Source organism: Euprymna scolopes, chromosome 19, assembly GCF_053919585.1.
Source record: "Euprymna scolopes isolate OS-2025 chromosome 19, ASM5391958v1, whole genome shotgun sequence".
NCBI classification, from domain to species: Eukaryota; Metazoa; Mollusca; class Cephalopoda; order Sepiida; family Sepiolidae; genus Euprymna; species Euprymna scolopes.
The window spans coordinates 14,256,742-14,400,920 of record NC_136500.1 but is presented as its reverse complement, the minus strand read 5'-3'; the positions used below and the strand labels follow the sequence as shown (position 1 = coordinate 14,400,920).

The 144,179-nt window shown below is 36.6% G+C and overlaps 11 protein-coding genes and 7 pseudogenes across 13 annotated transcripts; 9 read left to right on the top strand and 9 right to left on the bottom strand.

Moving 5' to 3' along the window:
• Positions 1–31,431: 31,431 nt before the first annotated feature.
• Positions 31,432–31,839, top strand: LOC145303439 (histone H2B, gonadal pseudogene; annotated as a pseudogene).
• A 12,038-nt stretch (positions 31,840–43,877) lies between these two features.
• Positions 43,878–44,327, bottom strand: LOC145240126 (histone H2B, gonadal pseudogene; annotated as a pseudogene). Its single transcript, XR_013862485.1, has one exon. The product of XR_013862485.1 is annotated as a histone H2B, gonadal pseudogene (transcript).
• Positions 44,328–44,564: 237 nt separating this feature from the next.
• Positions 44,565–45,470, top strand: LOC145240125 (histone H2A-like). The gene has a single exon (XM_080103735.1). The coding sequence runs from the start codon at positions 44,570–44,572 to the stop codon at positions 44,945–44,947; it is 378 nt and encodes a 125-aa protein (XP_079959861.1). The 5' UTR covers positions 44,565–44,569; the 3' UTR covers positions 44,948–45,470.
• Positions 45,471–52,469: 6,999 nt separating this feature from the next.
• Positions 52,470–52,922, bottom strand: LOC145303431 (histone H3). Its single transcript, XM_080144764.1, has one exon. It carries the CDS (start codon positions 52,893–52,895, stop codon positions 52,485–52,487), a length of 411 nt encoding a protein of 136 aa, XP_080000890.1. The 5' UTR covers positions 52,896–52,922; the 3' UTR covers positions 52,470–52,484.
• Positions 52,923–53,128: 206 nt separating this feature from the next.
• Positions 53,129–54,831, top strand: LOC145303432 (histone H4). The gene has a single exon (XM_080144765.1). It carries the CDS (start codon positions 53,178–53,180, stop codon positions 53,487–53,489), a length of 312 nt encoding a protein of 103 aa, XP_080000891.1. The 5' UTR covers positions 53,129–53,177; the 3' UTR covers positions 53,490–54,831.
• Positions 54,832–57,623: 2,792 nt separating this feature from the next.
• LOC145240123 (histone H2B, gonadal pseudogene) lies at positions 57,624–58,043 on the bottom strand (annotated as a pseudogene).
• Positions 58,044–62,238: 4,195 nt separating this feature from the next.
• On the bottom strand, positions 62,239–62,839 carry LOC145240122 (histone H2B, gonadal pseudogene; annotated as a pseudogene).
• A 163-nt stretch (positions 62,840–63,002) lies between these two features.
• LOC145240121 (histone H2A-like) lies at positions 63,003–63,691 on the top strand. Its single transcript, XM_080103734.1, has one exon. The coding sequence runs from the start codon at positions 63,118–63,120 to the stop codon at positions 63,493–63,495; it is 378 nt and encodes a 125-aa protein (XP_079959860.1). The 5' UTR covers positions 63,003–63,117; the 3' UTR covers positions 63,496–63,691.
• Positions 63,692–73,381: 9,690 nt separating this feature from the next.
• Positions 73,382–74,398, bottom strand: LOC145303438 (histone H2B, gonadal pseudogene; annotated as a pseudogene).
• A 17,200-nt stretch (positions 74,399–91,598) lies between these two features.
• On the bottom strand, positions 91,599–92,052 carry LOC145240120 (histone H3). The gene has a single exon (XM_080103733.1). It carries the CDS (start codon positions 92,031–92,033, stop codon positions 91,623–91,625), a length of 411 nt encoding a protein of 136 aa, XP_079959859.1. The 5' UTR covers positions 92,034–92,052; the 3' UTR covers positions 91,599–91,622.
• Positions 92,053–92,306: 254 nt separating this feature from the next.
• LOC145240119 (histone H4) lies at positions 92,307–93,455 on the top strand. Its single transcript, XM_080103732.1, has one exon. It carries the CDS (start codon positions 92,321–92,323, stop codon positions 92,630–92,632), a length of 312 nt encoding a protein of 103 aa, XP_079959858.1. The 5' UTR covers positions 92,307–92,320; the 3' UTR covers positions 92,633–93,455.
• Positions 93,456–96,318: 2,863 nt separating this feature from the next.
• Positions 96,319–96,630, bottom strand: LOC145240085 (histone H4-like). The gene has a single exon (XM_080103706.1). The coding sequence runs from the start codon at positions 96,628–96,630 to the stop codon at positions 96,319–96,321; it is 312 nt and encodes a 103-aa protein (XP_079959832.1).
• Positions 96,631–98,733: 2,103 nt separating this feature from the next.
• Positions 98,734–99,310, top strand: LOC145240118 (histone H3). The gene has a single exon (XM_080103731.1). It carries the CDS (start codon positions 98,849–98,851, stop codon positions 99,257–99,259), a length of 411 nt encoding a protein of 136 aa, XP_079959857.1. The 5' UTR covers positions 98,734–98,848; the 3' UTR covers positions 99,260–99,310.
• Positions 99,311–108,288: 8,978 nt separating this feature from the next.
• Positions 108,289–109,287, bottom strand: LOC145240116 (histone H2A-like). The gene has a single exon (XM_080103730.1). It carries the CDS (start codon positions 108,906–108,908, stop codon positions 108,531–108,533), a length of 378 nt encoding a protein of 125 aa, XP_079959856.1. The 5' UTR covers positions 108,909–109,287; the 3' UTR covers positions 108,289–108,530.
• On the top strand, positions 109,271–109,732 carry LOC145240117 (histone H2B, gonadal pseudogene; annotated as a pseudogene). Its single transcript, XR_013862484.1, has one exon. The product of XR_013862484.1 is annotated as a histone H2B, gonadal pseudogene (transcript).
• A 3,697-nt stretch (positions 109,733–113,429) lies between these two features.
• Positions 113,430–114,792, bottom strand: LOC145303437 (histone H4). The gene has a single exon (XM_080144770.1). The coding sequence runs from the start codon at positions 114,751–114,753 to the stop codon at positions 114,442–114,444; it is 312 nt and encodes a 103-aa protein (XP_080000896.1). The 5' UTR covers positions 114,754–114,792; the 3' UTR covers positions 113,430–114,441.
• A 236-nt stretch (positions 114,793–115,028) lies between these two features.
• On the top strand, positions 115,029–117,246 carry LOC145303430 (histone H3). The gene has a single exon (XM_080144763.1). The coding sequence runs from the start codon at positions 115,032–115,034 to the stop codon at positions 115,440–115,442; it is 411 nt and encodes a 136-aa protein (XP_080000889.1). The 5' UTR covers positions 115,029–115,031; the 3' UTR covers positions 115,443–117,246.
• A 23,645-nt stretch (positions 117,247–140,891) lies between these two features.
• On the top strand, positions 140,892–141,316 carry LOC145303436 (histone H2B, gonadal pseudogene; annotated as a pseudogene).
• Positions 141,317–144,179: the final 2,863 nt, after the last annotated feature.

Here is a 144,179-nt window from a genome sequence, read left to right as displayed (position 1 = left end):
CCAAGCTGGCATCTCTGAACAAAAATATATGGCTGATCCCTATTTGATGTAGCCTCGTTTTCACATATCATTGTAATAATATAAACCCGACCGCCCAAATGACATTCGGAGCTTCTAACCATTGCGCTATTCGGCTGCTGCTATGCGGGCAGTGAATTAGCAATATTTTAACATTGTTCAAATATCTAAGCTCAATTTGTTTACACAAAAAGCATCGCTTAATACACTAATGGTAATTAGTATATCACTTCCCAATATGCTCAACCCAAGATAGGGAGCTCCGTTCTAAATTTCCGATTCCGGTACGATTCTCGATTCCGATTCTGGTTCTTTTAAAATTAATAAATATTTAATTAGAAATTTGTTGTTTTTTGTAGTAAATTTTCAAATTTCCGGGTATTTTCTGCGTATATTGTTTCTCAAATGTTTTCCTTGTAATTGATTGAAAATTGCATGACAACAAAAGATTTATTTTCATTTTAAAACAAAGCTAGATTGTATCAGTTCATCGTTAGTGTACTACATGCTACTTGAAAGTTTTCATAAACAGTTGAAATTAGTCGACGATTAATAGGACAAATGTAAAATTATGTAAGAACAAAATATTTAACAACGCCATTGTTACGAACAAATTTCTAAATAATTTTACTATTTAGAAAAGCATTTTTAACATGGGGAAGTCGTCGGCTTTTTTAACTATTCTCTCTATGATTGAAGTTAAAATTTTATTTTAATTATAAAAATTTGGTGGGTTATTAAATTGATTTGCTTTGCCGTAAACAAAAACAAAAACGAGATGCAAATAATAATAATAATAATGACGACAGATTTTTAGATTAACAATCAGCTAAATCCCCATTCCAAAAGGAAATATTACTTTTATAGGTGATTGTGTGTGAAAACCTTTAAAAAAAACTTGATGGAAAGCAGTTATTATTTTGGGATGCCAGGACGCTACGATGCAAGATTATAATCCGCCATTTTGCTTTACCAAAAAGTATGTCACAGTGCCAAATTTCATTCCGTCATAAGAATAAATTTCGACAGAAAAAAAATGATTTGTACATTTTTATCTAGCGAATAAACATAAAATTACATATGAAAACCACGTTTATAATTGTTTAAAATCCAATAATAATAGCTGAGGTCGATGTTTTGTTTCTAAAAAAAAAAAAAACTTTTTTGATAAATTTCTGTGTAGCTTACCGGGAAAATATTTTTTCTCAGGAATAAAAATGAATAAAGTTTATTTTTACAAGAATCTTTAGCCATTTATCTAGCCAATATACATACAATTACGTATGAAAAGCCACGTTTATAATTTTTAAAAATCCAACTTATATTATAATACACTTAAAAAGAAAATATGATAGTCCATTTTTAATCGATTACATGCAAACAGCTTGAAAATTTTTGTGGGAAAAATACAATAGAACACCAAACAATAATAAGTTTTGTATATAAATTTAACGCAAAATGATCACGCCTTATTGACCAATGTTTTAAGGACATGTAACCAACTTTATTTGTTTTAAATCTTCTGAATGTTTATGTTCCAAATCAAAATTTAGTATAAAATATGTGATAGTTAAAAGTCATAAAAGCCAGGCTCCTTTCCTACTACTAACTCTAATTCTGGGTGGTAATACGGAAAATAAAGCAATTACATGTGATTTTATGATTTTGCTGAGCGGATTTAAAATTAGTGATAAAAATTACTTAACTGCTTAAAAAGTTAGATTGTACCGAAAATGGGATCATTTTACATTATATTTATATGCACAACTGGACCCCCTTCTAAATTCTCTAAAATAACGTTTCAGTGTATTTACACGTAATCGCCTAAAAAGTAGAAACTTATATATTTGGGGGTATATTAAATATAAATAATTTTTAAGTTAACAAACTTCTAAATGTTTGCTGTTTATATGTTCTAGCGAGATTTTCATTTATATTTTTCACTTATGCCAAACCCAAACAAAATATAAGGAAACATGAAATACTTCAGAGGATGTGTTGATCAGACAAGACCAAGGTCAATCAGACGTCAGAAAGAAATGCCCAAGCATTTTAAATCGTTTGATATTAAAGTGTGCAGTCTCTAATAGGCGCATATGGCCGTTTAGGTGTGAAAAGCTTTTTTAAATCTGTGATATTGAATAGGCAAGTGAACTCTAGAATATTTATTTTGCTTACCATAAAAACTAATAAAAACAAATTAAATTGGGCTGGGAGAGTCAACGCCACATTTTGGAAATGGGATACATTTTATTCACGGTGTTCTTCATCAAATATGCTTGGAATAACATTTCCAGGATTTTCAGCTATTACTTTTATAGTCATGCTATCTATACTCTTTTTGACTCCTTCCGATAAGCATTTTCCTTCAATTCTTTCACAATTTGTCCATCATTTTCACTTCATAAATCTCAACAATACCACATTTGCTCTGTGAACTATCCTGCTTTAAATATCCAAAATGCTTTACATTTCGTGACCACAGGAGATCGCAAGTAATGAAAAAACGTAATCAATATCCCATATATATATATATATATATATATATATATATATATATATATATATATATATATATAAAGCTACTTTGGTTAAATAAAAATTATTTTAATATACAAACATTGTGTTCGAGTTGTTGTGTTTGAGTTGCTTGCTATTTACCATTGTCGTATTTTTAATCTTTAATATAGGAAGAAGGTTTCTATTTATAGTCGTCTACTACTACTACTACTACTACTACTACTACTACTACTACTACTACAACTACTACTACTACTAATAATAATAATAATAATAGCAACAGTAAATATATTAATCCCTTTAGCTAAATCACTTCCCCCAAAATAGGATTCTACATTTTTAAATGATTCTGTGGAAAAAAGCAAAAAAGCAATTATTTTAAAATTTCTCGTAGGAAAACTGTTTCTTATATAAAATTTACGTAAAATGATATTTATTTCCGGCCCATTTTTGCTTAATCGCACAAAAATCGAAAATTAGACAAAATACTCGTACAGCATAACATTTTCGATCGATTGTTAACATTAATTTATGTGTTTATACAATCGTTTGTTTATCGTCCTTCTGTTGGGTTATTGGGCAGCCATTTTTTTTAAGTCTAATTTAAAGAGGATGCACTAAGTTTGCTTTGAACCCAAACCACTTTAAATAGAGTTTAAATACAAATAAATTTATTGAGGTATGTAGAAGAGTCTTGCCTTTGATAACATTTACTTGTTGCATATTTGTTTATCATTTGTTTTGTTTTTTCTGTTAATTACAAGAATAACTGTCCCAATCCCACCCTTCTTTTTGTGGTACGTGTATAAGTTTAAATGTAGATATGACTTCCTTTTTAATTAAGAAAATCTCCAGAATGTTTTCTTTTTCTGTATAATCAAAAATTTTGATAAACTCATCGAGGATTTTCATCTATATTTTTCACTTGCGTCCAAAGAAAAGTGCCATAAAACTTTATTTCAGAAGAAGCCGATAACACACATGTCAATAGACAGCTGGCGCTAACGAAATTTAAAAACCCTGTCCAAAGCATTTAAAACATTTTAATAATCAAGTGAACTCCTTGGATGGGTACATATAGACATTTAGCGGATAAATGCGAAAAGTTTACAAAGGAAATTGACAAGTTATCTCTTGGTAAATGACCAATAAAAAAATTAACTCTGTGAATCATTGTTAATTCTGTAAATGCGATTTGTAACACATTCTGTGGCTCTTCTCAATATGATGTTGTAAATGAACAACTTCTCATAAAATATTGTGCTTGTTTAATTTTTTTATTATAAAAAAAAAAATCGGTTTGGAATCTGTGGAGGACTAATGAATTGAATTAAGAAAGAGACGAACTATGTGTTAAATTGAATTAAAAGAACTAGGATTTATTTCGTGAAGAAACAAATGAAAGAAAAGGGTACTACATGTGTTTAGTTTGGCATGCGTCTCTCGCTGTTAACTGGTGAGAAGGAAAGTGTATAGTTTGGCGTGCGTCTCTCATTGTTAGCTGGTGAGACGGAAAGTGTATTGTTGTAGAGAAAGAGAGAGAGAGAGAGAGAGAGAGAGAGAGAGTCTGTGTGTGTATGAGTGTTTCGTTCAAACTCATCCATTTCATTTTAAAATAATGGGGTCACGATTTCATGTTGCGCGTGGCAAGAAAAGGAAATGGAGTAGAGGAACAAAAAATGAAATGCTAGAATAAAATAAACATGTCGTTTATTTTCTGTTGAGAAATGAAAGTCTTGGGTGTACACGTGTTCATTCGGCCGTTGACGACTACGCACATGGAAGGAAAGGGGAATGCAATAGAGAAACACGAAGTGGCAAGCCGGCCTGTAGAAAGAGAGGGTTAAGCTCAGTAGAGAGTCGCGCACATGTCTGTGTTGATGGACCAAAACCGAAGGGGAGATAGAGTGAGAAAGAGTGAGAATGTCAATCCAGTTCATGGAGAGAGAAGCATATAAAGTGTATGTACGGTCTGTTAGCTTTTTGTCCTACATAGTAGCAAGTGGTGTGAGGCACGCGCGTGCCTGCCGAAAAGGCATGCTGTCAGTCCGTAGACCGTCCAGCTAGGAAGCTGGTCTGAAAAGGGAGAAACCCCTTATTGCTCTTCTTTTATAGCTAGGTAACATACAAATATTCGTGCATGAAGTCGCCAAGCTAATAAAGAACCTAGATTCCAGTAAAGCAACTGGCCCTGATGGCATCCCAATTATAGTGTTCAAAAAGCTTCAACCAGAACTTGCTCCCATACTTACGAAACTATTTAAGCGCTGCCTTAAGGAGAAGTGCTTTCCGACTCATTGGAAGACCTCATCAGTTTGCCCTGTATTTAAGAATTCAGGTGATAAGTCATCTCCCTCTCAATACAGACCTATAAGTCTCCTGTGTGTTATGAGTAAGTTACTGGAATCCATATTAAATAGAGAAATAGTCAACCACCTCAGCAGGAATAACCTTCTTAGTGACACACAATATGGTTTCTGCTCTGCAAGATCTACCGCAGATGTGCTGACGGTTATATCCCACAGGATTAGTGAATCTCTTGACAAAGGCTTCCTTTCTAGGGCAATTGCTCTTGACATATGTAAGGCTTTTGACAAGGTATGGCATAAGGGTCTACTTCACAAGATTTCCAGCTACGGTATAACTGGAAATGTTTTCTCAATCATTAAATCATTTCTCTCTGATAGGCTCATAAGAGTAGTGGTAGATGGACAAAAATCGGAGGCCTGCAATATAAATGCTGGAGTCCCTCAGAGGTCAATCCTGGGCCCAACTCTCTTCCTGATCTACATCAATGACCTCCCTAAACGCATACTTAAATCATTCGTTGACATCTATGCTAATGACACGACCATCTACGGCAACACATTAAAGGCTGTAAATGACAAAGTTCTCTCTGATTCTCTCTCCTCTGATCTCGAGCGCGTGGTTCAATGGGGGAAGATGTGGCTGGTTACCTTTAATGCATCCAAAACCAAACTCCTATCCTTACATCATCAACGCTCTGATCCCCAGCTGGCATCAATTGTGATGGATGGCTCTCATCTGGGTGAGGCCCCTTGTTTTGACAAGCTTCTGGGTTTGACCTTTACTCCTGATCTGAAATGGAACACATACATCAAGTCTGTTGCCAAGGTCGCTGGAAAGATGGTGGGATCCTTCTACCGCTCCAGAAGATATCTCACTACTGATGCAATTCTCTACCTATATAAAAGCCAAGTACATCCAAGGATGGAATACTGTTGCCATATCTGGGTAGGAGCTGCTAAAAACAGCCTATCCTGCCTTGACAGAGTACAAAATAGACTTCGTGGCTTAGTGGGGGATGCCCTTTTCTCTACCCTGCAACCTCTCTTGCGAGCCTGTCCTTGTTTTATCGTTATTTCCATGCCAGATGCTCGTCTGAACTCCAATCTCTGGTCCCCCCTCGCCAATCTTTCACGAAAAACACCCATCTAGCTGAATCTACTCTGAAAAATTTCCCCCACTCTATATCTGTGCCTAAATCAAAATGCGGATTCCATGAACAAAGCTTCTTTCTTAGAACTGCATGCCTGTGGAACTCTGTTCCGTCTGCCTGCTTCCCTCCGGACTACAACTTGGATGTCTTCAAGTCCAATGTTAACAAATTCCTAATGAACCGCCCACTTAAGTAAACACTTCAGCAAATCTCCTCACTAACGTAATGTACTTGCAATAACCCTTATCCCTGAGTGGCTTCCGGACCTTGATAAGTGGTGATCACTGCGTAAAAAAAAAAAAAAAAGAAGAAGAAAAGGTGTTTCCAGTGGTCTTTTGCGCATGTGTGGATTTCCTTTGAAAGGGGAAGTGACATTGTCCATGCGTGCGTGTATGTGAGTACATGTGTGTACATTAGCATGTGTGTATATATACACGTGAATGTGAGTGTATGTACGCGAACGTGAATATATGTACGTGTGTGGACATGGGCGCGTATGTTTGTGTGTGCGTATATATATGACAAGTAATATAGCTTGAGATGTGAACGCATGTTTTTGTGTGAGACTAAAAAAGGCTTGCGCAAATCCGAAATAAGGCTATTTTTTTGATTAATCGTTCCAATACTAATATTCTATGTGTATATATTATATGTTTATATATATATATATATATATATATATATATATATATATATATTAATTTTATTTATACAAACATTAATGGCTACATATGTGCATACATGTTTCTGTAATCACCCACGTTGGGGGATTACGTCTTCAGGCCAAGAACTACCTTCAAAAGTGACATTTCCACCAAATACATTTTTCTACTTCGTTTATCAAGTTAAAAATACAACCTGGGTGGGAGTCAAAAAAACCAAAAAACGGTAAAAGGATGAGTGAGGTCTCTGAAGATGATAAACATCTTTTTTCTTTTCCCCTTCCCCCATGTAACCTAACTTTTGGCTTTTTATGACATAGGGTACTTGAGAGTTTAGTTTTCTTGTCTTAGAGTCTGTAAGTTAATAACCTTAGCTATGGTCAACCAAGTACTGACCGGTGCCTTTTTAATCTACCTCCACCCACACATACACGCAACACACACATAACACATCCATACACAGACACTGCCAACACACACATACACACATTAACCAATATATTCAAAAGCGAATCCATGCTGAACACACTTTGTTTTATTTACTGAAACTAGACAATGATTCTGAAACTACATAGAGGATAAAGTAAAAGTTACATTAAGGTAAATAAAAAAATATAAATAAATAAAAATAAAATTAAAATACATAAATAAATAAATAAATAAATAAAAATAAATAAAAAATATATAATAAAAAATAAAAAATAAATAAAATAAAAAATAAATAAATAAAAAAATAAAAAATAAAAAAATAAAAAAATAAAAAAATAAAAAAATAAAAAATAAAAAATAAATAAATAAGAATAAAGTAAAATTAAATTAAAACAAATAAACCAACAAAATGTGAATAAATATAAACCCGAAAGTTTTCTAAACCCCACATGTACCTATATGCGTGTATCAATACACTTATAAATGTCTAACATTTATCTACACCCGCGCATATATACACACACACATTACAGACATACAGAGACAAATAATAGTATTTTTCTTTACTTATGCAGCGTGGTAACATCTTCGTATATGCAATATTATGCTACCCGACTACAGACGGGTGTACATATATATACATATATATATACATATATACATATATATATACATACATATACACATATATACACAAACACACACATACATACATACATAAATACATACATATACATATATATATATATATATATATATATATATATATATATACACATACATACATATAAACACACACACAACAGACATACATATACATATCAACACATACATACATATATAACATATATATAAACAACATTCGGACATCCATACATTTTTGTAATCTATATTGTTACAACAATTCTATACGAGGCAGCCTATTCTAATAGTTCAGAAATATACGTGTGTATACATACATCTATATACAATAGACACAGAGACACATCCACATACAAACATACACACCGATACATAGATACAGATATACATATATATATATAAACATACAAACATACATGCATACGTAAAATACACCTATATATCCAAAGTCACACAAATATAGACATATATATATATATATACATGCATACATGTGCCGTGCCACCAAATGATACATCTAAAGTAGAAACAGACATGAATACACCTACTGTATAAATTCACTTTTTCTATCAAATTCCACATCTCTAGTTATGTTTCATGGCCCCTTCCGCTTGTTACACTTTCTTAAGTTGTAGGTTTTTACCGTCAAAATTGACACTACGTAAAAATTTATATTGAATTCAGCATGAAGTTCATAGGGTTATCCTCATATTTAACAAAGATTCTTTCGATGGTAAGGCAGATATACATAAGATGTATCACGACACAATAATAATATATAATAACATATGACAGAAATCAGAGTATTTAGGTTATATAAACCTAGTATATAAGCTTATATATTGTAGTACTTACCTTCATCTTTGCTTATTCACACTAATACCCTTATTCCTTTCTCTTCCATTCACCCTTCATTCCTTACTTTCTTTCATCTATTTATTTCTTCTATTTTTTTTTTTTTTTTTTTTTTTTATATATTAATAAATTATTTTTCCTACCCGGGTCTATAAAGATCATATATCCATACATGCACACACCCAAAAATATCCATATGCATACATTATTACGGGCTTCACTCAAAACGATCTATTACTCATTTAGTTCAAATATACCTTCATACAGGTACTTATTTCGGCTAGTAATAACATAACTGCTCGATGAAGTAGAACATTAAGTGACTTACGTAACCCATATGGGTATGATTATAGTTGTGACCTCACTTATCCTCTTTGTGGGGGGGTTTATTTGATGGGGGTTAGTTGTACTTATAGCAGTTCCATTATCCTAATTTAGAGTTCCTTAAGTGCATGTATTCTGAAATGTTTGCAGGATATAGCAGTTTCTTGTTTAATATTCAATAATTTTTCTCGGTCTTTAAACCTAGTTATCTCAAGTTTTTCTGATAAGCATAATAGACATGGTGAGTTCAATGAGTGGCAAGTATTGGCCCTTCTAATAATATTCCATTCTATACTAGGTGTTTTATTTTCTCTAACTAATTTCCAGTAATATAACGATAAGGAAGTGTCCTTTTCATATGTTTGATTATTCATCGAGCGTGTATGTCCATAGAATCTATTTTTGAAAGTCATTTGGGTACTCCCTATGTAGAATCTTTCGTCCCTTGGGTTCTCCATCGGGAATATCCTTGCTTGGTATACCACCGATGAGGTCAGACATTCATTTTTTATTGGGCATTCCTCAGGTTTTTTACAGTTACATTTATTCACCGCAGTGTTTGCACTAGTATTCTCCCCTTCTCTATTAGTCGTCTTTAAAATTCTTCCATTATGCTTTTTTATAATCCTTTCCAAATTATCACTACAGCTGTAACTTAATTTTAATGTATTTTTATTAAATATCTTATGTAATATATTATTTGGTGGGAAATGCTTATTAATAAGTTGTAAAAATTTTGCACCAAGTTTTGTTTTCAACATAATGTTAAAGGGGGGTGTGAACCAAATAATTTTCCTACCACGATTTCTAGATCCATTTGTGCTAGGGTTATTTATTTTATATTTTATCTCTATGTCCTTATATCCACTATTTTTAAGTGCTGTATTATAAATAGCTTTGCAATTATTGAAAGTTACTTCATTAGATGAATTGTTACTTATTCTACTTTCAATAGATAACGGTATATGTTTAATAATGGATGGTGGATGGTTAGACTGCGGGTGTATATAAATAGGATTAGCGTTATCCTTCATATATGGTTTATAAGCATTTAAATCCAGATCTAAAGTAACGTCAAGGAAATCAACCTGTTTTAAGTTAGCATTAACTTCTACTTTTAGGCCAAAATTTTTCATGTCCCTATGGATTGCTCTCCTAATTTGATCGCATTTAACACTTGTAGCATTCTTCACTATTATCAGCCCATCATCACGATATAGGCCCATGTCCCTTCTATCAATAATATTATCGTTCGTTAAATTATGAATGATATAAAGTCCAACGAGATCTGTTGCCTCTGCAGAGTCCAGCGATCCCATTGATACCCGAAAAAGTTGTTTTGCCCATTTTTTGCCCATTGTTCCCCGTTATAGACAAGGACAGTTGTGCGGCATTTCATAATAATATCCAAATCCTCCTCGTGTATATATTATATGTTTATATATATATATATATATATATATATATATATATATATATATATTAATTTTATATATTAATTTTATTTATACAAACATTAATGGCTACATATGTGCATACATGTTTCTGTAATCACCCACGTTGGGGGATTACGTCTTCAGGCCAAGAACTACCTTCAAAAGTGACATTTCCACCAAATACATTTTTCAGCGTGGTAACATCTTCATATATGCAATATTATGCTACCCGACTACAGACGGGTGTACATATATATACATATATATATACATATATACATATATATATACATACATATACACATATATACACAAACACACACATACATACATACATAAATACATACATATACATATATATATATATATATATATATATATATATATATATATATACATACATACATATAAACACACACACAACAGACATACATATACATATCAACACATACATACATATATAACATATATATAAACAACATTCGGACATCCATACATTTTTGTAATCTATATTGTTACAACAATTCTATACGAGGCAGCCTATTCTAATAGTTCAGAAATATACGTGTGTATACATACATCTATATACAATAGACACAGAGACACATCCACATACAAACATACACACCGATACATAGATACAGATATACATATATATATATAAACATACAAACATACATGCATACGTAAAATACACCTATATATCCAAAGTCACACAAATATAGACATATATATATATATATACATGCATACATGTGCCGTGCCACCAAATGATACATCTAAAGTAGAAACAGACATGAATACACCTACTGTATAAATTCACTTTTTCTATCAAATTCCACATCTCTAGTTATGTTTCATGGCCCCTTCCGCTTGTTACACTTTCTTAAGTTGTAGGTTTTTACCGTCAAAATTGACACTACGTAAAAATTTATATTGAATTCAGCATGAAGTTCATAGGGTTATCCTCATATTTAACAAAGATTCTTTCGATGGTAAGGCAGATATACATAAGATGTATCACGACACAATAATAATATATAATAACATATGACAGAAATCAGAGTATTTAGGTTATATAAACCTAGTATATAAGCTTATATATTGTAGTACTTACCTTCATCTTTGCTTATTCACACTAATACCCTTATTCCTTTCTCTTCCATTCACCCTTCATTCCTTACTTTCTTTCATCTATTTATTTCTTCTATTTTTTTTTTTTTTTTTTTTTTTTTTTTATATATTAATAAATTATTTTTCCTCGTAGGAGATGTCCTTTTCTCCTCCTTGCAACCTCTATCTCACAGAAGAGATGTTGCGAGTTTGTCTCTGATGTATCGTTATTTTCATGGAAAGTGTTCAACTGAGCTTCAATCTATGGTCCCCCCTCGCCAAACTTTCACAAGAAACACTCGTCTAGCTGTAAACACTATCAATAATTTCCCCCACTCTTTATCTGTGCCTAAACCTAAACGTAGATTCCATGAACAAAGCTTCTTTCTTAGAACTGCACGCCTGTGGAATTGTCTTCCGTTTTCCTGCTTTCCGGCTGACTACAATATGGTTTTGTTCAAGTCTAAAGTAAATAAGTTCTTGATGAGCCGTTCCATATAAGTTATTAAATTTACCAAATTTTCATTACTAATGATTACTATATTGACCAACTTCTACTGTACACTCTTTAACCCTTATCCTTGAGTGGCCTCTGGGCCTTGATAATGTGGTGATGCCTTTGTAAAAAAAAAAAAAAAAAAAAAAAAAAAAAAAACACCCAAAAATATCCATATGCATACATTATTACGGGCTTCACTCCATATATATATATATATCTTATGTTAAAAGACTATATATATATATATATATATATATATATATATATATAAAGCTGAATGTGTGTGTGTGGTCACGAATAGGCTCCTATATGGTTGACTATTTTAAAAAACTGATTACATATAATGATAGAAGATGTATCAACACACAGGAATGGGTATGTTCGATCTGGCAGAACGGTGGTTCATTAACATTGGGGGGGTCGGCGTTCATGCCTGGTCCACAAAGTACAGAAATAAAAAATTTAAAAAAAAAACGTTTACAAGTGTTTTTGATATAGATGTACATAAGAATACTTTGATAAGTATGTTTTAACTTAAATAGGGATGGTATAATAAAATTGTGGGGTCTGCGTTCGCGCCTGGCCTCCATAGAATGGAAATAGGCACAAACTTTAATAAAGATTTTTCATATCTATCTGCGTAAGTATACTTAGATAATTATGTTTCAGTTTGAAGAAATATGGTATAATAAAATTATGGGGTGTTCGTTCGTGCCTGAACTCTATAGAATGGAAATATATCACAAACTTTAACAAGGTTTTTAATATAGACCCACAGAATATTGTGATAAGTGTTTCAGTATGAACAGGTATGGTATAATAAATTATGGAGTTTATCTATTTTATTTTTACTTTCATCATATTTTGCTTTGGTTTTGATACCCCCAAATTCGAAGCTATCTCTTTACAACCCTTCCTTTTCATAACCTATCATACTTTCATAAATCAGAGTCCACTTTCTGTAGGTTGTTTTTGAACCCAGTCGACGGGTACTTTTGCTAGTATATATATATATATATATATATATATATATATATATATATATATATATATATATATATATATATATATATTATGAACTTGCAAAAATATACAATTAAGAGATCACCTTATTTGCATATGACATTAAGAAAAATCGATTTTACTAAATATCGATATCTTAGTTAATGTTTTTAGCGAGAGAATTATTTAAAGTATTCTATTTAAAATTGTTATTTAATAAATTTTAAACAACGATTATATTGATAATATATTTAATTTAATTTATTTTGGAATTAATATTTCCAACAGCGACCTTTTTTAAAAACTTTTTTTAGAGTTATTTGCCCCTAGATGCTATGCATAAAAAACAAACAGACGTTCACCAAATATCATTTGGTCATTTCATTAAGTTTCTAGCTGGAAAAATAATTCCGTGTAGATAGAAAAATGTTTGGCTTTATTTGTTTTTTTTAAATATTCAAAAATAACAAAAAAAAAAAAACACTTACGAAAAAAACTGAAAAGATTTTGTTTGTTTGTTTTATTTTATTCCTTAAACGGAAATACGGAAATCGGTAAATTTTTACCATTTAATTCAGCATCGTTTAAAAAAATGAAGAGATACTGCCCCCCTTTTAAATTCCACAATTTACACATTCTTTTTCTTTTTTTCGCATTAATTTCATCGATTACAAACTTAATTTTCTAATTAAAAAGGTAACTATACGACGTGACCCAGTGGAGATCTACTTTTTTTAGCCTAATACATTTAAACAGCCTTTATAAATATTCTGAGAGAAGAAATTTTGAAAAAATAAAAATAAAAATGACATGTTAGAGTGTGGGATCACTTTTCTATATAGATTTAACGTAAAATGATCACCCACGTTTTGGCCACCAAGCGTTCAACGAAGCATGTCACCTCTAGCACTTTTTCAAGTTTGGCGATTGAGGGGGATGGCAAAATCTGTTCAATTGAGAGAGACATCATTACTTTTACAAGGAAAGAATTTTTGCGTGTGTGTGTGTTTTTGTTTGGATGGATATTTTTTTATTTTTTATTTTTGCCGGAGTTTATGTAATTATTAACAGGAAAATTGGTGAATATTATTTTCAAGTTTAATTAAAGTTTTACGATACCTGCGGTATTTTTTTTCTTACTTTACTTTTTTTTTGGTCTGGATTTAACAAACAAACAAAATGAAAGCAAAGCAAAAACAAAACAAAAATTTGGTGTTTATGCACTTATGTTACCGTTATTTTTTTTTTAATGGTTTAAGTGCCTCACCCAATGTTTAAATTGTTTTTAAAGGAAAATTGGTGAAAGTCAAAATTAGCACTTGTGGCGATAAACAAAAAACTTTAGCGTGTACGTACCTTTCATGGAATGTCGTAGATCGAAACAGTGAAATGTTATTTGGTGCTAGTGCACTTATTGATCAGCGCTATTTTTAAATAATACTTTCAAGTTTAATTAAAGTTTTACAATACCTGTTCTTATTAAAGTGTTAGGTGAAACTACAGAATAGGTACACAACACCCTCCCGTCCCCATGTTAAGAATGGCTTTCTAAATAATGTCATTATTTCAGCACAGCTCAATAAGTGCATGAGTACCTTTTATTTTCTTGAATAAAATAAAAACTACTCGACGGGAACACTGTTTTTGTTTTAATAATTACTTTTTATTCAAAAATAAAAAATAAAAATTTCAATTTGTTTTTGTTTTTGTTTACACAGGCATCACCACATTATCAAGGCCAAGAGGCCACTCGAGGATAAGGGTTAAAGACTGTACAGTAAAGATTGGATAATATAGTAATCAATTCGGTAAATTTGTTAACTTATATGGAACGGCTCATCAAGAACTTGTTTATGTTAGACTTGAAAACAACCATATTGTAGTCAGCAGGAAAACAGAAGACAATTCCACAGACGTGCAGAAAGAAGCTTTGTTCATGGAATCTACATTTAGGTTTAGGCACAGATAAAGAGTGAGGGGAATTATTGATAGTGTTTTCAGCTAGACAAGTGTTTCTTGTGAAAGTTTGGCGAGGGGGGACCATAGACTGAAGCTCAGTCGAACACTTTCCATGAAAATAACGATACAGCAGAGACAAACTCGCAACATCTCTTCTGTGCAGCGAAGAGAAAAGGACATCTCCTACGAGATAACATGTTTTTTCCCAAAGCTTATTGGGATGTTTTTTTTAATTACTATATTTTTCATGAACATAAACCCCGGCAAAAAAAATATCCCCCTACCAAAAAAAAAAAAACAAAATCAAAAAACAAACAGATAAAACATGGGACTTTCACCTAACAATTTCATAAAAACAGGTAACATAAATCTGTAATTAAACTTGAAAATATTATTTTAAAATAGCGCCGGTACTTTCACCTAACAATTTAATAAGAACAGGTAGTTTTTAACATTGGGGGGACGCACTTAAACCATTAAAAAAACATAACGGTAACATACGTGCATAAGCACCAAATTTTTGCTTTGTTTTGCTTTGCTTTCATTTTGTTTGTTTATGAAATCCGGCCAAAAATAAACTAAAGTTTTTTTCACCAATTTTGCTGTTAATAATTACAAAAATAGGTACTCCTTGGGCGTTGAGTTCCATGGCGACCAATAGAAAAATTTAACGGGTAAATGTTTACTTTAACTACAACAGAACACCGACCAATAAAATTTGTTGTTATTCAGGCTTTCAGGATCGCGTGCAACGAATCTGATATTCAAACTCGTCGCAAATTTACCGTTTGCATGGTATTAACCCTTGAACCCTCGCACTATTTTGTGCCAACTCACCGCCATCGTTTATGCTATTCTTACATTACGCATGGACACGCATAGTAAGGTGACTTGTCACATCGCGGAAGAATGTTTTAGCAGACATTTAAAATAACAAGTAGGTTTTCAAAAACAAAATGTGGTTCAATTTTCGATACTTGTGCACTTATTGAACCGTGCTGAAAGAATAACGCTATTATTTCGAAAGCCATTTTAACATGGGAAGAGGCGGGTGTTTTGTAACTATTCTGTACTTTCAGTTAAGAAATTAATAAAATAAAAATATTGTAAAAGTTTAATTTAAATTGAAAATACTATTTAAAAATAACACAGTTCAATAAATTTACAAGCATCCATTTTTCTGTGTTAACCTAGTTTTTGATGCTTTTTTAATTGATCTAAAAGATTAAGTTTTCATGAGCGGTCTACAAAAGCATTTTTATTTTTCGTTTTTTTTTTTTTTGAGAGGATTTTTCAATTATAAAACTTGTACAACATGTAACAGTTTAATTTACCGTTTTTCCGTAAGTAACGCGCTGACATACACCGAGCAGAAGAACTGTGTAATTTTTCACAAAAATTCTGTTTACATTGGGGAGAAGGGCGGTGGAGGGGCAGGGGGACGGGTGGTTTCGCGCGTGCGCGACTCACCCGTATTCACCCCTCCACCGTCCATGCGCGAATGCATCATGTAAGAATAGCATAACCGATGGCGGTGAGTTGGCACAAAATAGTGCGAGGGTTCAGAGGTTAATACCATGCAAACGGTAAATTTGCGACGGGTTTGAATATCAGATTCGTTGTCAGCGACCCCCCCCCTCCCAAAAAAAAAAAGATTTTATTGGTCGGTGTTCTGTTGTAGTTAAAGTAAACATTTACCCATTAAATTTTTCTGCTGATCGCCATGGAACTCAACGCACAAGGAGTACCAAAAATACCACCCCCACTTAAAAAAAAAAAAACAAAAAACAGATAAAATCTTAAACATCAAGCACAAATTTCCAGCCCAAATAAATAAATAAAAAAAAGCTAGGTCACACACGCAAAAATTCTTTCCTTGTAAAAATGTCCCCCTCAATCGAACAACGTTCAACATCGGAGCCGATACGTATTTCGCTAGCACTCATGTACGTACGCCTTCAATTTTAATAAATCATCTATATATATAAAAGCGAAAATGTATGTATGTATGTATGTATGTATGTATGTATGTACGCTTTTCCTCAATGTCCACAAAAGGCTTCTTTCAGAGAAGCGCTTGCTTGGTTCACAACTTCTTAAAACTTTTTATATCATCTATAAATTGTAATATCTCAGAGTTATCCACGGAGCTCGCCTGTCTATTTAATTTTATTGACTTTCAAACGCTAATTATTCGACATTTCCCGCATCGGCACGCGTTACATTCGGTTTTCGGTATAAACAAAAAGCGAAACTCGGCGGAAGGCCACTTGCCCGCGCGCCCTTCGGGGCCCGGGTGACAAGATCAAAGTGTAGTATCTGTTCTCTGATACATACACAGCGATAGGCAGTCGTGTTCTGGCGACACATTCTCGTGCCCGGAGAGCTTGTTGGGTAGCGTTCTGTCCGCACCCCCACTTTGTCTGTCTTTCTCTGCTCTCCCCCCTCCCCCACGGGGGGGGATCCGAGCTGATAATTTACGACCTTCCCGCGAGGGAGGGTCGGAAACACTTTCTCTCTTCCCTCCACTAACCTCCCACTCCCTCTCTCAGTTCTATCTCCCCTCTTGCCGCCTTTGGCGCCACTTCTTTTTGGCGCCAAAGTCGGCTCCCAATTTGGACGCCGACTCCACGTCACTCATTTTGGTGAATTATACAGAAGAGAGAGAGCTTTTTTCAAAAATGGACACCCCCAGCCCGGGGACCACCAATACAGATACCCCCAGCCAGGAGGCTACCACAAGAAAAACTGCTCCCCAAGAGGACGGCTCCCCAACAGGGGAAGCAAAAAGCAACGGGGCATACCGCCCGGACACGAAACCGAAGGACGCCCCCCAGAAGGGAGAAAACTCACCAGCAGCTCCCCAAGAGGGCGACTCCCCACAAAGGGGAGAAAAAACAATGTTGGACAGGGCATCCCGCTCTGACAACAAAAATCAAGAGGCAGTAGCCCCAAAGGACGATAAGAGAGACAGTGCTCCCCAGGAGGGCTACTGCCCCAAAAGGGGAGCAAATCAAGAAAACGAGGGGGCATACAGCCTAAACCTCCCCAAAACAAAAGGGGCAAAAGCTCCCAAGGACAATGCTCCCCAGGAGGCCGACTCCCCAAAAAGGGAAGTATTTCCTGGAAGAAGTATAGAGCAGGGAGAGTCGGTCCCAAAGGAAAGCGGAAAGGGAAATGCCCCTCAAAATAGCAACCCTTCCGCCAAGGAACAGCAAAAACAGTCCAACCTCACCAAAGATCCAACACCAACAAGAGGGTTGGCATGGGGGAAGACTGTAGAGAAGCAACTGTCCCCTCAAGAGTATAAAGACTTGTACTTGACCAAGTACAGACAATACATAGAGGGGGCAGAAATTAAACCAGTGCCAGGCGCTTGGGAGGCAATCGAAGACAGAGTGCTCTCCCTCATCATCTCGGATATGCCGGAAAACCGCCTCCTAGGGATGAAAAAGGAAGACATGGCAGGGCTCCTACATAAGCTAAATATCCCGGTATTATACCTGTACCAGAGGAGCTACGCCATGTGGGACATCCTCCTACCCACCAAGGAAGATGCAGAGAGACTCTCCCTCCAAGAAATAAAGCATGGGAGAGTCAAACTAACACCTGAATACCAGGGCAAGAGAAGGACTCGGGTGCAGGTATTTAATGTGCCAACCCAAATACCTGCGGAAGTATTAGGATGCCTCTTCAGCCAGTACGGCGAGGTAGAACAGGTGACCCCAATACGGTCAAAAACTGGGACTCACCTGGGCTGCTACACAATAGCAATGAGGCTGAAGAGGAAAGGTTTTCAGGCAATACCACCGCTGCTGACATACAAAGACGCCAGCATAACGGTAGTGGTGGAGGGCCGTCGTCCACACTGTTGGTTCTGCCAAAAGCAGGGCCACATGGCTAGGAGTTGCCCCCAAAGGGTAACCCCTAATCCAATAACCCAAAAGGCGGTCACATCCACTGAGACAACGCCCGCACCAAAACAGGCGGCAACAACCCCTGCAACTGCAGCACCAACCCCAGCTCCAAGGAAAACTCAAACCACCCAGGAGGCCAAGGGGGAAGAATGGAGCACGGTAGTGAGACAAAAGCGGAAACACTTAATCCCTTCTGCCACCGTCCCACCACCAGCCCAAAAATCGAGGCAGGAGCCTCTGCAAATGCAGAAACAACAACAGCCACCGCAGCCAATGCCGCGGAAACAACTGCAGCAGCAACTACTGCAACAGCAAAATCAGCAAGTGCAGCAGAAGCAGCAGCAGCAACGACACCAGCGAGAGCAGCAACAACAAAAACAGCTGCAGCAGCAAATAGAGGAGCAGACACAACCAACGGTCCCCACACCAATCGAGACGGGGATCAAGCGGAGAAAAGACTGCTCCTCTGAGGATGAATCCGCAAGTGAGAGGGAGAGGAACTCAACCTCACCTCTCCCCGGTTCATTCGAAAGAATGAAAAAGAAAAACAAAAGAAGAAAAGAGGAAGAAAAGGTGGCCCCCACTCCCTGTGAACATACACCACCCCTAACAACAAAATCCACTTCCACCCCCAAACCACACACTGCAACAACACCAGACACCGCACCAACACCAGACACCGCACTAACACCAGACACCGCACCAACACGAGACACCACACCAACACCAGACACCGCACCAACACCAACACCAGACACCGCACCAACACCAAACACTGCACCAACACCAACACCAACACCAGGCACCACACAAACACCCGTCCCCACACCAAGGCAAACTGAGCCACTACCCCAAAAAGAAAATGAAAAGAATGAACCGAGGGAGAGGAGAGACTCCTCTGCCTCTTGCAGACCAAAGGTCCTTGCCCCTGAGGAACTATGTTATGTAGACCCTATATCTGTGGCCACAGACATTTCCCATCGGCAGAGGAAAAACTTAAAACCTCTGCTCGATTACAAACAGATAGAGGGGAAAGATGTAAATATCCCCTCAAATTTCCCGGACGCCCCACTCCTAATAACCTTTGTCAGAACTCCAGAGGCCTGCAAGACCAACTTGTGGACAAGGCTGCAGGCCGCTGAAGGGGCGTTTCCGGGAATTGAACTGGTTAAAAAAAATGACCCTTCTCTTGATGAACTGTCAAAACAATGCAAGGGAAGGGTCCCAGTGTTGGTCCATCCGTCACTCTATAGGGCCCTTAAATTGACCTACCCTTTGGATGTCGGCGGCATTGTGAGAGAAGGTCAGGACATGAAAAACCTGACCACCTTGAGCATTGCACACAACGTCGGTGTCCTTTCCCCGGCTGACTTCGGAGCTGAGTGTAACACACCTTAAGGTAGGTACCATGGCTTTGAATTTGGCTAGTCTGAATGCGAGGGGCTTGAGATCATCGGGCCGGGCGGCTCGCCTCCGGCACGACCTCTTGTCCCTGGGAGTGGATGTCGCTGCGATTCAGGAGACGCATTTCGTTTCCTCTGTGGACTGTCAGGTGCTGGCCCGAGACTTTGAGGTTTTCTCAGCATATGGCAGCCCGCGGGGGAAGGGAGTTTCCGTGCTGGTTAAACGTACCCTGTCGGCGACGGTCGACGTTGTCCATAGAGATGCAGTGGGTAGGCTGGTTGTGGCCGATGTTGCCGTAAAAGATTCTGTGTTTCGGGTGATTGCGGTTCATGCGCCCAGCACCGCTCGTGAGAGGGTCTCATTCTTCAGTCAGCTTGACGCGTTTGTAGATTGTCGGAAGCGGGTAGTGCTAATGGGGGATTGGAATTCCATCTTAGACCCCGACATAGATAAGGTAGGAGGCGGAGCTAGAGGATCGGAGAGGTGCGAGTCCAGCCTGGCTGATCTGATGGCTAGATGCGGTCTGGTCGACAGGTTTCGGGTCGAGCATCCAGGGCGGGAGATGTGGACGTGGACCAATAGTGTTTCCTCCTATCCAAATACTTATTTGGACAGGATGTTAGTTAGGAGAGGCGAAGTAGACTTCTTATCTTGTCCCACGTTCACTTGGCTAGGCCAGACGGACCATAAATTAGTTATGGCCCGGCTGAAGCTAGGAAATAGGCCTAAGTTAGCGGGGTACTGGAAGTTAAACACCTCCCTTCTGGAGAGACAAGACTTCCAAGATCAGTTAAGAGAATTGATTAAAAAGGCACTAGTGGGGGCGGTTACCGGGAGTAAGTGGTGGTTAGGTCTCAAAGCCAAGATCAGAAGCTTCTCCGTCAAGTATGCCCAGCGCCTCGCACTAGATAAGGCCAAGACGAAGAAGAAGCTAGAGCAGAAACTAGCCCAGGCTACCGGGGAGGGTGATAGGGTTAGTCAGGAACTAGCTAAGCAGGACCTTCTACGCGAGACTAGCGAGCGTTACGAAGGCCAAGTAGTTAGAGCTAGGCTTAGAAAGATAGGCAACGAAGCAGTCAATTCTGATGCAGACGTGCGCCGTGAGGTTTCTAGGCGTGGCTCGGACAAATATATTGCAAAAATCAAACATCCGAATGGACGCACCCTGGAATCGACTCGGGAGATCTGCGAGGGGTTTCGAGAACATTTCGAGGAGCGTTTTACGCAGCAGCCCGATCTTCCGGTCCTTGAGTTTAGCGACTATTTGGCCGACTCTCCCCGCCTCGAGGCGGCTAGAGCGGCTGGTTGCGAGGGCCGGGTGACGGAGCAGGAGGTCTTTACTGCGCTGAAGCAGGTCAGCTGTGACAGATCGCCAGGACTTGATGGTCTGCCATACGAACTGTACTTGAGGCTGTCGCCCATGTTTCTGCCTCTTCTGACGGATATGTTCAACCATTGGTTTGCTCAGGGATCCATCCCAGGGCAGGTGACCAAGGGAGTGATCACATTGCTGAAGAAAGGTGACGGGCATGGAGGGGAAGAGTTAGATGACTACAGGCCCATAACTCTGCTAAACACAGAGTTGAAGATTTTGGCCAAGGTCCTGTCGAATCGGCTGCAGGTTGTTATCGACGAGTTGGTTGAACCAGAACAGAACTACGCTGTGAAGGGGAGATCGATTCAGAACAACTTGCACCTGATCCGCATGATCCTAGAGGGGGGAATAGATGACGACACAGAAGCCGCGCTGATAAACTTAGATCAGTCCAAAGCTTTCGATAGGGTCGACCATCGTTTCCTGGCATCTGTCTTAGAGGCCGCCGGTTTTAAACCGGACTTTTGCAAGTGGATCTCCATAATGTATCGGCAGCCCATGGCTGTCGTGCAAGTGAACGGAAAGCGCTCGAAACCCTTTGTTATCTCTCGGTCGGTTCGTCAGGGTTGTCCGCTGTCGCCCCTGCTTTATGTCCTGGCTTTGGAGCCTCTTCTCCGCAAGCTGAGACATGGGGAGGCAAATTCGGCCCTGCGCGGAATGGCTCTGCCTGGCGGCTCAGCTGCCAAGGTATCCGCGTTCGCCGATGATGTCACGATCTTCGTGTCGGGCTCCAGAGACATTGAGGTCGTGTCGGAGGCACTCACACAGTACGAAAGAATTACAGGGGCCAAGATAAACCGCAACAAGTCGGTAGGACTGCGGTTGGGCGCATGGAGTGGCAACGCAAACCTCCCTGCGCCCTTCAGCTGGACAGATGGCCCGGTCCGGATCCTCGGCGTGTGGTTCGGACCGGGTCTCCAGCTTGACAAGAATTGGTTGGAGGTACGGTCAAAGGTGGAGGCTGCAGTCAGTTCGTGGCTTCCTAGGAAACTTTCCTTAAAGGGTAGAGCTGAGGCGTGCGCCACTTACGTCTTTCCTCTCATCCTTTACCGACTGGCCGTACTTCCCCTGCCTGCACAACACCTAAAAGCTCTCGTCGAACTCTTGTCCTCGCTCCTTTGGGACAGAGGAAGACACTGGGTGAGCAGACAGGTCTGTATTCAACGTCCGTGTGAGGGAGGCTTGGGAATGCCGGACTTGAAGTGTCATCGAGATGCTGAGAGACTGGCCTTCCTGAGCAACTATATGCAGGAGGACCAACCGTGGCACCCCGTGGTTACTGCCGCCTTCCCCGACCTCGTTCTCGACCCTTCCATCGAGAGCCGTCGCAGGCCGCGGGGAGAATCTGCCTACATGAAAGAGTGCCGAGCCGCGCTAAAACGACTACCAAGGTCCAGTGACCTTGTGACTGCTACCCGTAGGGAACTCCACAGGGATCTAGTGAGGGAGGCCGCTGACGACCCGCTATGCGCGCGTTTGGGGTGGCAGCAGAGTGAGATCCGCTCCGCGTGGAGCTGGGCGCCAGGTTCGAGTCATCTGAACAATTCGGAGTTCTCTCTGACCTGGCGATTGGCCCGAAATGCACTTCCACTCAACAACATACAATGCAGTTCTGGGTTTCTGGAGTCGCCCGATTGTCCCCGTTGTGGGACAACGGCTGTGGAAACTACGGATCACGCTTTCTTTGATTGCCGCGAACTCCGCCAGTACTGGTCGTATGTCAGTGGGGTGACGGCTCGCATCGATCCTGAGCATCCTCGCCCAATTACTGTATCCAATGTTGTGGACAACGTGAGGCCGCCGTGGGACCGGGAAAGACAAATGGTCTACGTTACGATTCTGGCCGTGGCGAGAATGGTGATTTGGACGTCGCGTCTGCAAGGTTGCCGGGGGGTGTTGTCTTTTTCTGATCAAGATCTGATCGCGTTCTTTAAACACCAACTACGGGTGAAGATCAGATGTGATAGAAGAAGGCTGCATCGCGCGGCATTTGACAGAAGATGGATACATGTGGCAAGTCTGTGTGTACGAAGAGGAGCCAAATTCGAATACGTGTTCCCCGCCTAGGTGTGGAACGCGCAGTTCTGTAAAGTTAAATTAAACAAGTAGTCTCTCAGCTAGCTGAGTGTGTGTTCCATCCCTCCCCGATTAGGAAGCCTCCAAGATCCCCATCCCCTCTTACCTGCAATTTTTGTTTTTCACCCCTTCCTCTAAATTTTACCCATCTTGGAGAAAAAGAAATACAAACTAACCTCCATCCCTTACCCACAAAATTTTCTTTTCTCCATTCACCCCCATCTAGAGGGCATCCCCACCTAGAGACTGACCCGCAGAAGCGAGGTTCCTTTTACAAACCTAGTGGAACGGGCAGTCTATCAACTAGACGGGGTTGGGAGGGTCCTACTAATCACCTTTTGTTTTTTCTTCCCCCTCCCTCGACACAAATGAATTATTGTTACCATTTTATTGTTATCTTTTTTGTTTTTACACGTCAATAAAAAATGTTTTAAAAATTGGGAGTTACTAGGACGTCCCCCAAGATGAAAGGGTGAATGCGGTATTATGGTGAAAGAAGATACTAGCTGGGAGAAACTTTTGACTTTGTTTAGTTCTGGAGCGACAAGGATGACCAACGACCCCCAAAATCCCCCCTTTTGAGTTGGCCATGTGCCTAAGTTTTTTGTTCACCGTTAATTTTACTGTATTTTTTTAACATGAATAAAAGATTTAATATCTCAAAGTGTAGTATCTGTTCCGGCAGATGCTGCACTTAAGATAATTTGTACCAGTCAATGGAGGGGAAACCCTCTATACTGGGACAATTATTATTTTTGGTAACCAGAGTGCCCCCTTTTTGCCTACTTTTAGGGGAGCTGGTTTTTACCTCACATTAAAAACGGCCTTGTGCCTAATTTGCTCAGTGGGGGAGCAAATAAACACCATCTGTTCCGGCAGATGCTGCACTTGAGATGGTTTGTACCAGTCAATGGAGGGGAAGCCCTCTATACTGGGACAATTATTATTTTTGGTAACCAGAGTGCCCCCTTTTTGCCTACTTTTAGGGGAGCTGGTTTTTACCTCACATTAAAAACGGCCTTGTGCCTAATTTGCTTAGTGGGGGAGCAAATAAACACCATCTGTTCCGGCAGATGCTGCACTTGAGATGGTTTGTACCAGTCAATGGAGGGGAAGCCCTCTATGCTGGGACAATTATTATTTTTGGTAACCAGAGTGGCCCCTTTTTGCCTACTTTTAGGGGAGCTGGTTTTTACCTCACATTAAAAACGGCCTTGTGCCTAATTTGCTCAGTGGGGGAGCAAATAAATACCATCTGTTCCGGCAGATGCTGCACTTAAGATAATTTGTACCAGTCATTGGAGGGGAAACCCTCTATACTGGGACAATTATTATTTTTGGTAACCAGAGTGCCCCCTTTTTGCCTACTTTTAGGGGAGCTGGTTTTTACCTCACATTAAAAACGGCCTTGTGCCTAATTTGCTCAGTGGGGGAGCAAATAAACACCATCTGTTCCGGCAGATGCTGCACTTAAGATAATTTGTACCAGTCAATGGAGGGGAAGCCCTCTATACTGGGACAATTATTATTTTTGGTAACCAGAGTGCCCCCTTTTTGCCTACTTTTAGGGGAGCTGGTTTTTACCTCACATTAAAAACGGCCTTGTGCCTAATTTGCTCAGTGGGGGAGCAAATAAATACCATCTGTTCCGGCAGATGCTGCACTTAAGATAATTTGTACCAGTCAATGGAGGGGAAACCCTCTATACTGGGACAATTATTATTTTTGGTAACCAGAGTGCCCCCTTTTTGCCTACTTTTAGGGGAGCTGGTTTTTACCTCACATTAAAAACGGCCTTGTGCCTAATTTGCTCAGTGGGGGAGCAAATAAATAAATACCATCTGTTCCAGCAGATACTACTAGCTATGACTAGCAAAGACCAGATGTGGGGGCAACCCCACATGCCTTACCTTTAACCAGCTCCCATTTCCCACCTCTCGGGAGCTGGTCCCCTTTTTCCCTTCCCCCTCCCTTCACTCCTCACATTAAAAATCGGCCTTGTGCCTAATTTGCTCGGTGGGGGAGCAAATAAATACCATCTGTTCCGGCAGATACTACTAGCTATGACTAGCAAAGACCAGATGTGGGGGCAACCCCACATGCCTGACCTTTAACCAGCTCCCATTTCCCACCTCTCGGGAGCTGGTCCCCTTTTCCCCTTCCCCCTCCCTTCACTCGTCACATTAAAAATTGGCCTTGTGCCTAATTTGCTCGGTGGGGGAGCAAATAAATACCATCTGTTCCGGCAGATACTACTAGCTATGACTAGCAAAGACCAGATGTGGGGGCAACCCCACATGCCTGACCTTTAACCAGCTCCCATTTCCCACCTCTTGGGAGCTGGTCCCCTTTTCCCCTTCCCCCTCCCTTCACTCCTCACATTAAAAATCGGCCTTGTGCCTAATTTGCTCGGTGGGGGAGCAAATAAATACCATCTGTTCCGGCAGATACTGCAAGCTATGACTAGCAAAGACCAGATGTGGGGGCAACCCCACATGCTTGACCTTTAACCAGCTCCCATTTCCCTCCTCTCGGGAGCTGGTCCCCTTTTTCCCTTCCCCCTCCCTTCACTCGTCACATTAAAAATTGGCCTTGTGCCTAATTTGCTCGGTGGGGGAGCAAATAAATACAACAGGCCGAAGGCCACTTGCCCGCGCGCCCTTCGGGGCCCGGGTGACAAGATCAAAGTGTAGTATCTGTCCCGGCAGATACTGCAAGCTATGACTAGCTATGACTAGCAAAGACCAGATGTGGGGGCAACCCCACATGCTTGACCTTTAACCAGCTCCCATTTCCCTCCTCTCGGGAGCTGGTCCCCTTTTTCCCTTCCCCCTCCCTTCACTCGTCACATTAAAAATTGGCCTTGTGCCTAATTTGCTCGGTGGGGGAGCAAATAAATACAACAGGCCGAAGGCCACTTGCCCGCGCGCCCTTCGGGGCCCGGGTGACAAGATCAAAGTGTAGTATCTGTCCCGGCAGATACTGCAATCTATGACTAGCTATGACTAGCAAAGACCAGATGTGGGGGCAACCCCACATGCTTGACCTTTAACCAGCTCCCATTTCCCTCCTCTCGGGAGCTGGTCCCCTTTTTCCCTTCCCCCTCCCTTCACTCGTCACATTAAAAATTGGCCTTGTGCCTAATTTGCTCGGTGGGGGAGCAAATAAATACCCACAGGCCGAAAGCCACTTGCCCGCACGCCCTCAGGGGCCCGGGTAACAAGATCAAAGTGTAGTATCTGTCCAACAGTTTCTAATCCAGCTCCCATTTCCCACCTCTCGGAAGCTGGTACCCCCCTCTCCCTCCCCCTATCTCCACATTAAAAAACGGCCTTGTGCCTAATTTGCTCAGTGGGGAAGCAAATAAATATCACAGGCTGAAAGCCAGTTGTCTCAAGAGAGCTAAGTAACGTTTGTTCAATGTCGACTTCGTCATATCAGACTGTAGTTTTCATTTCGCTCCTCCTAATAAATAGGGAGCGGATTTTTAAAAACAAACAAACCAATTTATTCACCTCATTCAAAACTGTCCTGCAAAAAATAACTGCTGAATACCTATCGCCGTCACGTCAATCAAAAACGCGCACCTGTGTTTTTTAAAACACTTTAGTATTTTCCAACTGTGTGTCGTGAAGGCTTCGTTTTTTTTTCACATTTTCGGGTTTTTTTCACATACCCTGAAAAACACCCGGGCAACGCCGGGTACCCCTTGCTAGTCTATATATATAAAAGCGAAAATGTATGTATGTGTGTATGTTTGGATGTCTGCTAAAAACTTTCGGCAGACGTGACGAAAATTCACAAACTTGGTATCACATCGAAGCTCCATCCAGTGCTCGAAAAATATCGAAAAATTGGTCAAAAACGTTAACTTTTCACCCCGAAATTGACAATTTTCGACAGGGGGGCGGGAGTCAACAAAAACGGTCCTCTCGTGACGATGACCGATTCTATGCATGCATCAGATGACGTTGACCTGATTTACTTTAAATAGTTGAAAAAAATGAACAAATTTCATGTACGTCGTGTTAGCTCAGTCTGTGTTCATTATCTAAATGTTTTGGGTTCGAATCGTGGTGTGAGATGTTTTTTTTTTCGATTTTTTAAATTTAAATATTAAACCAGTGTTATTTAAGCCATTTTTCACGTAACGTTCGTTTTTCTGCTTTTTTTTTTTTTTACTTCGCTTATTCTTAGCGACACCCAAAAACATTCAGGTATCCACCGATTTTTTGAATATTAATATCGAAACAGGCTTATTTAAACCATTTTTCACGTGTTCGTTTTCTGTTTTCATCGTTCGTTTGCCTTACGTTAGATTTTTTGTGTCTTTTTTCCTGCTTAAGTGTTAACGTTTTCTTTTTTTACTTTAACAAACAAACCTACGTTGTCGTCGTTGTAACGCTCGACGACTTCTGGCCGCGCACCTGTCAATTTGGTTCTTAAATAAATTCAAGCATCTTTCACTAACTTATTCTGGCTGGCCGATTTTATTTTCAAACTTCGCCTCAGGGCTTCCGGTTCGATACTACCCCTCTCCCCTCAGGTTCTGTATTATGTAACACCACACACACCTACGAACACCCGGGCAACGCTGGGTACCCGCGCTAGTCTATAAATATAAAAGCGAAAATGTATATATGTATGTGTGTTCGCTTTTTCTGTATGTCTACAAAAGGCTTTTTTCAGAGAAGCGGTCGATCGGTTCACAAATTTTTAAAACTTTTTATATCACATATAAATCGTAATATCACAGTTAACAACGAAGCTCGCCTGTCTATTTGATTTGCTCGATTTCGGGAAGATAAATATTCAACATTTGTTGCTTGCCGCATGTGGGTTAGTCTTTTTCTTATAACATCTTGGGAAAATAAAAATCCTGCAGTCAAACTTGACCTCATTAACTCATTAAAACGGGCACCTGCCAAATCCAAGTAATTAAATAAATTCAAACGTGTTTCCGTTAGCATCTCGCGGTGGGGCACTGGTAACGTCACATTTTTTTTCCCCCCCACTTTAATTTACAACTTTGCCTCAAGGGTTCGGGTTCGATCCTCATACTTACCTACCAAAACATTTTTTACACCCCCCCCCTGGAGTTTCCACACACACACCTCCAAACACCCGGGCAACGCCGGGTACCTCGCTAGTGGTAATATAAAAGAATATTTGTTTCTCAGATTTTTTCGGGTTTGTATTACTATACACAGATTTGAAAAAGTTGTCAAAAAACAAATATATAACAAATAAATGTTATCAAATGCAATATAAGTTACTTTTCTACTTAACTAGATTTTTTTAGTGTTTTATTTAATGTAAGATGTTTATTAAGTTTGAAAAGCAGAGTGTTTACCGATGTATTGGAAAATTTTAAATGGCACCGGACTCGGTAAGTTTGGGACCGTGACATGCTGACATACATATATTCGGTAGGTTTTTAACAGTATTTTGTATATTTTTATTATTTTTAACGCATTTTCCCAAACCCTTTTTTTCTTTTATCAGTAAAAATCGACTGACCACACCCGAATTTAAAATTCATAAGAACGAAATATCAAAACAAAATATCCGGTTAACTTTTATGGATAGTTTTCCGGCGTCCCGCCTCGCTCTGAGTTCGGGGAAAAGCCGTCTGGCGTAAGCGGTGTCGAGGCAGAAAATTACCCTAACCTTCAATGGTGCACCATCCTCAACTTTACGGCCGCATTTGGACGAGTTTATGATGTGACAACAATATGGTCGCACGGAGAGCGATGCTTTTACAAATAAAAATCGCAGAATTTTACAGGGCTAACTAACCATGTGTACTGTGTACTTCTTATAAAGATTCTAATCACATGGACTGTTTTGTTTTTTGTTTAATTCTAATTAATTTGAACTGTTTATTTTTTTTTATTAATTCTAATTATTTGAACTGTTAAATTACCAAAAATTCTTATTATTTGAACTGTTGAATTAAAATATTCGGTATACCAAAAATTCTAATTATTTGTGGAATTTATAAGGGAGTACAAAATTACTAATTATTTGAACTGTTTATTTTTTTTTTAATTCAAATTAATTGAACTGTTAAAATAAAATTCTAATTATTTTAATTTTTTTTTCTTAAGTTAACAACTCGGCACTTTATTGAAGGGGGTAATTTTTCGACTCGACACCGCTTACGTCAGACGGCTTCTCCCCGAACTCAGAACGAGGCGGGACGTCGGGACCCTATCCGTAAAAGTTAACCAAATATCCTTAACATAGTTTATGATGTTTAATTTTAATAAATGGTAAAATAAAAGATCATGTGTGAGTTTGATATATAAATTTCGTTGGTGTTTTTTTTATGTCAGGGCGATTAATCATTTATTAATTTATTTTTGCTTTGAAATTCTACAAATACGTTACACATATTGCCGCAGACAGATTCGTGACCTACGAAGGTCACAATACATTACAGTAAACTCGTTGTAGAATTTAATAATTAACAATATATAATTGATGCATTTTATTGTCAGGATATTAAGACGAATCAAGAAAACTAAAACTTTATTTCACAGACAATAGATTGGTCGTTAGTGATTAGGTATTTACTGAAAAGTGATTTTATTTTTATTTCAAGATAAGTTTTCATTTTATTTTTGGTATTTTGGAGTATGAAATAATTATGGACATTAATTAATAATCAATAAAAAATATGTATCAAATTTGGGAGTTGTATTACTGTACACAGATTCGAAAAAGTTGTCAAAAACAAATATATAAAAAATAAATGTTATCAAAGGCAAGATAAGTTACTTTTCTACCAAACTGGATATAATTTTCGTGTTTTTATTCGATGTAACATGTTTATTCAGCTCGAAAAGCATACAGTGTTTACCGATGTAATGGAAAATTCAAAATGGCGTCCGACTTTCTCTTTAACACGGTAAGTTTGGGAAAAGGAGTTAAAAATACAAAACTAGACAAAATACTATTTAAAAAAAAACACCGAATATATGTCAACTTGTCACGGTAACATATATTGAGTGAATTTCTAACAGTATTTTGTCTGGTTTATTATTTATAACTTCTTTTCCCAAACTTACCGTGTTAAAGAGAGAGTCGGACGCCATTTTGAATTTTCGAATACATACATCGGTAAACACTATGTTTTTCGAGCTGAATAAACATGTTAAACATGTAAAAACACTGAAAACATATCCAGTTTGGTAGAAAAGTAACTTATGTTGCCTTTGATGAAATTTATTTGTTATATATTTGTTTTTTGACAATTTTTTCGAATCTATGTGTACAGTAATACAAACCACAAATTTGTTTTATTGATTTATCTTTTCAAAATTTAAAATGTTGCCTATTTCTTCAATATAATTTTATTTTGAATTTTAAAAAACGAAAATGTATTAATCCCGTTTTCCAAAATCGGTAAAAAATCATTTTAAAAAAGCACCATTTGCAAAATCAATGATTTAGTTTACGTGTTGAAAAGACATACACATACGTTTTTTTTTTTTTTTTTTTTTTTTTTACACATACGTTTTGTTTAGGTGTTGAAAGAGTCGGTGCCCGCCATTAGGATTAACGGTCGTTCGACCGAGCACCTGCTGATATCTTAGCGCTCTTTTCGTATTTCAAATTTTCCTTTGTGTTAATTTTTAAACCAATGAAAATGTAGTAAATATAACGCTCTCTGGGAGCCGGTTTTACTAATATATAAAGCATTCGAGCGAGTTACCTTCAGTATTTACCGTTGCTACTGAAAGTTAAAATGCCTCCTAAACCCGAAGTTAGCTCGAAAGGCGCTAAGAAAGCCGGTAAGGCTAAACCTGCCCGTGATGGCAAGAAAAGGAAAAAGAAGAGGAAGGAAAGTTATTCCATTTACATTTACAAAGTAATGAAACAAGTTCATCCTGACACTGGAATTTCTAGCAAAGCCATGTCTATTATGAACAGTTTTGTTAACGATCTTTTTGAGAGAATCGCTAATGAAGCCAGTCGTCTGTCCCATTACAGCAAGAAAAGAACACTTAGCAGCCGTGAGGTCCAGACCGCTGTCCGTCTCCTTCTCCCTGGTGAGTTGGCTAAACATGCTGTCTCTGAGGGAACCAAAGCTGTCACCAAGTACACCAGCGCCAAGTAAAAAGCGTTTCCTTCCAAAGAAAACATTCCCAAAACGGCCCTTTTCAGGGCCACTCATTTTTTCACGAATGTTTCTTCACTCTATATTTTAATGCGATTATTCACACTTGATTTCATAAATATTTTCATCTCTTTTTTATGGCATATGATATAAATTTGTAGAAGATTAGGAAAACACAGTGTTAACTTGTATTTGCAATTTTTATTTGAACTTGTAAATCGTTTTAAGTCAATCTTAATACAAATGTTAGCATTTCTTTTTTAATGTCTTTATTTTGATTTATAATTTTATCCCTCTTTCTTATTCGTTATCCGTACAATCACATTAAAAAAGCCATTCGCATAATATGCATTTAAATATTACCTGAAATATTTTTGTTTGTTAACGGGCATTCATTTAACGTCTAAAAGAAAAAATTGAATGCTTTCAAATAATAAAGAAGATTAATTTCGTAATTAATGCAATGCAAGTAACCAATTCAGTTTTTAGATGATAAATTGTACAAATTCTAAATGAATCGTTTCTTCTAATGTGCGAATATCTTTGAATTTTCTCTATTGTCTATCCGAACGTCAAATCTTATTTGGGAGTTCAGTTCTTACATATCAACTAGAATCGAAACCGCATTTAGAAGATTCCCTTGTAAAATCGACAGAAAATCTTAGTTTTTGTCCAAATAAATCGATTACAATTTTTAACTCATCGTCGAAATTTCAAACATTTGCTGCAAGTTTTTCTTTTGTTCTCCTGAATCTAGACAGTTTTTCGAACCGAGTGTGTTATCTTGTCTTTAATAAAATTTATTGGGTTTGTATTACTGTACACATAGATTCGAAAAAATTGTCAAAAAACAGGTACTGGTCGCAGTAAGAGTTCCCTGCCGAACACCCTAAAAAAACAATGACTTCTCCCCACGCATGCGCAAAGGACATGTTTTAGTTGCCATAGTAACAAAACGATCCTGAATTTTTATCGACATTGTTTTACTGTTTATGAATATTGAAATAAAATACATTACTACACATTTATTAATAATATATCACTTTTATCGACTTTTTAAAACTTTTTTTTTTACTTTATAATAGCATTTTCTTTTTAAATGACAACGTTTATGTTTATGAATATTGAAATAAAATACATTACTACACATTTATTAATATCTTTTTTTTTTTTTTACTGTTTATGTGTCACTTTTATCGACTTTTTCTTTTCTTATATTGAAATATTATATATATGAAATATTGAAATTATTCTTATATTGAAATAAAAGACATTACTATACATTTATTAATAATATCTTTTTTTTACTGTTTGTGTCACTTTTATCGACTTTTTCTTTTCAATATTCAATATAAGAATAATTTCAATATTTCATATATATAATATTTCAATATAAGAAAAGAAAAAGTCGATAAAAGTGACACATAAACAGTAAAAAAAATATTAATAAATGTTTAGTAATGTATTTTATTTCAATATTCATAAACATTAACGTTGTCATGTAAAAAGAAAATGCGGGTTTGTATTACTGTACACATAGATTCGAAAAAGTTGTCAAAAAACAAATATAGAACAAATAAATGTTATCAAAGGCAAGATAAGTTACTTTTCTACCTAACTGGATATAATTCACGTGTTTTTATTCAGTGTAACATGTTTATTCAGCTCGAAAAACATGCAATGTTTACCGATGTATTGGAAAATTCAAAATGGCAGCCGACTGTCTCTCGGAGAGGGTACGTTTGGGAAAAGGTATTATAAATAAAAAACTAGACAAAATACCGTTAGAAAACAACCGAATACATGTCAACTTATGTCACGGTAACATATATTGAGCGAATTTCTAACAGTATTTTGTCTAGTTTATTATTTATAATACCTTTTCCCAAACGTACCCTTTCCGAGAGACAGTCGGCTGCCATTTTGAATTTTCCAATACATCGGTAAACATTGCATGTTTTTCGAGCTGAATAAACATGTTACACTGAATAAAAACACGTGAATTATATCCAGTTAGGTAGAAAAGTAACTTATCTTGCCTTTGATAACATTTATTTGTTCTATATTTGTTTTTGACAACTTTTTCGAATCTATGTGTACAGTAATACAAACCCATGTATTTTATTTCAATATTCATAAACATTAACGTTATCATTTAAAAAGAAAATGCTATTAAAAGTAAAAAAAAAAGTTTAAAAAAAGTCGATAAACTAAAACATGTCCTTTGCGCATGCGTGGGGAAAAGTCATTGTCTTTTGAGGGTGTTCGGCAGGGAACTCTTACCGCGACCAGTACCAAAAAACAAATATATAACAAATAAATGTTATCAAAGGCAAGATAAGTTACTTTTCTGCCAAACTGGATATATTTTTTGTGTTTTTATTCAATGTAACATTTATTCAGCTCGAAAAACATACAGTGTTTACCGATGTATTGGAAAATTCAAGATGGCGTCTCACACCCTCTTTAACACCGTAAGTATGGAAAAGGGTGTTATAAATAAAAAAAAAACTATACAAAATGATGGGGCTAAACTTTATATTAAATCTACTGAAGGGGCGTAAAAAAATGAATGCAAAAAAAAAAAAAAAAAAAAAATTATACAGAATCACAAAGGTCAGAAATAAAAAATCGCATTAAGTAAAATTCACGAAAAAAATTTCGAGAAAACGTGGGTGGCCCTGAAAAGGGCCGTTTGTGTTGTGTCAAGGAAATAGAATTTACTTGGCAGCCAAATAGACGGGTGCACCGGCACCAATTCTCTCCGAATAGTTACCCTTGCGGAGGAGACGATGGATACAACCAACGGGGAATTGAAGTCCGGCACGGGATGAACGAGTCTTGCTCTTTCCCTTGGTTTTACCTCCTTTACCACGACCAGACATTTTAAATATTGATGGTTTCAAAAACTAAAAACGATTATGTTTACAAAAGGCACGCAACTTGCGTTAAATACGCGCAGGTGCTCCTGGTACCTATTTACTATGTCTCCCCACGGGACAGAGTTAGACACCAGGGTCGTTTTTTAACGTGGAGAAAAGGTACAAAAATAAACATTGTCTCAGTCGTGAAGGATTTCTCCTCCACCGAAAGAGAACAAGAAAATGAAGTGCACCATCTGAAGAACAGATGGTATTTATTTGCTCCCCCACCGAGCAAATTAGACACAAGGCCGATTTTTAATGTGAGGAGTGAAGGGAGGGGGAACGGGGAAAAGGGGACCAGCTCCCGAGAGGTGGGAAATGGGAGCTGGTTAAAGGTCAGGCATGTGGGGTTGCCCCCACATCTGGTCTTTGCTAGTCATAGCTTGCAGTATCTGCCGGAACAGATGGTATTTATTTGCTCCCCCACCGAGCAAATTAGGCACAAGGCCGATTTTTAATGTGAGGAGTGAAGGGAGGGGGAAGGGAAAAAAAGGGGACCAGCTCCCGAGAGGTGGGAAATGGGAGCTGGTTAATGGTCAGGCATGTGGGGTTGCCCCCACATCTGGTCCTTGCTAGTCATAGCTAGTCATAGCTTGCAGCATCTGCCGGAACAGATACTACACTTTGTAGATATTAAATCTTTTATTCATGTCAAAAAATACAGTAAAAATTAACGATGAACAAAAAACTTAGGCACATGGCCAACTCAAAAGGAGGGGATTTTGGGGGTCGTTGGTCATCCTTGTCACTCCAGAACTAAACAAAGTCAAAAGTTTCTCCCAGCTAGTATCTTCTTTCACCATAATACCGCATTCACCCTTTCATATTGGGGGACGTCCTAGTAACTCCCAATTTTTAAAACATTTTTTATTGACATGTAAAAACAAAAAAGATAACAATAAAATGGTACAATAATTCATTTTTGTCGAGGGCGGGGGAAGAAAAAAACAAAAGGTGATTAGTAGGACCCTCCCAACCCCGTCTAGTTGATAGACTGCCCGTTCCACTAGGTTTGTAAAAGGAACCTCGCTTCTGTGGGTCAGTCTCTAGGTGGGGATGCCCTCTAGATGGGGGTGAATGGAGAAAAGAAAATTTTTGTGGGTAAGGGATGGAGGTTAGTTTGTATTTCTTTTTCTCCAAGATGGGTAAAATTTAGAGGAAGGGGTGAAAACAAAAATTGCAGGTAAGAGGGGATGGGGATCTTGGAGGCTTCCTAATCGGGGAGGGATGGAACACACACTCAGCTAGCTGAGAGACTACTTGTTTAATTTTACTTTACAGAACTGCGCGTTCCACACCTAGGCGGGGAACACGTATTCAAATTTGGCTCCTCTTCGTACATACAGACTTGCCACATGTATCCATCTTCTGTCAAATGCCGCGCGATGCAGCCTTCTTCTATCACATCTGATCTTCACCCGTAGTTGGTGTTTAAAGAACGCGATCAGATCTTGATCAGAAAAAGACAACACCCCCCGGCAACCTTGCAGACGCGACGTCCAAATCACCATTCTCGCCACGGCCAGGATCGTAACGTAGACCATTTGTCTTTCCCGGTCCCACGGCGGCCTCACGTTGTCCACAACATTGGATACAGTAATTGGGCGAGGATGCTCAGGATTGATGCGAGCCGTCACTCTGCTGACATACGACCAGTACTGGCGGAGTTCGCGGCAATCAAAGAAAGCGTGATCCGTAGTTTCTACGGCCGTTGTCCCACAACGGGGACAATCAGGCGACTCCAAAAACCCGGAACTGCATTGTATGTTGTTGAGTGGAAGTGCATTTCGGGCCAATCGCCAGGTCAGAGAGAACTCCGAATTGTTCAGATGACTCGAACCTGGCGCCCAGCTCCACGCGGAGCGGATCTCACTCTGCTGCCACCCCAAACGTGCGCATAGCGGGTCGTCAGCGGCCCCCTTCACTAGATCCCTGTGGAGTTCCCTACGGGTAGCAGTCACAAGGTCACTGGACCTTGGTAGTCGTTTTAGCGCAGCTCGGCACTCTTTCATGTAGGCAGATTCTCCCCGCGGCCTGCGACGGCTCTCGATGGAAGGGTCGAGAACGAGGTCGGGGAAGGCGGCAGTAACCACGGGGTGCCACGGTTGGTCATCCTGCATATAGTGGCTCAGGAAGGCCAGCCTCTCAGCATCTCGATGACACTTCCAGCCTCTCAGCATCTCGATGACACTTTAAGTCCGGCATTCCCAAGCCTCCCTAACACGGACGTTGAATACAGACCTGTCTGCTCACCCAGTGTCTTCCTCTGTCCCAAAGGAGCGAGGACAAGAGTTCGACAAGAGCTTTTAGGTGTTGTGCAGGCAGGGGAAGTACGGCCAGTCGGTAAAGGATGAGAGGAAAGACGTAAGTGGCGCACGCCTCAGCTCTACCCTTTAAGGAAAGTTTCCTAGGAAGCCACGAATTGACTGCAGCCTCCACCTTTGACCGTACCTCCAACCAATTCTTGTCAAGCTGGAGACCCGGTCCGAACCACACGCCGAGGATCCGGACCGGGCCATCTGTCCAGCTGAAGGGCGCCGGGAGGTTTACGTTGCCACTCCATGCGCCCAACCGCAGTCCTACCGACTTGTTGCGGTTTATCTTGGCCCCCGTGATTCTTTCGTACTGTGTGAGTGCCTCCGACACGACCTCAATGTCTCTGAAGCCCGACACTAAGATCGTGACATCATCGGCGAACGTGGATACCTTGGCAACTGAGCCGCCAGGCAGAGCCATTCCGCGCAGGGCCGAATTTGCCTCCCCATGTCTCAGCTTGCGGAGAAGAGGCTCCAAAGCCAGGACATAAAGCAGGGGCGACAGTGGACAACCCTGACGAACCGACCGAGAGATAACAAAGGGTTTCGAGCGCTTTCCGTTGACTTGCACGACAGCCATGGGCTGTCGATACATTATGGAGATCCACTTGCAAAAGTCCGGTTTAAAACCGGCGGCCTCTAAGACAGATGCCAGGAAACGATGGTCGACCCTATCGAAAGCTTTGGACTAATCTAAGTTTATCAGCGCGGCTTCCGTGTCGTCATCTATTCCCCCCTCTAAGATCGTGCGGATCAGGTGCAAGTTGTTCTGAATCGATCTCCCCTTCACAGCGTAGTTCTGTTCCGGTTCAACCAACTCGTCGATAACAACCTGCAGCCGATTCGACAGGACCTTGGCCAAAATCTTCAACTCTGTGTTTAGCAGAGTTATGGGCCTGTAGTCGTCTAATTCTTCCCCTCCATGCCCGTCACCTTTCTTCAGCAATGTGATCACTCCCTTGGTCACCTGCCCTGGGATGGATCCCTGAGCAAACCAATGGTTGAACATATCCGTCAGAAGAGGCAGAAACATGGGCGACAGCCTCAAGTACAGTTCGTATGGCAGACCATCAAGTCCTGGCGATTTGTCACAGCTGACCTGCTTCAGCGCAGTAAAGACCTCCCGCTCCATCACCCGGCCCTCGCAACCAGCCGCTCTAGCCGCCTCGAGACGGGGAGAGTCGGCTAAATAGTCGCTAAACTCAAGGACCGGAAGATCGGGCTGCTGCGTAAAACGCTCCTCGAAATGTTCTCGAAACCCCTCGCAGATCTCCCGAGTCGATTCCAGAGTGCGTCCATCATCCGGATGTTTGACTTTCGCAATGTATTTGTTCGAGCCACGCCTAGAAACCTCACGGCGCACGTCTGCATCAGAATTGACTACTTCGTTGCCTATCTTTCTAAGCCTAGCTCTAACTACTTGGCCTTCGTAATGCTCGCTAGTCTCGCGTAGAAGGTCCTGCTTAGCTAGTTCCTGACTAACCCTATCACCCTTCCCCGTAGCCTGGGCTAGTTTCTGCTCTAGCTTCTTCTTCGTCTTGGCCTTATTTAGTGCGAGGCGCTGGGCATACTTGACGGAGAAGCTTCTGATCTTGGCTTTGAGACCTAACCACCACTTACTCCCGGTAACCGCCCCCACTAGTGCCTTTTTAATCAATTCTCTTAACTGATCTTGGAAGTCTTGTTTCTCCAGAAGGGAGGTGTTTAACTTCCAGTACCCCGCTAACTTAGGCCTATTTCCTAGCTTCAGCCGGGCCATAACTAATTTATGGTCCGTCTGGCCTAGCCAAGTGAACGTGGGACAAGATAAGAAGTCTACTTCGCCTCTCCTAACTAACATCCTGTCCAAATAGGTATTTAGATAGGAGGAAACGCTATTGGTCCACGTCCACATCTCCCGCCCCGGATGCTCGAACCGAAACCTGTCGACCAGACCGCATCTAGCCATCAGATCAGCCAGGCTGGACTCGCACCTCTCCGATCCTCTAGCTCCGCCTCCTACCTTATCTATGTCGGGGTCTAAGATGGCATTCCAATCCCCCATTAGCACTACCCGCTTCCGACAATCTACAAACGCGTCAAGCTGACTGAAGAATGAGACCCTCTCACGAGCGGTGCTGGGCGCATGAACCGCAATCACCCGAAACACAGAATCTTTTACGGCAACATCGGCCACAACCAGTCTACCCACCGCATCTCTATGGACAACATCGACCGTCGCCGACAGGGTACGTTTAACCAGCACGGAAACTCCCTTCCCCCGCAGGCTGCCATATGCTGAGAAAACCTCAAAGTCTCGGGCCAGCACCTGACAGTCCACAGAGGAAACAAAATGCGTCTCCTGAATCGCAGCAACATCCACTCCCAGGGACAAGAGGTCGTGCCGGAGGCGAGCCGCCCGGCCCGATGATCTCAAGCCCCTCGCATTCAGACTAGCCAAATTCAAAGCCATGGTACCTACCTTAAGGTGTGTTACACTCAGCTCCGAAGTCAGCCGGGGAAAGGACATCGACGTTGTGTGCAATGCTCAAGGTGGTCAGGTTTTTCATGTCCCGACCTTCTCTCACAATGCCGCCGACATCCAAAGGGTAAGTCAATTTAAGGGCCCTATAGAGTGACGGATGGACCAACACTGGGACCCTTCCCTTGCATTGTTTTGCGAGTTCCTCAAGGGAAGGGTCATTTTTCCTAATCAGTTCAATTCCCGGACCAGCCCCTTCAGCGGCCTCCAGCATTGTCCACACGTTGGTTTTGCAGGCCTCAGGAAGCCTGACGAAAGTTGTTAGCCGTGGGGCATCCGGGAAATTAGAGGGGACATTAACATCTTTTCCCCCTATCTGTTGGCAGTCCAGCAGAGGTTTTAAATTTTTTCTCTGCCAGTGTGGTAAGCCCATTGCCACAGACAGGGGGTCTACAAAACAAAGTTCCTCTCTCGTTTCGAGGGCAAGAGTCCCTGTTGAAGTGAGTCCGTAAGTGGGAGAATCTGAAGGGTCTCTCCCTCTCCCGGGTTCATTCTTTTCTTTCTGGGATGGCAGCTCAATTTGCATTGGTGCGGGGACGAGTGTCTGTCTGGTGTCTGGTGTTGGTGCGGTGTCTGGTGTTGGTGTTGGTGCGGTGTCTGGTGTTGGTGCAGTGTCTGGTGTTGGTGTTGGTGCAGTGTCTGGTGTTGGTGCGGTGTCTGATGTTGGTGTTGGTGTTGGTGCGGTGTCTAGTGTTGGTGCAGTATGTGGTATGGGGGTGGAAGTGAGTTGTGTTGTTGTTAGAGGTGGTGTATTCTCACAGGGAGTGGGGGCTGCCTTTTCTTCCCCTTTCCTTTTCTTTTTTATTCTTTTGAATGAACCGGGGAGTGGTGAGGTTGAGTTCCTCTCCCTCTCACTAGCAGATTCATCCTCAGAGGAGCAGTGTTTTCTTCGCTTGATCCCCGTCTCAATTGGTGTGGGGACCGTTGGTTGTTGCTGCTCCTCTAATTGCTGTTTCTCCGGTTGATGCTGTTGCTGTTCTGGTTGCTACAGTCGTTTTTGTTGCTGCTGCTCCTGTTCTGGCTGTTGCTGCTGCTGCTGTTTTTGTTGTTGCCGCTGTTTTCGTGGCATTGGTTGTGGAATTGGCCGCGGCAGCTGATGTTGTTGCTGCGGCTGGTTCAATGGCTGGTTTGGCTGCTGCTGCTGTGTCTGCTGCTGTGGCTGTTGCTGCGGCTGTTGTGGAGGCTGCTGTTGTTGTTGCTGCCTCGGTTGTTGGGTTGGTGGTGGGACGGTGGCAGATGGGATTGTGGGCTTCCGTTTCCGCCTCATTACTGTGATCCATTCCTCCCCCTTGGCCTCCTGCGTAGTTTTGGGTTTCCTCGGTGCTGGGGTTGGTGCTCCGGTTGCAGGAGTTGTGACAGCCTGTTTGGACACTGGTGCTGTCTCAGAGGTTGGGACCGCCTTTAGTGTCACTTGAGTAGGAGTTGACCTTTGAGGGCAGCTCTTGGCCATGTGACCCTGCTTTTGGCAGAACCAGCAGTGCGGACGACGCCCCTCCACCACTACTGTCATAGTTGCCTCCTTAAAAATCAGCTGTGCTGGTATCGCTTGGAAGCCTTCTTTCTTTAGCCTCATGGCCACAGTGTAGCTCCCCAAGTGCATGCCGGTTTTCGAACGCACTGGGGATATTTTTTCCACTTCGCCAAACTGTGTGAAGAAGGATCCCAGGATTTCTGCTGATATTTGCATAGGTACATTGAATACCTGCACCCAGGTCCTTGTCCTGCCCTGGTATTCGGGCTTTAGTTTTATTCTCCCATACTTAATTTCCTGTAGGGAGAGTCTCTCCGCATCTTCCTTGGTTGGTAGGAGGATGTCCCACATGGCGTAGCTCCTCTGGTACAGGTATAATACCGGGATGTTTAGCTTGTGTAGGAGCCCCGCCATGTCTTCCTTTTTCATCCCTAGGAGGCGGTTTTCCGGCATATCCGAGATGATGAGGGAGAGGACTGTCTTCGATTGCCTCCCAAGCGCCTGGCACTGGTTTAATTTCTGCACTCTCTATGTATTGTCTGTACTTGGTCAAGTACAAGTCTCTATACTCTTGAGGGGACCGTTGCTTCTCTACAGTCTTCCCCCATGCCGACCCTCTTGTTGGTGTTGGATCTTTGGTGAGGTTGGACTGTTTTTGTTGTTCCTTTGCGGAAGGGTTGCTATTTTGAGGGGCATTTCCCTTTCCGCTTTCCTTTGGGACCGACTCTCCTTGCTCTATACTTCTTCCAGGAAATACCTCCCTTTTTGGGGAGTCGGCCTCCTGGGGAGCATTGTCCTGTTTATTGTCCTTGGGAGCTTTTGCCCCTTTTGTTTTGGGGAGGTCTAGGCTGTATGCCCCCTCGTTTTCTTGATTTGCTCCCCTTTTGGGGCAGTTGCCCTCCTGGGGAGCACTGTCCCCCTTATCGTCCTTTAGGGCTACTGCCTCTTGATTATTGTTGTCAGAGCGGGATGCCCCGTCCAACATTGTTTTTTCTCCCCTTTGTGGGGAGTCGCCCTCTTGGGGAGCTGCTGGTGAGTTTTCTCCCTTCTGGGGGGCCTCCTTCGGTTTAGTGTCCGGGCGGTATGCCCCGTTGCTTTTTGCTTCCCCTGTTGGGAAGTCGTCCTCTTGGGGAGCAGTTTTTCTTGTGGTAGCCCCCTGGCTGAGGGTATCTGTATTGGTTGTCCCCGGGCTGGGGGTGTCCATTTTTGAAAAAAGCTCTCTCTTCCCTGTATTAGAATTCGCCAAAATGAGTGACGTGGAGTCGCCGTCCAAAGTGGGGAGCCGACTTTGGCGCCAAAGGCGGCAAGAGGGGAGATAGAACTGAGAGAGGGAGTGGGAAGTTAGTGGAGGGAAGAGAGAAAGTGTTTCCGACCCTCCCTCGCGGGAAGGTCGTAAATTATCAGCTCGGATCCCCCCGTGAGGGGGGAGAGCAGAGAAAGACAGACCAAGTGGGGGTGCGGACAGAACGCTACCCAACAAGCTCGTCAGGTGTTTCGGGCATGAGAATGTGTCGCCAGAACAACACTGCCTATCGCTGTGTATGTATCAGAGAACAGATGGTATTTATTTGCTCCCCCACCGAGCAAATTAGGCACAACGCCGATTTTTAATGTGAGGAGTGAAGGGGAAATGGGGACCAACTCCCCGGGGAGTAGAGGAGCTGGATAGTGACAATTGGTATGAAGGGTTGCCCCTACATTGACCAAGGTATTATATGTGGGGTCGCCCCCACATATGGTCTTTGCTTGCAGTATCTGCTGGAACAGATGGTATTTATTTGCTCCCCCACCGAGCAAATTAGGCACAAGGCCGATTTTTAATGTGAGGAGTGAAGGGAGGGGGAAGGGGAAAAGGGGACCAGCTCCCGAGAGATGGGAAATGGGAGCTGGTTAAATGTCAGGCATGTGGGGTTGCCCCCACATCTGGTCTTTGCTAGTCATAGCTTGCAGTATCTGCTGGAACAGATACTACACTTTGATCCTAATCCCGGCCCGAAGACCAAAGAACATTATATATTTGTTTTTTGACACTTTCTCGAATCTATGTGTACAGTAATACAAACCCGCTTAGTTACTTTTCTACTAAACTGGATATATTTTGTGTTTTTATTCAATGTAACATGTTTATTCAGCTCGAAAAACATGCAGTGTTTACCGATGTATTGGAAAATTTAAGATGGCGTCTGAGTCTCTCTTTAACACGGTTAGTTTGGGAAAAGGTGTTATAAATAATAAACTAGACAAAATACTATTAAAAACCCACCGAATATATGTCACGGTAACATATATTGAGCGAATTTCTAACAGTATTTTGTCTAATTTATTATTTATAACATCTTTTCCCGAACTTACCGTGTTAAAGAGAGAGTTGGACGCCATTTTGAATTTTCCAATACATCGGCAAACACTATGCTTTTCGAGCTGAATAAACATGTTACATTGAATAAAAACACGAAAAAATCATATCCACTTTGGTAGAAAAGTAACTTATCTTGCCTTTGATAACATTTATTTGTTATATATTTGTATTTTTGACAACTTTTTCGAATCTATGTGTACAGTAATAGAAACCCGGAAATGCTAACATTTGTATTAAGATTGACTTAAATTTACAAGTTCACAAATAAAAATCTGCTTACAAATAAAAAAAATACAAATATAATTTAAGACTTTCTTTCCCTAATCGTGAACAAATATAAGTAATATTTACGCCATAGAAAGAGATGGGAATATTTATGAAATCTAAACTGTGAATAATCGCTTTAAAATATAGAAAGTGAAGAAACATTCGTGAAAAAATGTGTGGCCCTGAAAAGGGCCGTTTTGGGAATTTGTTTTCTTTGGAAGGAAACGCTTTTTACTTGGCGCTGGTGTACTTGGTGACAGCTTTGGTTCCCTCAGAGACAGCATGTTTAGCCAACTCACCAGGGAGAAGGAGACGGACAGCAGTCTGGACCTCACGGCTGCTAAGTGTTCTTTTCTTGCTGTAATGGGACAGACGGCTGGCTTCATTAGCGATTCTCTCAAAAAGATCGTTAACAAAACTGTTCATAATAGACATGGCTTTGCTAGAAATTCCAGTGTCAGGATGAACTTGTTTCATTACTTTGTAAATGTAGATGGAATAACTTTCCTTCCTCTTCTTTCTCTTTTTCTTGCCATCACGGGCAGGTTTAGCCTTACCGGCTTTCTTAGCGCCTTTCTTGCTAACTTCAGTAGGGGGAGCCATTTCGACAAATTTAGAAATGATAAAGGCAACGTCTTCCCTTCCCTTTTTATACGAAACACGCCGGCTCCCAGCAACAATCAAAATTTTCTCTCTCAAATCTCTCGTATTTGATTGGTCAGAAACTAGCAACAAATCTACAGAACTTGTGAAAGCACTTAAAACAGACAAAAGAACGCCGTTGTGTGAGCGGTAAAATAATCAGCAGTTGGCCGAAGCCGATCTGCGCGTATTTAACGCAAGTTGCGTGCGTTTTGTAAAGTAAATCGTTTGAAAAACAGCAAACAAACCTAAAGATGTCTGGTCGTGGTAAAGGAGGTAAAGCCAAGGGAAAGAGCAAGACTCGTTCATCCCGTGCCGGACTTCAATTCCCCGTTGGTCGTATCCATCGTCTCCTCCGCAAGGGTAACTATTCGGAGAGAATTGGTGCCGGTGCACCCGTCTATTTGGCTGCCGTCATGGAATATTTGGCCGCTGAGGTTCTCGAGTTGGCTGGAAATGCTGCGAGAGACAACAAGAAATCGAGAATCATCCCCCGTCACTTGCAATTGGCCATCCGTAATGACGAAGAATTAAACAAATTCTTGGCCGGAGTGACCATTGCCCAGGGTGGTGTCCTTCCCAACATCCAAGCTGTACTTCTTCCCAAGAAGACCCAGAAAGCTGCCAAGTAAATTCTCTTATTTCCTTGACACAACACAAACGGCCCTTTTCAGGGCCACTCACATTTTCCCGAAATGTTTTTCGTCAATCTTACTTAATGCGATTTTTTTCTTTTCTGACTTTTGTGATTATTTATAAAATATTATTTTTTTGTTTTTTGCGTTCATTATTTAACGCTCTTTCAGTAGATTTAATATAAAATTTAGCCCCATCATTTGAATTTCGTTTGAAGTAAATTAAAATGTCTTGTCATACGACATGCGGTTAAAGTCAGTCGCCATCTTGTTTTGATTTCGCTTATTCTGTCTAAAGAGATTTTTTGTTGGGTTTCTCCATAACCTACTTGCATTAACTGCTCCCAATGGCAAACCTGAAACTACAGACTTTTAATCGACATCATATTTATAATATAATTATAAATGGTCATTTCGGGCCAGCCACATTTTCTCGAAATGTTTTTCGTGAATCTTACTTAATGCGATTTTTTATTTCTGACCTTTGTGATTCTTTATAAAATATTACTTTTTTTTTTTTTTTTTTCATTCATTGTTTTACGCACCTTCAGAAAATTTAATATAAAATTTGGGTTTGTATTACTGTACACATAGATTCGAAAAAGTTGTCAAAAAACAAATATATAACAAATAAATGTTATCAAAAGCAAGATAAGTTACTTTTCTACCAAACTGGATAAATTTTTCGTGTTTTTATTCAAGGTAACATGTTTATTCAGCTCGAAAAACATACAGTGTTTACCAATGTATTAGAAAATTCAAGATGGCGTCTGATTCTCTCTTTAACACGGTAAGTTTGGGAAAAGGTGTTATAAATAAAAAAACTATACAAAATACTATAAAAAACCCACCGAATATATGTCAACCTATGTCACGGTAACATATATTGAGCGAGTTTTTAACAGTATTTTATCTGGGTTTTTATTTATAACACCTTTTCCCAAACTTACCGTGTTAAAGAGAGAATCAGACGCCATCTTGAATTTTCGAATACATCGGTAAACACTGTATGCTTTTCGAGCTGAATAAATATGTTACATTGAATGAAAACACGAAAAATATATCCACTTTGGTAGAAAAGTAACTTATCTTGCCTTTGATAACATTTATTTGTTATATATTTGTTTTTTGACAACTTTTTCGAATCTATGTGTACAGTAATACAAACCCGTCAGTTGCCATCTTGTTTTGATTTCGTTTATTCTGTCTAAAGAGATTTTTGTTGTGTTTCTCCATAACGCGCTTGCATTAACTGTTTCCAATGGCAAACACGAAAATACAGACTTTTAATCGACATCATTATAATATAATTATAAATGGTCATTTCGATTTCTTTTTAACTTAAAATAGATCCAGAAGTTGAATGATAAACCAATTGATTAAAGTGGTTTAATCGCAAAAAGTTCGTGAACAAATAACAGCGTTGCAAATAATTTAGTAGGGAATCAATTATTTGGGTTTTTTTTTTTTTTTTTCAATTTTCCAATACATCATAAACACTGTATGTTTTACGAGCTGAACAAACATGTTACATTAAATAGAAACCGCTACTTAGGTAGGTAAGTAACTTATCTTGACTTTGATAACATTTCCTTATTTAGTTCTCATGAGAGATCATGCGACAGCAAGTTTTGCTTTTAAGTTTTGCTTTTACTACTGTCTCAGGTTGAATAATTAATACAAGGGAGATCGGACTTCACATGTAATCATTTTTACTTGAGATCAAGTGACATTAAAATCATCATTCTCCACCTTTTAGTTGTCATTATTTTGCATCTATGATCAAGTGGCAACAAGTCAACATCATCCTATAATTTGCAGTCAATCATTGTTACTTCAGTTTAAGTGCAAAATCTCCCCACTGACTAAATTGTCATTGACTGAAAGCTGTTTATTTCAATAATTAAATAACATTTTCGACGACATATATCTGGTCATAAAATAATTTATTCTAATAAAAATGATTTGAATTCCTGGAAAAAGGCATTTTATCTAAAATGTTACATGTGATTTAAGAACAATTTAAAAACTACTTTAAATTTAAGAGTTCCAGCGAGGGAAAGTCTTCTTGAAACTTTTACTGTCTCAATTTTAATTTTAATACAAGGGAGATAACTTAGTTAAATTAATTCAGAGTTATTGAACTTCACATGTTACATTATCTGTAATCATTTTTTATTTGAGGTCGTGTGACATTAAAATCATCATTCTCCATATTTCAGTTGTTTGGAATTATTTATGTTGCATATTTGATCAAGTGGAAACAGCTCAACATCGTCCTATAATTTGCAGTCAAGTTTTGTTACTCCATTTTAAGTGACAAGTCTCCCCACTGTCATGAGTTGTGAAATAAATTATTAACTGAAAGCTGATTATTTCAATAATATTTTAATAATGAAATAAAGATGGTCGCTATTCAAACCAATCACTGTTTGGCGTTCGATCGAATCGCATCTCTCATCACTACAAACTGTTTATATCTCAATAAAGTATTTATTTTTCACCGTCTAATTATAATTTAACTAAATAATATCTCATACTTATAACGTATGCTTGCTGCTACACCGTTCACAAATAACATCATGAATCTGTAATTGTCGCACGATGAAACTCGCGCATACATCGACTGAAGTAAAAACTTGTATACAATTAGCCGCTAGTATTTTTTTTAATTCCATAGTTATATATGACTTTTAAATATTTTCAGCGAAATTGACTTTAACAAACCCGTCACACGCATCCTTTCCAGTTTTTATTTTTTTCTATTAAAACCCGAACTTATAAATATTCTTTCGAGAATAAAAAAAAAAAAAAAACGCCTTTTTATTATCACGCCTTGCTAACGCATAATAAATAACTACAAGTAATATAATTATGTAGATTTGCACTTGCTGTCACTTGATCTAAAATACAAAGTAAATAAAGCTAATGGAATAATATGGACAAAGATGGAACACAAGACTTGTAAGCATTTAAACTGTCAAATAGGTCGTTTTTTGGCTTTTGAAATACTTGACCAATTCGCAAATATTACAAGATTTGAAGTATTTATATTTTATAGAGATTCAAACCTTCTTAGTTATGGTTTTGTGACGATTTTATTCAACCAATGATTTAATGACTAAACGATTCAACCTTCAAAATCCTATTTGTATAATATTCTGCTTGTTCCTTTCTTAATTAGTTCATACTTTACGCTTTGGAAAAAGCCAAATAACTTTTAAAGGCTAAAATGTGAAAAAAAAAAAATGCCAAATTCACTAATTTTCGCTTATAAAAGATCATCTGGCAACTCGGAACAAGAATAAATGACTGGCCACAGTTTGATGTAGCCTCGTTTTCACTTTCACATATCTTTATGATAATATATGATAATTGTTGTAATGGTGTGAGAAAAGAACGCGTAGTAATTTCGAAGTGCATGGTTTTTAACCCCCTCCTCCCTCCGCAAAAAAAAGTGGATGAAATTTTACATAATAAATGAACATTCAAATGAAGCAGGGCAAAGTAAATTAAAGTTTGTCTCTTACAATGTGACTTCATTATCAGTATTGAACTATGCAGCACAATATTACTTTCAGAGCATTTATTGGTATTTATTAATTTATCTCATTTGGGTTCTTCTTTATTTTAAATATAATGGACACCATTTCCATAGAAATGTTAATAAACTCATATTTGCTGCATGTTATTGGATTTTCATTCTAAAATATTTTTTGCACTATCCAGAAAAATATCAATTTTATCAAAACAAAATTGTTGATTAAATACATTTCATAACAACCATTTTTTACACACATCCATAAATTCTGTATCAATCTGTAAAGTAAATAACATTTGTAAATAATTCATTTTATTCTGTAGTATTTTTATCTAATATCTATTTTTACTTATCTTTTATGTAATTCCTATTAAATACGGAAATCTAAAATGAAAAGATATTTTTAACGCAAGAAGCTTTGGTATTTTTAAAAAATCCCTTTTTATTAAATAAGTTCGTCTACAATTAATGCTTTTGTGTTTATTTCTGTTTATTTGTGGAGTTTTCGACTAACTTTGCTCATAAATTATAAATGAAAAATATTTTATTTCAACTGTAAAGAAAACTTTAATGTACACACAAAATCATTTAAAATAATCTTTCGTACGCCTTTTTTTTTTCTCCACAACAGCTGTCATATAGTCATAATATTGTCTGTTTTATAATCTGGGAAATATAAGGGAAATAACTTAGTTAAATAATTTTTGAGGTATCGAACCTTTTAAGTAAAGATTTATTTATTTTATTTAAGATAAAGTGATATTGAAGTCATCCATTCTCCACATTTCAGTTGTTCCAGCCAACATTTTTTGTTACTTCAGTACAAGTGACAACACTTTTTATTAATTGAAAGTTGATTTTATTTTAATAGTTAAATAACATTAGAAACACATTTCCAATGATATATATCTCGCCATAAAATAATTTACTGTAAAAAAGATAATTGGCAATTTATATTTGTTTGTATTACAAATAATAAAATAAAACTTTTCTATTGTTATAATTTCATTATTTAAATGTCTTTTTGGATGGGATAATATATTTTAAATGTTTTATTTACAATTTCTTCTATAATTGGAATATTTTTATTTTCTTGCTTAAACTCTTTTTACACAGTTTATATGAAACTATTTTTAAAATACTTTATTTTATCTTTCTTATTAGTATAATAGTTTTCTAATGAACAGAAACATATAAAATTTGAATTTAGTAAACATAATAATAACGTATATAAATAGAGAATATTTGCGAATGACACTCAGTGGACAAAAATGATGAGGTTTGGTTGTTGGATTGTACGGCAGATCAACCCTTTGAGTCATTTTATGCAGATTATCTTTGGATTTAGAGTTATTAATTCATGCTGTAGCTGACATACGAGTGATATGTTCTTTTTAAAGTTTTGATAAGATTCTTTTAACGGTATGGTTCTGTTGTTTTGTTTTACGGTACATCAACATTTTTTGTAGGTATTTATTAGGCACCGCCAAAACTGGGGGGGCAGGTCAGTACTTTTTGACGGACCGTCTTTTTAAAAATCTACCAAAAATCAGGTAATTATCCGATCAATACGAAATTTTCAGCGATTATTAGGAGAAGAATGAACTTTATAACAGTGTACTTATTTTTCATAAACGATATTTATATATATATTTTTTTTTGCTTACAAAACCCCCCCTTGTTTTGAAGTGGGAACAAATATGCTTAAAATAATCATCTGAAACTGAACAAAACATATTGTGTTGTTGTAAGGGACAGAATTATAGATAAAAAAAAAAAAAAAAAAAAAAAATTGTTTGCATACCTTATTTTGACGTCTGAATATCAGAACTTCGATTGTGTTTAATTATCCCGCTTTTGAGTTTTGAAGTGTGAAATTCGGTGAATATGTTAAGTAAAATAATTAATTTAAGTTAAGCAAAACAAAAAAAAATTTTTTTTTATATTTATACGAAAAAAGCCATTTTAAAATTTTTGATAAATAAATTAACAATTTTTTTTTAGCGAGCCGAATAATGCATGACCATTATTAAACAGAGCATGCTTTGAATAATCGATACAAAAAAAAAAAATTCGATAAATATTGTGCCCTTTGTGTTAAAAATAGCATCATTTTTTTCGATCTCGTTTGAAAACGTTTGCCGCCTTTCGACTACGGTGGACCAAACGCGCTGAAATAATTTTTTTTATTCTGCTTTAAATTGCCCCCTCCCCCCCCATTTTGGGGAGCCTGGCCCCCACACACATACACATTAAAAACCAAACTCATACAAATGGTCACCCATCTGGTACTGGCCAGCCTCAGCTTAATAATACATTGAAATTTTCGTCACTGAAAAATAAGTTTTTTTGGTTTTAGTTTTCGTCTCATCGAAAGAAAACGTAAACAGAGTCGATCTGAACTCTTCGGCGACGCGAAATATCTGGTTACATATATGAATAAGTGGAATTATTTGAAATTCAGGTACTTATATTATAATATTTTTGCATATTCTCTTAGAAAATCATCCTAAATCTTAGTTAGACAATAAATGAATAAATAAATTATTTCAAAAACCCTTTTTTTTTTAATATTTAAGTACGTTTTTTGTGCAAGACAAAAAATAACAATTGTTAACTTTTTGGGAAAATTTAACATTTAAAATTGAATTAAAAATAGTAGAAAAAGTTTTACATTATTCTGTTTTCTATATAATAAAATTCAGGGTTTTATCTTTCTGGAAAAAAAAAAGTTACTCAGAAATAATGGATTTTAATAAATGTTATTTAGTTTTAAAAAACAACAACAACTTGATTTTGCGGCCATTTTTGGCGGTGCCTAGTATTTATAATAATTACTTTAAATTGCAGTTTATTACTAATCTATTCAATCTACTGCTCGGTGAAACCTCATAGGAAATATTTGGTGTCAAAAATCATGCAAAGTTTATTCAGACGGAATCGCCAAATTGGCTGACAGTTTTTACCTGTCACCAAGTAATGGCTCGAATAGGTTAATATGTATAAACGCAACTTTTGGAATATCAGTTTGTTCTTGCTAGATGATTAACTTCAGGCATGTCCTTAGGCAGACAACAAATTAATAGATTTGTCAACTTTGAAAGAATGTAAGTTTACTAAAACTAAAATGCATTTCTATTCCATGAAAAATAAAATACTTTTAGCTATTGAATAAATTTAATAAGTCAGGGTTTTTATTACTGTGAACAGATTCGAAAAAGTTGTCATAAAACAAATATATAACAAATAAATGTTATCAAAGGAAGGCAAGATAAGCTACTTGTCTACCTAACTGGATGTTTTTATTTAATGTAACCTGTTTATTCAGCTCGAAAAACATACATTGTTTACCGATGTATGGGAAAATTAAACTTGGCACACGACTTTCTCTTTGACAAGGTAAGTTTGGAAAAAGGAGTTAAAACTATATAACCGGACAAAATACTGTTAGAAACACTCGATCAATATGTTACCGTGACATATATTCCATGGGTTTTTAACATTATTTTATCTTAAGCGCCATTTTCAATTTTCCAAATACATCGGTAAACATCATGTTTTTCGAGCTGATTAAACATGTTACATTCAATAAAGACACTAAAAACATATCCAATTAGGTAGAAAAGTAATCTATCTTGCCTTTGATAACACTTATTTGTTATACATTTGGTATTGACAACTTTTTTTGTAATTTGTGTACAGTAATACAAACACAGAAATAAACTCGTTTACGAAGATTATTAGGAAATGCGGAAATTAGAGCCGAGCATCATGAATGAATATAAATTGCCTAAGAACAATTGATGTCGAAAAATGTTGTGGCACCTATAAATACACCTAAAGGGGAAAATCACATTGAAAAAAGTCAATAACAGAATATAGAAAACTTATAAAACATAAAAATCGCATTAAATTACAAGAGTAAAAAAAAACTTTCATAATAAATTTGTGGCCCTGAAAAGGGCCGTTTGAATATGAAGAGAGATAATAAATTTAAGCTCTCTCGCCTCGGATACGACGAGCCAATTGGATGTCTTTCGGCATGATGGTGACACGTTTGGCGTGGATGGCACACAAGTTGGTGTCTTCGAAAAGACCAACCAAGTAAGCTTCACTGGCCTCCTGAAGAGCCATCACAGAAGAACTCTGGAAACGGAGATCGGTCTTGAAGTCTTGGGCGATTTCACGAACCAAACGTTGGAAGGGAAGTTTCCTGATGAGAAGCTCAGTGGATTTTTGATAACGTCTGATCTCACGGAGAGCTACAGTACCGGGCCTGTAACGATGGGGTTTCTTCACTCCACCAGTGGCTGGAGCACTTTTACGCGCCGCTTTGGTAGCCAACTGTTTACGAGGAGCTTTTCCTCCGGTGGATTTACGAGCGGTCTGCTTAGTACGAGCCATTATGAAACAACTACTACTTCAAATGATGAAATAATTTCACCAGCACGACCGTTACACCTTTTTATATGGGTTGTTATCAGCTCCTGCTGATGCTACTTTCCTTTGTTATATGCGCGCAAAATGTTCAAATATTTCCCTTTATTCTCATTGGTAATAAAGAATCACGTGGGGTGCTTTCAACTAGGTCCGCCGGATTTTGTGCGGAGACCTATATATAGTGAATTTGATTTGTTGTCCGCCGTACATTAGTATTTTCATACTACTACTTCAATTGACAACAAGATGTCTGGTCGCGGAAAGGGAGGAAAAGGTTTAGGAAAAGGAGGCGCTAAGCGTCATCGTAAAGTACTTCGTGATAACATCCAGGGTATCACGAAACCCGCTATCCGTCGTCTTGCCCGTCGAGGTGGTGTGAAACGTATCTCTGGTCTGATCTACGAAGAAACTCGCGGTGTCCTGAAAGTTTTCCTTGAAAATGTCATCCGTGATGCCGTCACTTACACCGAACACGCCAAGAGGAAGACTGTCACCGCCATGGATGTCGTCTATGCTCTGAAGAGACAAGGAAGAACCCTTTACGGATTCGGAGGTTAAACCATTATTTGACCCAAGGCAAAACGAACCAAACCAAACGGCCCTTTTCAGGGCCACCAACTTTTTCCGAAAAGTATTTTTCCAAATCTAACTTTTATGCGTTTATCTTTTCATAACGTCTAATTTGATGTTTTTTTTTAAAACCCTTTTTTCATTATTCTGTATAATTCGCTTATTTTTTTTTCATTGCAGACATGAATAATTAGCTATTCTGTTTAAAAACCTCAGACTTAAAAATAATTTTACAATTATAACAAAAGTATTAGTCCTCATGTACTAACTTTCATTATTTATAATTCTGTCTTGAGCAAATATGGTATCCAGGTTTTGAAATTATTTATATCACTCAAAAAGAAAAAAAATCCTATAATTTTATATAACATTGTTTTTAGGCAAGAATTTTAGTTAAATTATCTGGGGAAATATTCAAAATAAAATAAAGTGGGGAAATTTTATCAGTTCTCGAACATAATGACTGGAATTTAAAAAAAAAAAAAGTGATGATAATAAAATTGCATATATTTCTTTATATCTAATCGATTCATGTTTTTGATCATCGTTGGTGTCTTTCAATCAGGTGGTAATTCAATTAATAAATTCATTTTTAACTAAAAGCATATTTAGGTGGTTATATTGATGGGGTTTAGCTCACGTGACAAGTGAATTCTACAGATTTCATTTTAATAAACACTTACAAAACCAAACGTTCTCTATTATAACTGCCCAACTCATAATAATTCCGAGTAGCAATATTATTTTAATAAACATTTCAGTTTATTTGATAAATAAATGTGTGGAAAAAAAATTAAACAGTAGTGATAGAAATCCATCCATTAGATGCAGCCATCTTGTTTTCGCTCCAACTTATCAACAAGGGGTAATCTCCAAAAATACTGTTAGGGCTTACAACATGGCCGCCAGAAGAGTCACGTGATCCGGTTGATCCAAAACATGAATCGTGCAAATGGCGGAATTTTTGACACCCCCAACAAAAAACTGCGAATAAAACTCGTAATTTCTGTTTTTAAAGTGGGTTGTCAATTTTCTTTATGAAATATACTTCCAAAATAAACTATTACAGTCGTTTAAAACATAATAGAAGTATTATTTTTTAAAAACAATGTTTACAAAATGTCTACGCACGTTATACAGCTACTTTAAAATAAGTTAAAACATCAAAATCCTATTCAGGTAAGGAGAAAATTAATCTTGCCTTTGGTTACATTTTGTTTCTTACCATTTTTTCGTTTCTGTTAAATAAATGCACTTTTTGTAAATCAATAGATGTCCTCAAAATTTAACAAAATACTGGTAGAGAAACAGCACTCAGTAAATGTCAATGTGGCAATATGGATCTGAGATTTGTGCACATTTTGAAATTTTTAACTTCTGGAAAATACTTTTACAAATAAAATCTGTACTTTATTGAGAAAGATGCGAAATATGTCAGTTGAAAAACTAATTTACGGACATTTTTATTGCTAAAATTCGACTAGAAACTTTTCCGTCATTTTTTTTTTATTTGTTTTAATGGAAACTAACATTTTCAACAGATAAGTTTTCCTATTTCGAACTGTAATATTTTGCAGATCGTTAAAAAATATTTGACGGCTTATTATACAAGACCCAAGAGTTATGTCCCTTTGTTTAATATAGTAATAGTGAAGTCATTGTTTTGTAATAAAACAGGTTTATTAACGGGAGATAACTAACAACTCAATTAGGTAAATTTTCTTTCAATAATTATTTTTTAACCGATTATTTTTCGTAATTTTGGAAAGTTTAATTACGTTCTAAAATATCGTTTCTTTCTAAATAAATATGTAGTAAACTTCAAATTTTAAAAACAAGCTATTAAAAACTCATGTCGAAATATTTGCAAGCAAAGTCAAAAAAGAATTACTACATATCCTTACAGTTTGCTACAAAAATGGCAGGAAATTGTGCCTTGAAATGATTTTCCTGATTCTCGAAAACGGAATTAATATATATATTCTCTCTCACATCGAAATCGAAAGATTCTAATAAACAAATACGCAGCAAATTTCATAGAAAATAATCCCGAACAAAATTAATAAGGTAAATATAAAAACAAAAACAAAATAGGTAAAATGAATAAATTCTATTGAAATAAAAATAAAATGATTTTTCTGTGACCCCTGTGTATGACACAGCACATGTACGTCTGTGTGCATATATTAGTAATACAATATTACATAGGATGATGCAGAAGTATAGGCAACATGACGTCCGCAGCAAACTATCAAAAACATTTTTTTTTTTTAAGTCAAGTATTGTAACCCCTTTTGGCTTTGTTTTACAATCCAGATACAAAAAAGTTGCCAGAAAACAAATATATAACAAATAAATGTTAGAAAATGTAAGATAAGTTCGTTTTCTCTATAACTGGATAAGATTTCAATATTGTTTTTAATGTAAAATGTTTATTCTGTTCGAAAAGCAAGCATTGAACGCTACCGATGAACATGAAAAAATGGCCGCGATGTCTTTGAAGACTCGACAAAAACTTCAAAATAAGAAATAAAAGAATGGGGATTTGTTTTACAATACACGTGGTACGAAAAAATTTCAAATAACAAATAAATGTTATTAAAGACAAGTTACTCTTCTACCTATCTGATAAAGTTTTTGTGCCTTTACTCACTTTAAAACGTTTATGCGGTTCGAAAAACTATCTAGATTCAGGTGAACACAAGAAAAACTTGCAGCGAATGTTTGAAATTTCGACGATGAGTTAAAGATTAATCTATTTATTTGGACAAAAACTAAGTTTTTTCTGTCGATTTTACAATGGGTGTAATCTTTTAAATGCTGTTTCGATTCTATATGATATGCAAGAACTGAACTCCGAAATTAAGATTTGAACTTCGGATAGACAATAGAGAAAATTCAAAGATATTCGCACATTAGAAGAAACGATTAATTTAGAATGAGTAGAATTTATCTTTTAAAAACTTTTAAAGTTGGTTACTTGCTTGGTTGGCATTGATTACGTATTAGCTCTATTTTTTCTTTAATTATTTAAAAGCTTACTTTTTAAAAATTTCAGACGTTAAATGAATGCCCGTTAAAATCCAAAACAAAAATATTTCAGTTAATATTTAAGTGCATATTATAATGCGATTGTTTTTTTTTTGTTCTTTGTTTTTTTTTTTAATGTGATTGTACGGATAACGAATAAGAAAGCTGGAAAAAATTTATAAATTCAAATAAAAATACAGGAAATGCGGGTTTGTATTACTGTACACATAGATTCGAAAAAGTTGTAAAAAAACAAATAAATGTTATCAAAGGCAAGCTTAGTTGGGTTTGTATTACTGTACACACAGATTCGAAAAAGTTGTCAAAAAAAAACAAATATATAACAAATAAATCTTATCAAATGCAAGATAAGTTACTTTTCTACCAAACTGGATATTTTTCGTGTTTTTATTCAATGTAACATGTTTATTCAGCTCGAAAACCATACAGTGTTTACCGATGTATTGAAACATTCAAGGTGGCGTCTAAACTAGACAAAATACTATTAAAAACCCACCGAATATGTCAACTTATTTCACGGTAACATATATTGAGCGAATTTCTAGCAGTATTTTGTCTAATTTATTGTTTATAACACCTTGTCCCGAACTTACCGTGTTAAACAGAGAGTTGGACGCCATTTTTAATTTTCCAATACATCGGTAAACACTGTATGCATTTCGAGCTGAATAAACATGTTACATTGAATAAAAACACGAAAATTATATCCAGTTTGGTAGAAAAGTAACTTATCTTGCCTTTGATAACATTTATTTGTTATATATTTGTATTTTTGACAACTTTTTCGAATCTATGTGTACAGTAATAGAAACCCGGAAATGCTAACATTTGTATTAAGATTGACTTAAATTTACAAGTTCACAAATAAAAATCTGCTTACAAATAAAAAAAATACAAATATAATTTAAGACTTTCTTTCCCTAATCGTGAACAAATATAAATAATATTTACGCCATAGAAAGAGATGGGAATATTTATGAAATCTAAACTGTGAATAATCGCATTAAAATATAGAAAGTGAAGAAACATTCGTGAAAAAAATGTGTGGCCCTGAAAAGGGCCGTTTTGGGAATTTGTTTTCTTTGGAAAGAAACGCTTTTTACTTGGCGCTGGTGTACTTGGTGACAGCTTTGGTTCCCTCAGAGACAGCATGTTTAGCCAACTCACCAGGGAGAAGGAGACGGACAGCAGTCTGGACCTCACGGCTGCTAAGTGTTCTTTTCTTGCTGTAATGGGACAGACGGCTGGCTTCATTAGCGATTCTCTCAAAAAGATCGTTAACAAAACTGTTCATAATAGACATGGCTTTGCTAGAAATTCCAGTGTCAGGATGAACTTGTTTCATTACTTTGTAAATGTAGATGGAATAACTTTCCTTCCTCTTCTTTTTCCTTTTCTTGCCATCACGGGTAGGTTTAGCCTTACCGGCTTTCTTAGCGCCTTTCTTGCTAACTTCAGTAGGGGGAGCCATTTCGACGAATAAAGGCAACGTCTTCCCTTCCCTATTTATAAGAAACAGACCGGCTCCCAGCAACAATCAAGATATTCTCTCTCAAATATTGGTCAGAAACTAGCAACTACAAAACTACACAATTTGTGAAAGCACTTAAAACATTATTTATATCACTCAAAAAGAAAAAAAAATCCTATAATTTTAAATAATATTGTTTTTAGGCAAGTCAAAATAAAGTGGGGAAATTTTATCAGTTCTCAAAGATAATGACTGGAATTTAAAAAAAAAAGTGATGATAATAAAATTGCATATATTTCTTTATATCTAATCGATTCATGTTTTTTGATCGTCGTTGGTGTCTTTTAATCAGGTGGTAATTCAATTAAGTACATTCATTTTTAACTAAAAGCATATTTAGGTGGTTATATTGATGGGGTTTGGCTCACGTGACATTTCATTTTAATAAACACTTACAAAACCAAACGTTCTCTATTATAACTGCCCAACTCATAATAATTCCGAGTAGCAATATTATTTTAATAAACATTTCAGTTTATTTAATAAATAAATGTTTGGAAAAAAAATATTAAACAGTAGTGATAGAAATCCATCCATTAGATGCAGCCATCTTGTTTTCGCTCCAACTTATCAACAAGGCAATACTTATGTTTTAAATACAGATACTTTAAAATAAGTTAAAACATCAAAATCCTATTCAGGTAAGGAGAAAATTAATCTTGCCTTTGGTTACATTTTGTTTTTTGTTTCTTACTATTTTTTCGTTTCTGTTAAATAAATGCCCTTTTTTTAAATCAATAGATGTCCTCAAAATTTAACAAAATACTGGTAGAGAAGCAAAGCACTCAGTAAATGTCAATGTGACAATATGGATCTGAGATTTGTGCACATTTTGAAATTGTTCACTTCTGGAAAATACTTTTACAAATAAAATCGGTACTTTATTGAGAAAGATGCGAAATATGTCAGTTGAAAAACTAATTTACGGACATTTTTATTGCTAAAATTCGACTAGAAACTTTTCCGTCATTTTTTTTTTTTTTTTTTTTTTTAATGTAAACTAACATTTTCAACAGATAAGTTTTCCTATTTCGAACTGTAATATTTTGCATATATCTCAATATAAATAAGCACCCGACAATTTTTAAAGATCGTTAAAAAATATTTGACGGCTTATTATACAAGACCCAAGAGTTATGTCCCTTTGTTTAATATAGTAATAGTGAAGTCATTGTTTTGTAATAAAACAGGTTTATTAACGGGAGATAACTAACAACTCAATTAGGTAAATTTTCTTTCAATAATTATTTTTTAACCGATTATTTTTCGTAATTTTGGAAAGTTTAATTACGTTCTAAAATATCGTTTCTTTCTAAATAAATATGTAGTAAACTTCAAATTTTAAAAACAAGCTATTAAAAACTCATGTCGAAATATTTGCAAGCAAAGTCAAAAAAGAATTACTACATATCCTTACAGTTTGCTACAAAAATGGCAGGAAATTGTGCCTTGAAATGATTTTCCTGATTCTCGAAAACGGAATTAATATATATATTCTCTCTCACATCGAAATCGAAAGATTCTAATAAACAAATACGCAGCAAATTTCATAGAAAATAATCCCGAACAAAATTAATAAGGTAAATATAAAAACAAAAACAAAATAGGTAAAATGAATAAATTCTATTGAAATAAAAATAAAATGATTTTTCTGTGACCCCTGTGTGTATGACACAGCACATGTACGTCTGTGTGCATATATTAGTAATACAATATTACATAGGATAATGCAGAAGTATAGGCAACATGACGTCCGCAGCAAACTATCAAAAACATTTTTTTTTTAAGTCAAGTATTGTAACCCCTTTTGGCTTTGTTTTACAATCCAGATACAAAAAACGTTCCCAGAAAACAAATATATAACAAATAAATGTTAGAAAATGTAAGATAAGTTCGTTTTCTCTATAACTGGATAAGATTTCAATATTGTTTTTAATGTAAAATGTTTATTCTGTTCGAAAAGCAAGCATTGAACGCTACCGATGAACATGAAAAAATGGCCGCTATGTCTTTGAAGACTCGACAAAAACTTCAAAATAAGAAATAAAAGAATGGGGATTTGTTTTACAATACACGTGGTACGAAAAAATTTCAAATAACAAATAAATGTTATTAAAGACAAGTTACTCTTCTACCTATCTGATAAAGTTTTTGTGGCTTTACTCACTTTAAAACGTTTATGCGGTTCGAAAAACTGTCTAGATTCAGGTGAACACAAGAAAAACTTGCGGCGAATGTTTGAAATTTCGACGATGAGTTAAAGATTAATCTATTTATTTGGACAAAAACTAAGTTTTTTCTGTCGATTTAACAAGGGGTGTAATCTTTTAAATGCTGTTTCGATTCTATATGATATGCAAGAACTGAACTCCGAAATTAAGATTTGAACTTCGGATAGACAATAGAGAAAATTCAAAGATATTCGCACATTAGAAGAAACGATTAATTTAGAATGAGTAGAATTTATCTTTTAAAAACTTTTAAAGTTGGTTACTTGCTTGGTTGGCATTGATTACGTATTAGCTCTATTTTTTCTTTAATTATTTAAAAGCTTACTTTTTAAAAATTTCAGACGTTAAATGAATGCCCGTTAAAATCCAAAACAAAAACATTTCAGTTAATATTTAAGTGCATATTATAATGCGGTTGTTTTTTTTTTAATGTGATTGTACGGATAACGAATAAGAAAGCTGGAAAAAATTTATAAATTCAAATAAAAACAATACAGGAAATGCGGGTTTGTATTACTGTACACATAGATTCGAAAAAGTTGTCAAAAAACAAATAAATGTTATCAAAGGCAAGCTTAGTTGGGTTTGTATTACTGTACACATAGATTCGAAAAAGTTGTCAAAAAAACAAATATATAACAAATAAATGTTATCAAAGGCAAGATAAGTTACTTTTCTACCAAACTGGATATTTTTCGTGTTTTTATTCAATGTAACATGTTTATTCAGCTCGAAAACCATACAGTGTTTATCGATGTATTGGAACATTCAAGATGGCGTCTAAACTAGACAAAATACTATTAAAAACCCACCGAATATGTCAACTTATTTCACGGTAACATATATTGAGCGAATTTCTAACAGTATTTTGTCTAATTTATTATTTATAACACTTTTTCCCGAACTTACCGTGTTAAAGAGAGAGTTGGACGCCATTTTGAATTTTCCAATACATCGGTAAACACTGTATGCTTTACGAGCTGAATAAACATGTTACATTGAATAAAAACACGAAAAAAGGGTTTGTATTACTGTACACATAGACTCGAAAAAGTTGTCAAAAAACAAATATAGAACAAATAAATGTTATCAAAGGCAAGATAAGTTACTTTTCTACCTAACTGGATATATTTTTTGTGTTTTTATTCAGTGTAACATGTTTATTCAGCTCGAAAAACATGCAATGTTTACCGATGTATTGGAAAATTCAAAATGGCAGCCGACTGTCTCTCGGAGAGGGTACGTTTGGGAAAAGGTATTATAAATAATAAACTAGACAAAATACTGTTAGAAATTCGCTCAATATATGTTACCGTGACATAAGTTGACATATATTCGATGGTTTTTTAATAGTATTTTGTCTAGTTTATTATTTATAATACCTTTTCCCAAACGTACCCTCTCCGAGAGACAGTCGGCTGCCATTTTGAATTTTCCAATACATCGGTAAACATTGCATGTTTTTCGAGCTGAATAAACATGTTACACTGAATAAAAACACGTGAATTATATCCAGTTAGGTAGAAAAGTAACTTATCTTGCCTTTGATTACATTTATTTGTTCTATATTTGTTTTTTGACAACTTTTTCGAATCTATGTGTACAGTAATACAAACCCCGAAAAAATGATATCCACTTTGGTAGAAAAGTAACTTATCTTGCCTTTGATAACATTTATTTGTTATATATTTGTATTTTTGACAACGTTTTCGAATCTATGTGTACAGTAATAGAAACCCGGAAATGCTAACATTTGTATTAAGATTGACTTAAATTTACAAGTTCACAAATAAAAAAAATACAAATATAATTTAAGACCTTCTTTCCCTAATCGTGAACAAATATAAGTAATATTTACTCCATAGAAAGAGATGGGAATATTTATGAAATCTAAACTGTAAATAATCGCATTAAAATATAGAAAGTGAAGAAACATTCGTGAAAAAATGTGTGGCCCTGAAAAGGGCCGTTTTGGGAATTTGTTTTCTTTGGAAGGAAACGCTTTTTACTTGGCGCTGGTGTACTTGGTGACAGCTTTGGTTCCCTCAGAGACAGCATGTTTAGCCAACTCACCAGGGAGAAGGAGACGGACAGCGGTCTGGACCTCACGGCTGCTGAGTGTTCTTTTCTTGCTGTAATGGGACAGACGGCTGGCTTCATTAGCGATTCTCTCAAAAAGATCGTTCACAAAACTGTTCATAATAGACATGGCTTTGCTAGAAATTCCAGTGTCAGGATGAACTTGTTTCATTACTTTGTAAATGTAGATGGAATAACTTTCCTTCCTCTTCTTTCTCTTTTTCTTGCCATCACGGGCAGGTTTAGCCTTACCGGCTTTCTTAGCGCCTTTCTTGCTAACTTCAGTAGGGGGAGCCATTTCGACCAATTTAGAAATGATAAAGGCAACTTCTTCCCTTCCCTATTTATACGAAACAGACCGGCTCCCAGCAACAATCAAGATATTCTCTCTCAAATCTCTCGTATTTGATTGGTCAGAAACTAGCAACTACAAAACTACACAATTTGTGAAAGCACTTAAAACAGACAAAAGAAAGCCGTTGTGTAGGCGGTAAAATAAATCAAAATTTTCTCTCATTTGATTGGTCAGAAACTAGCAACAAAAACTATACAACTTGTGAAAGCACTTAAAACAGACAAAAAAAGAAAGCGGTTGTGTGAAAGCGGCGGTAAAATAATCAGCAGTCAGTTTGCCGGAGCCGATCTGTCCGTATTTAAGGCAAGTTTCGTGCGTTTTGTAAAGTAAATCGTTTGAGTTTTTGAAACAGCAAACACAAACCTAAAAATGTCTGGTCGTGGTAAAGGAGGTAAAGCCAAGGGAAAGAGCAAGACTCGTTCATCCCGTGCCGGACTTCAATTCCCCGTTGGTCGTATCCATCGTCTCCTCCGCAAGGGTAACTATTCTGAGAGAATTGGTGCCGGTGCACCCGTCTATTTGGCTGCCGTCATGGAATATTTGGCCGCTGAGGTTCTCGAGTTGGCTGGAAATGCTGCGAGAGACAACAAGAAATCGAGAATCATCCCCCGTCACTTGCAATTGGCCATCCGTAATGACGAAGAATTAAACAAATTCTTGGCCGGAGTGACCATTGCCCAAGGTGGTGTCCTTCCCAACATCCAAGCTGTACTTCTTCCCAAGAAGACCCAGAAAGCTGCCAAGTAAATTCTCTTATTTCATTGACACAACACAAACGGCCCTTTTCAGGGCCACTCCAATTTTCTCGAAATGTTTTTCGTCAATCTTTACTTAATGCGATTTTTTCTTTCTGACTTTTTTGATTATTTATAAAATATGTTTTTTCGTTCATTATTTAACGCTCTTTCAGTAGATTTAATATAAAATTTAGCCTCATCATTTGAATTTCGTTTGAAGTAAATTAAAATGTCTTGACATGCGGTTTAAGTCAGTCGCCATCTTGTTTTGATTTCGTTTATTCTGTCTAAAGAGATTTTTGGGTTTGTATTACTGTACACATAGATTCGAAAAGGTTGTCAAAAAACAAATATATAACAAATAAATGTTATCAAAAGCAAGATAACTTTCTTTTCTACCTAACTGGATATATTTTTTGTGTTTTTATTCAATTTAACATGTTTATTCAGCTCGAAAAATATGCAGTGTTTACAAGGCACCGCCAAAACTGGGGGACGGGGAAGGTCAGTACTTTTTGACAGACCGTCTTTTTTTAAATCTACCAAAAATCAGGTAATTGTCCGATCAATACGAAATTTTCAGCGATTATTAAGAGAAGAATGAACTTTATAACAGTGTACTTATTTTTCATAAACGATATTTATATATATATATATTTTTTTTTGCTTACAACCCCCCTTGTTTTGAAGTGGGAACAAATATGCTTAAAATAATCACCTGAAACTGAACAAAATATATTGTGTTGTTGTAAGGGACAGAGTTATAGATTTAAAAAAAAATTGTTTGCATACCTTATTTTGACGTCTGAATATCAGAACTTCGATTGTGTTTAATGATGCTGCTTTTGAGTTTTGAAGTGTGAAATTCGGTGAATATGTTAAGTAAAATACTTAATTTAAGTTAAGCAAAACAAAAAAAAAATTTTTTAATATTTATACGAAAAAAGCCATTTTAAAATCTTTGATAAATAAATTAACAATTTTTTTTAGCGAGCCGCAATGCATGACCATTATTAAACAGGACATGCTTTGAAGAATCGATACAAAAAAAAAAAAAAAGATTCGATAAATGTTGTGCCCTTTGTGTTAAAAATAGCATCATTTTTTTCGATCCCGTTTGAAAACGTTTGCCGCCTTTCGACTACGGTGGACCAAACGCGCTGAAATAATTTTTTTTTATTCTGCTTTAAATTGCCCCCAACCCCATTTTGGGGAGTCTGGCCCCCACACACATACACATTAAAAACCAAACTCACACAAATGGTCACCCATCTGGTACTGGCCAGCCTCAGCTAAATAATACATTGAAATTTTCGTCACTGAAAAATAAGTTTTTTTGGCCTGTTTGGTCTTCCATAGTTTACTTCTGATCAAACGTAAACAGTGTCGACTGTCGATCTAGACTCTAGATAAACACGCTGGAAAATTATCCACTTCTTGCCTTTGATAACATTTATTTGTTATATATTTGGTTTTTAAACGAATCTATGTGTACAGTAATTGTGGCTTAATTTATTTTAAAGCGATTACAAATTTCGAAAAAAAAGTGTTCAATGTTACGGGAGAACTATAAAAGAAATGGCCGAAACGAGAGTGTCATATCTTTTGAAGTCTGTGTAATTGCTCAATATTTCAACAAAATACTGATAGAAACCCACCCAATAAATTTCACGTTAACATTTATTTGTAATCTAGTTTTTTTGAAAACGTTTTCCTTTTGTTGTCCTTAGTAAAAAATGACCAATATTGCTGGTTTATACTTTTACCAAGTGTAAAACGATCAGGACATGTCTATATGTCCGATTCAAAGGCCACGATGGTATCCAATAGGTCAATCAGACACCTCAACACGTAAATATACATACACATACAAACCTATTTCATGAAATAGGATATATATGCGGTGTTTATTTGATCTATTGATGTTTTTTCCCCGAATTCTGTCAAACGAACGTATCAATCTGTAAAGTTAAGATTTTCAAATAATTTTATTTAAACTTTGATACATACACCTGTAGTTATTGTTAAAAATACTCTTTCTTTATTTAGTTCTCATGAGAGATCATGTGACAGCAAGTTTTTTTTAGGCTACTACTGTCTCAGTTTGAATAATTAATACAAGGGATTTTTACTTGAGACCAAGTGACATTAAAATCATCATTCTCCACATTTTAGTTGTCATTATTTTGCATGTTATGATCAAGTGGCAACAAGCAAACATCATTCTATAATTTGCAGTCAATTATTGTTACTTCAGTTGAGTACAAAATCTCCCCACTGACTAGAGCTCTGAAATAAATTGCTGTTTATTTCAATAATTAAATAACATTTTCAACGACTGGTCATAAAATAATTCTAATAAAAATTATTTGAATTCCTGGAAAAAAGGCATTTTATCTTAAATGGTACATGTTATTTCAGAACAATTAAAAAACTACTTTAAAATTAGAGATCAAGCAAGGGAAAGTCTTTAAACTTTTACTGTCTCAATTTTAATTTTAATACAAGGGAGATAACTTAGTTAAATTAATTCAGAGTTATTGAACTTGAACTTCACATGTTACATTATCTGTAATCATTTTTTACTTGAGATCGAGTGACCTTAAAATCATCATTCTCCATATTTCAGTTGTTTGGAATTATTTATGCAGCATATTTGATCAAGTGGAAACAGCTCAACATCGTCCTATAATTTGCAGTCAAGTTTTGTTACTCCATTTTAAGTGACAAGTCTCCCCACTGTCCTGAGTTGTGAAATAAATTATTAACTGAAAGCTGATTATTTCAATAATATTTTAATAATGAAATAAAGTTGGTCGCTATTCAAACCAATCACTGTTTGGCGTTCGATCGAATCGCATCTCTCATAACTACAAACTGTTTATGTCTCAATATAACATTTATTTTTCACCGTCTGATTATAACTTAACTAGTGCTACACCGTTCACAAATGATATCATGAATCTGTAATTGTCGCACGATGAAACTCGCGCATACATCGACTGAAGTAAAAACTTGTATACAATTAGCCGCTAGTATTTTTTTTTAATTCCATAGTTATATATGACTTTTAAATATTTTCAGCGAAATTCACTTTAACAAACCCGTCACACGCATCCTTTCCAGTTTTTATTTTTTTCTATTAAAACCCGAACTTAGGGTTAGTGGTAGATTGAAAGTATGGAATTATGTGTTTTCATCACTTATAACATCGTCATTTTCTTACTAAAGTTTCATCAGAAATATTAATTATACAATATATAATATAATTGTGTAGATTTGCACTTGCTGTCACTTGATCTAAAATACAAAGTAAAGTAATAAAGAACGCAAGAGAGTTGTATGCTCAATCCGTTAAGTCCAAAGTATTTGAGCAGTGGCTTGGTTCCCACCAGTTTTGGCAAATAGCAAACAGAATCCTGAACAGAAGCGTGTGCTCCATCCCAACTATTATCAATGGACCTGAGGTAATCTCGTCAGCATCAGACAAAGCCAAACTCTTTGTCAAGAACTTTGCAGCTAATTCTACCCTTTGCGACCAAGGCCGCCAACCCACAATATTTCCTCCTGTATCTGAAAACACGCTATGTGATATACGTATATCTGTACGTGATGTTGCCAAGCTAATCAAAAACCTTGATTCCAGTACAGCAACCGGCCCTGACGGTATTCCAATTATAGTACTCAAAAAACTTCAACATGAACTAGCGCCCATACTTACAAAACTGTTTAAACGTTGTCTTAAGGAGAATAGTTTCCCATCTCCCTGGAAAATTTCATCAGTATGCCCTGTATTTAAGAATTCAGGTCATCGCTCATCCGCCTCTTAGTACAGGCCAATAAGTCTCCTGTGCGTCATGAGTTAGTTGCTGGAATCTGTTAAATACAGAATTAATCAACCATCTCAACAAAAATAACCTTCTTAGTGACACACAATATGGTTTCCGTTCTGCTAGATCTACAGCAGATGTGCTTACAGTTATATCTGATAGGATTAGCAAATCTCTCGATGGAGGCAACCTTTCTAGGGCAATTGCTCTTGATATATCTAAGGCCTTTGATAGGATATGGCATAAAGGTTTACTTCATAAGATCTCTAGCTATGGTATTGCTGGAAATGTCTTCTCAATTATTAAATCATTTCTTTCTGATAGGTTCATAAGAGTAGTAGTTGAGGGGCAAAAATCAGAAGCTCACAGTATTAATGCCGGTGTCCCTCAGGTCTCCATCCTGGGTCCAACTCTTATCCTGATCTATATTAATGATCTTCCAAATCACATCCTTACATTATTTGTAGACATTTATGCTGATGACACAACCATTTATGGTAGCACATCTAAGACAGTAAACGACCAAGTTCTCTCCAATTCTCTCTCCTCTGATCTTGAGCACGTAGTACAATGGGGAAAGGAGTGACTGGTTACTTTTAATGCATCTAAAACCAAGCTTCTCTCTTTACATAATCAAGATTCTGATCCACATCTGGCATCAATTGAAATTAATGTCTCTCGTCTTCAGGAGGCCTCAAGTTTTGACAAGCTTCTGGGCTTGACCATTACTCCTGATCTTAAATGGAACACGTACATCAAATCTGTTGCCAAGGCCGCTGGAAAAATGGTCGGATCTTTCTATTGATCCGGTAGATATCTCACTGCTGATGCAATTCTCTATCTATATAAGAGCCAGGTACGTCCAAGGATGGAATACTGTTACCACATCTCAGCAGGAGCTGCTAGAAAGGACTTGTTTCTTGTTGTAGCCTCGTAGGAGATGTCCTTTTCTCTTCCTTGCAACCTCTATCTCACAGAAGAGATGTTGCGAGTTTGTCTCTGATGTATCGTTATTTTCATGGAAAGTGTTCGACTGAGCTTCAGTCTATGGTTCCCCCTCGCCTAACTTTCACAAGAAACACTCGTCTAGCTGAAAACACTATCAATAATTCCCCCACTCTTTATCTGTGCCTAAACCTAAATGTAGATTCCGTGAACAAAGCTTCTTTCTTAGAACTGCACGCCTGTGGAATTGTCTTCCGTTTTCCTGCTTTCCGGCTGACTACAATATGGTTGTGTTCAAGTCTAACGTAAATAAGTTCTTGATGAGCCGTTCCATATAAGTTATCAAATTTACCAAATTTTCATTACTAATGATTACTATATTGTCCAATTTCTACTGTACACTCTTTAACCCTTATCCTTGAGTGGCCTCTTGGCCTTGATAATGTGGTGATCGTAAATCGTAAAATTTATTTTTCTTCTTCTTCTTCAAAAAAAAAAAAGTACTTGATTGATAAAATATTCGATGGTCTGCATACTGCCCTTGTTGACCCATATTTCCGCCAGGGGTCGTTAGTTGCGGTACCTCTCAAACAAGATGGCGCATGGTTTTTTTCTTCGATGAATCGTCCGATAATGTTTGATTTTCTTAAATAAAAAAAACAAACTTGTGGCCCATTTATAGACTTGCAAATTTTTGTCAGTTAATGACTTGAATTGAAAAAAGTAAAAAGTGATGATAATAAAATTGCGTATATTTCTTTATATCTAATCGATTTATGTTTTTTGGTCATCGTTGGTGTCTTTTAATGGGGTCGTAATTCAATTAAGTAAATTCATCTTTAACTAAAAGTATATTTAGGTGTTTATATTGATGGGGTTTGGCTTACGTGACACGTGAACTTTACAGATTTCATTTTAATAAATACTTCTTCCTTACAAAACCAAACGTTCTTTATATTTAATTTATTCCGTTTAAAGAAAACATTACAATTAAAAATTAAGAAAAATTTAAAAAAAACCGTTCTGTTATAACGGCCCCACTCATAATAATTTCGAGTAGCAATATTAATGTAATAAACACTTGAATTTATTTGGTAAATGAATGTTTAAAAAAAAAAAAAAAAAAAAAACTTAAACAGTAGTGATAGAAATCCACTTAGATGTCAGCCATCTTGTTTTCGCTAAAACTTAGCAACAAGACAATACTTATGTTTTAAATAAAGATACTTTAAAATAAGTTAAAACACCAAAATCCTATTCAGGTAAGGAGAAAATTTATCTTGCCTTTGGAAGCATTTTGTTTTGTACTATTTTTTCGTTTTTGTTAAATAAATGCCCTTTTTTAAATCAATAAAAATAAATGTCCTCAAAATTTAACAAAATACTCGTAGAGACGCACTCAGTAAATGTCAATGTGATAATATGGGTCTGAAAATTTGTGCACATTTTGAAATTGTTCACTTCTAGAGAATATTTTTACAAATAAAATCGGTACTTTATTGAGAAAGATGCGAAATATGTCAGTTGAAACCAACTAAATAATTTACGGACATTTTTATTTGCTAAAATTCGACTAGAAACTTTTCCGTCATTTTTTTTTTTTTTTAATGTAAACAAACATTTTCAAGAGATAAGCTTTCCTGGCATATCGTTTTCCTATTTCGAACAGTGCTATTTTGCATATTAAGCACCTAACAATTTTTAAGATCGTAAAAAATATTTGACGGTTTATTATACAAGACCCAAGAGTTATGTCCCTTTGTTTAATATAACAAATTTATTATAATTAGTGAAGTCATTGTTTTGTAATAAAACAGGTTTATCAACGGGAGATAACTAACAACTCAATTAGGTAAATTTTCTTTCGATAATTGTTTTCATCAATAATTATTTTTTAACCGATTATTTTTCGTAATGTTGGAGAGTTTAATTACGTTCTAAAATATCGTTTCTTTCTAAATAAATATGTAGTAAACTTCAAATTTTAAAAACAAGCTATTAAAAACTCATGTCGAAATATTTGCAAGCAAAATCAAAAAAAGAATTACTACATATCCTTACATTTTGCTACAAAAATGGCGGGCACTAAATCATTTCAAGGCACTATTTATTTATTGAAAGATTTACATCTTTCAATAAATAAATAGTGCCTTGAAATGATTTTCCCGATACTATCCCTCTCTCTCTCTCTCTTTTAAATCGAAAAAATGAAATTCTAATAAACAAATACGCAGCATACATTAAATTTCATAGAAAATAAACCCGAACAAAATTAATAAAGTCAATAAAAAAAAAGTAAAAATGAATAAATTATAAATTTTATAAAGGATATTTTATTTTAATAAACATATTTGGTTTGTATTACTGTACACAGATTCGAAAAAGTTTTCAAAAAAACAAATATATAACAAATAAATGTTATCAAAGGCAAGATAAGTTACTTTTCTACCAAACTGGATATATTTTTCGTGTTTTTATTCAATGTGACATGTTTATTCAGCTCGAAAAACATACAGTGTTTACCGATGTATTGGAAAATTAAAGATGGCGCCTCACTCCCTCTTTAACACGGTAAGTTTGGGAAAAGGTTTTATAAATAAAAAATTAGAAAAAATACTATTAAAACCCCGCCGAATATATGTCAACCTATGTCACGGTAACATCAACATCACATTCGCCCCTCCCCGCTCGTGCCCCCAATGTAAACAGTAAAATCTTCGGAAAATGTTAAATGGTGTTCTAATTGGTAAATGTTGGAGCGTTACTTACGGAAAAAACGATTAACTAAACTGCAAAGGCACCTTTTAAGCCACATAAGTTCTATAATTGAATCCCCCTCCCGCAAAAAAAAAGAATGAAAAACATGAAGATGTTTGGTGCTTATGTTTTTGTAAACCACATTAAAAACTACGAGACACACACACACACACACAAAAAAAGTCCCGCAATGTTGTACTTTTCTTTAACTGTAAGTCATTAAAAAAATTGTCAGTCCGTAATTTTGTAATGTGAGAAGGCAGTTTGCTAGGTGAAGCAAGCATGAATGCTGCAGCGCGCGCGTAGCGTAAATGGAAGCTGCAAAATGGTGGAAAGTTGTTCGGGGGTTAATACCATGCAAACGGTAAATTTGCCCCAAGTTTGACTATCAGATTCGTTGTCAGCGATCTCAATCACCTATAAAAAAACAAATTAGAGTGGTTGGTGTTCTGTAGTAGCGGATCTGGATATTTACCTAAATAACTACAAGTAATATAATTATGTAGATTTGCACTTGTTGTCACTTGATCTAAAATACAAAGTAAATAAGCTAATGGAATAATATCGACAAAGATAGAACATAAGACTTGTAAGCATTTAAACTGTCAAATAGGTCATTTTTGGCTTTTGAAATACTTGACAAATTCGCAAATATTACAAGATTTGAAGTATTTATATATTTTATAGAGATTCAAACCTTACCTTAATCTTAGTTATGGTTTTATGACAATTTTATTCAACCAATGATTTAATGACTAAACGATTCAACCATCAAAATCCTATTTATATAATATTTTCCTTGCTCCTTTCTTAATTGGTCCATACTTTACGCTTTGGAAAAGGCCAAATAACTTTTAAAGGCTAAAATGTGAAAAAAAAAGAAAAAAAAAAAAAAGCCAAATTCACTAATTTTCGCTTATAAAAGACCATCTGGCAACTCGGAACAAGAATATATGACTGGCCACAGTTTGATGTAGCCACGTTTTCACATAATAATATATGATCATTGTTGTAATGGTGTGAGAAAAGAAAGCGTAGTAATTTCGAAGGGAATAGTTTTTAACCCATTCCTCCCTCCGCAAAAAAAAAAGTGGATGAAATTTTACATAATAAATGAACATTCAAATGAAGCAGGACAAAGTAAATTAATGTTTGTCTCTTACAATGTGACTTCATGAGTTTTGAATCTGTATACAGTAATACAAAGTTGTCAAACAAATATATAACAAATAAATGTTATCAAAGGCAAGATAAGTTACTTTTCTACCAAACTGGATATATTTTGTGTTTTTATTCAATGTAACATGTTTATTCAGCTTGAAAAACGTACATTGTTTACCGATGTATTGGAAAATTCAAAATGGCGCCCAACTTTTGGGAAAAAGTGTTATAAATAATAAACTAGACAAAATACTATTAAAAACCCACCGAATATATGTCAACTTCTGTCACAGTAACATATATTGAGCGAATTTCTAACAGTATTTTGTCTAGTTTATTATTTATAACACTTTTTACCGAACTTACCGTGTTAAAGAGAGAGTCGAGCGCCATTTTGAATTTTCCAATACATCAGTAAACACTGTATCCTTTTCGAGCTGAATAAACATGTTACATTGAATAAAAACACGAAAATTAAAACATATCCAGTTTGGTAGAAAAGTAACAGTACTGGTCACGATTTGAGTTCCCTGCCGAACACCATAAAAAAAACACTGATTTCTCCCTACGCATGAGCAAAGGACATGTTTTAGTTGCCATAGTAACTAAACGATCATGAATTTTCAGAAGTTTTACTGTTTATGAATATTGAAATAAAAGAAATTACTACACATTTATTAATAATATCTCACTTTTATCGCCTTTGTTTTTCATCACTTTTATCGACTTTTTTTTTTTTTACTGTTTATGTGTCCCCATGTTAAAAATGGCTTTTTAAATAATAACGTTATTTCAGCACGGATCAATAAGTGCACTAGTACCACAAAATGGTGGTTTGTACCTATTCTCTACTTTAACCTTACAATTGAATAAAAAAAACATTAAACTTTAATTAAACTTAGAAATACGATTTAAAATAAGCGCGGATCATAAGTGCACTAGCACCCATTTTTTCTTTTATTAATAAATGTTTAGTAATTATTTTTCTTTTAATATTCATAAACAGTAAAAACGTCGTAATTTAAAAAAATGCTATTTAAAAAAAAAAAAGAAAAAGTCGATAAAAGTGATAAAAAACAAAGGCGATAAAAGTGAGATATTATTAATGTGTAGTAATTTCTAAAACATGCCCTCTGCTCATGCGTAGGGAGAAGTCAGTGTTTTTTTATGGTGTTCGGCAGGGAACTCAAATCGCGACCAGTACCAAAGTAACTTATCTTGCCTTTGATAACATTTATTTGTTATATGTTTTTTGACAACTTTTTCGAATCTATGTGTACAGTAATACAAAACCGATTCATTTAGAATTTGTACAATTTATCATCTAAAAACTAAATTGGTTACTTGCATTGCATTAATTACGAAATTAATCTTTTTTATTATTTAAAAGCATTCAATTTTTTCTTTTAGACGTTAAATGAATGCCCGTTAAAAAAAAAATATTTCAGGTAATATTTAAATGCATTATTATGCGAATGGCTTTTTAATGTGATTGTACGGATGAAGAATAAGAAAGAGGGATAAAATTATAAATCAAAATAAAGACATTAAAAGAAATGCTAACATTTGTATTAAGATTTACAAGTTCATATAAAAATTGCAAATACAATAACACTATTTTCCTAATCTTCTACAAATATATATTATAAAGAACTAAGTAATATTTACGCCATAAAAAGAGATGGAAATATAAAATCTAGTGTGAGTAAGCGCATTAAATATAGAAAGTGTAGAAACATTCGTGAAAAAATGTGTGGCCCTGAAAAGGGCCGTTTTGGGATTTTGTTTTCTTTGGAAGAAAACGCTTTTTACTTGGCGCTGCTGGTGTACTTGGTGACAGCTTTGGTTCCCTCAGAGACAGCATGTTTAGCCAACTCACCAGGGAGAAGGAGACGGACAGCGGTCTGGACCTCACGGCTGCTAAGTGTTCTTTTCTTGCTGTAATGGGACAGACGGCTGGCTTCATTAGCGATTCTCTCAAAAAGATCGTTAACAAAACTGTTCATAATAGACATGGCTTTGCTAGAAATGCCAGTGTCAGGATGAACTTGTTTCATTACTTTGTAAATGTAGATGGAATAACTTTCCTTCCTCTTCTTTTTCCTTTTCTTGCCATCACGGGCAGGTTTAGCCTTACCGGCTTTCTTAGCGCCTTTCGAGCTAACTTCGGGTTTAGGAGGCATTGTAACTTTCAATAGCAAGCTAAATAAATACGGAAGGGAACCACTCGCTCGAATGCTTTATATATTAGTAAAACCGGCTCCCAGCGAGCGCTGTATTTGCTACATTTTCATTGGTTCAAAAAGTTGTTTAAAAATTTGAAATACGAAAAGAGCGCTAAGATATCAGCAGGTGCTCGGTCGCACGACCGTTAATGCTAATGGCGGGCACCGACTCTTTCAATACCTAAACAAAACGTATGTGTAAAAAAAAAAAAAAAAAAAAAAAAAAAAGAAACGTATGTGTATGTCTTTTCAACACGTAAACTAAATCATTGATTTTGCTGTAAACTAAATGGTGATTTTTTAAAATGATTTTTTACCGATTTTGGAAAACAGGATTAATGCATTTTCGTTTTTTAAAATTCGAAATAAAATTATATTGAAGAAATAGGCAACATTTTAAATTTTGAAAAGATAAATCGGGTTTGTATTACTGTACACAGATTCGAAAAAGTTGTCAAAAAACAAATATATAACAAATAAATGTTATCAAAGGCAAGATAAGTTACTTTTCTGCCAAACTGGATATATTTTTCGTGTTTTTATTCAAGGTAACATATTTATTCAGCTCGAAAACCATACAGTGTTTACCGATGTATTGGAACATTCAAGATGGCGTCTTATTCTCTCTTTAACACGGTAAGTGTGGGAAAAGATGTTATAAATAAAAAATGGGATAAAATACTGTTAAAAACTCGCTCAATATATGTTACCGTGACATAGGTTGACAAATATTCGGCGGGTTTTTAATAGTATTTTGTATAGTTTTTTTTATTTATAACACCTTTTTCCAAACTTACGGTGTTAAAGAGGGTGTGAGACGCCATCTTGAATTTTCCGTAAACACTATGTTTTTCGAGCAGAATAAACATGTTACATTGAATAAAAACACGAAAAATATATCCAGTTTGGTAGAAAAGTAACTTCTCTTGCCTTTGATAACATTTATTTGTTATATATTTGTTGTTTTGACAACTTTTTCGAATCTATGTGTACAGTAATACAAACCCGTAACTTATCTTGCCTTTGATAACATTTATTTGTTATATATTTGTTGTTTTGACAACTTTTTCGAATCTATGTGTACAGTAATACAACCCCCGAAAAACATACAGTGTTTACCGATGTATTGGAAAATTCAAGATGGCGTCTCACACCCTCTTTAACACCGTAAGGTCGATAAATGTGATTAAAAGTGAGATATTATTAATAAATGTGTAGTAATGTCTTTTATTTCAATATTCATAAACAGTAAAACAAAGTCGATAAAAATTCATGATCGTTTAGTTACTATGGCAACTAAAACATGTCCTTTGCTCCTGCGTAGGGAGAAGTCAGTGTTTTTTTAGGGTGTTCGGCAGGAAACTCTAATCGCGACCAATACCACCTTTCCAAATAGGTAGAAGAATAACTTATCTTGCGTTTGATAACATTTATTTGGTATATATTTGATTTTTGACCACTTTATCGAATCTATGTGTATACAACCGCTCCATTTTTTTAAAATTTTTTTTTACTTGAAATAACAAAACGAAAAAGTAGTAAAAGTAACAAGTATATAAGAAGCATTAAAGGCAAGATAAGTTATTCTCCGGCAAGACTGGAGTTTAGGTGGAAAGATAATCTTAACCTCTCTATCATAAAAACGGCTGTAGTTACCATGTAAACAAGAATATCGGTATTACAGAAGGTGACAGTTTTAAATAAGCAGAAACAGATCTTTTTCTTTAAATAATAAAAACAATTGTTTATTTTAAATAATATATACAGATTTCTTTTTATATTTATAAACAATATAAATAGAACATTTTATAATTTGAAACAATGTAAACCTTTTTTAATTTTAGACAACAAAAACAGAAGTGAATTCAAATAGAATACTAGTAGAAACCCACCAACTGCTGTCATGTTAACATTTATTTGTAATATATTTGTTTTTTGAAAACTTCCGTTTTGTTGTCTATAGTAAAAAAAAAAAAAATGTCCGCATGTTGCTGGTTAATGCCTTTACCAACAGTGCTAGTGAGTAAACGATCAGGACATATCTATATCGCCGATTCACAGGCCGCGATGATATTCAATAGGTCAATCAACATATAAATATACAAATCCATTTCATTTAATAAGATAGATATGTTGTGTGTATTTGATCTATTGATTCTTTTTCCTTGTTCTGCCAAACGAACGAATCAATCTATAAACATTTGTAATGCTTTTATTTGAACTTTGATATATACATGTGAAGTTATCTCTAAAACACTCTTTCGTTCATTTTCTTTTAATTTTACAATAGAGATCAGGCGACAGCAAATCTTTTTAGGCTGATGCAAGGGAGATAACTTAGTTAAATTAGTTATCGAAGTTTACCTGTAATCATGTTTACATGAGATCGCGTGACATTAAAATCATCATTCTCCACACTTCAGTTGTAACTTTGCATATTTGATCAAGTGTCAACAAGCCAACATCATCCTATAATTTGCAATTAATATTTGTTACTTCAGTAAAAGTAAAAAGTCTCACCACTGACGCGAGCTCAGAAATAAATTGTCATTAACTGAAAGCTCTTTATTTCAATAATTCAAAATCATATTCAACGACATATATCTGGTAATAAAGTAATTCGTTCAATGTGGAGAGAACTTAAATGCTTACTAGATACTATCCTCGAGTGTTTAAAGTCTCTCTGTACATGGGTTTGTCAGAATAATCTGGCATGAGGATACTTAAAAACGGATGTGTGAAAAATGATATGTTCATACCTGTGTTATTTAAAACACGAATTATTTTTACTGGTTGATAAATATGTGAACATTCATTTTTGAAAATTCTTGCTTTATTTGGAAACTGAAGAGCAGAGGGCACCTAAACGATCAAGGGAAATAAAGAGATTCATCGAATCGCATCTCTTTTCGCTACAGACTTTATATCTCAATATAATATTTATTTTTCACCGTCTGATTCTAAATTAACTAAATAATATCTCATACTTATAACGTATGTCACACTTTATAACGAAGGCCACGATGCAAGTAATTTTTTTTTTAATTCCATAATTATATATGATTTTTAATACATATTTAATATATTAAGCGACATTGACTTCTAACAAACTCGCCACACCATATTTTAAATTGCCGGTAAAAGTTATTTTATTTGGAATCTCTATTCAGAAATTAAAAAAAACAAAACAAAAAAAAAAAAAAACGAAACGAAAACATGGTCATTTTATTATCATGATTTGCTAATAAATAAATAACTATAAATAATATAATTATGTAGATTTAGACTTGGGCCACTTGATCTAAACTGAAGGAGTAAACTAAAGATCGTCTCTTACAATGTGATGTTATTATCTGTATTGAACTGTGTAGCACAATATTAGTTTCTGAGTATTTATTAGTACTTATTAACTTATTCCATTTGGGTCAGTTCTATATTTAAAATACAAGGAACACTATTTTCAAAGAAATGTTAATAAACTCATATTTGTTGCATGTTATTTGTTTTTCTGACTAATTAACGACATTTTTTGCGCTATTCAAAAAAATGTCAGCTTTATCAAAACATATTTGTTGATTAAATATATTCCTCATTCCATGGAATTTCCACGGGTTCTGTGATAGGAGAGTTAGCAAACTAGATAGATAGATAGATGTATCAGAATTTTTGTGGAATTTTTGACACCCCTAACACAAAACTGCGAATAAAATATTAAAAAAAAACAAAAAAACTCGTCATTTCTCCTTTAAAAGTGGGTTGTTTATTTTCTTTATGGAATATTCTCCCAAAATAAACTATTAAAGTTGTTTAAAAAATAATAGAAATATTATTTTTTTATTTAAAAAAAAAAAACCCACTGTTTACAAAGTGCCTGCGCGCATTTATGCAGCCATGTTTTTTACGTAATAAAATCAATTGCATTCTATGAGTTACTTTTTTTTTCAATTTTTAAAATTTAAAAATCAATCAAAATTTTTCTAATGGTTAAATTTTTACGATATTTTCAGGGTCAATGTGAAATTTTATGCTCTTTCCAATAAACCGAATATAACATTTTAGACAGAAATATTTTTTTAAATACACCCCCGCCCATTTTGAAATGTCTATTAAAAAGTAAATAATTAATTTACGCACCAAAGTTTTATATATCACAAATTGAAGATAAAAGATCAATAAATAAAATAATCTAATTTAAAACAACAAAAAAAGAAGTGTTTTTTTTTTAATTTAAACGTAAAGTCCAAAGTGTAAAATCTTTTTTTAAACTACGTTGATTTTTTAAGTGAAAGCTCATGTGATACTTACATAGTCAAGTAAATATCGGATGCTGACGACAATTTTTTCTATTTCATTCAATGTTTTCTTTAAAAAATCAAACAGTGTTTACTGAATTTTTCCTTTCATTCAATGTTTTCTTTTTTTAGATATTAAAAAATAATTCACTCAATAAAGTAGGAATAAAATATATTATTTAAAAACTCATGTATTTCATTAAGAGAATAAAAAAATCGGCAGAATGAGTTTGTTTTTAAACGATAAAAACTGTTAATTTTAACTAAACAAAAAATATATGAATAAACACAATTGCCCAATTACGTTTACACATTTATTATACACTGACAAACATTTAAACAACAACAAAACACAATACAATAGCTTGTTGCATTTGTTGTGCACGATTAAAACAAAACCCTAGTTCCATCCTTATTCTATCGACAAAAATATGTAAAGAATAGAAGAAAAATCGTGTTGCTATCTTAATTACGCTACCCTACGAATTTTTATTTCGGGAATAATAATTAAAATTCTAGAAATAAAATTTACATCTTAAATTTTTCTTATTGTTCATAACAATATTATTTTACTTTTTTTTTTTTTTTTAACAGAACTTATTATTATGTATGTGCGTGTACATATATATTTTCTCGGAGTCACCACTTTGTTAGTTTTAATTAAACAAAAAATATATGAATAAACACTATTGCCCAATTACGTTTACACATTTATTATACACTGACAAACATTTAAACAACAATAAAACACAATACAATAGCGACAGTTCGATAAGACTCTCCGACTGGTGGAAAAAGTTTTCAGAGCTCACCTCGTGGTGGAATGAAGGTTCTCCTCTTCTTGAGAGGGAAAGGCCACACGTCTGCCCTTGACCAAAGGGAAAAACCAACCAGCTTAGAGCAGGGGCAGATTACTCCTCCCCAGTGTCCTCTAATTTTTAGTCCCCTACAAAACTATTAAGTGAATGTGTTCAGTTTTCAGTGACGGTGGCCCCAAAATACTAATTTTGGCTTACAGCACGCAATAGAAAGAGAGATTAATTGTGACGCTTAGTGCGACTGAAGATTCAACGCGAAAAAAGTAGATATTTATCTCCTTTTATTTAAACTGTGAAAAACATTTGATCGCGCGTTCTTTTGAATACTTGCTTTAAAAAGTAATTTATTTAAAAAGGACATGGAATATAAAATATAAATATGGATAAATTCTTAACAATGAAGAATTGAAGTACTCATTGGACAGTATTTTTTATAGGTAAGTGATTTTTTGGAATTTATATATATTTTTTATAATCGAAGTAAGTAAATTTCGTTGATTTTTTAAAATCTTTTTTAAAGAAAACCGATTTTAAAAAACAAAGATTGCATAATTTGCCATTAAACCTGTTACTTTTTTAAAATTTGGTCTTTGCTCCTTTAATTGAAAAAAATCAGGTTTTGAATTACATTTTTCAAGTAGTTATAAGCTTCGAAACACCTGATAGATAGATAGATAGATAGATAGATAGATAGATAGATATATAGCATATCTAAAGCAAAATAGATGATTGGAAATAATATCTACTTCCCTATATTTATGATTAAACTTTAATTAACAAAAATAATTTATCATGATGAAAATAATTTTTGTAGCCTTCAAATGAAGAAAATATACTATTTTGATTAATAGCGTGCGAAAAAAATAATGGCCAAAATCACTTGGAAAATCAAAATTGTGAAATATGAAACGTCGGGCATATGAAACGAAACACGCGTTTCGGCTATTGAAGGAGAATCGTTCATTTAATGTAATTTGAACAAAAATAATTTTTAAAAAATAAATACTATCGAGTGTTTTTTATTTATTTATTTCTTGGTGGGGGGCGTAAAAAGATTTATTGCATAAATCTTTTTCTTTTTTTTGTCTTCCAATTTTCCGACTATAACATACGAAGTGGTCAAAAAAGCCAATATAAGAAAAATAAATACATAAATAAAATAAAGTAAAAGAAAATAGATATTTTTTAGAACCTACCCAAGCGTAGTATAAACACCCCCAACCTCATGTTAAGAACGGCTTTCGAATCTCGAAAGCCGTTCTTTAAATGTGAGGTTGGGGGTGTTTATTCCGAAAGCCGTTCATAACATGTGGAGGTTGGGGCTGTTTATACTACGCTAGGGCAGGTCGTAAAAATATCAATAAATGTTATCAAATGCGAGATGAGTTACTCTTCTAGCTAGTTTTTTTTTTTTTTTTTTTTTTTTTACCGAAATATATTGCATTTAACGAGGAGTTGTTTATTCATCATAAAAATTGTGTGTACATTTCTTAGACATACAACAAGTGCCAGGCAGGTGTTATATAACAAAAAATGCTCAATTTAATGATTAGGCATGAAGCCCGAAAGGAATGGGTGGGAGGAAGGGGTGTCGGGAGTCGTCCACTGGTCTATTCCCTAAAACTAGTTGCAATCACTACAATACCGCATTCACTGTATGAACCTAAGCTATTTGAAATCCACCCAGATGAGATGAAAATGACATATTTACAATATTTACAATGCTAATATATATATATATGTTAACATATATATATATATATATATTAGGGATTTTTTTTTTATATACAAAAATTGGGTGATATATGAAGTTGTGATGTGTATGAAATGATTAAAAGAAAAATAACAGTAATACAAAATAAAGAAACCAAATAAAATGCTAATGATGATGTGTTAGCAGGAACCCTACCTTCCTAATCTAATTCCGAAATGCTTCCTGTTTTCCGATTCACTACCGAAAACAAGGGAGTCATTTCCTAAGTGGGAGTGGGCAGTCTATGGATAAAACAAATGGGTGAGGTTTGCGGGGATGTTTGGTAACCTCCAAGATGTGTACCATGGGGATGAACAGGGTCAAAAATAAATTATTGGGTGCGGGCTTCTTGGAAGTATTCTAACACCTGAAAAATTACTAATGGGGCCCTAAGATTCATTCATACCAACTAGCTAAGGGACTGATCCACCATGATGGGATTTTCTTGTTTGTTCTTATAGTCGGCATGTGCCATGCCTAGGTAGGGAACACGTATTTGAGTCGGTTTTGTGTGAATGTGCACAAACTAGCAGTGTGTATCAACCTACGACTGAATACCGAGCGGGATAGCCTCTTTCTATCACATCTGATTTTGATTTTAAGTTGATGTTTAAAATGCGAAATCAGATAGTAATGAGAGACTGGATCTCCCCTCGCCCTATCTCTATGCGTGATGTTCACACAACTAGTCTAGCTACGCCTTAGATTGCTAGGAACACCATTCATTTTTCCCTAGGCCACAGCGGATCTGCATTGTAGACAACGGCTGCTAGATCCAGGCATGTCCCCTGGTCGGGAACGATGCGAGCCGTGACCTCGCTGACATACGCCCAGTATTCTCATAGCTTGGAGCACTCGAAAAAAGCATGTTCCATAGTTTCCTTGTGATCCTCCTCGCACCGAGGATAATTTGTGATCCTCCTCGCACCGAGGATAATTCTAGGCTAGACGAGGTCACTAGACCCCGGCAACACTGAGCGCCTCTCAGCATTTGTTGTAGAACTGCGGCTGCTTTCTCGGCTTGCGTCTACTTTCGACTGAGTGATCGGGGATGAGGTCGGGAAAAGCTCTACTGACAACAGAGCCCCCACGCAGATTCTTCTGCCAGAGTTCTACTCAGGAACGCCAGCCTCTCAACACGTTTGTGGCTCATCAAATCTGGCATCCCCAAGCCCCCATCAATCGGACGTTGAGTACAGACCTGTCTACGGACCAGCGGCTGCCGCCCATTCCACAAAAGGAAAAAGAGCAATCAGGTCAAAGCCGCAAGACGAACCGCAGGCAGGGGAAGTACAGCCAGCTTGTAAAGGATGAGCGGAAAGATGTATGTAGTACATGCCTCCTCTCGACCTTTGAGGGACAACCTCCTCCGAAGCAAAGTCCTCACTGACGCTCCGACCTTTGCCTGTACCTCCGACCAGTTTTTGTCGAGCTGGAGGCCCGGTCCGAATCAAACTCCAAGTATGCGAACCGGGCCGTCAGTCCAGCCAAAAGAGCCTGGCAGTGCTAAAGAGCCCTGCCAGGCAGCCAACCTCAAGTCGACGGACTTGCTAAGATTGACAACTGCTCCTGTGACTTGAGTGCCTTAATCACCACGAAAATGTCACAATGGCTCGACACACACACAGTGACATCATTGGCAAACGCGGATACCCCAGTCCGCGCACCGCCAGGCAATTCAATAGCACGTAGGGCCAGTCCAGTCTCCCCAGTCCTCAGCTTGCACAAGAAAGGTTCTAACGCGAGGACATATAACAGGGGAGACAATGGGTATCCCTGGCGCACTGACCAGGAAGTAGCGAACGGCGCCGACCGCACCTTGTTTACCTGCACGACTGATGTTGACCGAGCATACAGAATGGAGATCCATCAGCGGAAGTCAGGCCCAAAACCGCCAGCCTCCAATACATATCCCAAGAAGCGATGGTCCACCCTGTCGAACGCCTTGGACTGATCCAAATTGATCAGTGTGGCTTCAGTGACTTGCAAACGATTCGCAAGAACTCTGGCCAAAATTTTGACATCTGCATTTAAGAGCATGATGGGTCTATAGTCATCTAGCTACCCGACACACTCCTCCTTCTTCTGAAGAAGCATGACCACTCCCTTGGTAACCTGAATCGGGATGGATCCCGTGTCAAACCAGTCGTTAAAAACGTTCGTCAGAATGGGAACGAATATGTGCAACAGCCTCAAGTACAATTCATAGGGCAGATTATCGAGTCCAGGTGATTTGTTGTAGCCAACCTGCTTCAACGCAGAAATTACCTCACACTCTGCAACCCGACCATCACAACTAGCTGCTCGGGCTGCTTCCAGGCGGGGTGAGCCAGCTAAATAGTTGTCAAACTCCTGGATGCGGAGCCTGGAGAGCCGTGCAAAGCGATCCTCGAAAAGAACCTGAAACCACTCGCAAATTTCCCGAGACGACACTAATGAGCGCCCTTCTGGGCTCTGGATTTCTCTGATGTAGTTAATTGATTTGCGCCTGAGTGAAGCTCTACGCTCAGAAGCGTCTATATTCACGACCTTGTTGGACATCTTACATAGCCTAGCCCTGGTTATTTGGCTCTGATACCGCTCGCTAGCCGAGAGGTTCAGGTGCCCCTTAACTAGGTCTATCTCTAGGGTGCCCCCCCCCCGCCATCGCACGGGCCAACCTATCTTTTAGACGTTTCTCTGCCTTGGCCTTATTTAGAGTGAGGCGTTGGCTGTACTTGACAGAGAAGTTTCTTATGCTAGCTTTGGCACTAACCCACCACTTATTCCCAGTTACCGCCCCCACTAGCCCCTTCTTGATATGTTCAACCAGCTTTTCCCGGAAGTCGGCCATCTTCAATAACGAGGTGTTCAACTTCCAGTACCCGGCCAGTTTGTGCTTCCTATCTAAGTTAATCTGAACCACAAGTAGTTTGTGATCAGAGTGACCTAACCAGTGGAACATGGGACAGGTAGTATAATCGAGGGTGCCTCTTCTAACTAACAACCAATCCAAGTAGGTACTCGGGCCAGAGGGCCTATTAGAGAGCCACGTCCACATCTCCCGCCCTGGATGATCCACCCAAAACCTGTCGACCAGATCGCATGAAGCCATTGGATCAGAGAGGCTGGTGTCACACCCATCCGTCCCGCTAGTCCCGCCCACCTTATCTACCCTGGGATCAAGGATAGCATTCCCATCACCCACTAGGACTAACCGTTCTGAACCCCCGAGAAACAAGCACCTCCAACCGCCGCAAAAAGGAAACCCGCTCTCATATGGTATTAGGCGCAAAAACCGTGACGACTCGAAACGATCTATTTTCAACGGCAACATCGACCACGACCAGTCTGCCATCAGCATCCGCGTGTACAACACTAACCGCTGCAGAAATAGTGCGTCTAACTAGCAAGGCAACCCCCATACTAAGGCGGTCACCGAATGCTGAAAAGACATTGTAATGCCCCTCCAGCACCCGATGATTGTCTACTGAAATAAAGTGAGTTTCCTGCAGCGCTGCCACATCTATATTCATGGACATGAGATCCCTCAGTACCCTAGTGGCTTTGCTTCAGAACCTCATACCCCTCACGTTCAAACTAGTGAGACTCAAATACGTAGCCATTATGCCTATTCAGTGTCAACCACCGGCTTGACGTCTTTTGCAGTCAGGATGCCGCAGGATTGGACGAGGTTACCCGAAAGCAACTCGGACGTGACTTGTCCGTCTCGCAAAATTCCCCCGACATCCAGCGAGAAAGTTAACTTTATGGCCCTATAGAACAAAGGGTGGACGTATAGTGGAACCCTCCCATCACACCTATTCGCCAACTGTTTGAGGGAGTCGTGCCTCTCCTCCACCAACTTTGTGTCTTTGATTGCTGTTTTCACAGCCTCTATCATGTTCCACATGGCCCTGGTGTGTCCCACCCTCGTGTGACGCACAAAGGTCATGAGTAGAGGAGCGTTTTTGAAATGAGTAGGATCCGCAGTTGATAGGCCGTCCTCTGTCTACAGCTTCTGGAGTGGCTTCAGGAGTCCCCTCTGCCTGGGGGTTATTTTATCGGCTGCATGGTGATCCGGTCTCTGGAGAGGAAGGGGAGCTTCCTGGTCTTTTCTTTCTTACAGGAGAGGCCGACACCGCTCTGCGGCTAGTTGATGTTGCTGGCCTCTCCCTTGACAAAGAATGGGCGCCATCTGGGGGTGTATCGAATAGGGGGGGGGGGATTTTGGTTCAGCAGAGGGGGTCTGGGATTCGGGGGTGGGGGGCTGAACCATAGAGACAGTCTTCTAGGGATCGGGAATGGGACCCAGCATCCTTGGCCTTTTTCAGGTCTTGTTTTCAGCATTCCACAATGACTACTGGGCTGTTGCTGACTACTTGCTCCCCTTCAGAATCTGATGAGGAGACCAGATTCTTTCTTTTCAAGGACGACGACTGCAGATTCTTTTTCTTGTTCAGAGATTGCGGCTCCGTTCTCTTGGTGGAGGAGCCACATTATGACCCTGAGGGAGCCTGCTTACGTTGTTCTTGCGGGGCTTCTCTTTTGGTTTAGAGGGTTGCCGGCGTGTTTGGGGGTGTCCTACTAGACGGTGGGAGCATTCGTTGTCCAGGAGGAATCATGCTATCCAGGGATTCCTGGGTGCCCGGAAGTGCCGGCCAATCAGAAGGCTTCTCGGCTGGTGACATCACAGTGGCACCAACTGCCCAACTCTAGCGTTCAGGGTGACCGGCCCCCGCCTTCCTCCTCTTGGAGCGCGATCGTTTAACTCCCGCCTGGGCTGATTTCCTGCTCCTACTATCATCATCGCAACTGTCATAGTTGTTGTTTCTGCTGCCGCTGCTGCTCAGCTCCATATCCCTCTTTAGGGTTTGCGACAGCTCTAGGTCGAGGCTGATGATATTGTTAACAGCCTGCTCCTGGTCGTCAGGCACCGCATTCTTGATTGTCTGATCCAAGTTGGTGGTTCTCAAATGCGAGAATTCGAGTGAACCCGAATGTTTTAATCCCGGCCCCGGGAGTACGCTCCTCCTCTAGGTCGGGAGGCTGACAGTTGAAGCCCTGGGTCTCTCCCACCAAGCCGGATCACCTCTCCCAGCTGGCCTAGTCCTACTGCTGCTGGGGACAGCAACATCGAAATTATCAGAGTAGCGTAATGCTCTAAACTCTGCTTCTAGAGTGCGGGGGGAAGCCCTCGTGCTGGCCTTAAGGGACACTGGCAGCAGAACCCGGGCTAGGCGGAGTAGCAGAGCCCGGACCGCAGGGAGAGGGTGGAACAGTTGTGGACCCTAGTCCAGCGCACAGATTTGACCGTGAAGGCCCCCTCTGAGAACCGGACCCCATGCTAGGTATTGCTGCGCTGGAGCCTGAACCAGCTACTGTCCTCTTCCTCATCCGCTTTCCAGAGCTAGACCCGCCGATTTGAGCGAGAGGGTGATTCCTTTAGGTTTGACCCACAACCACACTCTACTTAGCTCGGCCAGCTGCTTAAGACAGTCTGAAAAGAGAACCCTAAAACCTGCAAAAAATCCAAAAAAGAGACAGTTAGTGGCCCCAAGAAAGGGAGGCAAGCAGACCAAGGAAGCAAGAGAGATGCTTCCTCAAAGAAAACCGCAAAACAACTAACGCCGGACACAATAGTGTAGTGGAGACCGCCTGGGAACAAATCCCTGGCCGTATTTTTTTGTTTAATTATTGCGACATTACGTTCTAAAATATTGTTTCTTTATACGAAATAAATATGTAGTGAACTTAAAATTTGAAAATCAAGTCATGTCTAAATATTTGTACAAGAAAAATAAAATGATTTACAACACATCGTTAAATTTTGCTACAAAAATAAGAAAACTACAGCAATGTATTTAAAGAAAATTACAACATCCAAACATAGGTCTTAGTGTAAAAGTTTTTTAAATAATTAAGAATCGCATTACAAAAAATAATCTTAAATCACCCACATGTGAATAATCACATTAAAATATAGACAAACCCATCCAATCAAGAAGACCAGATGTCGTAATAATTAACAAGAAAAATCCTGTCAAATCAGCTGACCACAGGTGATTATGAAAGAAAAGGAGAAACGAAGCAAATACACAGAGCTAGCCAGAGAGTTAAAAGGGATTTGGATGATGAAGAAAATCAAAATAGTACCGATAATAGTAGGAGCACTAGGAACAATTCCGAAAAACTTTGAAAAAAGAATATCAGAAATTGGAATCAGAGGAATAACTACAAAAGTACGACTAACGATAATGAAAACGACTGAAATATTAAGGAAAACCCTTGAATGCGGAGGATAATACAAGAAGACAATATAACGCATAAGCGTTACAAGGAATGAAGAACACCGAAGCTGCATATCTACAAGTTCTACACCCCCATCATTCATCCCCCCATTGTTTCATCACCGTTCTTCCCAATAAAAAAGTGATACAAAAGAGCTGAGAAGGGACAAGAAAGACTGAAAGGCCGAGGAGCGAGCACTAGCCAGACCTCGGCTGGACAAGCGCAAAGAGTACTGGGACCTTGGGGAGGCTGAGTGCCACTTAAATTCCAGTATAAACCAATGCCCACTGCCATTGAGAAATTAATGGTAAGAGGCTGTTGCGATGATGCAAATTCATTTGCAAATGTTATCGAAGGAGGTGGAGAGAGCTGGATGTCTGGGGAGACTTGTTGTCACTCAGCTTCCAGAGAACACCACAGTTTTCCAATCAGATCGTTCTTGACTTGTGTGAAAGCTCCATGTGAGCCAATAATAATAATAATAATAAAATTGGGAAAAAGAAAGAAATAAGAAGATTTAAGCAGTGTACCGAAGAAATACAAAAAAAAAAAAAAAGACACACTACTGGGTTATGAGTAAGGGGTCAACTAGTTCTTAAGTTTTGGAAGAGTCAAGGGTTCAGTCGGTATTTATTCTAGTTTTCAGGATGGTCGTGGAATTTTTTTTGTTTTGTTTTTTCGTGGGATTTTTCCCCGGATTCGTAGTTCGGCCGGACCAACATAGGAAAACGCTCTCGTAATGTTATAAGGAAAATCTTTTATCTCGTAGGAGTCATGTGCTTATGGAAACGCGTTATAGCTATGATGAAGTTAAGGTATGTTCAAAATACATGTACCACACACACACACACACAACTGCATATGAACAATTACATATGAATATATCACAAATAGACATCAACATTTAGACGATCATACAACAGGACAAGGATGGAACACAAGACTCGTCGACGCTTGATCTTATCTACAAACTAAATGAATAGAAACAATAGTTTTAATAATTTGCTAATTTAAAAAAAATAAAAAAAATCATCTTGTGACCCTTAGAAATAATAATAAAAAATTGTAAGGATGTAAACTGTCAAAAAGATTATTTCTGACTTTTGAAATACTGATCGAATTTGCAAATATTATAAGATTGGAACACACTTTGGAAGTATTTCTATATTTTATAGAGATTAAAACATTACCGTAATCTTGGTTATGGTCTTATAACGATTTTATTCAACCAATAATTTAATGACTTTTTTACACATCATTAAAATAATATATGATCATTGTTGTAATGGTGTTAGAAAAGAACGCGTAAGTAATTTCGAAGTGAATGTTTTTTTACCCCCACCCCCCAAAAAATTAACGAAAGGTTACATAATAAGGGAACATTCAAATGAAGCAGGGAAAAGTAAATTAAAGTTTGCCTCTTACAATGTGATTTCATTATTAGTATTGAACTATGTAGCACAATATTACTTTCGGAGCATTTATTAGTACTTATTAATTTATCTCATATGGGTTCGTACTATATTTTAAATATAATGGACACTATTTCCATAGAAATATTAATAAACTCATATTGGCTGCGTGTTATTGGATTTTCTGTCTAAAAATATTTTAGCACTGTCCAGAAAAATATCAATTTTATCAAAACATAATTGTTGATTAAATACATTTCACAACGTAACCATTTTTTATAAACATCCCCAAATTCTGTATCAATCTGTTTAATAACATTTGTCAATAATTCATGTTGTTTTGTAGTATTTTATCTACTATCTTATTTTACATACCTTTTATGTAATTCCTATTGAATACGAAAATCTCAAATGAAAAGAAGTTTTTAACGCAGGACGCTTTGATATATACATGTATCTAAAATTATTTTTAAAAATCCTTTTATTCAATAAGTTCTTCTACAATTAATGCTTTTGTTTCATTTGTTTATTTGTCGAGCTTTCAACTTATAAATTATAAATGAAACAGATTTTGTTTCAACGGAAAAGAAAACTTTGATGTACACACAAAATTATTTAAAATAATCTTTCGTGCTCTTTATTTTTTTTTTTTTTTTCACAATATAGTCATAATATTGTTGGTTCCTATTTACAATATCTCCCCACGAGACAAGGTCGTTTTTTAATGTGGAGAAAAGGAACAAAAATAAAAATTGTGTCAGTCGTAAAGGATTTCTCCTCCACTGACAGAGAACAAGAAATTGAAATGCAGCATCTGAAGAACAAATACTACACTTTGATCTTGACCCGAATTCTGTTTCATAATTAAAACAATACAAAGGGAAATAATTCAGTTAAACTAATTTAGAGTAAAGTAATTTTTGAGTTATCAAACTTTTATTTCAAGTAAAGATTAATTTATTTTTATTTAAGATAAAGTGATATTCAAGTCATCATTCTCCACATTTCAGTTGTTCGTAATTATCTTGTATATTAGACCAAGTAACAAACCAACATTTTTGTTACTTCAGTACAAGTGACAACAAGTTTACGAGTCGAACTTTTATTGATTGAAAGCTGGTTTTATTTTAATAATTAAATAACATTAGAAACACATTTACAACGATATATATCTGGTCATAAAATAATTTACGGTAAAAACGATAATTGGCAATCTATATTTGTATTACAAATAAGAAAATAAAACTTTTTATATTTTAAATCTTTTATTTACAATTTCTTCTATAATTGAAATATTTTTTATTTTCTTGCTTAAACTCTTTTTACACAGTTTATATGAAACTATTTTTAAAATACTTTATTTTATCTTTCTTATTAGTATAATAGTTTTCTAATGAACAGAAACATATAAAATTTGAATTTAGTAAACATAATAATAACGTATATAAATAGAGAATATTTGCGAATGACACTCAGTGGACAAAAATGATGAGGTTTGGTTGTTGGAGTGTACGGCAGATCAACCCTTTGAGTCATTTTATGCAGATTATCTTTGGATTTAGAGTTATTAATTCATGCTGTAGCTGACATATGAGTGTTCTTTTTAAAGTTTTGATAAGATTCTTTTAACGGTATGGTTCTGTTGTTTTGTTTTACGGTACATCATTTTTTGTAGTTATTTATAATAATTACTTTAAATTGCAATTTATTACTAATCTATTCAATCTAATGCTCGTTGAAACCTCATAGGAAATATTTGGTGTCAAAAATCATGCAAAGTTTATTCAGACGGAATCGCCAAATTGGCTGACAGTTTTTACCTGTCACCAAGTAATGGCTCGAATAGGTTAATATGTATAAACGCAACTTTTGGAATATCAGTTTGTTCTTGCTAGATGTTTAACTTCAGGCAAGTCCTTAGGCAGACAACAAATTAATAGATTTGTCAACTTTGAAAGAATGTAAGTTTACTAAAATGCATTTCTATTCCATGAAAAATAACTATTCATAATAATTACTTTAAATTGCAGTTTATTACTAATCTATTCAATCTAATGCTCGGTGAAACCTCATAGGAAATATTCAATAAATTTAATAATAAATAATGGTTTGTATTACTATACACATAGATTCGAAAAAGTTGTCAAAAAAACAAATATATAACAAATAAATGTTATCAAAGCAAGATAAGCTACTTTTCTACCTAACTGGATATGTTTTTGATGTCTTTATTTAATGTAATATGTTTATTCAGCTCGAAAAACAGTGTTTACAGATGTATTGGAAAATTAAAATGGCACCCGACTTTCTCTTTGACACGGTATGTCTGGGAAAGGGAGTTAAAATTATAAAAGCAGACAAAATACTGTTAGAAACTCGCTCAATATATGTTATTTGGTGGATTTTTAATATTATTTTGTCTTTGATAACATTTATTTGTTGTTTTGACAACTTTTTCGGATATAAATTGCCTAAAAACAATTGATGTCGAAAAATGTCGTTTCACTTATAAATACACTTAAAGAGGAAAATCACATTGAAAAAAGTCAATGACAGAATATAGAAAACTTATAAAACACAAAAATCGCATTAAATTACAACAGTAAAGAAAAACTTTCATAATAAATTTGTGGCCCTGAAAAGGGCCGTTTGAATATGAAGAGAGATAATAAATTTAAGCTCTCTCGCCTCGGATACGACGAGCCAATTGGATGTCCTTCGGCATGATGGTGACACGTTTGGCGTGGATGGCACACAAGTTGGTGTCTTCGAAAAGACCAACCAAGTAAGCTTCACTGGCCTCCTGAAGAGCCATCACAGAAGAACTCTGGAAACGGAGATCGGTCTTGAAGTCTTGGGCGATTTCACGAACCAAACGTTGGAAGGGAAGCTTCCTGATGAGAAGCTCAGTGGATTTTTGATAACGTCTGATCTCACGGAGAGCTACAGTACCGGGCCTGTAACGATGGGGTTTCTTCACTCCACCAGTGGCTGGAGCACTTTTACGCGCCGCTTTGGTAGCCAACTGTTTACGAGGAGCTTTTCCTCCGGTGGATTTACGAGCGGTCTGCTTAGTACGGGCCATTACGACGAACTTATTATGATTTCCAAAAAATGAATTTTACACGCACGAGCCGACGACCGTTACAGCTTTTATATGAGCTGTTATCAGCTGCTGCTGCTGCTACTTTCTGAAGTGCTCCTCAGTTTTCCTTTATTCGATGCTCGCAAAATGTTCAAATGTTTCCCTTTATTCTCATTGGTAATAAAGCATCACGTGGGGTGCTTTCAACTAGGTCCGCCGGATTTTGTGCGAAGACCTATATATAGTGAATTTGATGTGTTGTCATCCGTATATTTTAAATTAACAAGATGTCTGGTCGTGGAAAGGGAGGAAAAGGTTTAGGAAAAGGAGGCGCTAAGCGTCATCGTAAAGTGCTTCGTGATAACATCCAGGGTATCACGAAACCCGCTATCCGTCGTCTTGCCCGTCGAGGTGGTGTGAAACGTATCTCTGGTCTGATCTACGAAGAAACTCGTGGTGTCCTAAAAGTTTTCCTTGAAAATGTCATCCGTGATGCCGTCACGTACACCGAGCACGCCAAGAGGAAGACTGTCACCGCCATGGATGTCGTCTACGCTCTGAAGAGACAAGGAAGAACCCTTTACGGATTCGGAGGTTAAACCATTATTTGACCCAAGACAAAACGAACCAAACCAAACGGCCCTTTTCAGGGCCACCAACTTTTTCCGAAAAGTATTTTTCCAACTCTAACTTTTATGCGTTTATCTTTTCATAACGTCTAATTTGATGTTTGTTTTTTTTTGTTTTCTAAACCCTTTTTTCATTATTCTGTATAATTCGCTTATTTTTTTTTTTCATTGCAGACATGAATAATTAGCTATTCTGTTTAAAAACCTCAGACTTAAAAATAATTTTCCAATTATAACAAAAGTATTAATCCTCATGTACTAACTTTCAATATTTATAATTCTGTCTTGAGCAAATATGGTATCCAGGTTTTGAAATTATTTATATCACTCAAAAAGAAAAAAAATCCTATAATTTTAAATAACATTGTTTTTAGGCAAGAATTTAAGTTAAATTATCTGGGAAATATTCAAAACAAAGTGAGGAAATTTTGTCAGTTCTCAAAAATAATGACTGCAATTCAAAAAAAAAAATAATAAAAAGGAATGATGATAATAAAATTGCATATATTTCTTCTTTATATCTAATCGATTAATGTTTTTTGATCATCGTTGGTGTCTTTTAATGGGGTGGTAATTCAATTAAGTAAATTCATTTTTAACTAAAAGTATATTTAGGTGGTTATATTGATGGGAGTTTGGTTCACGTGACAAGTGAATTCTACAGATTTCATTTTAATAAACACTTACAAAACCAAACGTTCTCTATTATAACTGCCCAACTCATAATAATTCCGAGTAGCAATATTATTTTAATAAACACTTGAGTTTATTTGGTAAATGAATGTTTGGAAAAAAAAAATTAAACAGTAGTGATAGAAATCCACCCATTAGATGCAGCCATCTTGTTTTCGCTCCAACTTATCAACAAGGCAATACTTATGTTTTAAATACAGATACTTTAAAATAAGTTACATCAAAATCCTATTCAGGTAAGGAGAAAATTTATCTTGCCTTTGGTTACATTTTGTTTTTTGTTTCTTACTATTTTTTCGTTTCTGTTAAATAAATGCCCTTTTTTTAAAATCAATAGATGTCCTCAAAATTTAACAAAATACTGGTAGAGAAAGCACTCAGTAAATGTCAATGTGACAATATGGATCTGAGATTTGTGCACATTTTGAAATTGTTCACTTCTGGAAAATACTTTTACAAATAAAATCGGTACTTTATTGAGAAAGATGCGAAATATGTCAATTCGACTAGAAACTTTTCCGTCATTTTTTTTTTTTTTAATGTAAACTAACATTTTCAACAGATAAGTTCTCCTCGTATACCGTTTTCCTATTTTGAACTGTAATATTTTGCATATATCTCAATATAAATAAGCACCCGGCAATTTTTAAAGATCGTTAAAAGAAAATTTGACGGTTTATTATACAAGACCCAAGAGTTATGTCCCTTTGTTTAATATAGTAAGTATTATAATTAGTGAAGTCATTGTTTTGTAATTAAACCGGTTTATCGACGGGAGATAACTAACAACTCAATTAGGTAAATTTTCTTTCAATAATTGTTTTCATCAATAATTATTTTTTAACAGATTATTTTTCGTAATTTTGGAGAGTTTAATTACGGCGACATTACGTTCTAACATATCGTTTCTTGGCAGGATTGCAGTTTACAGGGAAATCAAGGGACGCAACTCCTGCCAAACTAAAAAGGACGCAAACAGAATCACCGGGGGGCACCTGTTTCAATTTTTAAATTACGAATTTTAACCGTACCTACTACACGTGGAATAATATAACAAGTTTTAAGATTTCTTTTGAATAGTTCATTTCTTTCTAATTCCTTTGTTTTTTATTCGTTTTACTTCTAAATTATTTTCTTCTTTAATTTTTTGTTTTTACAATCTTTTATTATACTTTTATTCTTTACGTTTTTATTTTTTTTTACCAAAATGAGAACTACTATCGTTGACCACGTTATGTCTACGACTGAAGTGGAAGAGCAGAAGTGGACCTATGAGCATTTGTATAATTTGCTGCCACCAAATAACGAGGTACAGTTACAAACAGCGGCCTCATTGGGACTCATACCGAATAGGAGTTTCTGCAGCTCGTGTGAGAGAGATCGAATTCTCTATAAAAACGGAGCCAAATGGGATGGTTTTGCGTGGAAGTGTCCTGTCTGTAAGAAGGGTGGTTTGCCAAGGATGGGTTCCTTCTTACAGAGAAGTCATCTGACAATAAAGCAGATTTTAGTTATTTTGCTCAGTTGGAGCATGGAGATGCCGCAGATTAAAATTAAACAGGAAGCAAGTGTGAGTAACCATACAATCGTAGATTGGATGTCATTCATAAGAGAAGTCTGTGAACAGGACATGCTGGACCATCCCATCATGTTAGGTGGGAGAGACGAACATTCGACACCTAAAGAAGTGGAGGTGGATGAGTTATATTTTTTCCGACGAAAGTATAATAGGGGACGTGTGAGGAAGGGCGTTTGGCTTTTTGGCGCAGTGGAAAGAGGCTCGAATTTGTGCAATTTCGCAATAGTGGAAAATAGGGATCGAGATACCGTTTCCAATCATAAATTCATGGTGCCTGCCAGGAACAAGAATTATTTCTGACGGTTGGGCGGCTTACCAAGGACTTGATCGACTCGCTCAAGGAATTTATGAGCACGACACTGTCGTCCACGAAGACAACTTCGTTGATCCGTTGGACCCTTCAGTGCACACACAGACTATTGAAGGACTATGGTCACACGCCAAAAAACATATACGAAAGTTCGGGAATCGACAAAATATGTTCGGCTTGCATCTGATGGAATTTTTATGGCGAAAAAGAGAGAACGGTGAATGTTTTCCACGAATCATCAGATGCATCCGCGAACAGTATTCGTTTTAAAAATTAACTGTTTAATAAAGTTCTATGTTCTTAAAATAATTCTATGTTCTTCAAATAATTCTTTCTTAAAATAATTCATAACTGTTTTTCGTTTTAAAAATTAACTGTTTAATAAAATTCTATGTTCTTAAAATAATTCTTTCTTAAAATAATTTATAACTGTTTTATAAAGTTCTATGTGCTTCCTTTGTTAAAAAAATAACTTATTCAAACAGTTCATTTAAATTAACAAGAAAAAGAAAAATTGAAACAGGTGCCCCCCGGTGATTCTGTTTGCGTCCTTTTTAGTTTGGCAGGAGTTGCGTCCCTTGATTTCCCTGTAAATTGCAATCCTGCCATCATTCCTTTGTATTTTTTTTTTAATTGCAGTCATTATCTTTGATAACTGACAAAATTCCCCCACTTTGTTTTGAATATTTCACAGATAATTTAACTAAAATTCTTGCCTAAAAACAAAGTTATTTAAAATTATAGGATTTTTTTTCTTTTTGAGTGATATACCATATTTGCTCAAATATTGAAAGTTAGTACATGGGATTAATACTTTTGTTATAATTGGAAAATTATTTTTAAGTCTGAGGTTTTTAAACAGAATAGCTAATTATTCATGTCTGCAATGAAAACAAAATAAGCGAATTATACAGAATAATGAAAAAAGGATTTTTTAAAAAATCCATTAAATTAGACGTTATGAAAAGATAAACACATAAAAGTTAGATTTGGAAAAATTCTTTTCGGAAAATGTTGGTGGCCCTGAAAAGGGCCGTTTGGTTTGGTTCGTTTTGTCTTGGGTCAAATAATGGTTTAACCTCCGAATCCGTAAAGGGTTCTTCCTTGTCTCTTCAGAGCGTAGACGACATCCATGGCGGTGACAGTCTTCCTCTTGGCGTGCTCGGTGTACGTGACGGCATCACAGATGACATTTTCAAGGAAAACTTTTAGGACACCACGAGTTTCTTCGTAGATCAGACCAGAGATACGTTTCACACCACCTCGACGGGCAAGACGACGGATAGCGGGTTTCGTGATACCCTGAATGTTATCACGAAGTACTTTACGATGATGCATAGCGCCTCCTTTTCCTAAACCTTTTCCTCCCTTTCCGCGACCAGACATCTTGTCAATTGAAGTAATTATATATTTTATTGCTTAGTAAAAAATCTTGAAAATACAATTAACAAAAAATTTTTAAACAACAAAATTAGGCACAAGGCCCTACAAGAAGTTTGGGAGGGGAAGGGTTCAGGGTCTTTGTGACTAAAGTGATTAAAAAAGTAATAAATGTAGACTTTGGAGTCTTACTCTAGACTGGCAACATTTACCAAAATACCTCATTCACTCTATGGATCTTAAACTAACTAATAAATCCCCAGCGTTTAAGAATGAAAACCATATTTACAATTAATAAACAGTTGTCTGTGTGTTTGTGTATGCATTTTTTTTTTTTTTAAATTGGTGTGTGTGTGCATGTGTGAAAAAATAAAGTTCAATTTCATTAGAAATAAAAAGTTTTTGAATTAAGAGAAAGATTGTTCGTGGAGTGGGGAAAACTAATCAAAAGTGTTCGTATGAAAAACAAAAAATAAATCCTACTGGGTTGTTAGTGAGACCCCCCTGTACTAATCTAGGTGACTAGACCCCCCACTGTTTTCCGGGGAACCGAAAACAAGCAGGGCGATCCCTAATTGGGGATTGGGGAAAATATCTTAATGGCACTGGGAAAAAACAAAGCAACGGGTGGAGGGGGGTTGGAAGGTGACCTCTGAGTGGGGGAGTGACCGGGGATGTTGAAAAAGCAAGGATGTGGCACAAAGGGGATGGGCAGACTCAGAGGTTCTCTAGTACCAAAAAATAAAATCAGGAACAGGATCTCATTTATACCACCAGTCAAGAGTCTTCTTAAGTTTTTCTTAGCTAGAACCTAAGCGGGATGGGTTCCGAAGGCCCCAGCACCGCCCGTGCCATGCTTAAGGAGGGAACACGTATTGAAACTTGACTCCTCGACGGATGCACAAACTAGTGCTGTGCACCCACCTCTTGTTGAAATCCGCTCTAGGCAACCTCCTCCAATCGCATCTGATCTTTACTTTAAGCAGGTGTTTAAAGTAAACGATCAGATCCCGATCCGGAACAGATGTCCCTTCGTGGACCAACTTGAGGCGCGTGATCCAAATCACCATGCACGCTACTGCCAGGATCGCCAGGATAACCATTCTTTCCTCCCTGGGGAACGGCGGCTCCATGTTGTACACAAAAAACCCTTCGTCGAGATCGAGCGGACATTCGGCACCGATGCAAGCCGTTACCCCCTCGACGTACTCCAATAAGGGCTGGATCCGGCTGCAACTAAAAAACGCGTGCCCGATCGTTTCGGGCTCGCGTTCGTCACAGCGCGGACAGAAGGCCCTTGTATTTTCTTTATACCGGCGGAGTTCGTCAAGAAGGGGCAGCGCGTTACGGACCAGTCGCCAGGTAAGGGAAAATTCTGAGTTGTTCAGAATCTCCCGTCCCGGCGCCCGACTCCAATGAGAGCGGACAACCTCCATCGACCATCCTATTCGCCTACAAAGTGGATCCTTCGCGGTCCCCTCCACCAGCTCCCGATATAGTTTCTTTCTTGGCTGATCGAGGACACTGGTCCCCGGCAAAGCTCTAAGAGCGGTCCGTCATTCGGAGAAGAACTTAGACTCCCCCCTCGGCCTACGACGACCTTCTACCGAGGGGTTGGATTTGAGATTGGGAAACGCGTTCTCAACCACAGGGACCCAAGAAGCATCTTCTTCAAGCGAACGACCCAGGAAAGCCAATCTCTCGGCATTTCTATGACACAAGAGACTGGGCTGACCCAGCCCTCCCTCGCTCGGCCTCTGGACACAGACCTCTCTGCAGACATAATGCTTACCATCCTTCCACAATAGTGAATCGAGGCGCCCTTGTAAGCGGGTTAGTCGTTCTGCAGGGAGAGGAAGTACAGACAATCGGTAAAGGATGAGCGGAAAGACGTATGTAGCACACGCCTCCGCCCGACCCTTCAAGGGCAATTTGTCAATTGAAGTAGTATTAATGTACGGCGGACAACACATCAAATTCACTATATATAGGTCTCCGCACAAAATCCGGCGGACCTAGTTGAAAGCACCCCACGTGATGCTTTATCACCAATGAGACTAAAGGGAAATATTTGAACATTTTGCGAGCACCGAACAAAGGAAAACTGAGGAGCACTTCAGAAAGTAGCAGCAGTAGCTGATAACAGCTCATATAAAAGCTGTAACGGTCGTCGGCTCGTGCGTAAAATTCATTTGGAAATCATTTGAATAATAAGTTCGTCGTAATGGCCCGTACTAAGCAGACCGCTCGTAAATCCACCGGAGGTAAAGCTCCTCGTAAACAGTTGGCTACCAAAGCGGCGCGCAAAAGTGCTCCAGCCACTGGTGGAGTGAAGAAACCCCATCGTTACAGGCCCGGTACTGTAGCTCTCCGTGAGATCAGACGTTATCAAAAATCCACTGAGCTTCTCATCAGGAAACTTCCCTTCCAACGTTTGGTTCGTGAAATCGCCCAAGACTTCAAGACCGATCTCCGTTTCCAGAGTTCTTCTGTGATGGCTCTTCAGGAGGCCAGTGAAGCTTACTTGGTTGGTCTTTTCGAAGACACCAACTTGTGTGCCATCCACGCCAAACGTGTCACCATCATGCCGAAGGACATCCAATTGGCTCGTCGTATCCGAGGCGAGAGAGCTTAAATTTATTATCTCTCTTCATATTCAAACGGCCCTTTTCAGGGCCACAAATTTATTATGAAAGTTTTTCTTTACTCTTGTAGTTTAATGCGATTTTTATGTTTTATAAGTTTTCTATATTCTGTCATTGACTTTTTTCAATGTGATTTTCCTCTTTAGGTGCGTTTATAAGTGAAACGACAGTTTTCGACATCAATTGTTTTTAGGCAATTTATATCCGAAAAAGTTGTAAAAAAAAAACAAATGTTATCAAAGGCAAATGGCGCCCAAGACAAAATAATATTAAAAATCCACCGAATAACATATATTGAGCGAGTTTCTAACAGTATTTTGTCTGCTTTTATAATTTTAACTCCCTTTCCCAGACATACCGTATCAATGAGAAAGTCGGGTGCCATTTTAATTTTCCAATACATCGGTAAACACTATGTTTTTCGAGCTGAATAAACATATTACATTAAATAAAGACATCAAAAACATATCCAGTTAGGTAGAAAAGTAGCTTATCTTGCTTTGATAACATTTATTTGTTATATATTTGTTTTTTTGACAACTTTTTCGAATCTATGTGTATAGTAATACAAACCATTATTTATTATTAAATTTATTGAATATTTCCTATGAGGTTTCACCGAGCATTAGATTGAATAGATTAGTAATAAACTGCAATTTAAAGTAATTATTATAAATAACTACAAAAAATGATGTACCGTAAAACAAAACAACAGAACCATACCGTTAAAAGAATCTTATCAAAACTTTAAAAAGAACATATCACTCGTATGTCAGCTACAGCATGAATTAATAACTCTAAATCCAAAGATAATCTGCATAAAATGACTCAAAGGGTTGATCTGCCGTACAATCCAACAAACGAACCTCATCATTTTTGTCCACTGAGATTCATTCGCAAATATTCTCTATTTATATACGTTATTACTATGTTTACTAAATTCAAATTTTATATGTTTCTGTTCATTAGAAAACTATTATACTAATAAGAAAGATAAAATAAGGTATTTTTAAAATATTTTAATATAAACTGTGTAAAAAGAGTTTTCAAGCAAGAAAATAAAAATATTCCAATTATAGAAGAAATTGTAAATAAACTATTTAAAATATATTATCCCACCCAAAAAAAGACATTTAAATAATAAAAAAAAAGTTTTATTTTATTATTTGTAATACAAACAAATATAAATTGCCAATTATCGTTTTTACAGTAAATTATTTTATGGCGAGATATAAATCGTTGGAAATATGTTTCTAATGTTATTTAATTATTAAAATAAAATCAACTTTCAATCAATAAAAATATTTAGAGTTCGACTCGAACACTTGTACTGAAGTAACAAAAATGTTGGCTTGTTGTTACTTGATCTAATATACAGGATAATTACGAACAACTGAAATGTGGAGAATGATGACTTGAATATCACTTTATCTTAAATAAAAATAAATGAATCTTTACTTGAAATAAAAGTTCGATAACTCCAAAATTATTTAACTAAGTTATTTCCCTTATATTTCCCAGATTATAAAACAGACAATATTATGACTATATTACAGTTGTGAAAAAAGAGTACGAAAGAATAATTTTGTGTGTATATTAAAGTTTTCTTTTCCGTTGAAATAAAATCTTTTTCATTTATAATTTATGAATAAAGTTAGTTGAAAGCTCGACAAATAAACATAAAAGCATTAATTATAGACGAACTTATTGAATAAAAAGGATTTAAAAAAAATAATATTAGATACATGTATGTATCAAAGCTTCTTGCGCTAAAAAAATCTCTTCATTTTAGATTTCCGTATTCAATAAGAATTACATAAAAGATAAGTAAAAATAGATATTAGATAAAATACTACAGAATAACATGAATTATTTACAAATGTTATTTACTTTACAGATTGATATAGAATTTGGGGATGTGTAAAAAATGGTGCCCGAAAAACTCGTCCCGGGAAAACTTGTCTCCGGAAAGCCCGTACCCGGAAAAATCCCCCCTTTTTGCTAGGTAAGAAAAATGATCCCTTATTGAATAAATATCGATTGAAAACACATTTTATTATCGTTCTTGAAGGAGATATTGTTTCTAAAAGAGACTATGCACCCCCATAATATTTTTCAAAATTATTTTTAACTCTTGCTTAAAAAAAAAAATAAGATACGAAAAACGAAACCAAATATTTATTTTAAAAAATACTCTAGTTTTAACACTTTTTGTGTCATTAAGAAACAAAAATAAAGAAAGAAAACACGTATTATCAAAGTAAGCAATTATTTTATTTAGAAGAATTAATTCAGTTTAAATAATTCTTGCGTTATTACAAAACAACAAAAAAGAAAACACGGTCTTATGTAATTTTGGTACGGCGTTGAAATAATAACGTTATTATTTCGAAAGCAATTCTTAACATGGGGAGGACCCCATCGTTTGAAAGTCATTTCGGGGTCACTTGTGCAGTACTGCAGTACTTAAAAATATACATATTTATATTCTTTTGGGGGTGGGGGAGGCTCGTTTTAAAACTATATCTACTTCAGTATTTTCTTTAATTTTCGGACATTTTTTTGTTAAAAATTATTTACTAAGTAATGTCGAGTGAGTGCGACATTACTTGTTATTTCTTTTTAACTAAATAAACTCTTTAAAATAAGTTTAAACACCAAAAACTTACAAAGCTAGGTAGAAAACGAAAACTAAAAAAAAATCAATTAAATTTTTTTAAAACAATAAATATGTAAAAATATATTTTTTAATATTATGGGTTGTGCATTATTACCTAAAAATATACAAATTTCTTTTCTTTTTTTTGGGGGGGGGGCTCGTTTTAACACTATATCTACCTTAATATTTTCTTTAATTTGCTATTTTTGAGCAATTATCCCCCTAAGACGTGATCCTCTTCTGTCGGGCATTATTGTTCATAAGTAACACCCGATATTACTTCTTTTTTTTTTAACTAAATAAACTCTTTAAAATAAGTTGAAAGACCAAAAACTTTCAAAGCTAGGTAGAAAACGAAAACTTAGAAAAATTAATTTCATTTTTTTAAAACAACAATAAACATGTAAAAATATTTTTTTTAAATATTATGGGATGTGTATTCTCTTTTAAAGACAATATCTTCTTCAAGAACGGTTATAAAATGTGTTTTAAATCGATGTTTATTCAATAAGGGACCAGTTTTCCTACTTAGCAAAAGGAGACGAGTTTTCCGAAATTCGAAAAAAATGGTTGCTATGAAATGTATTTAATTAACAATTATGTTTTGATAAAATTTATATTTTTCTGGATAGTGCAAAAAATATTTTAGAATGAAAATCCAATAACATGCAGCAAATATGAGTTTATTAATATTTCTATGGAAATAGTGTCCATTATATTTTAAATAAAGAAGAACCCAAATGAGATAAATTAATAAGTACCAATAAATGCTCTTAAAGTAATATTGTGCTGCATAGTTCAATACTGATAATGAAGTCACATTGTAAGAGACAAACTTTAATTTACTTTGCCCTGCTTCATTTAAATGTTCATTTATTATGTAAAATTTCATTCACTTTTTTTTGTGAAGGGAGGAATGGGTTAAAAACCATGCACTTCGAAATTACTTACGCGTTCTTTTCTCACACCATTACAACAATGATCATATATTATTATAATAATATGTGAAAACGAGGCTACATCAAACTGTGGCCAGTCATATATTCTTTTCCGAGTTGCCAGATGGTCTTTTTATAAGCGAGAATTAATGAATTTGGCTTCTTTTTTTTTACATTTTAACCTCTAAAAGTTATTTGGCCTTTTCCATTAATTAAGAAAGGAACAAGCAGAATATTATATAAATAGGATTTTGAAGGTTGAATCGTTTAGTCATTGGTTGAATAAAATCGTCATAAAACCATTATTTAAGCCATTAAGATTAAGGTAATGTTTTAATCTATATAAAATATATAAATACTTCAAATCTTGTAATATTTGCGAATTTGTCAAGTATTTCAAAAGCCAAAAAACGACCTATTTGACTGTTTAAATGCTTACAAGTCTTGTATTCCATCTTTGTCCATATTATTCCATTAGCTTTATTTACTTTGTATTTTAGATCAAGTGACAGCAATTAATTATATTATTTGTAGTTATTTATTATGCGTTAGCCAGTCGTGATAATAAAAAAGCGTTTTGTTTTGTTTTTTTTATTTCTCAAAAGAAAATTTATGCGAAATTAGTGTTTACCGGTACTTCAAAATGTAATCGTAACAATCTATTGTATAATTAATATTTCTGATGAAAAAAAAAAAAAAAAAAAAAAGACGATGTTATAAGTGATAAAAACACATAATTCCATACTTTTAATCTACCACTAACCCTAAGTTCGGGTTTTAATAGAAAAAAATAAAAACTGGAAAGGATGCGTGCGACGGGTTTGTTAAAGTGAATTTCGCTTAAAATATTTAAAAGTCATATATAACTATGGAATTAAAAAAAATACTAGCGGCTAATTGTATACAAGTTTTTACTTCAGTCGATGTATGCGCGAGTTTCATCGTGCGACAATTATAGATTCATGATGTCATTTGTGAACGGTGTGACATACGTTATAAGTATGAGATATTATTTAGTTAAGTTAGAATCAGACGGTGAAAAATAAATGTTATATTGAGATATAAACAGTTTGTAGTGAAGAGAGATGCGATTCGATCGAACGCCAAACAGTGATTGGTTTGAATAGCGACCATCTTTATTTCATTATTAAAATATTATTGAAATAATCAGCTTTCAGTTAATAATTTATTTCACAACTCAGGACAGTGGGGAGACTTGTCACTTAAAATGGAGTAACAAAACTTGACTGCAAATTATAGGACGATGTTGAGCTGTTTCCACTTGATCAAATATGCTGCATAAATAATTCCAAACAACTGAAATATGGAGAATGATGATTTTAATGTCACTCGATCTCAAGTAAAAAATGATTACAGATAATGTAACATGTGAAGTTCAAGTTCAATAACTCTGAATTAATTTAACTAAGTTATCTCCCTTGTATTAAAATTAAAATTGAGACAGTAAAAGTTTAAAGACTTTCCCTTGCTTGATCTCTAATTTTAAAGTAGTTTTTAAATTGTTCTGAAATAACATGTACCATTTAAGATAAAATGCCCCTTTTCCAGGAATTCAAATAATTTTTATTAGAATTATTTTATGACCAGTCGTTGAAAATGTTATTTAATTATTGAAATAAACAGCAATTTATTTCAGAGCTCTAGTCAGTGGGGAGATTTTGCACTTAAACTGAAGTAACAATAATTGACTGCAAATTATAGAATGATGTTTGCTTGTTGTCACTTGATCATAACATGCAAAATAATGACAACTAAAATGTGGAGAATGATGATTTTAATGTCACTTGGTCTCAAGTAAAAATCCCTTGTATTAATTATTCAAACTGAGACAGTAGTAGCCTAAAAAAAACTTGCTGTCACATGATCTCTCATGAGAACTAAATAAAGAAAGAGTATTTTTAACAATAACTACAGGTGTATGTATCAAAGTTTAAATAAAATTATTTGAAAATCTTAACTTTACAGATTGATACGTTCGTTTGACAGAATTCAGGGGGAAACACATCAATAGATCAAATAAACACCGCATATATATCCTATTTCATGAAATAGGTTTGTATGTGTATGTATATTTACGTGTTGAGGTGTGTGATTGACCTATTGGATACCATCGTGGCCTTTGAATCGGCAATATAGACATGCCCTGATCGTTTAACACTTGGTAAAAGTATAAACCAGCAATATCGGTCATTTTTTACTAAGGACAACAAAAGGAAAACGTTTTCAAAAAACTAGATTACAAATAAATGTCACGTGACATTTATTGGGTGGGTTTCTATCAGTATTTTGTTGAATTCACTATTGAGCAATTATATAGACTTCAAAAGATATGACACTCTCGTTTCGGCCATTTCTTTTATAGTTCTCCCGTAACATTGAACACTTTTTTTTCGAAATTTGTAATCGCTTCAAAATAAATTAAGCCACAATTACTGTACACATAGATTCGTTACAAAACAAATATATAACAAATAAATGTTATCAAAGGCAAGAAGTGGATAATTTTCTAGGGTGTTTATTTAATGTAACATGTTTATTCGGCTCGTAAAACATAGTGGTTACCGATGTATTGGAAAATTAAAAATGGCGCTTGACTCTCTCTTTGACACGGTAAATTTGATACAAAATACTGTTATAAACCCACCGAAAATATGCCAGCCTATGTCACGTTAACACATATTGAGCGAGTTTCTAACCGTATTTTGTGTAGTTTTTGTTTTTTAACTCCTTTTCCCAAACTTATCGTGTCAAAGAGAGAGTCGGGCCGGGCGCCATTTTTAATTTTCCGATACATCGGGAAACACAATGTTTTTCGAGCTGAACATGTTACATTAAATAAAAACACTAGAAAATTATCCACTTAGGTAGAAAAGTAACTTATCTCGCCTTTGATAACATTTATTTGTTATATATTTGTTTTTTGACAACTTTTTCGAACCTCTGTACAGTAATACAACCTCTAATAACTTATCTTGCCTTTGATAATATTTGTTTGGTTTATCAGTTTTTCTTACCACGTTCCCGTTTTGTTATTTCTAGTGAAAAAAAATAATTGATTCCCGCTTCAAATATTTATAATATTGCTTGAAAACAGTGTAGTAGTATCTATTTTCGTAGTTTGTCTCAAAGAAAACTAAATTATTTGCAACACTTATTTGTTCACGAACTTTTTTGCGATTACACCACTTTAATCAATTGGTTTATCGTTCAACCTCTGGGACTATTATAAGTTAAAAAGAAATCGAAATGACCATTTATAATTATATTATAAATATGATGTCGATTAAAAGTCTGTAGTTTCACGTTTGCCACTGGGAGCAGTTAATGCAAGTAGGTTATGGAGAAACCCAACAAAAAATCTGGGTGTGTATTGTACACATAGATTCGAAAAAGTTGTTAAAAAAAAAAAAAAAAATGTATATATATATATATATATATATATATATATATATATACATAACAAATAAATGTTATCAAAGGCAAGATAAGTTACTTTTCTTCCTAACTGGATATATTTTTTGTGTTTTTATTCAGTGTAACATGTTTATTCAGCTCGAAAAACATGCAGTGTTTACCGATGCATTGGAAAATTCAAAATGGCGCCCGACTCTCTCTCTCTCTCTCTCTCTCTCTCTCGGAGAGGGTAAGCTTGGGAAAAGGTATTATAAATAATAAACTAGACAAAATACTGTTAGAAATTCGCTCAATATATGTTACCGTGACATAAGTTGACATATATTCGGTTGTTTTTTAATAGTATTTTGTCTAGTTTATTATTTATAACATCTTTTCCCAAACTTACAATGTTAAAGAGACAGTCGGGCGCCATTTTGAATTTTCCAATACATCGGTAAACAGTGGCCGCAAAATCAAGTTGTTGTTTTTTAAAACGAAATTACATTTATTAAAATCCATTATTTCTGAGTAACTTTTTTTTCCAGAAAGATAAAACCCTGAATTTTATCATATAGAAAACAGAATAATGTAAAACTTTTTCTACTATTTTTAATAAAATTTTAAATGTTAAATTTTCCTAAAAAGTTAACAATTGACATTTTTTGTCTTGCACAAAAAACGTACATAAATATTTTAAAAAAAAAAACAGGTTTTTGAAATAATTAATTTATTTATTTATTGTCTAACTAAGATTTAGGATGATTTTCTAAGAGAATATGCAAAAATATTATAATATAAGTACCTGGATTTCAAATAATTCCACTTATTCATATAGGTAACCAGTTATTTCGCATCGATCTAGAGTCTAGATCGACACTGTTTACGCTTGCGTTTGATCAGAAGCAAACTATGGAAGAACAAACAGGCCAAAAAAACTTATTTTTCAGTGACGAAAATTTCAATGTATTATTAAGCTGAGGCTGGCCAGTACCAGATGGGTGACCATTTGTATGAGTTTGGTTTTTAATGTGTATGTGTGTGGGGGCCAGACTCCCCATAATGGGGTTGGGGGCAATTTAAAGCAGAATAAAAAAAAATTATTTCAGCGTTTGGTCCACCGTAGTCGAAAGACGGCAAACGTTTTCAAACGGGATCGAAAAAAATGATGCTATTTTTAACACAAAGGGCACAATATTTATCGAATCTTTTTTTTTTTTGTATCGATTCTTCAAAGCATGTCCTGTTTAATAATGGTCATGCATTATTCGGCTCGCTAAAAAAGAAATTGTTAATTTATTTATCAAAGATTTTAAAATGGCTTTTTTCGTATAAATATTAAAATTTTCTTTTCTTAACTTAAATTAATTATTTTACTTAACATATTCACCGAATTTCACACTTCAAAACTCAAAAGCGGCATCATTAAACACAATCGAAGTTCTGATATTCAGACGTCAAAATAAGGTATGCAAACAATTTTTTTTTTTAATCTATAATTCTGTCCCTTACAACAACACAATGTTTTGTTCAGTTTCAGATGATTATTTTAAGCATATTTGTTCCCACTTCAAAACAAGGGGGGGGGTTGTAAGCAAAAAAAAAATATATATATATAAATATCGTTTATGAAAAATAAGTACACTGTTATACAGTTCATTCTTCTCTTAATAATCGCTGAAAATTTCGTATTGATCGGACAATTACCTGATTTTTGGTAGATTTAAAAAAAGACGGTCTGTCAAAAAGTACTGACCTGCCCCGTCCCCCAGTTTTGGCGGTGCCTAGTAAACACTGCATATTTTTCGAGCTGAATAAACATGTTAAATTGAATAAAAACACAAAAAATATATCCAGTTAGGTAGAAAAGAAAGTTATCTTGCTTTTGATAACATTTATTTGTTATATATTTGTTTTTTGACAACCTTTTCGAATCTATGTGTACAGTAATACAAACCCAAAAATCTCTTTAGACAGAATAAACGAAATCAAAACAAGATGGCGACTGACTTAAACCGCATGTCAAGACATTTTAATTTACTTCAAACGAAATTCAAATGATGAGGCTAAATTTTATATTAAATCTACTGAAAGAGCGTTAAATAATGAACGAAAAAAAATATTTTATAAATAATCAAAAAAGTCAGAAAGAAAAAATCGCATTAACTAAAGATTGACGAAAAACATTTCGAGAAAATTTGAGTGGCCCTGAAAAGGGCCGTTTGTGTTGTGTCAAGGAAATAAGAGAATTTACTTGGCAGCTTTCTGGGTCTTCTTGGGAAGAAGTACAGCTTGGATGTTGGGAAGGACACCACCTTGGGCAATGGTCACTCCGGCCAAGAATTTGTTTAATTCTTCGTCATTACGGATGGCCAATTGCAAGTGACGGGGGATGATTCTCGATTTCTTGTTGTCTCTCGCAGCATTTCCAGCCAACTCGAGAACCTCAGCGGCCAAATATTCCATGACGGCAGCCAAATAGACGGGTGCACCGGCACCAATTCTCTCAGAATAGTTACCCTTGCGGAGGAGACGATGGATACGACCAACGGGGAATTGAAGTCCGGCACGGGATGAACGAGTCTTGCTCTTTCCCTTAGCTTTACCTCCTTTACCACGACCAGACATTTTTAGGTTTGTGTTTGCTGTTTCAAAAACTCAAACGATTTACTTTACAAAACGCACGCAACTTGCCTTAAATACGGACAGATCGGCTCCGGCAAACTGACTGCTGATTATTTTACCGCCGCTTTCACACAACCGCTTTCTTTTTTTGTCTGTTTTAAGTGCTTTCACAAGTTGTATAGTTTTTGTTGCTAGTTTCTGACCAATCAAATGAGAGAAAATTTTGATTTATTTTACCGCCTACACAACGGCTTTCTTTTGTCTGTTTTAAGTGCTTTCACAAATTGTGTAGTTTTGTAGTTGCTAGTTTCTGACCAATCAAATACGAGAGATTTGAGAGAGAATATCTTGATTGTTGCTGGGAGCCGGTCTGTTTCGTATAAATACGGAAGGGAAGAAGTTGCCTTTATCATTTCTAAATTCGTCGAAATGGCTCCCCCTACTGAAGTTAGCAAGAAAGGCGCTAAGAAAGCCGGTAAGGCTAAACCTGCCCGTGATGGCAAGAAAAAGAGAAAGAAGAGGAAGGAAAGTTATTCCATCTACATTTACAAAGTAATGAAACAAGTTCATCCTGACACTGGAATTTCTAGCAAAGCCATGTCTATTATGAACAGTTTTGTGAACGATCTTTTTGAGAGAATCGCTAATGAAGCCAGCCGTCTGTCCCATTACAGCAAGAAAAGAACACTCAGCAGCCGTGAGGTCCAGACCGCTGTCCGTCTCCTTCTCCCTGGTGAGTTGGCTAAACATGCTGTCTCTGAGGGAACCAAAGCTGTCACCAAGTACACCAGCGCCAAGTAAAAACCGTTTCCTTCCAAAGAAAAAAATTCCCAAAACGGCCCTTTTCAGGGCCACACATTTTTTCACGAATGTTTCTTCACTTTCTATATTTTAATGCGATTATTCACAGTTTAGATTTCATAAATATTCCCATCTCTTTCTATGGAGTAAATATTACTTATATTTGTTCACGATTAGGGAAAGAAGGTCTTAAATTATATTTGTATTTTTTTTATTTGTGAACTTGTAAATTTAAGTCAATCTTAATACAAATGTTAGCATTTCCGGGTTTCTATTACTGTACACATAGATTCGAAAACGTTGTCAAAAATACAAATATATAACAAATAAATGTTATCAAAGGCAAGATAAGTTACTTTTCTACCAAAGTGGATATCATTTTTTCGGGGTTTGTATTACTGTACACATAGATTCGAAAAAGTTGTCAAAAAACAAATATAGAACAAATAAATGTTATCAAAGGCAAGATAAGTTACTTTTCTACCTAACTGGATATAATTCACGTGTTTTTATTCAGTGTAACATGTTTATTCAGCTCGAAAAACATGCAATGTTTACCGATGTATTGGAAAATTCAAAATGGCAGCCGACTGTCTCTCGGAGAGGGTACGTTTGGGAAAAGGTATTATAAATAATAAACTAGACAAAATACTATTAAAAAACCATCGAATATATGTCAACTTATGTCACGGTAACATATATTGAGCGAATTTCTAACAGTATTTTGTCTAGTTTATTATTTATAATACCTTTTCCCAAACGTACCCTCTCCGAGAGACAGTCGGCTGCCATTTTGAATTTTCCAATACATCGGTAAAACTTGCATGTTTTTCGAGCTGAATAAACATGTTACACTGAATAAAAACACAAAAAATATATCCAGTTAGGTAGAAAAGTAACTTATCTTGCCTTTGATAACATTTATTTGTTCTATATTTGTTTTTTGACAACTTTTTCGAGTCTATGTGTACAGTAATACAAACCCTTTTTTCGTGTTTTTATTCAATGTAACATGTTTATTCAGCTCGTAAAGCATACAGTGTTTACCGATGTATTGGAAAATTCAAAATGGCGTCCAACTCTCTCTTTAACACGGTAAGTTCGGAAAAAAATAATAAATTAGACAAAATACTGTTAGAAATTCGCTCAATATATGTTACCGTGAAATAAGTTGACATATTCGGTGGGTTTTTAATAGTATTTTGTCTAGTTTAGACGCCATCTTGAATTTTCCAATATATCGGTAAACACTGTATGGTTTTCGAGCTGAATAAACATGTTACATTGAATAAAAACACGAAAAATATCCAGTTTGGTAGAAAAGTAACTTATCTTGCCTTTGATAACATTTATTTGTTATATATTTGTTTTTTTGACAACTTTTTCGAATCTGTGTGTACAGTAATACAAACCCAACTAAGCTTGCCTTTGATAACATTTATTTGTTTTTTTACAACTTTTTCGAATCTATGTGTACAGTAATACAAATCCGCATTTCCTGTATTTTTATTTGAATTTATAAATTTTTTCCAGCTTTCTTATTCGTTATCCGTACAATCACATTAAAAAAAACAAAAAAAAAAACAATCGCATTATAATATGCACTTAAATATTAACTGAAATATTTTTGTTTTGGATTTTAACGGGCATTCATTTAACGTCTGAATTTTTTAAAAAGTAAGCTTTTTAAATAATTAAAGAAAAAATAGAGCTAATACGTAATCAATGCCAACCAAGCAAGTAACCAACATTAAAAGTTTTTAAAAGATAAATTCTACTCATTCTAAATTAATCGTTTCTTCTAATGTGCGAATATCTTTGAATTTTCTCTATTGTCTATCCGAACTTCAAATCTTAATTTCGGAGTTCAGTTCTTGCATATCATATAGAATCGAAACAGCATTTAAAAGATTACACCCCTTGTAAAATCGACAGTAAAAACTTAGTTTTTGTCCAAATAAATCGATTAATCTTTAACTCATCGTCGAAATTTCAAACATTCGCTGCAAGTTTTTCTTGTGTTCACCTGAATCTAGACAGTTTTTCGAACCGCATAAACGTTTTAAAGTGAGTAAAGCCACAAAAACTTTATCAGATAGGTAGAAGAGTAACTTGTCTTTAATAACATTTATTTGTTATTTGAAATTTTTTCGTACCACGTGTATTGTAAAACAAATCCCCATTCTTTTATTTCTTATTTTGAAGTTTTTGTCGAGTCTTCAAAGACATCGCGGCCATTTTTTCATGTTCATCGGTAGCGTTCAATGCTTGCTTTTCGAACAGAATAAACATTTTACATTAAAAACAATATTGAAATCTTATCCAGTTATAGAGAAAACGAACTTATCTTACATTTTCTAACATTTATTTGTTTTCTGGCAACGTTTTTGTATCTGGATTGTAAAACAAAGCCAAATGGGGTTACAATACTTGACTTAAAAAAATGTTTTTGATAGTTTGCTGCGGACGTCATGTTGCCTATACTTCTGCATTGTATTACTAATATATGCACACAGACGTACATGTGCTGTGTCATACACACAGGGGTCACAGAAAAATCATTTTATTTTTATTTCAATAGAATTTATTCATTTTACTTATTTTGTTTTTGTTTTTTTATTTACCTTATTAATTTTGTTCGGGATTATTTTCTATGAAATTTGCTGCGTATTTGTTTATTAGAATCTTTCGATTTCGATGTGAGAGAGAATATATATATTAATTCCGTTTTCGAGAATCAAGAAAATCATTTCAAGGCACAATTTCCCGCCATTTTTGTAGCAAAATGTAAGGATATGTAGTAATTCTTTTTTGACTTTGCTTGCAAATATTTCGACATGAGTTTTTAATAGCTTGTTTTTAAAATTTGAAGTTTACCTCATATTTATTTAGAAAGAAACGATATTTTAGAACGTAATTAAACTCTCCAAAATTACGAAAAATAATCGGTTAAAAAATAATTATTGAAAGAAAATTTACCAAATTGAGTTGTTAGTTATCTCCCGTTAATAAACCTGTTTTATTACAAAACAATGACTTCACTATTACTATATTAAACAAAGGGACATAACTCTTGGGTCTTGTATAATAAGCCGTCAAATATTTTTTAACGATCTGCAAAATATTACAGTTCGAAATAGGAAAACTTATCTGTTGAAAATGTTAGTTTACATTAAAACAAATAAAAAAAAAATGACGGAAAAGTTTCTAGTCGAATTTTAGCAATAAAAATGTCCGTAAATTAGTTTTTTAACTGACATATTTCGCATCTTTCTCAATAAAGTACCGATTTTATTTGTAAAAGTATTTTCCAGAAGTGAACAATTTCAAAATGTGCACAAATCTCAGATCCATATTGTCACATTGACATTTACTGAGTGCTGCTTCTCTACCAGTATTTTGTTAAATTTTGAGGACATCTATTGATTTAAAAAAAGGGCATTTATTTAACAGAAACGAAAAAATGGTAAGAAACAAAATGTAACCAAAGGCAAGATAAATTTTCTCCTTACCTGAATAGGATTTTGATGTTTTAACTTATTTTAAAGTAGCTGTATTTAAAACATAACGTGCGTAGACATTTTGTAAACATTGTTTTTAAAAAATAAAAAATAATACTTCTATTATGTTTTAAACGACTGTAATAGTTTATTTTGGAAGTATATTTCATAAAGAAAATTGACAACCCACTTTAAAAACAGAAATTACGAGTTTTATATATTTTATTCGCAGTTTTTTGTTGGGGGTGTCAAAAATTCCGCCATTTGCAACGATTCATGTTTTGGATCAACCGGATCACGTGACTCTTCTGGCGGCCATGTTGTAAGCCCTAACGGTATTTTTGGAGATTACCCCTTGTTGATAAGTTGGAGCTAAAACAAGATGGCTGCATCTAATGGATGGATTTCTATCACTACTGTTTAATTTTTTTTTTCCAAACATTCATTTACCAAATAAACTAAAGTTTTTATTAAAATAATATTGCTACTTGGAATTATTATGAGTTGGGCAATTATAATAGAGAACGTTTGGTTTTGTAAGTGTTTATTAAAATGAAATCTGTAGAATTCACTTGTCACGTGAGTCAAACCCCATCAATATAACCACCTAAATATGCTTTTAGTGAAAAATGAATTTACTTAATTGAATTACCACCTGATTAAAAGACACCAACGATGATCAAAACACATGAATCGATTAGATATAAAGAAGAAATATATGCAATTTTATTATCATCACTTTTTTTTTTAATTCCAGTCATTATCTTTGAGAACTGATAAAATTTCCCCACTTTATTTTGTTTTGAATATTTCCCCAGAGAATTTAACTAAAATTCTTGCCTAAAAACAATGTTATTTAAAATTATAGGATTTTTTTTCTTTTTGAGTGATATAAATAATTTCAAAACCTGGATACCATATTTGCTTAAGACAGAATTATAAATATTGAAAGTTAGTACATGGGGATTAATACTTTTGTTATAATTGGAAAATTATTTTTAAGTCTGAGGTTTTTAAACAGAATAGCTAATTATTCATGTCTGCAATGAAAACAAAATAAAAAAGCGAATTATACAGAATAATGAAAAAAGGGTTTTAAAAAACCCCATCAAATTAGACGTTATGAAAGATAAACGCATAAAAGTTAGATTTGGAAAAATACTTTTCGGAAAAAGTTGGTGGCCCTGAAAAGGGCCGTTTGGTTTGGTTCGTTTTGTCTTGGGTCAAATAATGGTTTAACCTCCGAATCCGTAAAGGGTTCTTCCTTGTCTCTTCAGAGCATAGACGACATCCATGGCGGTGACAGTCTTCCTCTTGGCGTGCTCGGTGTACGTGACGGCATCACGGATGACATTTTCAAGGAAAACTTTCAGGACACCACGAGTTTCTTCGTAGATCAGACCAGAGATACGTTTCACACCACCTCGACGGGCAAGACGACGGATAGCGGGTTTCGTGATACCCTGGATGTTATCACGAAGTACTTTACGATGACGCTTAGCGCCTCCTTTTCCTAAACCTTTTCCTCCCTTTCCGCGACCAGACATCTTGTTGTCAATTGAAGTAGTAGTAGTATGAAAATACTAATGTACGGCGGACAACAAATCAAATTCACTATATATAGGTCTCCGCACAAAATCCGGCGGACCTAGTTGAAAGCACCCCACGTGATTCCTTATTACCAATGAGAATAAAGGGAAATATTTGAACATTTTGCGCGCATCTAACAAAGAAAAGTAGCAGCAGCAGCTGATAACAACCCATATAAAAAGGTGTAACGGTCGTGCTAGTGAAATTCATCATTTGAAGTAGTAGTTGCTTCATAATGGCTCGTACTAAGCAGACCGCTCGTAAATCCACCGGAGGTAAAGCTCCTCGTAAACAGTTGGCTACCAAAGCGGCGCGTAAAAGTGCTCCAGCCACTGGTGGAGTGAAGAAACCCCATCGTTACAGGCCCGGTACTGTAGCTCTCCGTGAGATCAGACGTTATCAAAAATCCACTGAGCTTCTCATCAGGAAACTTCCCTTCCAACGTTTGGTTCGTGAAATCGCCCAAGACTTCAAGACCGATCTCCGTTTCCAGAGTTCTTCTGTGATGGCTCTTCAGGAGGCCAGTGAAGCTTACTTGGTTGGTCTTTTCGAAGACACCAACTTGTGTGCCATCCACGCCAAACGTGTCACCATCATGCCGAAAGACATCCAATTGGCTCGTCGTATCCGAGGCGAGAGAGCTTAAATTTATTATCTCTCTTCATATTCAAACGGCCCTTTTCAGGGCCACAAATTTATTATGAAAGTTTTTCTTTACTCTTGTTTGTAATTTAATGCGATTTTTATGTTTTTTTATATAATCTATATTCCGTCAATGTACTTTTTTCAATGTGATTTTCCTCTTTAGGTGTATTTATAGGTGAAACATTTTTCGACATCAATTGTTTTTAGGCAATTTATATTCGAAAAAGTTGTCAAAAAACAAATATATAACAAATCGATGTTATCAAAGGCAAATGGCGCCCAAGACAAAATAATATTCAAAACCCACCGAATATATGTCACGGTAACATATTGAGCGTGTTTCTAAGAGTATTTTGTCTGGTTTTATAGTTTTGACTCCTTTCCCCAGACTTACCGTGTCAATGAAAAAGTCAGGTTTCATTTTAATTTTCCAATACATCGGTAAACACTTTTTTTTGAGCTGAATTAACATATTACATTAAATAAAGGCATTAAAAACGTATCCAGTTAGGTGGAAAAGGAGCTTATCTTGCTTTTGACAACATTTATTTATATATTGTTTTGTGTTTTTTTTTTTTTTCGAATCTGTGTACAGTAATACAAACCATTATTTATTATTAAATTTATTGAATATTTCCTATGAGGTTTCACCGAGCATTAGATTGAATAGATTAGTAATAAACTGCAATTTAAAGTAATTATTATAAATAATTACAAAAAATGAAGTACCGTAAAACAAAACCATACCGTTAAAAGAATCTTATCAAAACTTTAAAAAGAACATATCACTCGTATGTCAGCTACAGCATGAATTAATAACTCTAAATCCAAAGATAATCTGCATAAAATGACTCAAAGGGTTACACTCCAACAAACGAACCTCATCATTTTTGTCCACTGAGGTTGAGGTTCATTCGCAAAAACTGTTAAAAGAGTTTTCAAGCAAGAAAATAAAAAATATTCCAATTATAGAAGAAATTGTAAATAAAATATTTAAAATATAAAAAGTTTTAATTATCGTTTTTACAGTAAATTATTTTATGACCAGATATATATCGTTGTAAATGTGTTTCTAATGTTATTTAATTATTAAAATAAAACCAGCTTTCAATCAATAAAAATATTTAGAGTTCGACTCGTAAACTTGTCACTTGTACTGAAGTAACAAAAATGTTGGCTTGTTGTTACTTGATTTAATATACAAGATAATTACGAACAACTGAAATGTGGAGAATGATGACTTGAATATCACTTTATCTTAAATAAAAATAAATTAATCTTTACTTGAAATAAAAGTTCGAGAACTCAAAAATTACTTAACTCTAAATTAGTTTAACTGAATTATTTCCCTTTGTATTGTTTAGATTATGAAACAGAATTCGGGTCAAGATCAAAGTGTAGTATTTGTTCTTCAGATGCTGCATTTCAATTTCTTGTTCTGTGTCAGTGGAGGAGAAATCCTTTACGACTGAGACAATTTTTATTTTTGTTCCTTTTCTCCACATTAAAAAACGACCTTGTCTCGTGGAGAGACATTGTAAATAGAAACCAAGGATGAAGTAAAGAATAGATACCCCGTAGCAGACGACGCCGCCTGGCGGTGCCAGGCGCACAATTCAACTAACACCGGTGATTCGACCTTGACATTGGCACAAGCACATGGCGTCGGTTGTTTTTAAACACGTCAAATAGCAAACATGCTCGAATATTCACCAGCATTTTTTTTTAAATATATTTACAAAACCTTTGAAGATTTAAAAGAAAAAGTATATATTTACAAAACATTTTAAGACAATTCAATATTTATTCTTTAAAACATTAACTTCAGCGACAATTAATATATTTTCAAAATAATATTTTTAAATATTACATTTTTACGAATATTCGCGAGCAAGATTTTTTTTTTAAATAAAAGATATTTCAATAAATGGGTGTCTTTCTGAGTGCGTGTTTAATATATGTACAGAACTTTTTAATAACTATTTTATTCTTTTTATCAAACAAAAATAAAACTTTTATAATGACATATATATTATGGACTGTTTCGAAATTTTTAAATTAAAGTTAGTTTTATTTAAAAGAAAAAAAAAAAGACGAGGTGGGGTTTTTTTTCAATTAAATTATAAACTTTATTTGAACTTTCAACAAACTTTTACAGACATTAAAAATAGACTTTAAAGATATTTTATAATTTTTAAAAAATATATTTAACGAAAAGATACAAGCAGTAAGCCTGCAGTAGGATACATGGAGATAGTCGAAAAAAGGAATAAAGAAACCTTATTACCCATAATAAAAAACATTGTTTTACCAGGAACGACCATTCATAGCGATGAATGGAAAGCATATAATACGATAGAGACTGATTTGGGATTTCCCCATTACAATGTAAACCATTCACAACATTTTGTGAACCCAAACAACCAAGTCCATACACAGACAATAGAAAGCTATTGGAATCGCCATAAACGATTTATTAAATGCTCGGCTGTAGAAGATCTAACTTAGATTCCTATCTGAAGGAATTTATGTGGCATGAAAGAAATTCAGAAAATACATTTTTCAAATTGTGTGATATCATTTCTGTACAACATCCATTTATTTAAATGTATTTTGTTTAAATGTTATGTTTCGTTACATTAAAAACTTGTATTTAATTTGCTTTTGTGGATAAGTAAACAAATAGGAAGTTTTTTTAAATAAAAATAAAAATTATAAAAAGATTTCTATCTTGTGATACTACATTTCATCTTTATAAAAATGAAAGTTATAAAAAGATATGTGAATAAAATAATATATTTTTTTTATCTCGATTGTTTATACTTGTGATTTTATTATGCATAAAAAATTGCCTCGGCCTAAAAGGATTTCTCCTTCACTGACCACCGACATACATCGCACTGTAAATAAATATTGAATTGTATTAAAAACGCACAAAAAAGAAATAGCCAAAACCGTATAGAATGAACCTTTTTTTATAAGTTTTATTCAAACAGTCTTTATTTTAACTTAATGGACTGTTGTTTTTTTTATTATTATTATTGTTTATTAACTGTTTTATTCTTTTTATCAAACAAAAATAGAACTTTTATTATGAAATATATATTATGGACTGTTTTTCAAACATCGAAATTTTAAAATTAAAGTTTTATTTAAAACAAAAAAAAAAGACGAGGTGTTTTTTCTTTGCGAGATATTTTTTTTTTCACCATTTATTACTTTGAAATTTTATTCAACAATAAAATGATAAAAAAAAACTTTTCGTTAAATATATTTTTTAAAAATTATTATAAAATATCTTTAAAGTCTATTTTTATGTCTGTAAAAGTTTGTTGAAAGTTCAAATAAAGTTTATAATTTAATTGAAAAAAAAAAACCCACCTCGTCTTTTTTTTTTCTTTTAAATAAAACTAACTTTAATTTAAAAATTTCGAAACAGTCCATAATATATATGTCATTATAAAAGTTCTATTTTTGTTTGATAAAAAGAATAAAATAGTTATTAAAAGGTTCTGTACATATATTAAACACGCACTCAGAAAGACACCCATTTATTGAAATATCTTTTATTTTAAAAAATCTTGCTCGCGAATATTCGTAAAAATGTAATATTTAAAAATATTATTTTGAAAATATATTAATTGTCGCTGAAGTTAATGTTTTAAAGAATAAATATTGAATTGTCTTAAAATGTTTTGTAAATATATACTTTTTCTTTTAAATCTTCAAAGGTTTTGTAAATATATTTTTAAAAAAATGCTGGTGAATATTCGAGCATGTTTGCTATTTGACGTGTTTAAAAACAACCGACGCCATGTGCTTGTGTCAACGTCAAGGTCGAATCACCGGTGTTAGTTGAATTGTGCGCCTGGCACCGCCAGGCGGCGTCGTCTGCTACGGGGTATCTATTCTTTACTTCATCCGAAACCAACAATATTATGACTATTGTGAAAAAAAATGAATAAATAAAATAAAGAGCACGAAAGATTATTTTAAATAATTTTTTCTGTACATCAAAGTTTTCTTTTCCGTTGAAACAAAATCTGTTTCATTTATAATTTATAAATAAGTTGAAAGCTCGACAAATAAACAGAAATAAAACAAAAGCATTAATTGTAGACGAACTTATTGAATAAAAGGATTTTTAAAAATAATTTTAGATACATGTATATATCAAAGCGTCCTGCGTTAAAAACTTCTTTTCATTTGAGATTTTCGTATTCAATAGGAATGTATGTAAAATAAGATAGTAGATAAAATACTACAAAACAACATGAATTATTGACAAATGTTATTAACTTTACAGATTGATACAGAATTTGGGGATGTTTATAAAAAATGGTTACGTTGTGAAATGTATTTAATCAACAATTATGTTTTGATAAAATTGATATTTTTCTGGACAGTGCTAAAAGCTTTTTAGACAGAAAATCCAATAACACGCAGCAAATATGAGTTTATTAATATTTCTATGGAAATAGTGTCCATTATATTTTAAATAAAAAACGAACCCAAACGAGATAAATTAATAAGTACTAATAAATGCTCCGAAAGTAATATTGTGCTACATAGTTCAATACTAATAATGAAATCACATTGTAAGAGGCAAACTTTAATTTACTTTTCCCTGCTTCATTTGAATGTTCCCTTATTATGTAACCTTTCGTTAATTTTTGGGGGGTGGGGGTAAAAAAAACATTCACTTCGAAATTACTTACGCGTTCTTTTCTAACACCATTACAACAATGATCATATATTATTTTAATGGTGTGTAAAAAAGTCATTAAATTATTGGTTGAATAAAATCGTTATAAGACCATAACCAAGATTACGGTAATGTTTTAATCTCTATAAAATATAGAAATACTTCCAAAGTGTGTTCCAATCTTATAATATTTGCAAATTCGATCAGTATTTCAAAAGTCAGAAATAATCTTTTTGACAGTTTACATCCTTACAATTTTTTATTATTATTTCTAAGGGTCACAAGATGATTTTTATTTTTATTTTGTTTAAATTAGCAAATTATTAAAACTATTGTTTCTATTCATTTAGTTTGTAGATAAGATCAAGCGTCGACGAGTCTTGTGTTCCATCCTTGTCCTGTTGTATGATCGTCTAAATGTTGATGTCTATTTGTGATATATTCATATGTAATTGTTCATATGCAGTTGTGTGTGTGTGTGTGTGGTACATGTATTTTGAACATACCTTAACTTCATCATAGCTATAACGCGTTTCCATAAGCACATGACTCCTACGAGATAAAAGATTTTCCTTATAACATTACGAGAGCGTTTTCCTATGTTGGTCCGGCCGAACTACGAATCCGGGGAAAAATCCCACGAAAAAACAAAACAAAAAAAATTCCACGACCATCCTGAAAACTAGAATAAATACCGACTGAACCCTTGACTCTTCCAAAACTTAAGAACTAGTTGACCCCTTACTCATAACCCAGTAGTGTGTCTTTTTTTTTTTTTTTTTTTTTTGTATTTCTTCGGTACACTGCTTAAATCTTCTTATTTCTTTCTTTTTCCCAATTTTTTTTATTTTTTTTTTTTTTTATTATTATTATTATTATCTCACATGGAGCTTTCACACAAGTCAAGAAACGATCTGATTGGAAACCTGTGGTGTTCTCTGGAAGCTGAGTGACAACAAGTCTCCCCAGACGTCCAGCTCTCTCCACCTCCTTCGATAACATTTGCATCATCGCAACAGCCTCTTACCATTGATTTCTCAATGGCAGTGGCCATTGATTTATACTGGAATTTAAGTGGCACTCAGCCTCCCCAAGGTCTCAGTACTCTTTGCGCTTGTCCAGCCGAGGTCTGGCTAGTGCTCGCTCCTCGGCCTTTCAGTCTTTCTTGACCCTTCTCAGCTCTTTGGTATCACTTTTTTATTGGGAAGAACGGTGATGAAACAATGGGGGGATGAATGATGGGGGTGTAGAACTTGTAGATATGCAGCTTCGGTGTTCTTCATTCCTTGTAACGCTTATGCGTTATATTATCTTCTTGTATTATTCTCCGCATTCAAGGGTTTTCCTTAATATTTCAGTCGTTTTCATTATCGTTAGTTGTACTTTTGCAGTTATTCCTCTGATTCCAATTTCTGATAATCTTTTTTCAAAGTTTTTCGGAATTGTTCCTAGTGCTCCTACTATTATCGGTACTATTTTGATTTTCTTCATCATCCAAATCCCTTTTAACTCTCTGGCTAGCTCTGTGTATTTGCTTCGTTTCTCCTTTTCTTTCATACTCACCCTGTCGTCAGCTGAGACAGCAAAGTCTACGATTTGACAGGATTTTTCTTGTTAATTATTACGACATCTGGTCTTCTTGATTGGATGGGTTTGTCTATATTTTAATGTGATTATTCACATGTGGGTGATTCAAGATTATTTTTTGTAATGCGATTCTTAATTATTTAAAAAACTTTTACACTAAGACCTATGTTTGGATGTTGTAATTTTCTTTAAATACATTGCTGTAGTTTTCTTATTTTTGTAGCAAAATTTAACGATGTGTTGTAAATCATTTTATTTTTCTTGTACAAATATTTAGACATGACTTGATTTTCAAATTTTAAGTTCACTACATATTTATTTCGTATAAAGAAACAATATTTTAGAACGTAATGTCGCAATAATTAAACAAGAAAATACGGCCAGGGATTTGTTCCCAGGCGGTCTCCACTACACTATCGTGTCCGGCGTTAGTTGTTTTGGGTTTTATTTGAGGAAGCATCTCTCTTGCTTCCTTGGTCTGCTTGCCCCCCTTTCTTGGGGCCACTAACTGTCTCTTTTTTGGATTTTTTGCAGGTTTTAGGGTTCTCTTTTCGGACTGTCTTAAGCAGCTGGCCGAGCTAAGTAGAGTGTGGTTGTGGGTCAAACCCAAAGGAATAACCCTCTCGCTCAAATCGGCGGGTCTAGCTCTGGAAAGAGGATGAGGAAGAGGACAGTAGCTGGTCCAGGCTCCAGCGCAGCAATACCTAGCCTGGGGTCCGGTTCTCAGAGGGGGCCTTCACGGTCAAATCTGTGCGCTGGACCAGGATCCACAACTGTTCCACCCTCTCCCTGCCGTCCGGGCTCTGCTACTCCGCCTAGCCTGGGTTCTGTCACCCGTGTCCCTTAAGGCCAGCACGAGGGCTTCCCCCCACACTCTAGAAGCAGAGTTTAGAGCATTAGGCTACTCTGATAATTTCGATGTTGCCGTCCCCAGCAGCAGTAGGACTAGGCCAGCTGGGAGATGTGATCCGGCTTGGTGGGAGAGACCCAGGGCTTCAACTGTCAGCCTCCCGACCTAGAGGAGGAGCGTACTCCCGGGGCCGGGATTAAAACATTCGGGTTCGCTTGAATTCTCGCATTTGAGAACCACCAACTTGGATCAGACAATCAAGAATGCGGTGCCTGACGACCAGGAGCAGGCTGTTAACAATATTATCAGCCTCGACCTAGAGCTGTCGCAAACCCTAAAGAGGGATATGGAGCTGAGCAGCAGCGGCAGCAGCAACAACAACTATGACAGTTGCGATGATGATAGTAGGAGCAGGAAATCAGCCCAAGCGGGAGTTAGACGATCGCGCTCCAAGAGGAGGAAGGCGGGGGTCGCTCATCCTGAACGCGAGAGTGGGGCAGTTGGTGCCACTGTGATGTCACCAGCCGAGAAGCCTTCTGATTGGCCGGCGCTTCCGGGCACCCAGGAATCCCTGGATAACATGATTCCTCCCGGACAACGAATGCCGCTACCGTCTAGTAGGACACCCCCAAACACGCCGGCAACCCTCTAAACCAAAAGAGAAGCCCCGCAAGAACAACGTAAGCAGGCTCCCTCAGGGTCATCACGTGGCGCCTCCACCAAGAGAACGGAGCCGCAATCTCTGAACAAGAAAAAGAATCTGCAGTCGTCGTCCTTGAAAAGAAAGAATCTGGTCTCCTCATCAGATTCTGAAGGGGAGCAAGTAGTCAGCAACAGCCCGGCAGTCATTGTGGAATGCTGAAAACCTGAAGAAGGCCAAGGATGCTGGGTCCCGTTCCCCATCCCCTATGCATCTAGAGAAAACTGTCTCTATGGTTCAGCCCCCCCACCCCCGAATCCCAGACCCCCTCTGCTGAACCGAAATCTCCACCCCTATTCGATACACCCCCAGCTGGCGCCCATTCTTTGTCAAGGGAGAGGCCAGCAACACCAACTAGCCGCAGAGCGGTGTCGGCCTCTCCTGTAAGAAAGAAAAGACCAGGAAGCTCCACTTCCTCCCCAGAGACCGGATCACCATGCAGCCAATAAAATAACCCCCAGGCAGAGGGGACTCCTGAAGCCACTCCAGAAGCTGTAGACAGAGGACGGCCTATCAACTGCGGATCCTACTCATTTCAAAAACGCTCCTCTACTCATGACCTTTGTGCGTCACACGAGGGTGGGACACACCAGGGCCATGTGGAACATGATAGAGGCTGTGAAAACAGCAATCAAAGACACAAAGTTGGTGGAGGAGAGGCACGACTCCCTCAAACAGTTGGCGAATAGGTGTGAGGGGAGGGTTCCACTATATGTCCACCCTTTGTTCTATAGGGCCATAAAGTTAACTTTCCCGCTGGACGTCGGGGGAATTGTGCGAGACGGACGAGTCACGTCCGAGTTGCTTTCGGGTAACCTCGTCCAATCCTGCGGCATCCTGACTGCAAAAGACTTCAAGCTGGTGGTTGACACTGAATAGGCATAATGGCTACGCATTTGAGCCTCGCTAGTTTGAACGTGAGGGGTATGAGGTGCTGAAGCAAAGCCACTAGGGTACTGAGGGATCTCATGTCCATGAATATAGATGTGGCAGCGCTGCAGGAAACTCACTTTATTTCAGTAGACGATCATCGGGTGCTGGAGGGGCATTACAATGTCTTTTCAGCATTCGGTGACCGCCTTAGTATGGGGGTTACCTTGCTAGTTAGACGCACTATTTCTGCAGCGGTTAGTGTTGTACACGCGGATGCTGATGGCAGACTGGTCGTGGCCGATGTTGCCGTTGAAAATAGATCGTTTCGAGTCGTCATGGTTTTTGCGCCTAATACCACATGAGAGCGGGTTTCCTTTTTTCGGCGGTTGGAGGTGTTTGTTTCTCGGGGGTTCAGAACGGTTAGTCCTAGTGGGTGATGGGAATGCTATCCTTGATCCCAGGGTAGATAAGGTGAGCGGGACTAGCGGGATGGATGGGTGTGACACCAGCCTCTCTGATCCAATGGCTTCATGCGATCTGGTCGACAGGTTTCGGGTGGATCATCCAGGGCGGGAGATGTTGACGTGGCTCTCTAATAGGCCCTCTGGCCCGAGTACCTACTTGGATCGGTTGCTAGTTAGAAGAGGCACCTTCGATTATACTACCTGTCCCATGTTCCACTGGTTAGGTCACTCCGATCACAAACTACTTGTGGTTCAGATTAACTTAGATAGGAAGCACAAACTGGCCGGGTACTGGAAGTTGAACACCTCGTTATTGAAGATGGCCGACTTCTGGGAAAAGCTGGTTGAACATATCAAGAAGGGGCTAGTGGGGGCGGTAACTGGGAATAAGTGGTGGGTTAGTGCCAAAGCTAGCATTAGAAACTTCTCTGTCAAGTACAGCCAACGCTTCGCTCTAAATAAGGCCAAGGCAGAGAAGCCTCTAAAAGATAGGTTGGCCCGTGCGATGGCGGGGGGGGGGGCACCCTAGAGATAGACCTAGTTAAGGGGGACCTGAACCTCTCGGCTAGCGAGCGGTATCAGAGCCAGATAACTAGGGCTAGGCTATGTAAGATGTCCAACAAGGTCGTGAATATAGACGCTTCTGAGCGTAGAGCTTCACTCAGGCGCAAATCAATTAACTACATCAGAGAAATCCAGAGCCTGGAAGGGCGCTCATTAGTGTCGTCTTGGGAAATTTGCGAGTGGTTTTGGGTTCACTTCGAGGATCGCTTCGTACAGCTCTCCAGGCTCCGCATCCAGGAGTTTGACAACTATTTAGCTGGCTCGCCCCGCCTGGAGGCAGCCCGAGCGGCTAGTTGTGATGGTCGGGTTGCAGAGTGTGAGGTAATTTCTGCGTTGAAGCAGGTTGGCTACAACAAATCACCTGGACTCGATGGTCTGCCCTATGAATTGTACTTGAGGCTGTCGCACATATTCGTTCCCATTCTGACGAACGTTTTTAACGATTGGTTTGACACGGGATCCATCCCGAGTCAGGTTACCAAGGGAGTGGTCATGCTTCTTCAGAAGAAGGAGGAGTGTGTCGGGTAGCTAGATGACTATAGACCCATCATGCTCTTAAATGCAGATGTCAAAATTTTGGCCAAAGTTCTTGCGAATCGTTTGCAAGTCGTTATCACTGACTTGGTTGAACCGGATCAGAATTACGCTGTGAAGGGGAGATCAATTCAAAACAATCTGCAGTTGATCCGCATGATCATAGAAAACTTAGAAGACGACACTGAAGCCACGCTGATCAATTTGGATCAGTCCAAGGCGTTCGACAGGGTGAACCATCGCTTCTTGGGATATGTATTGGAGGCTGGCGGTTTTGGGCCTGACTTCCGCTGATGGATCTCCATTCTGTATGCTCGGTCAACATCAGTCGTGCAGGTAAACAAGGTGCGGTCGGCGCCGTTCGCTACTTCCTGGTCAGTGCGCCAGGGGTACCCATTGTCTCCCCTGTTATATGTCCTCGCGTTAGAACCTTTCTTGTGCAAGCTGAGGACTGGGGAGACTGGACTGGCCCTACGTGCTATTGAATTGCCTGGCGGTGCGCGGACTGGGGTATCCGCGTTTGCCAATGATGTCACTGTGTGTGTGTCGAGCCATTGTGACATTTTCGTGGTGATTAAGGCACTCAAGTCACAGGAGCAGTTGTCAATCTTAGCAAGTCCGTCGACTTGAGGTTGGCTGCCTGGCAGGGCTCTTTAGCACTGCCAGGCTCTTTTGGCTGGACTGACGGCCCGGTTCGCATACTTGGAGTTTGATTCGGACCGGGCCTCCAGCTCGACAAAAACTGGTCGGAGGTACAGGCAAAGGTCGGAGCGTCAGTGAGGACTTGGCTTCGGAGGAGGTTGTCCCTCAAAGGTAGAGAGGAGGCATGTACTACATACATCTTTCCGCTCATCCTTTACAAGCTGGCTGTACTTCCCCTGCCTGCGGTTCGTCTTGCGACTTTGACCTGATTGCTCTTTTTCCTTTTGTGGAATGGGCGGCAGCCGCTGGTCCGTAGGTCTGTACTCAACGTCCGATTGATGGGGGCTTGGGGATGCCAGATTTGATGAGCCACAAACGTGTTGAGAGGCTGGCGTTCCTGAGTAGAACTCTGGCAGAAGAATCTGCGTGGGGGCTCTGTTGTCAGTAGAGCTTTTCCCGACCTCATCCCCGATTACTCAGTCAAAAGTAGACGCAAGCCGAGAAAGCAGCCGCGGTTCTACAACAAATGCTGAGAGGCGCTCAGTGTTGCCGAGGTCCAGTGACCGGGCCCAGCCTAGAATTATCCTCGGTGCGAGGAGGATCACAAATTATCCTCGGTGCGAGGAGGATCACAAGGAAACTGTGGAACATGCTTTTTTCGAGTGCTCCAAGCTATGAGTATACTGGGCATATGTCAGCGAGCTCACGGCTCGCATCGTTCCCGACCAGGGGACGTGCCTGGATCTAGCAGCCGTTGTCTACAATGTAGATCCGCTGTGGCCTAGGGAAAAATGAATGGTGTTCCTAGCAATCTAAGGCGTAGCTAGACTAGTTGTGTGAACATCATGCATAGAGATAGGGCGAGGGGGGATCCAATCTCTCATTACGATCTGATTTCGCATTTTAAACATCAACTTAAAATCAAAATCAGATGTGATAGAAGGAGGCTATCCCGCTCGGTATTCAGTCGTAGGTTGATACACACTGCTAGTTTGTGCGCATTCACACAAAACAGGCTCGAATACGTGTTCCCTACCTAGGCATGGCACATGCCGACTATAAGAACAAACAAGAAAATCCCATCATGGTGGATCAGTCCCTTAGCTAGTTGGTATGAATGAATCTTAGGGCCCCATTATTCATTTTTCCAGGTGTTAGAATACCTCCAAGAAGCCCGCACCCAATAATTTATTTTTGATCCTGTCCATCCCCACGGTACACTTCTTGGAGGTCACCGAACGTCCCCGCAAACCCCACCCATTTGTTTTATCCGTAGACTGCCCACTCCCACTTAGGAAATGACTCCCTTGTTTTCGGTAGTGAATCGGAAAACAGGAAGCATTTCGGAATTAGATTAGGAAGGTAGGGTTCCTGCTAACACATCATCATTAGCATTTTATTTGGTTTCTTTATTTTGTATTACTGTTATTTTTCTTTTAATCATTTCATACACATCACAACTTCATATATCATACACATCATCCAATTTTTGTATATAAAAAAAATCCCTAATATATATATATATATATATATATATATATATATATTAGCATTGTAAATATGTCATTTTCATCTCATCTGGGTAGATTTCAAATAGCTTAGGTTCATAGAGTGAATGCGGTATTGTAGTGATTGCAACTAGTTTTAGGGAATAGACCAGTGGACGACTCCCGACACCCCTTCCTCCCACCCATTCCTTTCGGGCTTCATGCCTTATCATTAAATTGAGCATTTTTTGTTATATAACACCTGCCTGGCACTTGTTGTATGTCTAAGAAATGTACACACAATTTTTATGATGAATAAACAACTCCTCGTTAAATGCAAAATATTTCGGTAAAAAAACAAAAAAAAAACTAGCTAGAAGAGTAACTCATCTCGCATTTGATAACATTTATTGATATTTTTTACGACCTGCCCTAGCGTAGTATAAACAGCCCCAACCTCCACATGTTATGAACGGCTTTCGGAATAAACACCCCCAACCTCACATTTAAAGAACGGCTTTCGAGATGAGGGGTGTTTATTTCGAAAGCCGTTCTTAACATGAGGTTGGGGGTGTTTATACTGCGCTTGGGTAGGTTCTAAAAAATATCTATTTTCTTTTACTTTATTTTATTTATTTATTTATTTATTTTTGTTATATTGGTTTTTTACGTCCCCACCAAGAAATAAATAAAAAAAAAACACTCGATAGTATTTATTTTTTAAAAATTATTTTTATTCAAATTACATTAAATGAACGATTCTCCTTCAATAGCCGAAACGCGTGTTTCGTTTCATATGCCCGACGTTTCATATTTCGCAATTTTGATTTTCCAAGTGATTTTGGCCATTATTTTTTTTCGCACGCTATTAATCAAAATAGTATATTTTCTTCATTTGAAGGCTACAAAAATTATTTTCATCATGATAAATTATTTTTGTTAATTAAAGTTTAATCATAAATATAGGGAAGTAGATATTATTTCCAATCATCTATTTTGCTTTAGATATGCTATCTATCTATCTATCTATCTATCAGGTGTTTCGAAGCTTATAACTACTTGAAAAATGTAATTCAAAACCTGATTTTTTTCAATTAAAGGAGCAAAGACCAAATTTTAAAAAAGTAACAGGTTTAATGGCAAATTATGCAATCTTTGTTTTTTAAAATCGGTTTTCTTTAAAAAAGATTTAAAAAAATCAACGAAATTTACTTACTTCGATTACAAAAAATATATATAAATTCCAAAAAATCACTTACCTATAAAAAATACTGTCCAATGAGTACTTCAATTTTTCATTGTTAAGAATTTATCCATATTTATATTTTATATTCCATGTCCTTTTTAAATAAATTACTTTTTAAAGCAAGTATTCAAAAGAACGCGCGATCAAATGTTTTTCACAGTTGAAATAAAAGGAGATAAATATCTGCTTTTTTCGCGTTGAATCTTCGGTCACACTAAGCGTCACAATTAATCTCTCTTTCTATTGCGTGCTGTAAGCCAAAATTAGTATTTTGGGGCCACCGTCACTGAAAACTGAACACATTCACTTAATAGTTTTGTAGGGAACTAAAAATTAGAGGACACTGGGGAGGAGTAATCTGCCCCTGCTCTAAGCTGGTTGGTTTTTCCCTTTGGTCAAGGGCAGACGTGTGGCCTTTCCCTCTCAAGAAGAGGAGAACCTTCGTTCCACCATGAGGTAAGCTCTGAGAACTTTTTCCACCAGTCGGTGAGTCTTATCAAACTGTCACTATTGTATTGTGTTTTGTTGTTGTTTAAATGTTTGTCAGTGTATAATAAATGTGTAAACGTAATTGGGCAATTGTGTTTATTCATATATTTTTTGTTTAGTTAAAACTAACAGTTTTTATCGTTTAAAAACAAACTCATTCTGCCGATTTTTTTTATTCTCTTAATGAAATACATGAGTTTTTAAATAATATATTTTATTCCTACTTTATTGAGTGAATTATTTTTTCAATATCTAAAAAGAGAAAACATTAAATGAAATAGGAAAAGTTCAGTAAACACTGTTTGATTTTTTAAAGAAAACACTAAATGAAATAGAAAAAATTGTCGTCAGCATCCGATATTTACTTGACTATGTAAGCATCACATGAGCTTTCACTTAAAAAAAATCAACGTAGTTTAACAAAAGGTTTTACACTTTGGACTTTACGTTTAAATTTCCAAAAAAACACTTCTTTTTTGTTGTTTTAAATTAGATTATTTTATTTATTCATCTTTTATCTTCAATTTGTGATACATAAAACTTTGGTGCGTAAATTAATTATTTACTTTTAATAGACATTTCAAAATGGGCTGGGGGTGTATTTAAAAATAATAATTATGTATAAAATGTTATATTCGGTTTATTGGAAAGAGCATAAAATTTCACATTGACCCTGAAAATATCGTAAAAATTTAACCATTAGAAAAATTTTGATAGATTTTTAAATTTTAAAAATTGAAATAAAAAGTAACTCATAAAATGCAATTGATTTCATTACGTAAAAAACATGGCAGGCACTTTGTAAACAGTGTTTTTTTTTTAAATAAAAAATAATATTTCTATTTTTTAAACAACTTTAATAGTTTATTTTGGAAGAATATTCCATAAAGAAAATAAACAACCCACTTTTAAAAGAGAAATGACGAGTTTTTTTTTTTTTTAATATTTTATTCGCAGTTTTGTGTTAGGGGTGTCAAAAATTCCACAAAAATTCTGATACATCTATCTATCTATCTAGTTTGCTAACTCTCCTTCTATCACAGAACCCGTGGAAATTCCATGGAATGAGGAATATATTTAATCAACAAATATGTTTTGATAAAGCTGACATTTTTTTTTAATAGCGCAAAAAATGTCGTTAAATAGCTAGAAAAACAAATAACATGCAACAAATATGAGTTTATTAACATTTCTTTGAAAATAGTGTTCCTTGTATTTTAAATATAGAACGGACCCAAATGGAATAAGTTAATAAGTACTAATAAATACTCAGAAACTAATATTGTGCTACACAGTTCAATACAGATAATATCACATTGTAAGAGACAATCTTTAGTTTACTCCTTCAGATTAGATCAAGTGGCCCAAGTCCAAATCTACATAATTATATTATTTATAGTTATTTATTTATTAGCAAATCATGATAATAAAATGAACATGTTTTCGTCTTGTTTGTTTTTGTTTTTTTTAATTTCTGAAAAGAGATTCCAAATAAAATAACTTTTACGGGCACTTTAAAATATGGTGTGACGAGTTTGTTAGAAGTCAATGTCGCTTAATATATTAAATATGTATTAAAAATCATATATGTTATGTTACGAAGCGTATGGTGACAAGCAAAAAGAATAGACAACACAGGATTAAGATTTGAACGAACTCAACAATTTATTTTCTAATAAATAACACAGAATAATAACGAGCTGTCCTTGGGGTGAAGATGGCAGATTGTTGTTAGTTGTTGTTATTGTGGTTATAAGGCACGACGAAACCTTCGTTTGTAATAGTAGTAGCAGCAGTGCTGGTCTGGTTATAATCGTGTGTCAATAGCGATAGTTGTTGTTGTTAGAAGGCGCGACGAAGCCTTCGTTGGTAATGGTAGTAGCAGCAGTGCTGGTTATAATCGTGTGTCAATAGCGATAGTTGTTGTTGTTAGAAGGCGCGACGAAGCCTTCGTTGGTAATGGTAGTAGCAGCAGTGCTGGTTATAATCGTGTGTCAATAGCGATAGTTGTTGTTGTTAGAAGGCGCGACGAAGCCTTCGTTGGTAATGGTAGTAGCAGCAGTGCTGGTTATAATCGTGTGTCAATAGCGATAGTTGTTGTTGTTAGAAGGCGCGCCAAAGCCTTCGTTGGTAATGGTAGTAGCAGCAGTGCTGGTTATAATCGTGTGTCAATAGCGATAGTTGTTGTTGTTAGAAGGCGCGACGAAGCCTTCGTTGGTAATGGTAGTAGCAGCAGTGCTGGTTATAATCGTGTGTCAATAGCGATAGTTGTTGTTGTTAGAAGGCGCGACGAAGCCTTCGTTGGTAATGGTAGTAGCAGCAGTGCTGGTTATAATCGTGTGTCAATAGCGATAGTTGTTGTTGTTAGAAGGCGCGACGAAGCCTTCGTTGGTAATGGTAGTAGCAGCAGTGCTGGTTATAATCGTGTGTCAATAGCGATAGTTGTTGTTGTTAGAAGGCGCGACGAAGCCTTCGTTGGTAATGGTAGTAGCAGCAGTGCTGGTTATAATCGTGTGTCAATAGCGATAGTTGTTGTTGTTAGAAGGCGCGACGAAGCCTTCGTTGGTAATGGTAGTAGCAGCAGTGCTGGTTATAATCGTGTGTCAATAGCGATAGTTGTTGTTGTTAGAAGGCGCGCCGAAGCCTTCGTTGTAGTAGTAGTAGCATTGGTCGCGACAGCCGTAGCGTTGTGGTGATGGCGAGGCTGGTGGTCCTTCTGCTGTCTTTTCCTTGGCTTCGCTAAATATAGCAAGCACGCGGACGTAGTTGTAGACAAACGGTTAGTGATGAAGAAATTGCCTCCATGTCGAGAAAACTGTGTTTCTTTTGGGTTGTTGTTTTCGCTACGGTGTGTAAGGCATCTAAGCGTTTTGCCCGTAATTTTGTGGAGGTAACCATGATCATGTGCCTCGACTTTGGTGCCATGGTAGCGATCGTAGCGTGAATCCCTACGTAGTCAGTTTCTCCCCAAAGCGGTCAGGAATCATGAAACTTGAGTGGTGGTCGTCACGGTGACACGTGGTAGACAGTATGACGGCGTCCCCAAGTCAAAACGAGATCTAAATCATAACATCATAACAGCTCCCCCAGATCTCATTTTGGCTTGAATTGTCCAGTGCGGTCATAGTTGCATGTGTGAATGGAATCAACCCATGATGAAATCCTTAAACCGTTTAGGAAGCTGGCCTCGTGTTGACCGATTCCGAATCAGGTCCGATCTGTATCCGGACGGTAGTCGAGGGGTTTCTACGTATATGGGGTCCTGCAACGCTCTGTGTGCCCCTGCCTTGGGTGGAAGCGTTGTCTCTTCGGTAGATTGACGAGTTGGGTAGGGTAGAGGAGGTAGATTGGGGGACAAATGTTTTGGACGTGGTATTAATCGGCGGACATGTGCCCGGTGAACCCATTCACTCTGGCCATCATCATTTTTTATCTGGATCACCATGCTGTTGGTCTTGGCCACTTCGAAGGTACCGATCCAGGGTAGGTGAGATGCGTGAGCAATAGCTGATTGAGGCCGGTGGATTAGTACCTTGTCACCGACTTGTATTGGTTCCTTATTCATGTCCTTGTCTAAATTTGGGTCTTGGGCGTGGTCGGCTTCATTGTTGGCCAGCGCGACGTGTCGATGAACTTGTCTTAACAGGGCATTGACCTGCATGCCGTAAGCCGTGGGGCTGGGGTTTGTGATACTGTTGTCGGGTAATCTTGGCAAACCAATGTTGGGCTGCCGACCAGTGATTATATAGTGTGGTGACGCTCCAGTGGCACTGTTGATGGTAGCATTCATTGATGAGATGACGGATTCGAGGACGTCGGTCCACTCACAGTCTCTATCTTCGCACAGCATGTATATGGCGTTTTTCATCGTGCGATGCTGTCGTTCAATGTTACCTGAGCTTTGTGGTCGCCAGGCACAATGTAATTCCTGCGTGATTGATGTGAGTTGGCAAAAGATCCTGTATACCTCCCCCGTGAAGTGGGTTCCGCGATCGGATGAAACAATGCGTGGTATTTCCCGGTGTCGAAGGAAGAAACTGTAAATTCCACGGGCAGCATCGATCGCACGATCTCTGGAACACGGCACAGCCGTAAGGTGTCTACTGAAACTGTCCAGCATGGTTAGGATGTAGCGTTTCCCCTTTGAAATTGGCATCGTGACGAAATCAATGTAGATGATTTCGAACGGTCTTTCTCCACGTTTGCAGTGCCCGGTGGGCCAGACCTTACGTTTGCCATAGTTACCCTTCCGCTTGGCACATGTTTCGCAGGAGTTGACATACGTCCTGATATCATGGTCCTTGCATTCCCACCAGTAGCCGGATAGATGTTCGCGCATGCGGGCGATACCTGAATGATTGATGCAGTCATGGGCCTGATGCAGGTACTTGGGACGGAGTTTGTATGGTACGACCAGTTTTGGGGAATGATTGTTGTCCCTAATCATCAAGACAGATGTGCCGGGCTCCAGGTAGAACTGGTGGATGTATTTGTTGAGTATGGGGGCCCGATGGTCATCGGGGTCGATGTTACAGTTTTTGCTGGAGTTATTCGTCTGGAGGGTTTTGATGATTCTCGACAGTGTGTTGTCTGTGCATTGCTCAGCAGCGATATTGATATGGTCACAATTGTATTTTGTGGGGATGGTCGATGAAGAGTGATAGGCAAAGAACGCATCCACAATATTCTTGTGGTGGCGGGTGTTCTGAGGTGTGTGTGCTTCGGGGATGAGCATTGATCCATCAATTTCGTCCATACACCAGGATGGGATGTAAATACATAGGTCCGAACCCTGGATTCGGAATGTTTTGCCTGCAGGGTTGGCGTCAGCTGGTGTGTTATTTTTTCTTTGGCCATGACTTCTGCTGAGCATGTCGGCCCAGACATTGGATTCGCCCTCCACAAATTCCAGGACGAATTTATAGCATGCGATCTCTTCCTGCCATCTGCGGATTTTGGCATTGTTGAATACCCGCTGATCCAGATAGGTTAGTGATCTGTGGTCGGTGAAGATGACGAAGGGGCGGCTGTGTAGGAAGTAGTCGAATTTTGCTATGGCCCACTTTATTGCGTATGCCTCGCGTTCAGTTGTGGACCAGTTTTGTTCCGTGGTGTTAAATATGTGTGAAGCGACTGCTATGATCTTCTTCTTTCCCCTGTCATCTTCTTGCATTAGGATGGCCCCACATGCGGTGTCACTCGCATCAGTGGTGAGCGTGAAGAGTTGATCAAAATCAGGGAATGAAATGACAGGAGGCGAGGACAGTCGTTTCTTTATCTTATTAAAGGCCTTGTCCGCCTGCTCAGTCCATGCAAATGGTTTGCCAGCCCTATTCAGTTCATGGATGGGGGTCATGATGCTGGAAAATGTGTCCGACCTGATTTGTTCCTGTACCCGTGTCTCCAGGAATTGCCGTATCCACACTAAACGACCTATGAGGCCTTGCAGTTCCTTTTTTGTTGTTGGAGGCTTCATTTCCATGATGGCGCGGACGTATTCGGGGTCGGCCTTGAAACCCTTGCTATTTACGATGCGACCGAGGAATTTTGCTTCGTTCGCGAGGAAGGTACATTTATCCGGATTCAATTTTAGTCCAAATTTACGTAGGGCGGTGAATAGTTGCTCCAGTGCCAGTATGTATCCTTCAAATGTTTTGGCGTGGACTAGGTTGTCGTCAATGTACGAGGATATGTTGGTGCGAGATGTAACAGTGGCCAAGGCTTCAGCTATGCAGCGGGAGAAGATTTGTCCGGCAGATGTGAGACCAAAGGCGAGTCGTGTGTATTGGTAGCATTTGCCCTTCCATGTGAATGCAGTTTTGTGTCGATCACGCTCGTCGATAGCGATCTGCCAATAGCCACTGCGAAGATCAAGGGATGCAAAATATTTATTTCCTTCGCCGATTCTGTGGAACAGGTGGTCAATCGTAGGTATGGGGTAGGGGTCGAGATCGACTAGGACCTTGTTGAGTGTTGCTTTGAAGTTGGCAACTACCCGGATTGCCCCGTTCTTCTTGCGAACGGCAAATACAGGGCTATTAAAACCCTTGGGGTCCTTGCATGGTTCGATGATCTCTCTGGCGGCCATGTGCATGATTTCAGCATCGACGTCAGCCTCGAGAGCCTGGGCGATTGGGTGTTGCTTCTGACAGCGGGATTGGCCATTGGTTGGTATTCGAACTGGTCTGATGAAGGTACCCTTTTCTCCCTTTTCGGTACCCATGATGTCGGCGAAGCGGATGATTAAGTCTGCTGTGGCCTCCAGTTCGTCGCGGTTTGGATGGTTGGGCAATGCCACACCCACATTACTCTGTAGCCAGTGTAGTTTTTCATTTAGTGTCTTGGGGCTGGGCTGTGTGAGTCTAGTGGAATGATCGATGGTGTGGGCTCCAAATGTGGTATCATCAGCTGGTATCTTCTGTGTAAGAGCTGGTAGTATTGCTGCCGTGTGAGTTATCGGAGTGGACGCGAGCGTGCGTCTGAATTCGATCGTTGATTTTTGGTGGTCGATTGTGTAGGAGTCTAGTGTGCTGTGACCAAGGATGCTTTGGCCGATCAGGATTGGAGATATAGCGGATGTTATCAGCATGTTGATCCCGTCGAACCTGGGTGAATCGTGGTTGCCGATGGCGATGCCACAATTAAGTTCGCCAAGGATATGGATGCTGCCGTTTATGCCTCTCACATGCACGTTGGATGGCGTTATTCGACGTCTGACCTCTTCAGGTATTCGAGACACTGGCATAATGCAAGTGGAGCAGCCTGAGTCCAACATAGATATGTCCGAGAACGTAGCTCCCTCGATCATGAAATGTGTGTTGACGAAAGGTGACTTCTGCGCCGAGTGTTGATGAAAGTTAAATATGTGATGGTGAGTCTGTTGGACCACGGGGTGAGCCATCACATCTCGCCTGGTCCGTATTGAAAATCCTCGGCCATGGTAGTGGGGAGAGTATCTTCCGGTGGCATATCCTTGTCGTCTGTTGCGATATATGCCTGGGCACGAGGTGGGTGCCGGTACCGACAGTTGCGTCCATGGAAGCATGCATAGCCTTTCATGTAGTTTTGGCAGATCTCAGCATCCTGATTGTGTTCATCATCCCTGCGCATCTGAAAATGGCCGCGAGTGCCAGTGGGTTTGGTGTTGCGCAGTGTTGTGGTATCTTTCCTTGCCTGTGGGCGGAGAATTTGCCTGTTCACATTGTGTTCAGTTCGCCTGGTCCTTTGATCAGATCGTTGTGGCCTGTTTGCGTAGTACGCGATGGGACTATCATTGATTTCATCGTCCGTTTTGACACCACAGTCGATGTACCGCTGTACATCACTAGCTATCCCACCCGCCGTATAATGCTTATCCATTGTTTTGACGATGTGTGGGTATAAGCTCGGTGTCCAGGCTTTCACCTTCTCACTCATTAGCATTGCACCCATGAGAGAGAAGACAGTATCTGCAGGTATTTCCCGTGAGTGGTCCGACTTAAATTTTGCCTTTATGTGTACTGCAGCCTCTCTAATCGTGTTTTCCAGTCGGCCGGCGAAATCTGTCAATCTCTCCCCATCTCGACGCTGCAAATCCCAAGCCCGGCTGAGGTGCTGGAAGTTTGTCATTTGGCTGCCGTGGGTCGTTATGAGGTATGCTTTGAGTTGCTCGAAGGTAGATGTGTCGTGTTGGGAGTCCGTCATTTGCTGGAATATCCCTTCGTTCAGAAGCTGTTTGCAGATTCTGACAAACTCTTTTTCGATACTAGGGTGTGTACTGATTTCCGGCTTGACATGTATCATGTATGTTTTGTTTACATCCGTGATGAAGCGGTTAACATCGTTCCCGGGGTTGAACTTTTTTATGTCCTTTACCGAATCGTGTATGGCCTGTAATCTGATCATCAGATTGTAGTCGTTATTATCGGCTTTGGGCGTGTCGTTTAAGGTGGTCGATTTGAGGGTGGAGAGCATAATCTCTAGGTCCGCTTTTATTTCGAGGATAAGGGCCTCGTCTGGTCGTGATGTACTCGATTTTAGCTGGAGGAGTGCCGATTTCTGGTCTCTGATAAAACTGAGAAGTTCGTTACGGGTGCACCCTGAGTAGTCCATTCTACCTGTCGCACGCTTCTGACACCAGTTGTTATGTTACGAAGCGTATGGTGACAAGCAAAAAGAATAGACAACACAGGATTAAGATTTGAACGAACTCAACAATTTATTTTCTAATAAATAACACAGAATAATAACGAGCTGTCCTTGGGGTGAAGATGGCAGATTGTTGTTAGTTGTTGTTATTGTGGTTATAAGGCACGACGAAACCTTCGTTTGTAATAGTAGTAGCAGCAGTGCTGGTCTGGTTATAATCGTGTGTCAATAGCGATAGTTGTTGTTGTTAGAAGGCGCGACGAAGCCTTCGTTGGTAATGGTAGCAGCAGCAGTGCTGGTTATAATCGTGTGTCAATAGCGATAGTTGTTGTTGTTAGAAGGCGCGACGAAGCCTTCGTTGGTAATGGTAGTAGCAGCAGTGCTGGTTATAATCGTGTGTCAATAGCGATAGTTGTTGTTGTTAGAAGGCGCGACGAAGCCTTCGTTGGTAATGGTAGTAGCAGCAGTGCTGGTTATAATCGTGTGTCAATAGCGATAGTTGTTGTTGTTAGAAGGCGCGCCGAAGCCTTCGTTGTAGTAGTAGTAGCATTGGTCGCGACAGCCGTAGCGTTGTGGTGATGGCGAGGCTGGTGGTCCTTCTGCTGTCTTTTCCTTGGCTTCGCTAAATATAGCAAGCACGCGGACGTAGTTGTAGACAAACGGTTAGTGATGAAGAAATTGCCTCCATGTCGAGAAAACTGTGTTTCTTTTGGGTTGTTGTTTTCGCTACGGTGTGTAAGGCATCTAAGCGTTTTGCCCGTAATTTTGTGGAGGTAACCATGATCATGTGCCTCGACTTTGGTGCCATGGTAGCGATCGTAGCGTGAATCCCTACGTAGTCAGTTTCTCCCCAAAGCGGTCAGGAATCATGAAACTTGAGTGGTGGTCGTCACGGTGACACGTGGTAGACAGTATGACGGCGTCCCCAAGTCAAAACGAGATCTAAATCATAACATCATAACATATATAATTATGGAATAAAAAAAAAAATTACTAGCGGCTTGTTGGCCACTTGCATACCACAAGCGATGTATGCGCGAGTTTCATCGTGCGACAATTACAGATTCATGATGTCATTTGTGAACGGTGTGACATACGTTATAAGTATGAGATATTATTTAATTAAGTTAGAATCAGACGGTGAAAAATAAATATTATATTGAGATATAAAGTCTGTAGCGAAAAGAGATGCGATTCGATGAACATCTTTATTTCCCTTGATCGTTTAGGTGCCCTCTGCTCTTCAGTTTCCAAATAAAGCAAGAATTTTCAAAAATGAATGTTCACATATTTATCAACCAGTAAAAATAATTCGTGTTTTAAATAACACAGGTATGAACACATCATTTTTCACACATCCCGTTTTTAAGTATCCTCATGCCAGATTGTTCTGACAAACCCATGTACAGAGAGACTTTAAACACTCGAGGATAGTGTCTAGTAAGCATTTAAGTTCTCTCCACACTGAACGAATTACTTTATTACCAGATATATGTCGTTGAATATGATTTTGAATTATTGAAATAAAGAGCTTTCAGTTAATGGCAATTTATTTCTGAGCTCGCGTCAGTGGTGAGACTTTTTACTTTAACTGAAGTAACAAATATTAATTGCAAATTATAGGATGATGTTGGCTTGTTGACACTTGATCAAATATGCAAAATTACAACTGAAGTGTGGAGAATGATGATTTTAATGTCACGCGATCTCATGTAAACATGATTACAGGTAAACTTCGATAACTAATTTAACTAAGTTATCTCCCTTGCATTAACTTAGACAGTAGTAGCCTAAAAAGATTTGCTGTCGCCTGATCTCTATTGTAAAATTAAAAAAAAAAAAATGAACGAAAGAGTGTTTTAGAGATAACTTCACATGTATATATCAAAGTTCAAATTAAAAGCATTACAAATGTTTATAGATTGATTCATTCGTTTGGCAGAATAAGGAAAAAGAATCAACAGATCAAGTACACACAACATATCTATCTTATTAAATGAAATGGATTTGTATATTTATATGTTGATTGACCTATTAAATATCATCGCGGCCTGTGAATCGGCGATATAGATATGTCCTGATCGTTTACTCACTAGCACTGTTGGTAAAGGCATTAACCAGCAACATCGGACATTTTTTTTTTTTTTACTATAGACAACAAAACGGAAGTTTTCAAAAAACAAGTATATTACAAATAAATGTTAACATGGCAGCAGTTGGTGGGTTTCTACCAGTATTCTATTTGAATTCACTTCTGTTTTTGTTGTCTAAAATTAAAAAAGGTTTACATTGTTTCAAATTATAAAATGTTCTATTTATATTGTTTATAAATATAAAAAGAAATCTGTATATATTATTTAAAATAAACAATTGTTTTTATTATTTAAAGAAAAAGATCTGTTTCTGCTTATTTAAAACTGTCACCTTCTGTAATACCGATATTATTGTTTACATGGTAACTACAGCCGTTTTTATGATAGAGAGGTTAAGATTATCTTTCCACCTAAACTCCAGTCTTGCCGGAGAATAACTTATCTTGCCTTTGATGCTTCTTATATACTTGTTACTTTTACTACTTTTTCGTTTTATTATTTCAAGTAAAAAAAAATAATAAAAAAATGGAGCGGTTATATTACTATACAGATAGATTCGATAAATTGGTCAAAAATCAAATATATACCAAATAAATGTTATCATATATATTTGTTTTTTGACAACTTTTTCGAATCTGTGTACAGTAATACAAACCCGATTTATCTTTTCAAAATGTAAAATGTTGCCTATTTCTTCAATATAATTTTATTTTGAATTTTAAAAAACGAAAATGTATTAATCCCGTTTTCAAAAATCGGTAAAAAATCACCATTTAGTTTACAGCAAAATCAATGATTTAGTTTACGTGTTGAAAAGACATACACATACGTTTCTTTTTTTTTTTTTTTTTTTTTACACATACGTTTTGTTTAGGTGTTGAAAGAGTCGGTGCCCGCCATTAGGATTAACGGTCGTTCGACCGAGCACCTGCTGATATCTTAGCGCTCTTTTCGTATTTCAAATTTTCCTTTGTGTTAATTTTTAAACAACCAATGAAAATGTAGCAAATACAACGCTCTCTGGGAGCCGGTTTTACTAATATATAAAGCATTCGAGCGCGAGTGGGCTTCAGTATTTACTGAAAAAAAGTAAAAAAAAAGTAAAATGCCTCCTAAACCCGAAGTTAGCTCGAAAGGCGCTAAGAAAGCCGGTAAGGCTAAACCTGCCCGTGATGGCAAGAAAAGGAAAAAGAAGAGGAAGGAAAGTTATTCCATCTACATTTACAAAGTAATGAAACAAGTTCATCCTGACACTGGAATTTCTAGCAAAGCCATGTCTATTATGAACAGTTTTGTGAACGATCTTTTTGAGAGAATCGCTAATGAAGCCAGCCGTCTGTCCCATTACAGCAAGAAAAGAACCCTTAGCAGTCGTGAGGTCCAGACCGCTGTCCGTCTCCTTCTCCCTGGTGAGTTGGCTAAACATGCTGTCTCTGAGGGAACCAAAGCTGTCACCAAATACACCAGCGCCAAGTAAAAAAGCGTTTTCTTCCAAAGAAAACAAAATCCCAAAACGGCCCTTTTCAGGGCCACCATTTTTTCACGAATGTTTCTACACTTTCTATAATTTAATGCGCTTACTCACACTAGATTTTATATTTCCATCTCTTTTTATGGCGTAAATATTACTTAGTTCTTTATAATATATATTTGTAGAAGATTAGGAATATAGTGTTATTGTATTTGCAATTTTTATATGAACTTGTAAATCTTAATACAAATGTTAGCATTTCTTTTAATGTCTTTATTTTGATTTATAATTGTATACCTCTTTCTTATTCTTTATCCGTACAATCACATTAAAAAGCCATTCGCATAATAATGCATTTAAATATTACCTGAAATATTTTTTTTTAACGGACATTCATTTAACGTCTAAAAGAAAAAATTGAATGCTTTTAAATAATAAAAAGATTAATTTCATAATAAATGCAATGCAAGTAACCAATTTAGTTTTTAGATGATCACTTTTATCGACTTTTTCTTTTTTTACTTTTTTAAATAGCATTTTCTTTTTAAATGACGTTTTTACTGTTTATAAATATTAAAAGAAAAATAATTACTAAACATTTATTAATAAAAAAAAAATGGGTGCTAGTGCACTTATGATCCGCGCTATATTTTAAATCGTATTTCTAAGTTTAATTAAAGTTTAATGTTTTTTTTTATTCAATTGTAAGGTTAAAGTAGAGAATAGGTACAAACCACCATTTTGTGGTACTAGTGCACTTATTGATCCGTGCTGAAATAACGTTATTATTTAAAAAGCCATTTTTAACATGGGAACACATAAACAGTAAAAAAAAAGTCGATAAAAGTGATTAAAAACAAAGGCGATAAAAGTGAGATATTATTAATAAATGTGTAGTAATTTCTTTTATTTCAATATTCATAAACAGTAAAATTTATAAAAATTCATGATCGTTTAGTTACTATGGCAACTAAAACATGTCCTTTCCTTTGCTCATGCGTAGGGGAAATCAGTGTTTTATGATGTTCGGCAGAGAACTCAAATCGTGACCAGTACCGTTACTTTTTTACCAAACTGGATATGTTTTAATTTTCGTGTTTTTATTCAATGTAACATGTTTATTCAGCTCGAAAAGCATACAGTGTTTGCTGATGTATTGGAACATTCAAAATGGCGCCCGACTCTCTCTTTAACACGGTAAGTTCGGGAAAAAGTGTTATAAATAATAAATTAGACAAAATACGGTTAGAAATTCGCTCAATATATGTTACCGTGACATAAGTTGACATATTCGGTGGGTTTTTAATAGTGTTTTGTCTAGTTTATTATTTATAACACTTTTTCCCAAAAGTTGGGCGCCATTTTGAATTTTCCAATACATCGGTAAACAATGTACGTTTTTCAAGCTGAATAAACATGTTACATTGAATAAAAACACAAAATATATCCAGTTTGGTAGAAAAGTAACTTATCTTGCCTTTGATAACATTTATTTGTTTTTTGACAACTTTGTATTAAAACTCATGAAGTCACATTGTAAGAGACAAACGTTAATTTACTTTGTCCTGCTTCATTTGGATGTTCATTTATTATGTAAAATTTCATTCACTTTTTTGCGGATGGAGGAATGGGTTAAAAACCATTCCTTTCGAAATTACTACGCATTCTTTTCTCACACCATTACAACAATGATCATATATTATTATATGTGAAAACGAGGCTACATCAAACTGTGGCCAGTCATATATTCTTGTTCCGAGTTGCCAGATGGTCTTTTATAAGCGAAAATTAGTGAATTTGGCTATTTTTTTTTTTTTTTTTCACATTTTAGCCTTTAAAAGTTATTTGGCCTTTTCCAAAGCGTAAAGTATGGACTAATTAAGAAAGGAACAAGGAAAATATTATATAAATAGGATTTTGAAGGTGAATCGTTTAGTCATTAAATCATTGGTTGAATAAAATCGTCATAAAACCATAACTAAGATTAAGGTAAGGTTTGAATCTCTATAAAATATATAAATACTTCAAATCTTATATTTGCGAATTTGTCAAGTATTTCAAAAGCCAAAAACGACCTATTTGACAGTTTAAATGCTTTCAAGTCTTATGTTCTATCTTTGTCGATATTATTCCATTAGCTTATTTACTTTGTATTTTAGATCAAGTGACAGCAAGTGCAAATCTACATAATTATATTACTTGTAGTTATTTAGGTAAATATCCAGATCCGCTACTACAGAACACCGATCACTCTAATTTGTTTATTTTATAGATAATTGAGGTCGCTGACAACGAATCTGATAGTCAAACTTGGGGCAAATTTACCGTTTGCATGGTATTAACCCCCGAACAACTTTCCACCATTTTGCAGTTTACGCTATGCGCGCGCGCTGCAGCATTCTTGCTTGCTTCACCTAGCAAACTGCCTTCTCACATTACAAAATTACGGACTGACATTTTTTTAATGACTTGCAGAAAAGAAAAGTACAACATTGCGGGACTTTTTTTTCTCGTAGTTTTTAATGTGGTTTAAAAAAACATAAGCACCAAACATCTTCATGTTCATTCTTTTTTTGCGGGAGGGGGATTCAATTATAGAACTTATGTGGCTTAAAAAATGCTTTTGCAGTTTAGTTAAACGTTTTTTCCGTAAGTAACGCTCCGACATTTACCAATTAGAACACCAATTAACATTTTCCGAAGATTTTACTGTTTACATTGGGGGCGCGAGCAGGGAGGGGCGGATGTGATGTTGATGTTACCGTGACATAGGTTGATATATATTCGGCGGGTTTTTAATAGTATTTTTTCTAGTTTTTTTTATTTATAACACCTTTTCCCAAACTTACCGTGTTAAAGAGGGAGTGAGGAGCCATCTTTAATTTTCCAATACATCGGTAAACACT

Bases quoted from the DNA above. Each gene is read 5' to 3' on its own strand.
- LOC145240125 (XM_080103735.1), top strand. From the start codon at position 44,570: ATGTCTGGTCGTGGTAAAGGAGGTAAAGCCAAGGGAAAGAGCAAGACT.
- LOC145303431 (XM_080144764.1), bottom strand. From the start codon at position 52,895: ATGGCTCGTACTAAGCAGACCGCTCGTAAATCCACCGGAGGAAAAGCT.
- LOC145303432 (XM_080144765.1), top strand. From the start codon at position 53,178: ATGTCTGGTCGCGGAAAGGGAGGAAAAGGTTTAGGAAAAGGAGGCGCT.
- LOC145240121 (XM_080103734.1), top strand. From the start codon at position 63,118: ATGTCTGGTCGTGGTAAAGGAGGTAAAGCCAAGGGAAAGAGCAAGACT.
- LOC145240120 (XM_080103733.1), bottom strand. From the start codon at position 92,033: ATGGCCCGTACTAAGCAGACCGCTCGTAAATCCACCGGAGGAAAAGCT.
- LOC145240119 (XM_080103732.1), top strand. From the start codon at position 92,321: ATGTCTGGTCGTGGAAAGGGAGGAAAAGGTTTAGGAAAAGGAGGCGCT.
- LOC145240085 (XM_080103706.1), bottom strand. From the start codon at position 96,630: ATGTCTGGTCGCGGAAAGGGAGGAAAAGGTTTAGGAAAAGGAGGCGCT.
- LOC145240118 (XM_080103731.1), top strand. From the start codon at position 98,849: ATGGCCCGTACTAAGCAGACCGCTCGTAAATCCACCGGAGGTAAAGCT.
- LOC145240116 (XM_080103730.1), bottom strand. From the start codon at position 108,908: ATGTCTGGTCGTGGTAAAGGAGGTAAAGCTAAGGGAAAGAGCAAGACT.
- LOC145303437 (XM_080144770.1), bottom strand. From the start codon at position 114,753: ATGTCTGGTCGCGGAAAGGGAGGAAAAGGTTTAGGAAAAGGAGGCGCT.
- LOC145303430 (XM_080144763.1), top strand. From the start codon at position 115,032: ATGGCTCGTACTAAGCAGACCGCTCGTAAATCCACCGGAGGTAAAGCT.